Source organism: Puntigrus tetrazona, unplaced genomic scaffold, assembly GCF_018831695.1.
Source record: "Puntigrus tetrazona isolate hp1 unplaced genomic scaffold, ASM1883169v1 S000000616, whole genome shotgun sequence".
Classification (NCBI taxonomy): Eukaryota; Metazoa; Chordata; class Actinopteri; order Cypriniformes; family Cyprinidae; genus Puntigrus; species Puntigrus tetrazona.
In genome coordinates this window covers 47,995-192,173 of record NW_025048246.1, presented here as the reverse complement: position 1 = coordinate 192,173, position 144,179 = coordinate 47,995, and the positions used below count along the sequence as shown (strand labels likewise).

Sequence of the window (144,179 nt, the reverse complement as noted above, 5' to 3'; positions counted from 1 at the left end):
GGAAGGGCTAGGTTGTCACAAGCTGAAAGAGACCGTCGCATGAGGAGAGATGCTGCCTATATTGTGGAAAACCAGATCATTTCAGGTTCAACTGCCCTGAGTTAATGGGAAAAGGCAACTCTCGTCCAAGGAGAGGGGGGCTGGGACGAGAGTAATTAACTTCCCCCGACCGGCAGCCTCTGGGGTTTCACTCCAGGTTTCACTGCATCTGGGTAATCAACGTCACAAGTTGTGGGCCTTCATTGACTCGGGAGCTGCAGGAAATTTTATGGACTATGCTTTGGCTAAACACCTGAGAATTCAGCCTCTTATAACCCAAAGACCTTTGACCATAACCGCATTGGATGGGAGACCTCTGGGTTCTGGCCAGGTAAGCCAATACACACCACTCTCCACATGCTGACTAATAACCATAGTGAGAAGATACAATTTTATTTGATCCACTCACCAGAGTTCCCTTTGATTCTTGGCTACCCATGGCTGTCTCTTCACAACCCACACATAGATTGGACATCTAGAGAATTAATTGCTTGGGGCACTAATTGTGGGGATTCAGACCTGTCTCTTTGTTATTTTTCGAGTTCCCGAAGACATCTCTGAACTCTCGACCAGACACTCCCAAGTCACTGCCTGCTCCTCTCCGGTCAACAGCCCAATCCATAGAGGTACTAACTATTCCCAAACTTCAACCTGTGACCTCTAGTAACTCAGTGTTGTCTTCTCAGTTATCTCGAGTCCCCCCAGAATATACAGATCTCTGTGAAGTCTTCAGCAAGACCCGTGCTGCTTCCCTGCCACCTCATAGACCCTATGACTGTGCAATCAATCTACTTGCAGGAACCTGTCCTCCTAGAGGGAGACTGTATTCACTCTCAGCCCCTGAAAGAGCCGCTATGGATGACTATATTAAAGAGGCACTTAACAGTCAATTCATTCGCCCATCCACGTCGCCAGCAGGAGCTGGATTCTTTTTTGTAGCAAAGAAGGATGGTAGTCTTAGGCCATGCATAGATTATCGTGGACTGAATAGCATTACGGTAAAAAACCGCTACCCCCTGCCACTCATGACTACGGCCTTTGAACTCCTACAGGGGGCAACCATTTTCACAAAGCTTGATCTTCGAAATGCTTACCACCTTGTTAGGGTAAGGGCTGGTGACGAATGGAAGACTGCTTTCAACACCCCCAACGGACATTATGAATATCAGGTAATGCCTTTTGGGCTAGTCAATGCACCAGCAGTATTTCAGGCACTTATTAATGATGTTCTACGGGATATGCTAAACAAGTTTGTGTTCGTTTATCTTGACGATATTCTTATCTTCTCCCGTTGCTATCAAGAACATGTCCAACATGTACGATCTGTCTTGTCTCAACTGCTAATTAATGGATTATTTGTCAAACTAGAGAAGAGTGAATTTCATGTGTCTACCGTCTCTTTTCTTGGATTCATTGTTTCAAAGGGCAGTGTTCAGATGGACTCCAATAAGTTTAGGGCAGTGCTGAACTGGCCCCAACCACGCTCTGTCAAACAGGTCCAACGCTTCTTGGGGTTTGCAAACTTTTATAGGAGGTTCATTAGGAACTTTAGTTCTATTGCACAACCCCTTACTGCTCTCACCAAGAAGAGATCAGGCTCATTTAAGTGGACTGATAAGGCTAATCAAGCTTTCTCCGGCTTAAGCAGCGCTTCACTTCTGCCCCCATCCTTACACTCCCAGATCCTGAGTTGCCCTTTGTAGTGGAGGTGGATGCCTCAGATGTTGGGGTCGGAGCAGTTTTATCACAGAGAGCAAGGAGTGATGGCAAGCTCCACCCTTTGTGCGTATTTCTCTCGCGACTTCTCCCGCTGAGAGGAATTACGACATTGGTAACCGGGAGCTTCTGGCTGTGAAGTTGGCACTAGAGGAATGGAGACATTGGCTGGAGGAGCTAAACACCCATTCCTTATCTGGACAGATCACAGGAACCTCACGTACATCCGGGAGGCCAAGCGGTTGAACTCCGCCAGGCTCGTTGGGCCCTATTCTTTAACCGCTTTGACTTTACTCCTCTCATATCGTCCAGGTTCCAGGAATGCAAAGCCTGATGCCCTCTCAAGGCAGTTTGACCCACCTGAGGTAGAGGGCAGACCCGAACCAATCATACCCAACTCCAGAGTGGTGGCATCTATCCAGTGGGGACTTGAGGTGGCGGTTAGGAAGGCCCAACAAAGACACCCTGTTCCAGGCAACTGCCCTCCAGGTCGTCTGTTTGTGCCCAACCCCATGCGTTCTGATGTGTTACAGTGGGGTCATGCTTCTCTTCCTTCGGGCCATCCTGGGAGTACAAAGACACTGAGACTCATCCAGAGAAGATTTTGGTGGCCAAATATGCAGAGAGACGTTCAGGCTTTTGTCAACGCCTGTACAGTTTGTGCTCAGAACAAGGAACGCAGAACCCACCCTCAAGGCTTACTGCACTCACTACCCATCCCTACACGCCCCTGGTCACATATATCATTGGACTTTGTTACAGGTCTACCAAGTTCTCAAGGTAACACAGTAATTCTGGTGGTGGTGGACAGATTTTCTAAGGCATGTCACCTCATACCATTACCCAAGATTCCCACTGCAGGTCAGACAGCAGACCTACTAGTGAAACATGTCTTCAGAATCCATGGATTTCCCCAAGATATGGTCTCCGACAGGGGATCTCAGTTCACTTCTCGGTTCTGGAGGGCTTTCGGACGTCTAATTGGAGCATCTATTAGCTTGTCTTCTGGGTTTCACCCTCAGTCAAATGGGCAGACTGAGAGGGTCAACCAGGACATTGAAAAGACTCTAAGATGCCTGGTTTCCAACAACCATTCTGCCTGGAGTTCCCATTTGATCTGGGCTGAATTTGCACACAACACTCAATATCATTCATCCTTACGCATGTCTCCTTTTGAGTGCCAATTTGGTTTCCCCTCCTCCCTGTTTCCTGAGCAGGATCCTGAGGTCCGGGTTCCAGCTGCTGCTCAGTTAGTGCAGAGGTGTCGACGGGCATGGCAGAAGGCTAAGGTAGCCCTACGTAAGGCCACTCAAACCCAACAGAGGTATGCAAACCAACATCGGAGGGTTGGACCATCACTCAGACCAGGTCAGAGGTGTGGTTGTCGATCAAGGATCTACCGCTACATGTTGAGTCACGGAAACTAGCACCCGTTTCATTGGTCCTTTCAAGGTTCTCAGAAGGGTCAACCCTGTGTCTTACCGTCTCCTCCTACCCAGGTCCATGCGTATTCATCCCACTTTCCACATCTCTCGTTTAAAGCCTGTTTTCTATTCTCCTTTGTCCCCAGCCAGGAAGCCACCCCCAGTACCTCGCATTATTGGTGGTCAACCAGCTTACACGGTACGCAGACTTCTGGACTTTCGCCAGCTCAGAGGAGGAATCAGTATCTTGTTGACTGGGAGGTTATGGCCCAGAGGAGCGGTCGTGGGTGCCTGCTCGAGATATTCTCGACCCAGACCTCATCAGGGACTTCCACCGTCGAACTCCAATTCAGGGGGAACGTCAGGAGCCGTTCATAGAAGAGGGGCTCCTGTAAGACTCTAGCATGCAGTGACTCTCCCAGCCACTAGGTGGTTCCAGTGGTGTATACAGTTCTTTTGTGTTAGTGCTAATCAGGTTCATTTGTAACACCTGTGGACTGGTCTATTTAAGCAAGCTTCTCTCAGTGAATTATGTTCAGTCTTGGACCTTTAATGGATGTATTTTTTGTTCCCGAGAAAAGCTGTTTTTTCATTTACGCAAGTATTCTGCTGCCATTTTGTTTTCTGTATCTTTTGTGGAAGCTCGGCTTCTGAGTTTTGTTGTACTTTGTTAAATACCCAGTAAACACCTTTTTGTTCAGCAATCCAAGCCTTCTGAATGTTACTCCTCTGCTCTTGGGTCCAACTAAAATACATGTCTGCTATGGCTCAGTGAGGAAAACCTCATTCCCTCAACTGAGAGACCTGTGTTCGATCCCAGCGCTTGGCACCCCATCACAGGTATGGTGGGATATTACAGAAATTTCTGTAAGAATTTTTCTGTTGTAGCTTCACCTCTAACCGACCTCCTCAGCCCGAAAGTTCCATTTAAATGGTCTGAAGCGTGTCAGGAGAGTTTTGAGAAAATCAAAGCCCTCCTGGTTAACTTTCCTATTTTATCTGCCCCTGATTTTTCGTCTCAGTTATTGCTTGCCGTTGATGCAAGTGACACGGGTGCGGGGGCTGTACTTCTCCAACGAGATCAGGGTGATGTAGGGTTTTCACCTATTATTAATTAATTAATTCTGATAATTATGAATTATCATTTGAATTCGCTCTTAATTCAAGTTTTGGGAATTTAATCTTAAAAGATTCACGTTAGTATGTAATTCAAATATACCCTAAATCACCTAATACGTCCAGTGTTTTAGGGCAATTTAAATGTATGTTACCAATATGAATTTACTCTGTGATCAGCAAAATAAATCAATTGGACTTTACTCGTTTATCTGATCTTCGCTTTACCTCGAGCAGGTAGCAACGGATCTGGGCATGAGTTTAACTTTCCAGTCACATAAAACACTAACGAATTCGTAATAATGAAACAAAATGTATTAAACAGTACCTACTAGTTGACAAGACTACGCTGAGAAGACTAAACATACACACACACACACATGCACATACATTCACACACACATTCATGGGTTGGAAGGGAAAATGGATAATTGTCTGTCCAAAGTCTGTTAGCTAGTTCTGAGATCGCACTAAGAGCACCAACAAAGCAAAGTTAGGGTTTAGCTTTGCTTATATGTGTCTGCGCCGATTCAGTCAAGAGATGAAAAGGTAGTTTTACCACACGGCTTGTCTGGGAAATCCGGCTTGCTGATTGGTCAGGCTCGTCCGTGGGATGACGCGATCGGGCTTTCCCGGGCCGTTTGAATGGAGTCTCTCTAGCTTGGTGGTTCGCTTTGGATGAACCGGGTTGGTTATGGAAAGGGCAGTGAGTGTCCGTGGGTGAGGTGACGGAGCGGACCGAGTCGAGGGTATCGGGTCGTTCTTGTTCAGAGTCTTCTAACTTCTCCAAGTTCTGAAGTTTCTCCGTTTCCGTGGCAATTCCTGCAGCGACCCGAATTCCCCTGCGACTCGGTGGTTCGAAGAAGTTCTTCTCAACTCGATGAGGAGCTCTGTTCCTGCGTTTTGAGGTGCAAGTTTTGGGCCGTGCCTGGGCAGTTGTCCAATCCGAGGTCGTAGGGGCGTGTCCACGCCTGCTTTCGACTCGGTTTGTGCATACTTTATCCCAGTTAGAACTGACATTCTGCACTTCTGTTTCTTATCGAAAGTTTATAAATAGAATACACTGTTGTGCATTTTAACAAACATACCTATTCATTCACCACGATATTGGAAACATCATCAGCTTCAACTTGACACCAAACATGCATTATCTAGCGCTTATGGAACGCTATCTGTTAGCGGATTATTTGAAGATTATATAGTGGTTCCTACATACATCCCCAAAACTTTTATTAAACAGTTATTTACAAATGAACCTATATTTGTTTGAAAGGAAGGCATTTAGATTGTTCATTTAGTAGTTTGACGTGTGTCCTGGCAGTTCCTTTGTTGTTGTAGCGAAAGGGAAAAGGCGCACTTTTGAGGAATGTGTCTTGGGACACAGCAAGCCTCCCTGGGGGGGGTTAAAAGTGTGATGCTGTCCTGAACACACGTTGATTCACGGCGGGAGTCTCATCACCTTTTGACTTGGTGGCTTGGTAGAACTGGTCCCAGGTCAGTGCGAACGGGTTATCGGGCTGTCGACCAGATGTTGCAGTTTCAATCATCCCAATCTTGACGTGGGTACTCGGATTGGCCGAGCTCACTGCAGCGACAGTCCCTTAAGAATGTTTGGTAGACTTTGCGGCGCTCTGCATCGCTCTGCTGACCATCTCGATTGCCTTTATGGTCCGGGGTGCGGAGGATGCGTGGTTTTACGACCTGGTTTTAGCGCGATTCCCCCTTTTATGGTTCGTGTCTGTTCATCGAGGCCTCACAGTGATATTGAGCACCCTGTTTGCTATTTTTCGCGAAAATTCAATAAACATCAGCGACATTATTCCACCATTGAGCAGGAGACGCTTGCTCTCGTCCTTGCTCTTAAGCATTTTGATGTTTATGTAGGCTCTGTTTCAGTATCCGTTGATTGTCTACACGGATCATAACCCCTTAGTCTTTTGAATCGAATGAAAAGCGCTAACCAACGTTTGATGCGTTGGAGTTTGTTTTCTACAGACGCGTTGAATTAGACATTCGGCACATTCGTGGTAAAGATAATGTTGTTGCTGATGCTTTATCTCGTGTCTAATTGGAATAAATTGTAACTTTTTCCTGTTTTACATAAAACAAAAGGAAAAGGTAAGCTCACTTATTTCTACAATTTATTCACTTAAGGGTGAGGGTGTTACGTGTATCTGTGACTTTAATATGATTGAGCCCATAGGTGGTGTTGGGGAATTCTGTTCCATGAGTGGTGACGTCATTGAGGATTCGGATATAAAGGCCGTCAGGCGAAAAATGGCGGTCTCTCTCTCTTTCTCTCTCTCTCTTTCTCTCTCTCTCTCTCTCTCTCTCTCTCTCTCTCTCTCTCTCTCTGAGTGCATGCTGGGGGCGAGTGGGCGGAGTTGGATGTGTGTGGAGTGAGAGCGTTTGGGCTGCGAGTCGAGTGAGTTTTCTATCTTTTCTATCCTTTCAATACACTTAGGTAGTATTGTTGGCGTTTGTTTTAGAAGAGTGTTTAAGGAAAGTAAGGCGCTGTCCCAGTATACGTGGACACAAGTGAGAGAATATCATGTAACAATGGCTAGACTGGACAGGTGGTATTGTTTTAAACACCATTTTAATACCATTAAGTGTTGTGTAATCTCACCTGTAGGTTTTTCTGATCATTGTTTGGTTAGCTGTAATATTTTTATTAACAATGTTAAATCAAGAAGTGCATATTGGCATTTTAATATTGGTCTACTGCAAGACAAATTGTTTTGTGAGGTTTTTAAATCTTTTTGGGAAAATTTTAGGAATAGGAAGTCATCAAATTCTTTGGAATTGGTAAGAGATAGAGAACGTATTAAAGTTCTCAAAAATAAAAAGAAAGCTTTAGATGATTTGTTGGGTATTAGGGCACAGGGTGCTCTGGTACGATCAAGATTTCAAAGTGCAGCACAAATGGATGGTCCAACCAAGTTTTTCTTTGGCCTTGAAAAAGAATGGCTTAAATAGAATTATGCATTCTTTATTATCAGAATCTGGCACAGAAATCACAGAGCCTAAGGAGATTAGGAAAGAGAAGTGGCTTTTTATTCAGAGCTGTTCAGGAGTGAATACACGGAGGTGGAAGAGATAGCCAGTTGCTTTTATGAGGGTCTACCTAAGGTTCCAGAAGGGACAAATGCTGAACTGGAAAAACCTTTTACGAAAGGTGAGTTGTATGATGCCCTAAAGAGTATGGAGTGTGGGAAAGCTCCGGGATTGATGGTATCCCAGTCGAGTTTTATAAGTCACTCTGGGCTGTGTTAGGAGATGATCTGCTAGAAATGCTCAATGACAGTTTGACCAGAGGGTTGCTGCCTATGAGCTGTAGAAGAGCGGTCATCACCCTTTTACCAAAGAAAGGACCTCAGAAATATAAAGAACTGGCGACCTGTTTCACTCCTATGCTCTGATTTTAAAATTTTGTCTAAAGCCTTAGCAATTAGATTAAAAGAGGCGATTGGTTGGGTCATCCATGTGGACCAGACATACTGTGTACCTAACAGATCTATTTTTGATAACATTTATTTAATCAGAGACATTTTTGATATCTCTAGATCATTGGGTTTAAATGTTGGTCTCATTTCCTTGGACCAAGAAAAAGCTTTTGACCGGGTTGAGCATAACTACCTCTGGCAGACGCTAAGAGAGTTTGGTTTCAGCCCGAGTTTTATTAAAATAATTGGGGTGTTGTATGGAAACATTGAGAGTGTACTTAAAATTAATGGTGGCCTGAGTGCTCCTTTTAAGATCACAAGGGCATAAGGCAAGGATTTGCTTTGTCAGGCATGTTGTATGCTTTAGCAATTGAACCATTGTTAGTGAGAATAAGGGCAAAGATTGATGGCTGGAGTATACCACAATGTGATTTTAAAATTAAGCTGTCGGCTTATGCTGATGATGTTATTGTTTTTGTGAATAAGCAAGAAGAAGTAGATAATTTAAGAATAATAATTGATGACTTTGGAAAGCTGTCTTCAGCTAAGGTAAACTGGAATAAGAGTGAAGCTGTTATATGTGGAAAGTGGGAGGCTAAATGTCTCCCTAATCTACCTGCTGGACTTGAATGGAAGAAAAATGGCTTTAAGTATTTAGGTGTATACCTTGGAGAAGATTCGACATTGCAAAAAACTGGGAGGGTGTTTTAGAAAAAACAAAAGGACGACTGGAAAAGTGGAAATGGCTGTGGCCTAAAATGTCATTTAGAGGACGCATTATAATCATCAATAATTTGGTTGCTTCAACATTCTGGCATCGCTTGGCATGTACAGAACCCCCAAGTGGACTTCTTGCAAAACTACAGGCTCTTATTGTGGACTTTTTTTGGACTAAGTTTCACTGGGTACCCCAGAGTGTACTGTATCTCCCTAAGGAGGAAGGGGTCAAGGGCTTGTACATCTGGCCAGCAGAGGAGCAACTTTTCGTTTACAATTTATTCAAAGATTTTTAACTGGACCAGAAGATCTTGTGTGGAGAAATGTTGCAAAATTTATTTTGAGTCAAGCCGGAGGACTGGGACTGGATTCTACTTTGTTCTTAATGGACTCCAGTAAAATTCAGCTGAGTGGACTGACCCCATTTTATAAAGGGGTTTTTAAAATCTGGAGTTTTTTAAGAAAAGAAGAGGGCTTTTGGTTTGTCTTTATATTGGTTATTGGAAGAGCCTATTGTGTTTGGAGCTAGGTTTGATGTTTTAAGTGAAACTACTTGGGGTTTCGAAAATGCATTCTGTAGAGCAAGAAAAGTTAAATTTTCTGACATTATAGCTGCTGGAGGTCCTGAGTTAAATAACTCACTTGCTTCTTGCATTGGAGTAAAATCAACAAGATTAGTAGGGAAATTACTGGATCTCTTAAAACAGAAGATTACTGTAGAAGAAAAATCTGTTCTTATAAGTTATGATGAAGGAAAGGTGGTTCCAAATAACAATGATCCTTTTCCAGAAGTTTTTATTACTCCTGATCTTAAAGGTGCAGATGGGGATTTGTTAAAAAATTTGGAGGAGTTAACTATTAATGAAGCTGATAGTAAAAACTATACAAAAGCTGTGTTAAAATTTTAAATTTGAAGTCTTTAAATGGAAGAGCTGACACTGTTTGGAGAAACAAACTAGGTTTGGATCAGAGTATAAAACCTGTGTGGAGAGTTTTTATAAACCTCCTTTGGAAAAAAGGTGGGGACCTCCAGTGGAGAATTTTGTGCAGCGCAGTTGCTGTCAATTCTTTTGTGCATGTTATTAATCCAAATGTCTGTAACCAGTGTCCTTTTTGTGGAGAAAAAGAAACTATTTTTCATTGCTTTATGGAGTGTACAAGATTGTGTTATTTATTTGATTTTCTTACACTGTTGCTTGGTAAATTAGATGAAATTTTTACTGTGCAGAGTTTTATTTTTGGATATCGATATTCAGCGAAAAACAAGATAAAATGTCAACTTTTAAATTTCATTGTGGGTGAAGCAAAAATGGCAGTGTATTTAAGCAGGAGGAACAAAATAGAAGGTTCAGAAGGATGTGAAGTTGTATCTATTTTTAAAAATCGGATAAAAGCAAGAGTGTGGGTTGATTTTAAATTTTATAATATGATGAAAGACGTAATGTTTTTTTTCGGCTCAGTGGTGCTACAATGATGCAACTTGCTCTGTTGTAGATGGATTCTTAATTTTCTCTTGTCTGTTACAGTGATGAATGTAAATGTAAATTTTTACTGTGAGTCATTAATTGTATTAGAATTGTCTTAACAGTGGAAAAGTTGTGAAATAAATGTTTGGTTAAATTCAAAAATTCTCTCTCTCTCTCTCTCTCTCTCTCTCTCTCTTTCTCTCTTTTCTCTCTCTCTCTCTCTCTCTTTCTTTGTTCTACGTTTCCCACGGTTCTGGTGGCGTCTCCCTTATTGCCTCTTTTGAGGCTGGTATTTTGTTTTGTTTAACAAATTTCGTTTTTATGTGGTTTCTTTTTGATTACCTTATCAGTAGCGGGTAGTTTATCTTATTAGTTCACGTTTTGTTGAGTTAGTAAGAGCTGAGGAGGAGGGAAGTAGTTGTCGGGAAGACTCACCCGTTCTGGTTTTGTTTGTCGGCAGACAGGTAAGAGCTGCAATCCGAGAACAGGGGTAGTCAGGGGCTTGCTTCCTTAGTTTTCCTACCGCGATTTGTTATCCTTCATGTTTCGTTTATAAGTCATGTGAATTGTTTTTTTTATTATTTTGAGAATTATTCAATAAATGGAGGTGTCTTAAATTCATATCGGGTGTTGTGACTCTTTTATATGTTTGGCCTGTATATTTTTCGTTTGTTTTTATTTAAGCGAGCCACAAATCAGTTATGGGCCGTAACAATGGGGTTTATGGTTCCTCTGGCTTGCGTTGTTGGGGACACTTAACTTCTAGGGATTATCGTCGAATTGATTACAGAGACCGTCTCTGCATTTAATAAGAAATTGTTCACTCTCGTCATTATACATCCCTGTCATTGTATTCTTCTGCTTTATACTGTACTGTGTTTTGATGCAACCTGTGTTGTTAAAAGCGCTATATAAATAAAAATGATTGATTGAAATTTCAGAATGATCACTTATTCCTAAAAAAACCTGTATTTCCCATTTCCCTTTTAATTAAACATAATTCTATCCTGCTTTGTGTTAAATGGGTTTTGTTCCCTTCAAACATCAATCATGTCATGTTTTTACACATTTAAGTATTTTCTAGACACATCAGATTTTAAATTTGCCCTCCTGGAAACATCTAATCTTGTGCACTTAACATTAAAAACCCATACCAAAATACATTTACCTTTACATAATGGTTTAATTTTTTTTAAAGAGTGTAATTGTGGTGTGCTCTGTTTATGATAAAAGCTGTTTATGATAAAAAAGTAAGGATCCTCGTGTCCTGTAAGAGTCACATCTCATGGCGCTTTGCCAGAAAGAAAGTGTCGCAAATAAGAGAAAAAAAAAAAAAGGCAGAATTCTGACTTTATATCTCGCAATTCTGAGAAAAAAAAAGTGAATTGTGAGATAAAAAAAGTCATAATAACTTTTTCTTTTTTATTCAGGTGCGGAAGCGGGCTTCCATATAAGGCAGAGTGGAAAGGCGAGCTTAAAAAAAAAAAAAAAAAAAAAAAAGCACGTGAGCTTCCAATGTGACGTCACAAGCGCAGACGCTATAGAAGACCCGCTCGCGCTTCTAACGGCAGACGCGTATCTAGTTGAGTGAGCGGTTAGAAGCAGCGACTGATTCCACTCACTTAAACTATTCAGATTCACGATTTACAGACAGTCTTTTCAGAATATTCACACTGTTCACAAATGTCTACAACTGAGGGCAAGCCTCTCGCTCGAGCCGCCTGGGCTTCGAAACCTTCGAGTTTCAAAAGTGTCGATTTAAACGATTCGATGGAGAACAGCCCAGCAGCTGAGATGGACATCAACAGCAGTAAGTAGTGTTATTTTACTTTCTCGGTCTGAGCTCAGTCTTTGGCTCAGTTTTTGACTTTGCTTTCCAGCAAAATATGAACTTGTATGCTCGCTCGTCCAGAGGAGCCAAACAGCTCAGAGAGATATTCTTGTCATACTATGGGCTATCTATAACAGTTTAATAACGAAACCCCAGAATTCATAGAGCCAATAAATATTAAAAACAATAGGGTAAACAGAGCAAACTCGAACAGAAACTTTTTGTTAGCAATGCAAATTTATTCATAAAATAGTTTAGCAGGTGGAAAGCTATATGACATTTCTTACTAGTTCTTGAAGCAGTTAAACTTAAAAGATTCGCTGTTAGTAGACTCTGAACACAACTAAGACGTCACGATAAGAGGTAAAACCGGCCTTTACCTTAACTGCAGATTTTTCTATGTCTCATTATTAGAGCTGTACTATTTTCAGCTTGAATCAGTTCACTGTCAGAAATGTGTCGAAAAGTAATCTGTTTCTGATCTGTGGTTAGAGATGTTTGTTTCTAATATTTTTCTGTTTTCTCTTCTTCATTCCAGGCACAGCTATCAAAGGGAAGAAGGAGAAAGCGAGAAGTCGTCTTCAGGAAGCTGTGCAAAGCTGTGAAGCGGGCGGTTCTTCAGCGGGCGGACCGAGTGGAGAGTCTCTCAGCTCAGACGGACGCTCATCTGGACGATCATGAGGGGCGCCTGTCCCAGGTCCGTCAGCTGCCGTGGATCCTGCTGTTCCTGAGCTGCTGTGTCTGCCGGGGCAGGTGTGCGCCGATCTGGAGCTGCCGCTGTATGTGCCGTGTTCCTCCAGGATCATCGAGGAAACGCCTGTTCCAGATTCATCTGCTCTGAATCCGAGTCACAGTGAGCCATTGTTACTTTACTTATTGTTATTTCTGTCTGTCAATAATTAATTGGCAGCATCTGTTTCCACTAAGTGTAAATAGCAATAGAGGTTATTTTGCAGTGAAAATAGCATATTTTCTTAGCTATTGATTCAGTTTACACTAAGAGCAAATAGCAATGGATTCTATTGACACCATTTTCTGTTATTTATACAACTTATTGCAAAAAGTGCCAATTATCTGCATCTCCGTACTGTAGTACATTATAAAACAGTATGCAATAGTAATGTATTAAATGTACAGTAGACTTAATAAGACTTAATAATTTGACAATGACATTTGTTGTGCTGTTTCCATGTTTAATTAGTAGTTCACAGTAATCTGTGGTCAGGGATGTTTCTAATGGTTTGCTCTTCATGTGTTTCAGAAAAAGCTAAGAAAGGAAGGAAGAGAAAAGCTGTCCGTGCCTTCTTCCGGAGAGCATGTAAGGCTGTGAAGCAGCTCTTCCCCTGCTGTGACCAGGACAGAGTCCAGCCTCCTAAAGCAGAGCCGCATCTCGAGCAATCCCAGCTCGTTCTGCCGGAGGAGCAGGACCAGGTCTCTGCAGACCTCCAGTCCTCTCCTGAGGAGGAAGAAGATGTCCCCGAGATTGAGGCCCATGATGCAGTTCTGCTCTCTCCAGTGTCTGGTTCCGGTCCGGTTCAGTGTCACCGTCGATCAAGTCAGAAAAGACACGGACACAGTGTCTCCTGATCCAGAAATCGATTTGCCCCAAGGTGAGCCATTACCGCAGCAACATGTCATTTCTGCTCTGTCTTATTTTCTCTTTATTGATGCTATAGACTTTTCCAAATTTACTAGCCACTCAACATTTTCACTGGCCATCATTTTGTTGTTGGGAAATTACATCAACTTTTAACTTCAACTCTGCTGTTGACAATCAAAGGAACTTACAGTCCATCTTCTGTTTCTGTGTGCTTTTCAGGATCCACTGTGTCTTTGTTTGAAGTGGGACATTTGATCGCTTCGGGAACTTGGCAAGGTCTATGAGGGAACACATTTATTCAGCGACAAAGTGAAGGTCGCTCTGAAGTGTATTCCCAAGCGCAAAGCGGACCGCTATCTTGACATTGTAAGTTGGCTAAACCTGCAGAATAAGTGTGTTTTATAACCTGTAGCTGACATGCAGCTGGAACAGAAGGCGGCAAACTAACAGATCTTGTGTTTGTCTCTCCTCAGCCTGGTCACTCCAAACCGGTGCTTGCTGAAGTGGCTCTGATGCTCCGGCTGGGAGAAGCTCCCTTGTGCCCCAACATCATTCGGCTACACCAGTGGGTGGAGAATGAGAGCAGCTTCACTCTCATTATGGATTACCTGAACCCTGCAGGACCTTGGAGGATTACATCTTGTTCAACGGCCCCATCAGTGAAGCACAAGCACGCTTGTTCATGTATCAAGTGCTTGATGCCGTCAAACACTGCCATAAGCATGGAGTTTATCACGGTGATATCCGCTCAAGGAACATCCTGGTAACTCTCCACAGTCTGGAGCTCAATCTCATTGACTTCCGCTGCGCTCGTCTGATCCGCGGCGAGGATTTAACAGCAGTGAATACCAAGGTGAGTCCTGCTGATGATCACGTGACGTTGTGTTGTTGATGGTGAAGCGTACAGAAGCACTGAAACCGTGTGTCTTTTTTTTTTTAACAGGATCAGAGGCATACACCCCTCCTGAGGTCCTCATGCACTCTGTTTTCCACGCCGCAGAAGCAGACGTCTGGGCACTGGCAGTTCTGCTCTTTGAGATCATGCACAGATATCTGCCATTTGAAAGCTTTGATGCCATTCAGCATGGCTACCTCAAGATGGATCCACCTTATCCACTGGTAAGCACTCAGTTTTCCTGTTCAGATGACGTTTACTGTTACGTTTGATGTGAGGATACTAACCATGCTCTCTCTGAACTCTTCCCAGCGTACCATGACCTTATTTTCCATAGTTTGAGCCGTAATCCAGCTCACCGGCTGACGCTCCAGCAGCTGGAAGAGCACCGCTGGATGATACTCTGGAGGTCTAGGTAAAACGAAGACTGTTTTCATGCACATCAGAGCACAGGCAGACAGCAAAATACAAAGAATGAAAAGAATGTAATATTTCAGAGTGCTGCTGTCTGTAGAAACTAAAACATAGAAAAAGTGCATGGAAACATAGTTACTTAGTGCTTCACAAATTCTTAATGAAAGGTAAATCATAAATGTAACATTGATGCTTCTTAAGTAACATTAATGTAAAAAAAAGAAAATAACATTTTTAAAAATACTATTCTAGAAAGTAAAGTAAGTCACTACTTGGTGGCTTTTTAGTGACATTAACATAAGAGATGAAAGAAATGAATAATTACAAAAAGTAGAGAAAAGTTTTGAAAAGAAAAAAATAAAACAAGATAAGAAAAGATAAAATAAATAATTACAAAAAAGCAAAGAAAAGTTTTGAAAAGAAAAAAAATAAAACAACATAAGAAATGAAAAAAAAGTAAAAATACTTTTGAAAAAAAAATATATATATATTTTTGTAATAATCAGTCACAAATTTGTGGCGTTTTAGTGACTAACATAAGAAATGAAAAAAAAATGACAAAAAAAAAGTAAAGCATATTTTTGAAAAGAAAATAATAATATAAAAAAAAGAATATTTTTGTAATAATCAGTCACAAATTGGTGGCTTTTTAGTGATATTAACATAAGAAATGAAGAAAAATAATTAAATAAAAAAAGTAAAGAAAAGTTTTGAAAAGAAAAAAATAAAACAACATAAGAAATGATAAAATAAATAATTTAAAAAAGTAAAGAAAATTTTTAAAGAAAAAAAAAAACAACATAAGAAATGAAAAAAAGTAAAAATACTTTTGAAAAAAAAAAAAAAAAATTGTAATAATCAGTCACAAATTTGTGGCGTTTTAGTGACTAACATAAGAAATGAAAAAAAAAGACAAAAAAAAGTAAAGCATATTTTTGAAAAGAAAATAATAATAATAATAAATAAAAAAAAATTGTAATAATCAGTCACAAATTGGTGGCTTTTTAGTGACTAACATAAGAAATGAAAACAAAATAATTACAAAAAAAGTAAATAAGTTTTTAAAGAAAAAAAAAACAACATAAGAAATGAAAAAAGTAAAAATACTTTTGAAAAAAAAAAAAAAAAAAAATTGTAATAATCAGTCACAAATTTGTGGCGTTTTAGTGACTAACATAAGAAAAGAAAAAAAATGACAAAAAAAAAAAAAGCATATTTTTGAAAAGAAAATAATAATAAAAAAAAGAATATTTTTGTAATAATCAGTCACAAATTGGTGGCTTTTAGTGACATTAACATAAGAAATGAAAAAAAAAAATAATTACAAAAAGTAAAAAAATTCTGAAAATTAAAAAAATAAAACAACATAAGAAATGGAAAAAAAAAAGTAAAAACACTTTTGAAAAAAAAAAACATTTTTGTAATAATCAGTCACAAATTTGTGGCGTTTTAGTGACATTAACACAAGAAATGAAAATAATTTTTAAAAAAGTAAAAAATATTTTTGAAAAGAAAAAACATACACCACATAAGAAATAAAAAAAAAAAATGACAAAAAAAATTAAAGAATATTTTTTAAAAGAAAATAATAAAAAAATTATATTTTGTAATAATCAGTCACAAATTGGTGGCTTTTTAGTGATATTAACATAAGAAATGAAGAAAAAATAATTACAAAAAAAGTAAAGAAAAGTTTTGAAAAGAAAAAAAATAAAACAACATAAGAAATGATAAAATAAATAATTTAAAAAAGTAAAGAAAAGTTTTGAAAAGAAAAAAAATAAAACAACATAAGAAATGATAAAATAAATAATTTAAAAAAGTAAAGAAAAATTTTTAAAGAAAAAAAACAACATAAGAAATGAAAAAAAGTAAAAATACTTTTGAAAAAATAATAAAAAAAAAAAAAAAATTGTAATAATCAGTCACAAATTTGTGGCGTTTTAGTGACTAACATAAGAAATGAAAACAAAATAATTACAAAAAAGTAAATACATTTTTAAAGAAAAAAACAACAACATAAGAAATGAAAAAAAGTAAAAATACTTTTGAAAAAAAAAAAAATTTTGTAATAATCAGTCACAAATTTGTGGCGTTTTAGTGACTAACAAGAAATGAGAAAAAAAAAGTAAAGCATATTTTTGAAAAGAAAAAAATAATAATAATAATAAAAAAGAATATTTTTGTAATAATCAGTCACAAATTGGTGGCTTTTAGTGACATTAACATAAGAAAATGAAAAAAAAGAATAATAATTACAAAAAAAAGTAAAGAAAAGTTTTGAAAAGAAAAAAAAATAAAACAAGATAAGAAATGATAAAATAAATAACTATAAAAAAGTAAAGAAAAACTTTAAAAAAAAAAAAAATAAAACAACATAAGAAATGATAAAATAAATAATTTAAAAAAAGTAAAGAAAAATTTTTTAAGAAAAAAAACAACATAAGAAATGAAAAAAAAGTAAAAATACTTTTGAAAAAAAAAAAATATATATTTTTGTAATAATCAGTCACAAATTTGTGGCGTTTTAGTGACTAACATAAGAAATGAAAAAAAAATGACAAAAAAGTAAAGCATATTTTTGAAAAGAAAATAATAATAATAAAAAAAGAATATTTTTGTAATAATCAGTCACAAATTGGTGGATTTTAAGTGACATAAACATAAGAAATGAAAAAAAAAAAAATAATAATAATTACAAAAAAAAGTAAAGAAAAGTTTTGAAAAGAAAAAAAAATAAAACAAGATAAGAAATGATAAAATAAATAATTATAAAAAAGTAAAGAAAAAATTTAAAAAGAAAAAAAAATAAAACAACATAAGAAATGATAAAATAAATAATTACAAAAAAGTAAAGAAAATTTTTTAAAGAAAAAAACAACATAAGAAATGAAAAAGTAAAAATACTTTTGAAAAAAAATTTTTGTAATAATCAGTCACAAATTGGTGGCTTTTAGTGACTAACATAAGAAATGAAAAATAAATACTTATAAAAAAGTGAAGAAAAGTTTTGAAAAGAAAAAAAATAAAACAACATAAGAAATGAAAAAAAAGTAAAAATACTTTTGAAAAAAAAATATTTTTGTAATAATCAGTCACAAATTTGTGGCTTTTTAGTGACATTAACATAAGAAAATGAATAATTATTACAAAAAAGTAATTATCCCCTCCTAGGATCGCCACCTTAACGTGGTGGAGGGGTTTGAGTGCCTGAATGACCCTAGGATCTAGGTTGTCGGGGCTATATGCTCCTGGTAGGGTATCCCAAGGCAAACAGGTCCTAGGTGACAAGCCAGACTAAGAGCGGTCCACCCCACCCCCTTATGAACAACAAAAATAGCGTGGCGTCGCCTGGTGCGGAGCCAGGCCTGGGGCTAGGGCCGGCATGCGGCGCGCCTGGTGGCGGGCACAGCCAGGAAACAACAGCGTGGGGCCATCCTCCCGTGGGCCCACCAACCCCTGGACACAGAATCTGGTTTTAGGGACATGGAATGTTACGTCTCTGGGGAGGAAGGAGCCTGAGTTCTTGCAGGAGGTTGAGAGGTACCGGCTAGAGATAGTTGGGCTCACCTCCACGCGCAGCTTGGGCTCTGGAACCCATCTTCTCGTGAGGCGGCACACAGGTGTGGGCTTGCTTATAGCCCCCAGCTTAGCCACCATGTGTTGGAGTTTATCCCGGTGGGCGAGAGGGTCGCCTCCCTGCGACTTTGGGTTGGGGAGGACTCTCACTGTCATTTGTGCCTACGGGCGAATGGCAGTGTAGAGTACCTGGCCTTCTTGGAGTCCTTGGGAGGGTGCTGGAAGCGATCCAACCGGGGACTCTATCGTCCTGCTGGGGACTTCAACGCTCACCTTGGTGATGCTAGCGACACCTGGAGGCGTGATTGGGGAACGGCCCCCGATCTAAACCAGAGTGGTGTTCTGTTGTTGGAATTCTGTGCTAGTCATGGTCTGTCCATAACAAACACCATGTTCAAGCATAAGGGTGTCCACCAGTACAAGTGGCATCAGGACACCTAGGGCGGAGGTCGATGATCGACTTTGTGGTTGTATCATCTGATCTCGGGCCGCATGTCTTGAACGCGTATGGGTGAAGAGAGGGGCATAGCTGTCAACTGATCACCACCTGATGGTGAGTTGGATTGGGAGGAGGCCAGACAGACTTGGCAGGCCCAAGCGTACCGTGAGGGTCTGTTGGGAGCGTTTGGCAGAGACCCTGTCAGGGAGATCTTCAACTCTCGCCTCCGGCAAAGGCTTTGACCGGATCAGAGGAGGCTGGAGGCGTTGAGTCGAGTGGACTATGTTCTCTGCCTCTTTGGTCAATGCAGCCGTCCGGGCTGTGGCCTTAAAGTCTCCGGTGCATGTCGTGGCGGCAACCCCACGGAAGAAAGGGATGCCGCCAAGCTGAAGAAGGAGTCCCTATCGGGCCTGGTTGGCTCGTGGGACTCCTGAGGCAGCTGACAGGTACCCGGTGGGCCAAGCAGACCACTGCCCGGGTGGTTCTGGTCTCAGGTCTGGGAGGAGTTCGGGAAGGCCATGAACAAGGACTATCGGACGGCCTCAAAGAGGTTCTGGCAAACCGTCCGACGCCTCAAAAAAGGGAATCAGTGCCCTGCCAACACCGCATACGGTGCTGGTGGGAACCTGCTAATAGAGACCTGCAATCCCGCGGGAGTACCAAAACTTGAATATTGCGGGCGGGAGCGAAAAAAAAAATCTATATTGTTGCGGGAGCGGGACAGAACCTTGCGGGAGCGGGACTGAAAAAATCTGTCCGCGCATGAGGTCTCTACCTGCTAACCACGACTGGGGAATTTGTCGGGCGGTGGAAGGAATACTTTGAGGATCTCCTCAATCCTCCCAGGGGGGGGACTCGACCATCACCCTGGCTGAAGTCACTGAGGTTGTTGAGAAGCTTGACGAGATCCGCCCAGACTACCTCAGGTCTCTGGATGTTGTGGGGCTGTCTTGGCTGACACGCCTCTGGACTGGCAGACCGGGGTGGTGGTTCCTCTTTTTAAGAAGGGGACCGGAGGTGATCTCCAACTATTGGGAGATCACACTCCTCAGCCTCCTGGGAAAGTCTATGCCAGGGTACTAGAGAGGAGAATCCGTCCGATAGTGGAACCTCAGCTTCAAGAGGAACAATGCGGGTTTTGTCCTGGGCGTGGAAGACTGGACCAGCTCTATACCCTCTTCAGGATACTGGAGGTTCCTGGGAGTTTGCCCAACCAGTCCACATGCGATTTGTGGATTTGGAGAAGGCATTCGACCGGGTTCCTTGTGGTGTCCTTTGGGGGTGCTCTGGGAATACGAGGGTAAAGGGGCCCATTGTTAAGGGCTGTCCGGTCCCTGTATGATCAGAGCAGGCATTGATCCCGACATTAAGTCAGACTTGTTCCCAGTGCATGTTGGACTCCGACAGGGCTGCCTTTGTCACCGGTCCTGTTCATTATTTTTATGGATAGGATTTCTAGGCGCAGCTGGGGGCTGAGAGAGGTCTGTTTTGGCGACCACAGGATAGCGTCTCTGCTTTTTGCCAAGACCTACAGTGTGCGCTGGGGCGGTTTGCAGCTGAGTGTGAAGCGGCTGGGATGAGAATCAACTCCTCTAAGCCTGAAGCAATGGTTCTCAGTCGGACAAGGGTGGCTTGTCCCCTTCAGGTTGGTGTGGAGCTCCTGCCTCAGGTGGAGGAGTTAGGGGAGGATGGAACGAGAGATCGACAGGTGCAGCTTCTGCAGTAATGCGGTCGCTGTACTGGTCTGTCATTTACCGGTTGATCTTCAATGTTACTCTCAGCTATGGTCATGATCTTTGGGTCATGCCCGAAAGAATGAGATCCCTGATACAAGCGGCCGAAATTAGTTTCCTCCGTAGGGTGGCTGGGCACTCCTTTAGAGATAGGGTGATGATGTTTATTTATTCATTTATTTATTTATTTTCTTCCAGAGAAAATAGTAGTAGTAGCAGTAGTAGTAGTAGTAGTACAAAAAAAGTAAAGAATAGTTTTGAAATAATCAGTCACAAAGTTTTAGTGACATTAACATATGAAATGAAAAAAATAATAATTATAAAAAAAGTAAACAATATTTTTATAATAATTAGTCACAAATTTGTGGCTTTTTAGTGACATTAAGAAATGAAAAAAAATAATATATAATACTATTTTTAAAAAGGAAAGCATATTTATGTATAATATTTAAAAAAATTAACTAGTCACAAGTTTGTGGCTTTTTAGTGACATTAACATACGAAATAAAAAGAATTAATAATTGAAAAAAAGTAAAGATTATTTTTGCAATAATCAGTCACAAATCTGTGGCTTTTTAGTGAAATTAACATAAATGAAAAAAAAAATCCAAAAAAACGTAAAGAATGTAAAAAAAAAAATAATAATAATAAAAATGTTTTTTGTAATAACCAGTCACAAATTGGTGGCTTTTTAGAGACATTAACATAAGAAATAAAAAATAATAATTAAAAAAAGTAAAGAATATTTTTGAAAAGAAAAAAATAAAACATAAACATAAGAAATGAAAAAATCATTTACATAAGAAATGAAAAAAAAGTAAAGAACATTTTGTGTGTGAATTTGCTAGTACGATGTCGGACAATGTAATATGCTCTGGTCCCCTCCCTGCCTACCGGGGTGATGAGATTTACAGCAGACTGCTGGGTCTCAATGGCTGGATGTCGAAGTGGTGCCCAGTTTCTGGATGGACCTGTTGAAAAGAGATGGTCTTCATCCCTCCTGGGGTGGTGCCGCTCTTCTATCTAGAAATATGGCATATAGTCTTAGAGTTCCAACTTGACCAACTAGTGCCCAGGTCAGGAAGGAGACAAACTGTTTTCTTTCATCTTTTTAATTGTAACTACGCAGCCGTCAGCTACAGTTGCACATCAGTTAGTGAGCTATAGATCCCCTGAGGAAAAATTACACTCTTTCTCTATTATAGGAGAAGAAGACTTATACAAACTTGTTAAATCATCTAAACCGGCAACATGTATGTTAGACCCTATTCCATCTAAACTATTAAAAGATTTGCTTCCAGAAGTCATAGATCCTATTTTGAACATTATTAATTCATCATTGTCATTAGGCTATGTTCCCAAAACCTTCAAACTGGCAGTAGTTAAGCCTCTTATTAAGAAACCACATCTTGACCCCAAAGACTTAGGAAATTACAGACCAATCTCTAATCTCCCTTTTCTGTCAAAGATACTAGAAAAGGTAGTATCCTCACAACTGTGTTCCTTTTTAGAAAAAAATGGTATCTGCGAGGATTTCCAATCAGGTTTTAGACCGTTCCATAGTACTGAGACTGCTCTCATTAGAGTTACTAATGACCTGCTTCTATCATCGGCTCGTGGTTTTATCTCGTTATTAGTGCTATTAGATCTTAGCGCAGCATTCAATACTATTGATCACAACATTCTCTTGGATAGACTAGAAAACTATGTTGGCATTAGAGGAAGCGCCTTAGCATGGTTTAAATCATCAGTTTGTAGCAGTAAATGAGGAAGTATATCGCTCACAAGTGAAATATGGAGTTCCTCAAGGCTCAATGCTAGGACCGTTACTTTTCAACCTATACATGTTACCTCTGGGAAATATATTATCAGGAGACATAGTGTTAGCTTTCACTGCTATGCTGATGATACTCAGCTCTATATTTCAGCGCAGCCTGGTGATACACACCAAATTGAGAATCTAACAGAATGCATAGTCGATATAAAAAACTGGATGATGAGTAACTTCTTAATGCTAAATTCTGAAAAAAACTAATAATTGGTGCTAATAATTGGACCTAATAACCCCACATATAATAATCTAGAACACTGTCTAACACTTGATGGCTGCTCTGTTAATTGTTCTTCATCAGTTAGGAACCTAGGTGTGCCGTTTGACAGCAATCTTTCCGCCGACAACCATGTTTCCAGCATCTGTAAGACTGTGTTTTTCCGTCTTAAAAATACATACAAATTACGACCTATGCTTTCAACCTCTAATGCAGAAATGTTAATTCATGCGTTTATGACTTGAGTTAGATTATTGTAATGCTTTATTGGTTGGTTGTTCTGCACGCTTGATAAACTTCAGCTGGTCCAAAAGCGCAGCAGCTAGAGTCGTTACTAGAACTAGGAAGTATGATCATATTAGCCGGTTCTGTCAACACTGCACTGGCTCCTTATCAAACATCGGATAGATTTTAAAATCTTATTAATTACCTATAAAGCCCTGAATGGTTTAGCTCCTCAATACTTGAGCGAGCTCTTATCACATTATAGTCCTGCACGTCCACTGCGTTCTCAAAACTCTGGCCATTTTATAATACCTAGAATATCAAAATCTCTGGAACAATCTCCCTAACTCTGTTCGGGAAGCAGACACACTCTGCCAGTTTAAATCTAGATTAAAGACACATCTTTTTTTAACCTAGCCTACACATAGCACACCAACACACTTTTTATTATTCAAATCTGTTAAAGGATTTTTAGGCTGCATTACTTAAATCCGCTGGAACCGGGAACACTACTCCTAAAACACAATGTACTTGTGACATCATAAAAAGAATGGCATCTACGCTAATATTAGTCCTGTTTCTTTCTTAATCTGTTTCACAGTTTGTATCCAGACTAGATGGTGGATCAGCAGCCAGAGATTATGTTCATCAGAGACCAGAACACCTAGATGAGCTCTGTGGACCGATCACCAGATCTGATGCTTTACACACACACACACACACACACACACACACACACACACACACACACACACACACACACACACACACACACACACACACACACACACACACACACACACACACACACACACACACACACACACACACACACACACACACACTCTCACTCACTCACTAAGTCATTTACGCTATCTGACACAGCTGCGTTTAAAATTGAACTGGAAGTTAAGTGCTGGGCGTCCGTTCAGAGGAGAACGGGCCCCAACTGAGTCTGGTTTTTCCCAAGGTTTTTTTTTCTCCATTCTGTATGGATGGGGTTTATGGTTCCTCTGGCTTGCTTTGTTGGGGACACTTAACTTCTAGGGATTACCGTCAATTGATTACAGAGACCGTCTCTGCATTTAATAAGAAATTGTTCACTCTCGTCATTATACATCCCTGTCATTGTATTCTTCTGCTTTATACTGTACTGTGTTTTGATGCAACCTGTGTTGTTAAAAGCGCTATATAAATAAAAATGATTGATTGAAATATCAGAATGATCACTTATTCCTAAAAAAAACCTGTATTTCCCATTTCCCTTTTAATTAAACATAATTCTATCCTGCTTTGTGTTAAATGGGTTTTGTTCCCTTCAAACATCAATCATGTCATGTTTTTACACATTTAAGTATTTTCTAGACACATCAGATTTTAAATTTGCCCTCCTGGAAACATCTAATCTTGTGCATAACATTAAAAACCCATACCAAAATACATTTACCTTTACATAATGGTTTAATTTTTTTTAAAGAGTGTAATTGTGGTGTGCTCTGTTTATGATAAAAGCTCTGTTTATGATAAAAAAAGTAAGGATCCTCGTGTCCTGTAAGAGTCACATCTCGTGGCGCTTTGCCAGAAAGAAAGTGTCGCAAATAAGAGAAAAAAAAGGCAGAATTCTGACTTTATATCTCGCAATTCTGAGAAAAAAAAAAAGTGAATTGTGAGATAAAAAAGTCGCAATAATTTTTTTCTTTTTTTTTATTCAGTGGCGAAGCGGGCTTCCATATAAGGCAGAGTGGAAAGGCGAGCTAAAAAAAAAAAAAAAAAAAGCAGCAGCACGTGAGCTTCTGAAAAAAAAAAAAAAAGCACGTGAGCTTCCAATGTGACGTCACAACGCAGCGGCTATAGAAGACCCGCTCGCGCTTCTAACGGCAGACGCGTATCTAGTTGAGTGGCGGTTAGAAGCAGCGACTGATTCCACTCACTTAAACTATTCAGATTCACGATTTACAGACAGTCTTTTCAGAATATTCACACTGTTCACAAATGTCTACAACTGAGGGCAAGCCTCGCGCTCGAGCCGCCTGGGCTTGAAACCGAGTTTCAAAGTGTCGATTAAGCGATTCGATGGAGAACAGCCCAGCAGCTGAGATGGACATCAACAGCAGTAAGTAGTGTTATTTTACTTTCTCGGTCTGAGCTCAGTCTTTGGCTCAGTTTTTGACTTTGCTTTCCAGCAAAATATGAACTTGTATGCTCGCTCGTCCAGAGGAGCCAAACAGCTCAGAGAGATATTTTTGTCATACTATGGGCTATCTATAACAGTTTAATAACGAAACCCCAGAATTCATAGAGCCAATAAATATTAAAAAACAATAGGGTAAACAGAGCAAACTCGAACAGAAACTTTTTGTTAGCAATGCAAATTTATTCATAAAATAGTTTAGCAGGTGGAAAGCTACATGACATTTCTTACTAGTTCTTGAAGCAGTTAAACTTAAAAGATTCGCTGTTAGTAGACTCTGAACACAACTAAGGCGTCACGATAAGAGGTAAAACCGGCCTTTACCTTAACTGCAGATTTTTCTATGTCTCATTATTAGAGCTGTACTATTTTCAGCTTGAATCAGTTCACTGTCAGAAATGTGTCGAAAAAGTAATCTGTTTCTGATCTGTGGTTAGAGATGTTTGTTTCTAATATTTTTCTGTTTTCTCTTCTTCATTCCAGGCACAGCTATCAAAGGGAAGAAAGAGAAAGCGAGTCGTCTTCAGGAAGCTGTGCAAAGCTGTGAAGCGGCGGTTCTTCCATGGGCGGACCGAGTGGAAGTCTCTCAGCTCAGGCGGGCGCTCATCTGGACGATCATGAGGGGCGCCTGTCCCAGGTCCGTCAGCTGCCGTGGATCCTGCTGTTCCTGAGCTGCTGTGTCTGCGGGGCAGGTGTGCGCCCGATCTGGAGCTGCCGCTGTATGTGCCGTGTTCCTCCAGGATCATCGAGAAAGCGCCTGTTCAGATTCATCTGCTCTGAATCCGAGTCACAGTGAGCCATTGTTACTTTACTTATTGTTATTTCTGTCTGTCAATAATTAATTGGCAGCATCTGTTTCCACTAAGTGTAAATAGCAATAGAGGTTATTTTGCAGTGAAAATAGCATATTTTCTTAGCTATTGATTCAGTTTACACTAAGAGCAAATAGCAATGGATTCTATTGACACCATTTTCTGTTATTTATACAACTTATTGCAAAAAGTGCCAATTATCTGCATCTCCGTACTGTAGTACATTATAAAACAGTATGCAATAGTAATGTATTAAATGTACACGGTAGACTTAATAAGACTTAATAATTTGACAATGACATTTGTTGTGCTGTTTCCATGTTTAATTAGTAGTTCACAGTAATCTGTGGTCAGGGATGTTTCTAATGGTTTGCTCTTCATGTGTTTCAGAAAAAGCTAAGAAAGGAAGGAAGAAGAAAAAGCTGTCCGTGCCTTCTTCGGAGAGCATGTAAGGCTGTGAAGCAGCTCTTCCCCTGCTGTGACCAGGACAGAGTCCAGCCTCCTAAAGCAGAGCCGCATCTCGAGCAATCCCAGCTCGTTCTGCCGGAGGAGCAGGACCAGGTCTCTGCAGACCTCAGTCCTCTCCTGAGGAGGAAGAAGATGTCCCGAGATTGAGGCCCATGATGCAGTTCTGCTCTCTCCAGTGTCTGGTTCGGGTCGGTTCAGTGTCACCGTCGATCAAGTCAGAAAAGACACCGGACACAGTGTCTCCTGATCCAGAAATCGATTTGCCCCAAGGTGAGCCATTACCGCTTGGCAACATGTCATTTCTGCTCTGTCTTATTTTCTCTTTATTGATGCTATAGACTTTTCCAAATTTACTAGCCACTCAACATTTTCACTGGCCATCATTTTGTTGTTGGGAAATTACATCAACTTTTAACTTCAACTCTGCTGTTGACAATCAAAGGAACTTACAGTCCATCTTCTGTTTCTGTGTGCTTTTCAGGATCCACTGTGTCTTTGTTTGAAGTGGGACATTTGATCGCTTCCGGGAACTTGGCAAGGTCTATGAGGAACACATTTATTCAGCGACAAAGTGAAGGTCGCTCTGAAGTGTATTCCCAAGCGCCAAAGCGGACCGCTATCTTGACATTGTAAGTTGGCTAAACCTGCAGAATAAGTGTGTTTTATAACCTGTAGCTGACATGCAGCTGGAACAGAAGGCGGCAAACTAACAGATCTTGTGTTTGTCTCTCCTCAGCCTGGTCACTCCAAACCGGTGCTTGCTGAAGTGGCTCTGATGCTCCGGCTGGGAGAAGCTCCCTTGTGCCCCAACATCATTCGGCTACACCAGTGGGTGGAGAATGAGAGCAGCTTCACTCTCATTATGGATTACCCTGAACCCTGCAGGACCTTGGAGGATTACATCTTGTTCAACGGCCCCATCAGTGAAGCACAAGCACGCTTGTTCATGTATCAAGTGCTTGATGCCGTCAAACACTGCCATAAGCATGGAGTTTATCACGGTGATATCCGCTCAAGGAACATCCTGGTAACTCTCCACAGTCTGGAGCTCAATCTCATTGACTTCCGCTGCGCTCGTCTGATCCGCAGCGAGGGATTTAACAGCAGTGAATACCAAGGTGAGTCCTGCTGATGATCGCGTGGCGTTGTGTTGTTGATGGTGAAGCGTACAGAAGCACTGAAACCGTGTGTCTTTTTTTTGAACAGGATCAGAGGCATACACCCCTCCTGAGGTCCTCATGCACTCTGTTTTCCACGCCGCAGAAGCAGACGTCTGGGCACTGGCAGTTCTGCTCTTTGAGATCATGCACAGATATCTGCCATTTGAAAGCTTTGATGCCATTCAGCATGGCTACCTCAAGATGGATCCCACCTTATCCACTGGTGAGCACTCAGTTTTCCTGTTCAGATGACGTTTACTGTTACGTTTGATGTGAGGATACTAACCATGCTCTCTCTGAACTCTTCCCAGCGTACCATGACCTTATTTTCCATAGTTTGAGCCGTAATCCAGCTCACCGGCTGACGCTCCAGCAGCTGGAAGAGCACCGCTGGATGATACTCTGGAGGTCTAGGTAAAACGAAGACTGTTTTCATGCACATCAGAGCACAGGCAGACAGCAAAATACAAAGAATGAAAAGAATGTAATATTTCAGAGTGCTGCTGTCTGTAGAAACTAAAACATAGAAAAAGTGCATGGAAACATAGTTACTTAGTGCTTCACAAATTCTTAATGAAAGGTAAATCATAAATGTAACATTGATGCTTCATAAGTAACATTAATGTAAAAAAAAAAGAAAATAACATTTTTAAAAATACTATTCTAGAAAGTAAAGTAAGTCACTACTTGGTGGCTTTTAGTGACATTAACATAAGAGATGAAAGAAATGAATAATTACAAAAAAGTAAAGAAAAGTTTTGAAAAGAAAAAAAAATAAAACAAGATAAGAAAAGATAAAATAAATAATTACAAAAAAGCAAAGAAAAGTTTTGAAAAGAAAAAAATAATAAAATGAAAAAAGTAAAAATACTTTTGAAAAAAAAAAATATATATATATTTTTGTAATAATCAGTCACAAATTGGTGGCTTTTTAGTGACAACATAAGAAATGAAAAAAAGAAAAATAATTACAAAAAAAAAGTAAAGAAAAGTTTTGAAAAGAAAAAAATAAAACAAGATAAAAAAAAATAAAATAAATAATTACAAAAAAAAGCAAAGAAAAGTTTTGAAAAAAAAAAAAAAGAAAACAACATAAGAAATGAAAAAAAGTAAAAATACTTTTGAAAAAAAAAAATATATTTTTGTAATAATCAATCACAAATTTGTGGCGTTTTAGTGACTAACATAAGAAAAAAAAAATAATTACAAAAAAAGTAAAGAAATTTTTGAAAAGAAAAAAAGAAAACAACATAAAAAATGATAAAATAAATAATTTAAAAAAAAAAAAGAACAACAAAGAAAAAAAAAAACATAAGAAATGAAAAAAGGAATAAAAATAACAAAAAAAAAAAAAAAAAATTGTAATAATCAGTCACAAATTTGTGGCGTTTTAGTGACTAACATAAGAAATGAAAAAAAAAAATGAAAAAAAAAAAGTAAATAAATATTTTTGAAAAGAAAATAATAATAATAATAATAAAAAAAAAAAAAATTGTAATAATCAGTCACAAATTGGTGGCTTTTTAGTGACTAACATAAGAAATGAAAACAAAATAATTACAAAAAAGTAAATAAATTTTTTTAAAAAGCAAAAAAAAAACAACATAAGAAATGAAAAAAGTAAAAATACTTTTGAAAAAAAAAAAAATTGTAATAATCAGTCACAAATTTGTGGCGTTTTAGTTAGTGACTAACATAAGAAATGAAAAAAAAAATGACAAAAAAAGTAAAGCATATTTTTAAAAAGAAAATAATAATAATAAAAGAAAATAATAATAATAAAAAAGAATATTTTTGTAATAATCAGTCACAAATTGGTGGCTTTTTAGTGACATTAACATAAGAAATGAAAAAAAAATTACAAAAAGTAAAGAAAAGTTTTGAAAAGAAAAAAAAATAAAACAACATAAGAAATGAAAAAAGTAAAAACACTTTTGAAAAAAAAAAAACAAGATTTTTGTAATAATCAGTCACAAATTTGTGGCGTTTTAGTGACATTAACACAAGAAATGAAAATAATTTTTAAAAAGTAAAAATATTTTTGTAAAAAGAAAAAAATACACCACATAAGAAATAAAAAAAAATGACAAAAAAATTAAAGAATATTTTTTAAAAGAAAATAATAAAAAATTATATTTTGTAATAATCAGTCACAAATTGGTGGCTTTTTAGTGATATTAACATAAGAAATGAAGAAAAATAATTACAAAAAAGTAAAGAAAAGTTTTGAAAAAAAAAAAAGAAAAAAATAAAACAACATAAGAAATGATAAAATAAATAATATAAAATAACAAAAAAGTAAAGAAAATTTTTAAAAAAGAAAAAAAAACAACATAAGAAATGAAAAAAAGTAAAAATACTTTTGAAAAAAAAAAAAAAAAAAATTGTAATAATCAGTCACAAATTTGTGGCGTTTTAGTGACTAACATAAGAAATGAAAAAAAAAATTACAAAAAAAAAAAGTAAAGCATATTTTTGAAAAGAAAATAATAATAATAATAATAAAAAAAAATTGTAATAATCAGTCACAAATTGGTGGCTTTTTGACATCTAACATAAGAAATGAAAAAACAAAATAATTACAAAAAAGTAAATAAATTTTTAAAAGAAAAAAACAACAACAAAATAAAAAATAAAAAAAAAAAAAAAAAAAAAAATGTAATAAAGTACAAAAAGTTTTTAAAACTAAAAAAGAAAAAAAAAAATTTGAAAAAAAAAATAATATTTTGTAATAATCAGTCACAAATTTGTGGCGTTTTAGTGACTAACAAGAAATGAAAAAAAAAAGTAAAGCATATGAAAATAAAAAAAAAAAAATAATAATAATAAAAAAGAATATTTTTGTAATAATCAGTCACAAATTGGTGGCTTTTTAGTGACATTAACATAAGAAAATGAAAAAAAAAAAGAATAATAATTACAAAAAAAGTAAAGAAAAAGTTTTGAAAAGAAAAAAATAAAACAAGATAAGAAATGATAAAATAAATAACTATAAAAAAGTAAAGAAAAACTTTAAAAAAAAAAAAAAATAAAACAACATAAGAAATGATAAAATAAATAATTAAAAAAAGTAAAGAAAATTTTTAAAAAAAAAAAAAAACAACATAAGAAATGAAAAAAAAGTAAAAAACTTTTGAAAAAAAAAAATATTTTTGTAATAATCAGTCACAAATTTGTGGCGTTTTAGTGACTAACATAAGAAATGAAAAAAAGTAAAGCATATTTTGAAAAGAAAAAAATAATAATAAAAAAAGAAGAATTTTTGTAATAATCAGTCACAAATTGGTGGATTTTAAGTGACATAAACATAAGAAATGAAAAAAAAATAATAATAATAATTACAAAAAAAAAAAAAAAAGTTTTGAAAAGAAAAAAAAATAAAACAAGATAAGAAATGATAAAATAAATAATTACAAAAAAGTAAAGAAAAGTTTTAAAAAAGAAAAAAATAAAACAACATAAGAAATGATAAAATAAATAATTACAAAAAAGTAAAGAACATTTTTAAAGAAAAAAAAACAACATAAGAAATGAAAAAAAGTAAAAATACTTTTAATAAAAAAAAAAATATTTTTGTAATAATCAGTCACAAATTTGTGGCTTTTTAGTGACATTAACATAAGAAATGAAAAAAATAATAACGAAAAAGTAAAGAAAAAGTTTTTAAAATAAAAAAATCAAAACAACATAAGAAATGAAAAAAAAAGTAAAAATACTTTTGAAAAAAAAATATTTTTAATAATTAGTCACAAATTTGTGGCGTTTTAGTGACATTAACATCAGAAATGAAAATAATTAATTAAAAAAGTAAAAATTACTTTTGAAAAGAAAAAAATACACCACATAAGAAAAAATAAAAAATTACAAAAAAAATTAAATAATATTTTTTAAAAGAAAATAATTAAAAAAATTATTTTGTAGTAATCAGTCACAAATTGCTGGCTTTTTAGTGACATTAACATGAAAAGAAATGAACAAAAAATGAGAAAAAAAAAAAAGTAAAGCATATTTTTGAAAAGAAAATAATAATAATAAAAAAAGAATATTTTTGTAATAATCTGTCACAAATTGGTGGCTTTTAGTGACATTAACATAATAAATGAAAAAAAGAATAATAATAATTAAAAAAAAAGTAAAGAAAAGTTTTGAAAAGAAAAAAATAAAACAAGAAAAGAAATGATAAAATAAATAATTAAGAATATTTTGAAAAAAAAATAAAACAACATAAGAAATTATAAAATAATTAATTACAAAAAAAAGAAAAGTTTTGAAAAGAAAAAAAATAAAACAACATAAGAAATGAAAAAAAAGTAAAAATACTTAAAAAAAAAAAAAAAATTTTTGTAATAATCAGTCACAAATTTGTGGCGTTTTAGTGACATTAACATAAGAAATGAAAATAATTACAAAAAAAAGTAAAAATATTTTTGAAAGAAAAAAAACACCACAAGAAATAAAAAAATTACAAAAAAATGTAAAATTAAAAATTATATTTTGTAATAATCAGTCACAAATTGGTGGCTTTTTAGTGACATTAACATAAGAAATGAAGAAAAAAATTATAATAATTATATATAAAGAATAATAATTTAAAAAAATTAAATTTTTGAAAAGAAAAAAAAAATAACATAAGAAATGGAACAAAAATATAATACAAAAAAAGAATATTTTTGTACTAATCAGTCACAAAAGTGACATTGCTTTTTAGTGACATTAACATAAGAAAATGAATAATTATTACAAAAAAGTAATTATCCTCCTAGGATCGCCACCTTAACGTGGTGGAGGGGTTTGAGTGCCTGAATGACCCTAGGATCTAGGTTGTCGGGGCTATATGCTCCTGGTAGGGTATCCCAAGGCAAACAGGTCCTAGGTGACAAGCCAGACTAAGGCGGTCCACCCCAACCCTTATGAATAACAAAAATAACAGAGTCGCAACATCACCCGTGCAGCAGGCACAGCCAGGGCCCCGCCATGGAGCCAGGCCTGGGGCTGGGGCCGGCATCATGGCGCCTGGTGGCTGGGCCTCTCCCTGGACACAGAATCTGGTTTTAGGAACATGGAATGCTACCTCTCTGGGGAGAGGAGCCTAAATTGTGGCAGGAGGTTGAGAGGTACCGGCTACAAATAGTCGGGCTCACCTCCCACGCGCAGCAGGCTCTGGAACCCATCTTCTTGAAAGCGGCTAGACTCTTCACTACTCTGGTGTTGCCCACAGTGAGAGGTGGCGGGCAAGTGAGGGCTTGCTTATAGCCCCCCAGCTTAGCTGCCATGTGTTGGAGTTTAACCCGGTGGATGAGAGAGTCGCCTCCCTGCGACTTCGGGTTGATCCAACCGAGGACTCGTCCTGCTGGGGGACTTCAACGCTCACGTTGGTGATGCTAGCAACACCTGGAGGGGCGTGATTGGGAGAAAATCGTGGTAAGGGCAAGTAAGGGATGCCGTCAAGCTGAAGAAGGAGTCCTATTGTCAGAGCTTTTGCTTGAGATGCTTTATTTTGGCCACTAGATGTCCCTATAGAGCCTCATGTCTGCATTTCGTTTCTAATCAGTGCAACTGCTTTCACATGTGCCTTGTTTTAGCCTATGTATTTAAACAGAGGACTTTCTTTGGGTTCTTTGCTTGGATATTGATGTTCCTTAGCCAGTCCTGTTGTAAGTCTGCTCTAGAACGTTTCTTGACAAATCTCTTGTTTCTATGTTAAATTAAGCTTGTTTACTCTCCCTGAATTTTGGAGATGTTTTTGCTTTTTTGGACTGATGATTATTATTTTTGACCTTCTCTAAGAAAGGGATTTTTGTTCCCATTGCCTTTTCTCATTAAACTTGGCTGAGTTAATCCAAGAACGCGTCTCACTATTGGGTTCAACTGTCTTCTGTGGCTCAGAGGTAGAACATAAGACTCTCCTGCCAGAGACCGGGTTCTAGTCCCAGTCCTGACAGAATATCCAAGCCAACTATGAACCCAGAGACGCCTAAACCTGAAGAACTCCTTGCCACAGTGGCTCAGCATGAGGCCTCAGTCCAACGGCATGAATCAGTGTTGCTGCAGCAGGAGACCTTGATGGTTAAACACTCACAAGTGCTATCTGATCTCATGACCTCTGTTCGCCAGATCTTTGACCGCTTGCCTTCTACCTCAGCGGCAGCGTCTACTTCCAGCTGCCCCTGTACCCCCTCTGGATTCTCGAGTGCCCACTCACCTTACTGAACCTCGCCTACCACCACCACAACGTTTCTCAGGTGATCCCAGTGCATGTGATGGTTTCCTGACTCAGTGCTCTCTCTCATTTGAATTGCAACCATCTTTCTTCCCTCAGATCGGGCCAAGATCGCATATGTTATCACCCTCCTTTCGGGCAAGGCTCTTTCGTAGGCAACAGCAGTCTGGAAGGCCCAGACACCTTTCTGTTCTAGTTATTCGGCATTTGAAAAAGGAGTTCAAGCGGGTCTTTGACCACCCCTCAGTGGCCGGCAAGCCTCTAAGAAACTTCTCACTCTTCGACAAGGTAATGGCAGTGCAGCTGATTATGCCATTCAGTTTCGGACAGTTGCTGCAGGAGCGGCTGGAATGATGAGGCCCTAATGGTGTGTTTCCTGAATGGTTTGTCAGAGGCAATCAAGGATGATCTGGCTACCAGAGAACCTGCTCACGATCTTGAGACTCTTATGGATCAAGCAGTTAGGTTGGATAATCGTCTGAGGGAAAGGAGCCTGAACACGCCCACCTGGTTACACATTCTCTGCTAGTCCGTCTTTGCCTCAAATGTTACCCCAAGATTCCTCGGAACCCATGCAATTGGGTAGGACTAGGCTTTCCCCAACAGAACGAGATCGTCGTATGAGAGATCGCTGTTGCCTCTATTGTGGTTTACATAAGGTCATTTTGCTCCACCTGCCCTGAGCTTCGGGAAACTCCGTCCCGTACAGGCAAGGAAGGACTGTAGCAGGAGTTACCACACGACTTCACCTTCCAACTCTGGATTGCTCCTTCCCATCACTCTCACATTTGGAGACCAGAAACACCAACTCCAAGCTTTGATTGATTCAGGAGCTGCTGGGAATTTCATAGATATTTCCCTTGCCAAGAGTCTCAAGATCCCTAATTATTCCCTTCCTGCCCCTCTAACCGTCACAGCCCTGGATGGAAGACCGTTAGCTCCAGGGAAAGTAACTCACCTCACCTCACTGCTTGGTCTTATCGTTTACCAGCACCAAGAGAGAGTGTGCTTTCACCTCATACAGTCTCCAGAGTTTCCTGTTATCCTCGGTCACCCCTGGCTCCTCCAGCACAATCCACACTTTGACTGGTCCACTGGCGCAGTCCTCAGTTGGAGTCCCACCTGTCAGACTACCTGCTTAGCCCAGAACTCCCTTGACCCTATTCTCGAGTCTCAAGAGTCCCTAGATCTGTCTCAAGTACCTGCCCAGTACCATCACCTCAAAGCAGTATTCAGCAAGAGGAAGGCCACCTCCTTACCACCTCATCGCCCCTATGACTGCGCCATTGAGCTACTCCCAGGAACCTGTCCTCCCAGAGGTCGCATATTCTCTTTATCTCCCCGAACGAACTGCTATGGATCAATATATTAACGAAGCCCTTGCAGCTGGTATCATCCGGCCATCCACTTCCCTGCGGAGCTGGGTTTTTCTTCGTTGGGAAGAAGGATGGTGGACTTCGGCCATGTATTGATTACAGGGGTCTTAACAAGATAACTATTCGAAACCGCTACCCCTTGCCACTAATGGTTACTGCCTTCGAAATACTGCAAGAAGCTTCCATCTTCACTAAGCTTGACTTGCGCAATGCCTATCATCTTGTGCGCATCAGACAAGGAGATGAATGGAAGACCGCATTCAACACGCCCACGGGGCACTATGAGTATTTAGTTATGCCCTTTGGTCTCACTAATGCCCCTGCAGTGTTTCAAGCCCTTATCAATGATGTTCTCCGCGACATGCTCAACCAGTTTGTGTTTGTCTATTTAGATGATATCCTCATCTTCTCGAGTTCCCCCCAAGAGCATGTAAGACATGTGAGTAAGGTCCTCAGGCGGCTTCTTGATAACAATCTTTATGTTAAACCGGAGAAGTGCGCATTCCACGTGACCGAAGCGCACTTCCTGGGGTTCATCATCAAGCCTGGAGAGGTACAAATGGACCCTCAAAAAGGTTCAAGCTGTCGTGGACTGGCCCTCCCCCTCATCAGTAAAAGAGGTACAGCGTTTCCTTGGCTTTGCCAATTTTTATCGCAAGTTCATTCAGAACTTCAGTACTGTGGCGGCTCCTTTGTCTGCCCTAACCAAGGGGAACACAACCGGTTTTCGCTGGGGATCTGGGGCGAGTTAGGCGTTTGGGAAATTAAAGAGCCATTTTACCTCTGCACCTATTCTCATTCTCCTAACCCAGATAAACCCTTTATTGTGGAAGTCGATGCTTCAGATGTAGGAGTTGGAGCAGTGTTGTCCCAAAGGGGAGAGGACAACAAGCTGCATCCTTGTGCATTCCTTCCCACCGCCTTACGCCGACTGAAAGGAACTATCATGTAGGGGATCGGGAGTTACTGGCTGTTAAGCTAGCGCTGGAAGAGTGGAGGCATTGGCTTGAGGGGGCTAAACACCCATTCAAGTACTCACCGACCACAAAAAATCTGGAGTATATTCAGCAGGCAAAACGACTCAATCCCGCCAGGCACGCTGGTCCTTATTTTTCAACAGATTCCAATTCATCTTATCCTACCGCCCAGGTTCTAAGAACCTTAAACCTGATGCGCTGTCCGAGTATATGTAAAATCCCCTCAGGAGGATTCTATTGCGTCAATAATCCCCTAGTTCCAGGATAATTGCTCCTATCAGGTGGGATTTGGAAAATACGGTAAAACAAGCCCAAGCCCAAGAACCTGACCCAGGTGGTGGGCCAACTCGCTGTATGTTTGTCCCCAAAGCTGCCCCGCTCCCAGGTCCTCCAGTGGGGACACTCCTCCGTCTCACGTGCCATCCTGGCACTTCCCGTACTCCTCGAATTTCTCCTGAGACGGTTTTGGTGGCCAACTATCAAGGAGGATGTGACTGCATTTGTAAATGCCTGTCCCACATGCAACCAAAGTAAGGTGTCTCACCAGTCTCCTCAGGGGGCTATTGCACCCCTCACCATACCTCATAGACCTTGGTCTCATCTTTCCATAGACTTCATCACCGGACTTCCTCTATCAAAAGGCAACACCACTATTATGGTCATAGTTGATAGGTTCTCCAAGGCATGCCCGATTTGTCCCTCTGCCTAAACTACCTACTGCAAAAGAGACTGCCGAACTAATTATAAACCATGTCTTTGGTCTTTGGCATTCCACAAGACATTGTCTCTGACCTGGGACCCCAATTTTCTTCCAGATTCTGGCGGGCATTTTGTCAGTCTCTGGGGGCTACAGTGAGTCTTTCCTCTGGGTTTCATCCAGAGTCCAATGGAGCAAACTGAGAGAATTAACCAAGATCTTGAGACTACACTGAGGTGTATGGCAGCTAACAACCCATCCTCCTGGTCTTCCTTCATTATGTGGGCTGAATATGCACACAATACCCTCCGCTCCTCTGCTACAGGCATGTCCCCTTTTGAGTGCCAGTTTGGGTACACCCCTTCACTATTCCCTGAGCAGGAGGTGGAGGTTGCAGTTCCTTCTGCCCAACAATTTGCTAAACGCTGCCGCCAGACATGGAAAAAGGCCCGAGCTAAGCTCCTTAAGGTTTGTCAACAGTACCAGCACCAGGCTAATCGCAGACGCAGACCTGCCCCCAATCTGCGCCCGGGTCAAAGAGTTTGGCTCTCCACAAAGAACATTCCCTTACGGCTAGAGTCCCGTAAACTTTCCCAGAGGTTCATTGGCCCCTTCAAGATTGCCAGGAAAGTTAATCCAGTGACTTATCGTTTATACCTGCCTAAATCTTTAAAGATTAATCCGACCTTTCATGTCTCTCTGTTAAAGCCTGTTTTGTCATCTCCTTTTCTTGCCACAGGTAAACCTCCCTCTCCTCGTATCATTGGTGGTCAGCCAGCTTACACAGTCCACAGAATACTGGGCGTCCGTCAGTCACGTGGGTCCCGGCAGTATCTTGTGGACTGGGAAGGCTATGGTCCTGAGGAGCGCTCCTGGGTTCCAGCCAAAGACATCTTGGACCCAAATCTAATTCGAGAATTTCATGCTCGCAAGCCCAGTCATCCTGGATGGAACGCCAGGAGTCGTTCCTAGAGGGAGGGGTCCTGTCAGAGCTTTTGCTTGAGATGCTTTATTTTGGCCACTAGATGTCCCTATAGAGCCTCATGTCTGCATTTCGTTTCTAATCAGTGCAACTGCTTTCACATGTGCCTTGTTTTAGCCTATGTATTTAAACAGAGGACTTTCTTTGGGTTCTTTGCTTGGATATTGATGTTCCTTAGCCAGTCCTGTTGTAAGTCTGCTCTAGAACGTTTCTTGACAAATCTCTTGTTTCTATGTTAAATTAAGCTTGTTTATTCTCCCTGAATTTTGGAGATGTTTTTGCTTTTTTGGACTGATGATTATTATTTTTGACCTTCTCTAAGAAAAGGGATTTTTTGTTCCCATTGCCTTTTTCTCATTAAACTTGGCTGAGTTAATCCAAGAACGCGTCTCACTATTGGGTTCAACTGTCTTCTGTGGCTCAGAGGTAGAACATAAGACTCTCCTGCCAGAGACCCGGGTTCTAGTCCCAGTCCTGACACCTATCAGGCCTGGTTGGCTCATGGGACTCCTGAGGCAGATGAGAGGTACCGGTGGCAGACCACTGCCCGGGTGGTTGTGCAGGCAAAAACTTGGAGTTCGGGGAGGCCATGGAAAAGGACTATTGGACGGCCTCAAAGAGGTTCTTGCAAACCGTCCGAAACCTCAGAAAAGTATACAGTATACAGTGCTGGTGGGAACCTGCTAACCTCAATCAATCACTCAATCAATCATTTTTATTTATATAGCGCTTTTAACAACACAGGTTGCATCAAAGCACTGTACAGTATAATGTAGAAGAGTACAAGGGATGTATAATGACGAGAGTGACCAATTTCTTATTAAATGCAGAGGCGGTCTCTGTAGTCAATTCTGACGTTAAATCACTAGAAGTTAAGTGTCCCCAACCAAGCAAGCCAGAGGCGACAGCGGTAAGGAAACAAAACCCCATGCATACAGAATGGAAAAAAAAAACCTTGGGAGAAACCAGACTCAGTTGGGGTCAGTTCTCCTCTGACCGGACGCCTTAGCACTTAACTTCCAGTTAAATTTTAAGCGCAACTGTGTCAGATAGTGTAAATGACTTAGTGTGTGTGTGTGTGTGTGTGTGTGTGTGTGTGTGTGTGCATCAGGATCTGGTGATCGGTCCACGGTGCGCATCTAGGTTTTCTGGTCTCTGATGAACATAAACTGTGTGCTGATCCACCATCTAGTCTGGATACAAATTGTGAAAAAAGATTGAGAAAGAGACAGGACTAATATTAGCGTAGATGCCATTCATGTCACAAGTACATCGTATTTTAGTAGTGTTCCCGGTTCCAGCTAATCTAAGTAATGCAGCCTAAAATTCCTTCTTGATTTGAATAATAAAAAAGTGTGTTGGTGTGTTATGTGTAGGCTAAGTTAAAAAGATGTGTCTTTAATATTGATTTAAACTGGCAGAGTGTGTCTGCTTCCCGAACAGAGTTAGGGAGATTGTTCCAGAGTTTAGGTGCTAGATAGGAAAAGGATCTGCCGCCCGCAGTTGATTTTGATATTCTAGGTATTATCAAATGGCCAGAGTTTTGAGAAACGCGAGCGGGCGTGCAGGACTATAATGTGATAAGAGCTCGCTCAAGTATTGAGCTAAACCATTCAGGGCTTTATAGGTAATTAATAAGATTTTAAAATCTATCCGATGTTTGATAGGGAGCCAGTGCAGTGTTGACAGAACCGGGCTAATATGATCATACTTCCTAGTTCTAGTAAGGACTCTGGCTGCTGCGTTTTGGACTAGCTGAAGTTTGTTTATTAAGCGTGCAGAACAACCACCCAATAAAGCATTACAATAATCTAACCTAGAGGTCATAAGCGCATGAATTAATATTTCTGCATTAGAGGTTAAAAGCATAGGTCGTAATTTAGATATATTTTTAATATGGAAAAACGCAGTTTTATAGATGCTAGAAACATGATTTTCGAAGGAAAGATTGCTGTCAAACAGCACACCTAGGTTCCTAACTGATGATGAAGAATTAACAGAGCAGCCATCAAGTGATAGGCTGTGTTCTAGATTATTATATGTGGGGTTTTTAGGTCCAATTATTAGCACCTCTGTTTTTCAGAATTTAGCATTAAGAAGTTACTCATCATCCAGCTTTTTATATCGACTATGCATTCTGTTAGATTCTCAATTTGGTGTGTATCACCAGGCTGCGCTGAAATATAGAGCTGAGTATCATCAGCAAAGCAGTGAAAGCTAACACCATGACTCCTGATAATATCTCCCAGAGGTAACATGTACAGGTTGAAAAGTAACGTTTTTTTTGTTTTATTTAGTTACTGTACTGAATAAATACCGGGGTTGTGTTTATTTTTTCATACCTTTTAGAAGAAAACAATCAGATCTTGCAATTTTTAATGCTTTTCTGTATGACAGGATACTCTCCCCACCAGGCAATACGTAATACTTCTAATTTAGTTTTCTCCACCTGCGCTCCATTTTCCGAGCTGCTCTCTTTAGGGTGCGTGTGTTGTCATTATACCATGGAGTCAGATTGTTTTCTTTTATCTTGCAAAGGAGCAACTGTATCTAAAGTCCTAGAAAAAAGAGAGTGCATAGTTTCTGTTATATCATCAAGTTTTGCGCGTGCGTATTGGATGTGCTAAGGAATTGAGATAAGTCAGGAAGATTACTTAGAAAGCTTTCTTTTGTGGTGGAAGTGATGGTTCTACCATACTTGTAATAAGGTGCAGAGTTTACAGGTTTAACTATACAGAGTTCACACAAGACTAGATAGTGATCTGAAATGTCATCACTTTGCTGCAGTACTTCAACCATTTTAACATCAATTCCATGTGACAGTTTTTAGATCTAGAGTATGATTTCGACAATGAGTAGGTCCAGAGACGTGTTGTCTAACCTCAACGGAGTTCAGAATGTCTAAGAAAGCTGATCCTAATGAGTCTTTTCATTATCAACATGGATATTAAAATCGCCAACAATTAAGACTTTATCTGCGGCCAGTACAAACTCAGTTAGAAAATCAGCAAATTCTTTAATGAAATCTGTGCTGTGCCCTGGTGGCCTGTATACAGTAGCCAGTACAAACATGACAGAAGATTTATCACTAGCACATGATTCTGTAGATAATGTTATATGCAGCACCAAAACCTCAAATGAGTTATACTTAAAGCCTGCCTCTCTGAGAAGTACTAAGAATATTATTATAAATTGTAGCAACACCTCCCCTTTACCTTTTAAACGTTGCTCATTTTTATAGAAATAATTTTGGGGTAGATTCATTTAGAGTAGTATATTCATCTGGTTTTAGCCAGGTTTCTGTCAAACAAAGCAAATCTAGCTTCTGATCTTTGATCAAATCATATATATAAAGTGCTTTTTGTGGAAAGTGATCTAATATTTAGCCGAGCAAGTTTTATTGTTTGCTTATTTGAATTATAGGTAGTTTTAATTTGTTGGACATTAATTAAATTTTTGCTTTTGATTTGGTTTGGACGTTCTCTGCATATTCTAATTCGGGGAACAGAGTGTGATATAGTGTGATATCTAGGTGAAAGAAGTCTCTATGTGCTGAGAATTAACTGTCTTCTGTGACGTGAGGCAGCTAGCAGGCGGTCGGTTTAGCCAGTCTGTCTGCTTCCTGACCTGGGCACTAGTTGGTCATGTTGGAGCTATAAGACTATATGCCATATTTCTAGATAGAAGGCGGCACCACCCCAGGAGGGATGAAGACCATCTCTTTTCAACAGGTCAGGTCTGCCCCAGAAACTCATCCAATTGTCTATAAAGCCTATGTTGTTCTGCGGCACCACTTAGACATCCAGCCATTGAGACCCAGCATTCTGCTGTAAATCTCATCACCCGGTAAGGAGGAGGACCGGAGCATATTACATTATCCGACATCGTGCTTGCAAATTCACACATCTCTTTAATATTATTTTTAGTGATCTCCGACTGGCGAAGTCGAACATCATTAAGCGCCGGCGTGAATAACAATCTTACGAAATTTACGTTTAGCATTAGCCAGCACTTTTAAATTTGACAAGATGTCAGACGCTCTGGCTCCGGTAGGCATTGGACTACGGTGGCTGGTGTCTCTAATTTCACGTTCCGTACAATAGAATCGCCAATTACTAGAGCACTTTGATCAGGTTTCTTAGTGGGTGCGTCACTGAGTGGGGAGAACCTGTTTGATGTTCTAATCGGAACGGATGAGCGGTGTTTTGACCCGCGACTGGCCTGCCTCACGGTCACCCAATTGCCCTGCTGCAGGGGCTCTGAAGCTGGAACCGAACAATGTACATGATTCACTGTACTAGTCGCATCCAAAGCAGTATCTACAGCCCTCGCATTCTTACTGTCCTCAATTAAAGTTTGGATGCGTGTCTCTAATTCTAAAACCTTCTCTGTCAGCCTAGCAATTTCCCTGCATTTATCACATGTAAATCCCTGATCGCTAACAGAGAAGGATAAGCTATACACGTGACAGACGGTGCAAGTGACGATGCAGGGAGAAGCCATTTACTCACCGTGAGATTCACTTACCACTCTTGTTTTGATGAGCTTGTGAGAAGCGGAGGCGAGGCAGCGCGAGGAACAAATGAACAGGAGCGGGAAAAAGCCTACAATAGGCGCGAAAACGCGTGTGAGAGCGAAAGTGAATCGGCTAACGAGTACTAACTCACCGCCAAGTTTTAGATTAAAGCGAGTCTAATTTTAACAGCAGTTAAACAGCAGTCTAATTAGTTAGATTAATTTGATAGTATCAATGGTAAGTACACAGTTAAATTATATTTGATCGCTAGAGAAGAGGTGATAAATTGAAAAGCGAAGCTACACAGGCTACAAACAAACCAACCTCTCAGCAGACAGGAGCAATCGAGCAGCAAGGGAATGAAATATAAAAAATATATATACAAAGAAGTGTACAAAGTATAAAAGGTAAAAAATGAAATAAAGTATAAAATATGGCGCTGTATTTAAAAGGTAAAAAACTGAAATAAGTATAAAATATAAAGTATAAAATACAAAATATAAAGTGGCTGTGTGAATGTCCAATGTAAAGTGACTAGTGCAATTTTGTCCAGTGCAATTGTCCAATTGTAAGTGGGTATCTGGGGAAGAGAGGTAAACATGGGAATCCCGGTGATTAGGTACTGGGTGTTCTCTGGTTCAGACTCTGAATGTCCTGCGGGAAGAAGCTCCTCCTCATTCTCTCTGTGTTTGCCTTCAGGGAACGAAAGCGCTTTCCTGAGAACGCAGCAGAGAAAAGAGTCCATTGTTGGGATGGCTGAGGTCTTCCACGATCTTCCTGGCCCTGGTACAGCACCGCTTGTTGTAGATGTGCTGCAGCACAGGGAGCTCAGTGCGGATGGTGCGCTCAGCTGACCGCACCACCCTCTGAAGGGCTCGCCTGTCCTGCATGGTGCTGTTCCCAAACCAGGAGGTGATGTTTCCCATCAGGACACTCTCAATGGTGCAGGTGTAAAAGTTCCTGAGCACCTGAGATGGGAGTCTGAAGTCCCTTAAGCGCCTCAGATGGTATAGACGCTGCCGGGCCTTCTTCACCAGGGTGTTGATGTGACAGGACCAAGACAGTGATGTTAACACCCAGGTACCGAAAACTGTCCACTCTCTCCACTGGGGTCCCATCGATCATGATGGGATGGTAAGAGCGCACCTGCTTCGTGCTGAAGTCCACTATTAACTCCTTTGTTTTGCTGACGTTCAGGAGCAGATTGTTCTCCTGACACCATTTCTCCAGGTTGTTGATCTCCCTCATCGTTGTTGGAGATCAGGCCCACCATGACAGTGTCGTCAGCAAATTTAATGATGGTTGTGGAGTTTGTAGTGGCCACACAGTCATGTGTGTACAGCGAGAAGTACAGCAGGGGCTCAGAACACAACCCTGAGGGGCTCCAGTGCTGAGAGTGAGGGAGGATGAGGTGTGTTTTCCCATCCATACGGCTTGTGGTCTGTCGGTTGTGAAAGTTGGTGATCCAGTGACGCAGAGGTGGGCTGAGTCCCAGGACCTCCAACTTCGAGGTGATTGTGGAGGGAACTATGGTGTTGAGCAGCTGAACTCCCTTTTCTAAAATCCAGGTGGCTTGTGGTTGTGTGGAGGAGGTATGTGATGGCATCCTCCGTGGGCCGGTTCTGGCGGTAGCGAACGGTGTAGTGGGTCGGAGTGTGTCGGTAGTGATGAGGTGATGAAGTCTCTGACGAGTCTCTCGAAGCACTTCATCACTACAGACGTCAGAGCTACAGGGCGGTAATCATAAGGCAAGATGGTTGAGGTTTCTTCGGCACAGGAACAATGATGGACTGTTTGAAACACGGGGACTGTAGACTGTTTCAGGGGAGAGATTAAATATCTCAGTGAACACCTGTGCTAGCTGGTCAGCACAGGCTCTCAGAACCCGACCTGTGATGCCGTCAGGTTCTGCTGCCTTCCTGGTGTTCACTGTCCTGAATGCCCTCCTTACGTCGTGCTCCGAAATGGTGCCTCTCCGGCTCTCTCGGCATGCATGCTGTTCATCAGCGGCGCTAGCGTGATTAGCGTGATTAGCTGCAGCCTCGAACCGAGCATAAAGTTATTTGCCTTCGTCTGCCAGAGAGAAGCATCCGTGCTCTCCACTCTGGATGTTGAGACTATTTCACTCAAACGGCTCTTTACCAGGAAGGATCAACTCAAGGCGAAATAAAACACAAGACAAGTTTTTGGATTTTTAGCCTGAAAGGATTGCGCTGTCGGTTGCAAGCGGGAGAGAAGCAGGTTTCTCCTTAACCTCCCTTTTCCCTCCTTGCCTGCTTTGCCTCCAGACGGGCAGGCCTTTGCCTCCATGCCTCCCTGCCTCCTTTTCCTGCTTTTGCCTCCGAGCTCAGATCGCAAGTCACTTTATTTATAGAGGAAAGGACAGAGCAAGATAAGTAAAAGCAACTGGCAAAACAAAGACTTCAGACATGTTCGTCACATAAGTTATGACTAGTCACATATCTTTTTGTGCGTCAGAATCTTCATTCCCTCAGATTCCCCTGGCGCCCATACCAGTCTAAGATACTATATAGAGGCCATGTCATGTCATGACCTAGAACAAGACGTGTTATACCAGATGGAAGCTGAAACTGAAGGATCAAAGTTGCATAATGTTAATACATAACCCTAACACTGGAGGTTGGCGTTTTATAGTCCGTGATGTTTCTCAGTCCCTGCCACAGGCTCCTAGAGTCACTGTGTTGAAACTGTGACTCTAGTTTCCTCCCGTAGCGCCTCTTTGCCTCCTTTACCGCTCTGCGCACGCTGTACGGCGCAGCCTTGTATACGGTCATATCCTCGGTGACTATCCCCGTGTTAAAGGCTCCGGAGCGGGATCTCAGAGAGTCGCGGATAGTTTTGTCTACCCACGGCTTCTGGTTGGGAAACGTCCTGATGACGGTTTTCTCTACCGTGTCATCCGCTAGTTTCCCGATGAATCCCACTTCCGCTTCCATGAACACGTTGACGTCCTCGGAGCTACACCTGAACATGGCCCAGTCTGCATCATCCAAAGCGTCCTGCAGGGCGGCCACCGAATGGTCAAACCAGCGTGACACCTCCCTCTGTACCGGGGCTTCCGGTTTCAGCTTCTGTTTGTAAACAGGCACGAGGAAGATGTCGGCATAGTCCGATTTACCAAACGGTGGGCATGATTTTGCCTTGTAGCTCTCTCTGAAGGGTGTGTAGCAGTGATCCAGTGTCCTTTCGCCCCTGGTGGGACAGTTGATGTGCTGGTGAAAGTTCGGCAGTGCGCGCGCTGAGTGGTTTGCAACTCGTTAAAGGAGGAGGGAGAACATCAGATAAACCAGGGGCAGAGGCCCACGCTTCAATCTCTCTTCATTAGTTTACACTGGAGCCTGGCAGATGCCCGTGATCAAATCTAAATCCCTGATGCTGGCCTCACAGGACAATCACAGGCCCGGCCTCATACTTACACTCATTAATTGGAATCCATGTTCCCCTCCAGGTGCTCACGCTCTGCAAATGAAAGGCGCCTTGCAGTGCTTCCTTCTCAGCACAAAAGGTGCAAAATCACCGCCACCTTCACCTGGGTCTATTCTTCGGTTGAAAGGAACGACTAAGTTCGCGTTACTAGGCAGCAGAGTCACTGGGCAATCTTTCTCAAAACCAAACTCAAAACTCTACCTTTTTCAAGTACACCTGACCTAACATTGATAGCACTCTCTTTCTCTCCTGTTCTCATCCTTTTCTTTGTTTAAAAAAGCCTTTGTGTCTGTGCTAGGTAAGACAAGACCCCACCAGACACTTGGTGCACCACTGACCTTTGCTGATATTAATTTGAGCCTTATATGCCTACCTCATTTGCACGCTGTTTGGGATAAATACATGCCTGCTAAATGACTACAAATTGTAAAATGTAAATGGCAATGTAAAACTTCAGCACAATGAGTGTATGTCTCCGTATGTGTGTCTGGTGTGTTGTGAGGTGATCGGTAGGTCCATATTGCAGTGTATCCTGAACCGCTTGAGGTGGAATATAAACGGCATCAAGACTATGATCGCTTTAACTCGTGGAAGATACAGAAAGGGACACATTTGATGCATCAGAAGTTCCAGGTTTGGTGTGCAGAGCGTGAGAGAGAAGCACCGAAGTATCTTGCTCGACTTTTTCTTTGATTATTTTAGATGTCTACTTTCATTAAATTACCTCTTTTTCTATTCATAAACCATTCTGTTCTGTTTCGAGGTATTGACTCAGAAATAAAGGATATACAGGCATATTTAGAGAGAGGGGCCTTAATCCAACATCACAAGGCATTCTGTTTATGAACCAAGAGAAGTCCTTAGAAATTTCTACACCAGAAAGAGAGGGCTACACAGTGGGGCTCATCCGGGATCACTCCTCTCTTCATAAGTCAAACTTTAAAGAAAATGAGCAATAATTAAGCATAATAATTACAAAAAGTAAATAAATATTTTTGTAATAATTATCACAAAATTAGGCTATTTGGTGACATTGTTCACCAATAGCAGAGGGAGTTCTTTACCTCTCTGGATGCATCTCAGATCACCCTCTGCCGCTGCATTCCTGTTTTGTGGAAGACTATAATTACTGAAGCAGGCCCTCACCTGCAGGTTGCATTCTGATTATTTGATTGCTGGCTGGTTTGTTTCTAGTTTTCCTAGCGTTTCCTTTGTCATAGACTTTGGTTTGGACCTGCCTCGTCTCGATGCTTCTGTTTGCTGTTCCTGACCCGACTCCTGCCTCGTTTTTTTGGATTCTGCATGTTGCTCCTGCCTTTTATACCCTGTTTGCTGTGTTTGATCGCTCACCTGTTTTTGACCATCTTCAGCCAATAAAACCTGGGCACGGATCCGCGACCGCTTCTCAGACCTTCATTCATGACAGAATGCAACTCTGCCAAACCAGATCCAGTTGCGCCACCTGATCCATGGCTACGCCAGCAATATCTTTACTAACCCTCAAGCAGGGCACCGCATCACTTGAGGACTACACCCAAGAATATCTGACCTGGCATTCTCTCAGATTTATCGTGGATCAGTTTGTTGATTGAGTCTTTTTGTGAGGGAATAAATCAGCCACCAAATCACGACCTGTTCGAGGATCCACGTGGGTCAATGCAGCCAGTTTGTGGTTTGCTTTAGTGACTGTATCAGCATTCACACTGGCATTGGTGGAGAAGAGACCACTGCATCGACTCTGCACGGCACTCACTACGCGCCGCCTCAAGATGGTAGTCACGCTTTCGTTCTGATCCACTGCACAAGATGCCACCTCGGTTCAGATCCAACACTGCACAAGATGGCCACCTGCTCCATGTGCGCTCTCCCACAGTTACCAATGACCTGCTTCTATCATCGTTCATCATGTGGTTTTATCTCGTTATTAAAAGCATAGATCTTAGCGCAGCACTGACATTATCGATACCCATTCTCTAGGATAGACCAGAAAACTATGTTGGCATTAGAGGAAGCGCTAGCATGTTTAAACCTTATATATCTGGATCAAGACAGTTTGTGCACTAAATGAGGAGTAGGTCATATCGCCACAAGGAACATGGAGTTCCTCAAGGCTCAGTGCTGGGGACCGTACTTTTCAACCTATACATGTTACTCTGGTATATATTATCAGGAGACATGGTGTTAGCTTTCACTGCAGGCCTATGATCCTCAGCTCTAGACATTTCAAAGCGCAGCTCAGATACACACCAAATTGAGAATCTAACAGAATGCATAGTCAGTATAAACTGTAAGGGAGAGTATTCTCTAATGCTAGCCCTGAAAAACAGAGTGCAATTAATTAGACTTAAAAACCCCACATAATATGATCTGAACACTGTCTAACAATTCAATTCACTCCACTCCAAGCTTATTTGTATATGCTTTTTACAATGGTTATTGTTCCAAAGAAGCCAATAGTAGCAAATTAGTTACATAACAAAAGCAAATCATTCCACAGACATAAGTAAGTCACTGATACAACAGGATGCATTACTACAAACAGCAGGGATGAGTTATAATGCAGAAAGTTCAAGATAGAATTAGTCCAGACAGAAGGCTGAGTTTTTCCTCGACGCCATCGCAGGAAGGTCATCTCCTCACTGGGTCCACTGGAGAGCTCGTAACTGTATCACTTGATGGCTGCTCTGTTAATTCGTCATCATCAAAGAAGAACCCAGGTGTGCTGCTTGACAGCAATCTTTCCTTCTCTCGAACCATGTTTCCAGCATCTGTAAGTGACTGTGTTTTCCATCTTAAAATATATCTAAATTACGCAGGCTCATGCTTTCAACCCTAATGCAGAAATATTTATTCATGCGTTTAAGACCTCTAGTTAGATTATTGTAATGCTTCTTTATTGGTGGTTGTTCTCATAATCTGATAAACAAACTTCAGCTAGTCCAAAACAGCAGCTAGAGTCCCACAGAACTAGGGAAGTATGATCATAAGAAATCGTTCTGTCAACACTGCACTGCCACTTATCAAACATCGATAAGATTTTAAAATTTATTAATTACCTTATAAAGCCCTGAATGATTAAGCTTCAATACTTGAGCGAGCTTCATCATTATGTCCTGCCCGCCTCGCCATGCCTTCTCAAACCTCTGGGCTATTTGATATCACCTAGAATATCAAAATCGATCAAGACTGCAGATCCTTTCCTATCTAACTAAACTCTGGAACACCTCCCTAATCCCTAACAGACACATTCTGCCAGTTTAAATCTAGATTAAAGACAACATTCCTTTTTTAACCTAGCTTCACACATAACACACTGAAGACACTTTTATTATTCAAATTGTTCAAATCTTTTAGGTTGCATTACTTTGCAGAACCGGTGGAACCGTGAATCACTACTCCTAAAAACACAATGTACTCAGACATCATAAAAGAAATGGCATCACACTAATATTAGTCCTGTTTCTTTTCTTAATCTGTTTCACAGTTTGTATCCAGACTAGATGCAGTGGATCAGCACCCAGAGCATTTAAGTTCATCAGAGACATCAGAACACCCTAGATGCTGACCGTGACCGATCACCAGATCCTGATGCACACAACAATACATACTTTTACAATTTAATTTAATTCGACACAGCTGCATTTAAAAATTGAACTGGAAGTGGCGTTGAGGAGGACCGGTCAGAGATACGTGAAACCGGGTCTAACTGGAGTCCTGGGCGATTTCATTCTGTATGGATGGGTTTTTTGTTCTTACTTATCGCTCAGGCGATTATTGGCGAATTGATTACAGACCGCTCTCGCATTTAACAAATTGTTCACTGCCACATATTATTCCTGTTTAAGTGTATTTTTCTACTTATACCACAATGTACTGTGCTTTGAGTGAACCTGTAAGAACAAAAAGCGCTATATGAATAAAATGATTGATTGAAATATCAGAATGATCACTTATTCCTAAAAAAAAAAAAACAATTTCACATTTCCTTAATTAAACATAATTCCTTCTATCCTGTTTCGTGTTAAATCTCCTATTACCACTTGACTACTAGAAACTTTTCAGACAAATCACATTTGAAATTTGCCTCCTGGAAACATCTAATCCAGTAATTTAACATTAAAACCCAGCTAAAAATACATGGTTTTATTTTTGAAAGAGTGTAATCGTGGTGTGCTCTGCTTATGATCCGCAACTGTAAGAGTCACACTTTGTGCTTGGCCAGAAAGAGTAATGCAAATAAGAGCAGTGGCAGAATTTTTTGACTTTATAACTCGCACCTAGAGAGAAAAATCTGAAATTCAGAGATAAACAGTCGCAATAATCCCTTTTTTCTTTTGTATTCAGTGGCGGAAACGGGCTTCCACATAAGGTGCAGAGTGGAAGGCGAGCTTAAAAAAAAAAAAAAAGCACGTGAGCTCCAATGACGCCACAACGCAGCGGCTATAGAAGATCGCCGCGCTTCTAACGCAGACGCATCTAGTTGAGTGAGCGAAATAGAAGCGCAGCGAAAGGATTTCCACCACTTAAACTATTCAGATTCATGATTTACAGACAGTTTTTTCAGAATATTCACACTGTTCGAATGTTCACAACTGAGGGCGTTTCTCGCCGAGTCGCCTGGGCTTCTCAAACCTTCGAAGCCTGAAAGTGTTTATCTCAAACGATTGATGGAGAACAGCCCAGCAGCTGAGATGGCATCAACAGCAGTAAGTAGTGTTATTTTATTTCTCTCTCGGTCTGGAGCGCAGTCTTTTGGTTTCCAGTTTTTGACTACTTTTCTTCCACAAAATATGAACTTGTATGTCAGCTGTCCAGAGAGCTGCATAAACAGCTCAGAGAGATATTTTTACATACTATGGGCTATCTATAACAGCTTAATAACGAAACCTCAATTCATAGAGCCAATAGAATATTACAAAACAATAGGTAAACATGAGCAAACTGAACAGAAACTTCTTTAGTTAGCAATGCAAATTTATTCATAAAATAGTTTAAAGCAGGTGGAAAGCGCTACACGACATTTCTCTACTAGTTCTTGAAGCAGTTAAACTTAAAGATTCGCTGTTAGTAGACTCTGAACACAACTAAGATCGCCACGATAAGAGGTAAAAACCGGCCTTTACCTTAACTGCAGATTTTTCTATGTCCTTCATTATTAGCTGTACTATTTTCAGCTTGAATCAGTTCACTGTCAGAAATGTGTCGAAAGTGCTAATCTGTTTCTGATCTGTGGTTAGAGATGTTTGTTTCTTTAATATTTTTCTGTTTTCTCTTCTTCATTCCAGGCACAGCTATCAAAGGGAATAGCGAGAGAGAAAATGTCTTCAGGAAGCTGTAGCAAAGCTGGTGAAGCAAGGTGTTCTTCTCACGGGTCGACCGAAGAGCGGAGAGTCTTCAACCAGACGGACGCCATCTGACGACCGAGGGGACGCCTGTCCCAGGTCCGGTCAGCCGTCGTGATCCTGCTGTTCCCGAGCTGCTGTGTTCGCCGGGCAGGTGGGCGCCGATCTGGAGCTGCCGCTGTATAGTGCCGTGCCCTCCAGGATCATCGAACGCCTGTTCCAGATTCATCTGCTCTGAATCCGAGTCACAGTGAGCCACAGCCATTTACTTATTGTTATTTCTGTCTGTCAATAATTAATTGGCAGCATCTGTTCTACCATGTAAAATAGCACAGACAGCATTGGTGAAATAGCATATTTTCTAGCTGGTCAGATTCAGTTTACACTAAGAGCAACAGCAATGATTCTATTGGGACACCATTTTCATTATTTATACAACTTATTGCAAAGTGCCAATTATCTGCATTTCCGTATCAGCACATTATAAAACAGTATGCAATAGTAATGTGATGAAATGTACACGGTGATTTAATAAGACTTCGCATTAATTTGACAATGACATTTGTCAGTTGTTTCCCATGTTTAATTAGTAGTTCGCAATCTGTATCAGGATACTTTTAATGGTTTGCTCTTCATGTGTTTCAGAAAAGTACATGCTGAAGGAAGAGAGCCGTCCGTGTTTCTTCGAGAAAGTATGTGTGGTGTCAGAAGCAGTTTTTCCTCGTTGTGACCAGGACAGAGGTCCAGCTTCCCCTAGCAGAGCCGCATCTCGAGCAATCCCAGCTCGTTTGCCGGAGGAGCAGGACCAGGTCTCTGCAGACCTCCAGTCCCTCTCCTGAGGAGGAAGAAGGATGTCCTCGAGATTGAGGCCTATGACAGCCCTGCTCTCTCCAGTGTCTAACCCGGTCCGCTCAGTGTCACCGCGATCAAGTCAGAGCAAAGACACTGACACAGTAAGGCCTTCCTGATCCAGAACCCATTTGCCCCTACAGTGAGCTATTACCAAGCTAAGAAACATGTCATCTCTGCTCTGTCTTATTTTCTTTATTGATGCCATAGGACTTTTCCTGAAATTTACTAGCCACCAACATTTTTCACCGACATCATTTTGCTGTTGGGAAATTACATCAACTTAACTTCAACCTGCTGTTGACAATCAAAGGAACTACAGTCCATCTTCTGTTTCGTGTGCTTTTCATGATCCACTGCGTCTTGTTTGAAGTGACATTTGATCGCTTCCAGAACTTCTTCGGCAAGGTTCATGAGGGAACACATTTATTCAGCTTAATAAAGTGAAGGTCGCAGTTTTCTGAAGTGTATTCCTGCCGCAAAAGCGACCGCTATCTTGACATTGTAAGTTACTTAGCTGCAGAATAAGCGTGTGTTTTATAACCTGCGCTGACATTGAGCTGGAACAGAAGATCCAGCAAACTAACAGATCTTGCGTTTGTCTCTCCTCGCCTGGTCACCCAAACCTGGTAGCTTGCCGAAGTGGCCCTGATGCTCCGGCCAGATAGGCTTCCCAGGGCCTCAACATCATTCGGCTACACCAGTGGTGGAGAATGAGAGCAGCTTCACTCATTATGGATACCTGAACCCTGCAGGACCTTGGAGGATTACATCTTGTTCAACGGCCCTATCAGGTGCACAAAGACGCTTGTCTGTTATCAAGTGCTTGATGCCGTCAAACACTGCCATAAGCATGGAGTTTGTCACGGTGATATCCATTTCTCAAGGAACATCCTGGTAACTCTCCACACAGCTCCGGAGCTCAATCTTACCGCTGCGCCGTCTGATCCGCTTAGCTTAGGGGATTTAACAGCAGCGCACGGTCGCGTGAGTCCTGCTGATGATCACGCGGACGCTGTAGTGTTGTTGATGGTGTAGTACAGCTACTCCGCCGAAACCGTGCCTTAACAGGACTGACGCATACACCCCTCTCCTGAGGTCCTCATGCACTTGCTTCACGCCGCGAAGCGCAGACGCCTGGGCAATGGCAGTTCTGCTCTCTTGAGATCATGCACAGATATTCGCCATTTGAGTGCTTTTTGATGCCATTCAAACATGGTATGCAATTTCAAGATGGATCCCAATTTATCCACTGGTGTGAGCACTCGTTCTTCTTGTTCAGATGACGCTACTGCCACGCTTTTGATGTGAGGATACTAACCATGCTCTCTCTCTGAACTCTTCCCAGCCGTGCACTACGACCTTATTTTCATAGTTTGAGTCAGTAATCCAGCTCACCGGCTGGACGCCTTCCAGCAGCTGGAAGAGCACCGCTGGATGATACTCTGAGGTTCAGGTAAACGAAGACTGTTTTCATGCAATATCAGAGCACAGGCAGACAGCAAAATACAAAGAATGAAAAGAATACATTATTTCAGAGTGCTGCCGGTTCGTATGCAGAAACTAAAACATAGAGTGATGTGAAACATAGTTACTTAGTATTTCACAAATTAATTTACAAAAAGTAAAGAAAAGTTTTGAAAAGAAAAATCAAACAACATAAGAATGAATATAAAAGAATAATAATTACAAAAAGTAAAGAAAGCGAAAAGAAAAATCAAACAACATAAGAAATAAAAAGTAAAAGAATAATAATTACAAAAAAGTAAAGAAAAGCTGAAAAGAAAATAAAACAACAGAAGAAATGAAAGTAAAATACTTTGAAAATTGTAATAATCAGTCAATGAAGTGCTTAGTGACTAAACATAAGAAATGAAAAGGAAGAAATGACAAAAGTAAAGCATATTTTTGAAAATAATAAAGAAATAATATTAAGAAATAACATTAATAAAAGAATATTTTTACTTAATCAATACGAAATTGGTGGCTTAGTGACATTAACATAAGAAATGAAAAAGTGAATAATAATTACAAAAAAATAAAGATGAAATGAAAGAAAAAATAAAAGATGTAAGAAAAGATAAATAAATAATTACAAAAAGAAGAAAGTTTTGAAAAGAAAAATAAAACAACATAAGAAATGGAAAAAGTAAATACTTTCTTTGAAAAATATATTTAGAATAATCAGTCACAATTATATTTTGTGATTCAACATAAGAAATAAAAGGACAAAAAAAGTAAAGAAAAGTTTTGAAAAGCAAAAAATCAAAACAACATAAGAAAATGAAAAAAGTAAAAATACTTGAAAAAATAATTGTAACATCTAGTCACAAATTTGTATGTTTTAGTGACATTAACATAAGAAATGAAAAAGAAAATGACAAAAAGTAAAGCATATTTTTGAAAAGAAATTAATAATAATAAAAAAGAATATTTAATAATCAGTCAGCTAAATTATATTTTAGTGACTAAATATAAGAAATGAAAACAAAATATTTACAAAAAGAAATGAGTTTTAGCAAGAAAAATAAAAGAAAAGTTTTTAGTGAAAAAGAAAGAAGATAAGAAAAGATAAAATAAATAATTACAAAAAAGCAAAGAAAAATGTTTTGATAAAAATAAAACAACATAAGAAGCTTAAAATAATAATACTTTTGAAAAATATATATATTTTTGTATTAATCAATACAAATTTGTTGCATTTAGTGACTCAACATAAGAAATGAAAAAAAAAGTAAAGCATATTTTTGAAAAGAAATAATAATAAGGAAAGAATATTTTTGTAATAATCAGTAACAAATGGTGGCTTTTTAGTGACATTAACATAAGAAATGAAAAAAGAATAATAATACAAAAAAAGTAAAGAAAAAGTTTTGAAAAGAAAAATAAAACAAGATAAGAAATGATAAAACAAATAATTACAAAGTAAAGAAAAATTTAAAAAGAAAATAAAACAACATAAGAAAATGATAAATTAAATAATTTAAAAAAAGTAAAGTAAATTAAAAAAACATAATAAGAAAATGAAAAAGCAAAATACTTTTGAAAAAAATATTTTATAATAATCAAATGTTAAATTAAGGGTTTTTATGACTAAATTACAAGAAATGAAACAAAATAATTACAAAGTAAAGAGTGAATTTTAAAGAAAAAACAACAACATAAATGAAAAAGTAAAATACTTGAAAAAAATAATATTTTGTAATAATCAGTCACAAATTTGTATGTTTTAGTGAGACTTAACATAAGAAATGAAAAAAAGAAAGCATATTTTTGAAAAAACACACAATAAAAGAATATTTTTAATAATCAGTCACAAATTAGTGGCTGCTTAGTGACATTAACACTAAGAAATGAAAAAAGAATAATAATTACAAAAAAATAAAGAAAAGTTTTTGAAAAGAAAAAATAAAGAAATTTTGAAAAGAAAATAAAGCAAGATAAGAAAAGAGTACAAATAATACAAAAAGCAAAGAAAAGTTTTTTTGGAAAAGAAAAAATAAACAACATAAGAAATGGAAAAATAATAATATTTCTTTGAAAAATATATATATATTTTTAATAATCAAACACAAATGAAAGGGCATTTAGTGACTAACACAAGAAATGAAAAAAGTAAAGCATATTTTTGAAAAGAAAATAATAACAATAAAAAGAATATTTTTAAATAACTGTAGTCACAAATTGGTGGCTTTACAGTGACATTAACATAAGAAATGAAAAAAGAATAATAATTAGAGAAAAGTAAAGAAAAGTTTTGAAAAGAAAAATAAAACAAGATAAGAAATGATAAAATAATTATAAAAAGTAAGGAAAATTTAAAAAAGAAAAAATAAAACAAACATAAGAAATGATAAAATAAATAATTTTAAAAAGTAAAGAAAAATTAAAAAAACATAATAAGAAATGAAAAAAGTAAAATACTTTTTGAAAAAAACATTTTAGAAGCATCAGTCACAAAATTGGTGTTTAGTGACTAACACAAGAAATGAAAACAAAATACCTTACAAAAAGAAAATTTTTTAAAGAAAAAAAACAAACAACATAAATGTAGAAAAAGTAAAAATAGTTTTTGAAAAATAATATTTTTTAATAATCAGTAACCAAATTTGTGGCGTTTAGTGACTAATATAAGAATGAAAAAAATTAAAGCATATTTTTGAAGAAAAAAAATAATAAAAGAATATTTTAATAATCAGTCACAAATTGGTGGTTGCTTAGTGACACAACATAAGAAGTAAAAAAAGAATAATAATTACAAAAAATTAAAGAAAAGTTTTGAAAAAGAAAAACAAAAGAAATTTTAGTAAAGAAAAATACAAGATAAGAAAAGATAAAATAAATACTGCTGAAAAAGCAAAGAAAAATGGAAAAGAAAAAATAAAACAACATAAGAAATGGAAAAAGTAATACTTCTTTGAACATATATATATTTTTGTAATTAATCAAATGCCAAATTTGTGGCATTTTAGTGACTAACATAAGAAATGAAAAAGTGTTATTTTTGAAAAGAAAATAATAATAATAAAAGAATATTTTGTACAACAGTCACAAATTGGTGCTTTTAGTGACATTAACATAAGAAATGAAAAGAATAATACTAAAAAAAGTAAAGGAAAAGTTTGAAAAGAAAAAATAAATAAGATAAATGATAAAATAAATAATTATAAAAGTAAAGCAAAAATTTAAAAGAAAAAATAAACAACATAAGAAATGATAAAATAAATAATTTTAAAAAGTAAAGAAAATTCTCAAAAACATAATAAGAAAATGAAAAAGTAAAAATACTTTGAAAAATATTTTTGTAATAACTAGTCACAAATTGTATTTTTTATGACTAACATAAGAAATGAAACAAAACACTACAAAAAAGTAAAGAAAATTTTAAAGAAAAGAAACAACAACATGAAAAAAAAAGTAAAATATTTTGAAAAAATATATATATACTTTTGTAATTAACTAGTCACAAATTGGTGCTTTAGTGATATTAACACAAGAAATGAAAAAGTGAAGAAATGGAAAGAAAAAATAAAAACAACATAAGAAATAAGATAAAATAAATAATTATAAAAAGTAAAAGAGTGGACTTTAAAAATAAAAATAAATCAAATACAAGAAATGATAAAATAAATTAATTAAAAGTAAAAGAAATTTAAAGAAAAACAACATAAGAAAATGAAAAAGTAAAATACTTTTGAGAAAAAATTTTTTATAATAATCATCACTAAAATTTGTATGTTTAGTGACTAAATATAAGAAATGAAAAAGTAAAGCATATTTTTGAAAGAAATAATAATAATACTAAAAGAATATTTTGTAATAATTCAGTCACAAATTGGTGGCTTTTAGTGACATTAACATAAGAAATTAAAAAAAGAATAATAATTACTGCATAGTGTTTTGAAAAAGAAAAATAAAACAAGATAAGAAATGATAAAATAAATAATTATAAAAAGTAAAGAAAAATTTAAAAAGAAAAAAAGAAAACAACATAAGAAATGATAAAATAAATAATTACAAAAAGTAAAGAAAATTTTAAAGAAAAACAACACAAGAAATGAAAAAAATTATAAAAAGTAAGAAGAAAGTTTTTGAAAAGAAAAATAAACAACATACAGGGGAAATAAAAAAAGTAAAAATACTTTTGAAACATTTTTAGGCCAATCAGTCACAAATTTAGGCTTTTTGTATGACATTAACATAAGAAAATGAATAATTATTACAGTAGCAATTATCCCCTCTCTAGATCGCCACCTTTTAACTGGTGGAGTGGGTTTGAGTGCCTGAATGACCAGGACCCAGGTTGTCCGGGCTATATGCTCCTGGCAAGTATCCCACAAAACAGGTTCTAGGTGACAAGCCAGATTCAAGAGCCGTCCACCCCACCCTTATGAACAACAAAAATAACGTTAAGGCCGCTTGGTACGGAGCTGAAAGCCTGGTTAGCCGGCATGCGATGCCTTGTGGCTTCTGGGCAGCCCAAATACAGCTGCAAATATCCCCTTCCGTGGGGCCACTCAACCCCGGACACAGAATCTGGTTTTAGGGACATGGAATGTCATCGGCTTGGGGGGAGGAAGGAGCCTGATTCTTGCAGGAGGCTGAGAGGTAACGGCTATGAGATAGTTAATACTCAATGCCATAGCTTGGGCTCTGGAACCAACTGAGGCTGCACCACAGGTGGCTTATGACAGCCCCCAGCGCACACCATGCTGAGTCACTGTGACCAGAGGTCGCCTCCCGCGACTTTGGGTCGGGGGCGACTCACCGTCATTTGTGCCCCACGGGCCGAATGGCAGTGAGTACCCTGGCCTCTTCTTGGAGTCTCAGGAGGGTGTGCTGAAAGTTTATCCAATCAGACTCTATCGTCCTGCTGGGACTTCAACGTCACTCCTGTGATTGGGAATCGCCCCCGATCTAAACCAGAGTGGTGTTCTGTTCAGTTAATTTCTGTGCTAATCATGGTTCGTCCATACCAAACACCATGTTCAAGCATATGAGTCCACCAGCAAGTGGCATCAGGACACCTCAGGGCGGAGGGTCGATGATTGACTTTGTGGCCAGCCATCTCGGATCTAGTCATGCCTTGGACACGAGTGGGTGAAAGAGGAGGCATAGCTGTCAACTGATCACCTCCCGATGGCGAGTTGACTGGGAGGAGCGAACAGACTGCGTGGCCCAAAACGTACCGCGACGCTATGAGTGACCCTGTCAGGAGATCTTCAACCCGCTCCGGCAGAATCCTTAACGATCCAGAGCGGGAGCGCTGGAGACGCGAGCCCGAGTGGACTATGTTCTCGCCTTTGGTCAACGGCCGCCCGAGCTGTGGCCGTAAAGTTCTCGGTGCTACCGCAGCGGCAACCCCAATCGAAGAAAGATGCCGCCAAGCTGAAGAAGGAGTCCTATCGGGCCCGATAGGGTGAACGCCGGTGCGGCCGAAGGTCCTCGTGGTGTGCGCGGTTGGGCGGAGAATAAAATTATTTGCGACTCTCGCAAAATGGAAATATCTTTAAATTAAATTGTTACAAAGAAATAAAAGATATTTATCTGCTGCACAAAAAGCAACAAGAACAACTCAAAATAATTCGGGAATTCTCAATGTGATTTTTTGTATGGAGAGGAACAAAGACCAAAGACCCACACCGAGGCAAAATGTCTGAAGAGCATGACACAGGTGGAGCACTTAGTGCTACATATATTAGTTCATTATTAAAGAAAGGAACATACAGAACTACAAAGCCAAACAAAGGGAAATCCGATATTTGGATGTTTTTCTATAGTATGTGACGGTATGGAAAGCACCTTCCCTTTGCGAGCTGCGACAAATGCAGCAAAATACTCGCATACAGCAGCCACAATTCTGGAACTTCAGGTCTGAAGCGTCATGTGTACACAGTTTTAATGTTTACATGCGGGCAGGAGCGGGACAAAACTTGAATATTGCGGGCTGGAGCGAAAAAAAAAATCTATATTGTTGCGGGAGCGGGACAGAACCTTGCGGGAGCGGGACTGAAAAATCTGTCCCGCGCAGGTCTCTACCTGCTAACCACGACTGGGGAATTTGTCGGGCGGTGGAAGGAATACTTTGAGGATCTCCTCAATCCTCCCAGAAGACACTCGACCATCACCCTGGCTGAGGTCACTGAGGTTGTTGAGAAGCTTGACGAGATCCGCCCAGACTACCTCAGGTCTCTGGATGTTGTGGGGCTGTCTTGGCTGACACGCCTCTGGACTGGCAGACCGGGGTGGTGGTTCCTCTTTTTAAGAAGGGGGACCGGAGGGTGATCTCCAACTATTGGGAGATCACACTCCTCAGCCTCCCTGGGAAAGTCTATGCCAGGGTACTAGAGAGAGAATCCGTCCGATAGTGGAACCTCAGCTTCAATGCGGGTTTTGTCCTGGACGTGGAAGACTGGACCAGCTCTATACCCTCTTCAGGATACTGGAGGGTTCCTGGGAGTTTGCCCAACCAGTCCACATGCGATTTGTGTATTTGGAGAAGGCATTCCACCGGGTTCCTTGTGGTGTCCTTTGGGGGGTGCTCTGGGAATACGGGTTAAGAGGCCCATTGTTAAGGGCTGTCCGGTCCCTGTATGATCAGAGCAGGCATTGATGCCGGCATTAAGTCAGACTTGTTCCCAGTGCATGTTGGACTCGGACAGGGCTGCCTTAGTCACCGGTCCTGTTCATTATTTTTATGGATAGGATTTCTAGGCGCAGCTGGGGGCTGGAGAGGGTCTGTTTTGGCGACCACAGGATAGCGTCTCTGCTTTTTGCCAAGACCTACAGTGTGCGCTGGGGAGGTTTGCAGCTGAGTGTGAAGCGGCTGGGATGAGAATCAACACCTCTAAGCCTGAAGCAATGGTTCTCAGTCGGACAAGGGTGGCTTGTCCCCTTCAGGTTGGTGGGGAGCTCCTGCCTCAGGTGGAGGAGTTAGGGGAGGATGGAACGAGAGATCGACAGGTGCAGCTTCTGCAGTAATGCGGTCGCTGTACTGGTCTGTCATTGTTACGGTACCCGGCATCGGGGTTTGTGTATTTTGAATATTTGTGTGCAGGGATTGGCTTTTCTTCGAGGGACGTGATTGGGCGAATCCGGATGGGGACGTCTTTAAAAGGGCGGTGCCCCAAAACATAGCGAGCTCAATTCGGCGCGTTTGCGACCATGGTGTGATGAGCTCGGATTCCACCACAGCCAACAGACCATCTGCCTTCCTCGTCGTTATGTTTTGTCGGTTTCAGTTAATAACAAAAGAAGTGTAATGTTGAAGTAACCACTCTAGAGCGTAGGAGAGATCTGCCCTTTATTTTCGACATAATTTTGGTTATGTGTTTTTGCCTAGGGAGTTAGGGAAGATGATTTGTATTTTCTTTTCCTTATCCTTAGGTAATTTATATATTTTGTTTTATTAAGCTCTTTTGGTTTATTATTTTGGCCTTGGATCTCTCTGATATCAGTGCTCCTTCATTATATTAATTTTACTTGTTAAACTCAATAAATACCTTAAAATCCTTATGTTCGTTTGTTCATCTGTTGACTGTGGCTGGAATCCCGTTAACACGTCTTACTGGTACCTCACTCTTTTAAATGGGTCGTAACAAATGGGGCTCGTCCTATGGTATGTATTCCTTCTCGTTTCGATTTTGATCAATAATTTTGATTGGCAGTTTTTGTCTTGTGTGTTAGGGAGAGGAATATAAAGCGCTTAACAATGGAATTTAGTATTGAAGCATTTCGTCAGAAACCCTCTTATGCAGCTTTAGAGTTATGTCGTAAGAACGATCTTTATTTGATTGCCGATTTTATGACATTCCTATCACAAAAACAGCTCGTAAAAAAGAAGTGAGGGATGTGATAGAAGTAGCTTTAGCACAACAGGGTGTGTTATCAGCGGCTCAAGGTCCTGAGAGTGATGATGGAAACGCGGGTGAGAGGGCGAGCGCTGAGGAACAGGGTTTAGGTGGTGAAGCGCTTCGTTCACTTACTGGTTTGGGTACGGCAGATTTAAAACTGGCTATCCAACTAAAGAAACTTGATTTGGAAATAAAGCGTCAAGAGCACACTACGCAAGTGCTACGTTTTAGACAATGTGAATTGGAGACGCAGGTTGGTCACCGACTACCCAGTGATTCGAGACCCACTCCTGCTCTAGTTCCAGATAGTCGGGGATCGAGCCAAAGTGACAACTCATTGTCGTCTGTGCCTGCTGCTAATTCGTCTGATTTTGATGTGTGTAAGCAGATTAATCTCGTGCCACCGTTCCGGGAGTCCGAGGTGGATTCGTATTTCGGCGCTTTTGAGCGCATTGCCGTAGCTTTGCGATGGCCTAAAGACGTATGGCCTCTTTTGTTGCAGTGTCGTTTGATTGGTAAGGCTCAAGAAGTTTGTTCTGCGTTGTCTATTAATGACAGTTTAGATTACGAAAAAGTGAAGTCTGCTGTTTTGAGAGCTTACGAGCTTGTTCCCGAAGCTTATCGCCAAAAGTTTCGTTCGCATTTGAAAACTGCCAATCAAACATTCGTTGAGTATGCTCGTGAAAAGTGCGTTCTCTTTGATAAGTGGTGCCAGTCGAGTAAAACGATTAATTTTGAGCAGCTTCGTGAACTTGTTTTAATCGAAGATTTTAAAAACTCGTTACCAGATAAAATAGTCGTATATTTAAACGAGAAGAAGGTTTCCACTCTTGCTGAGGCTGCAGTGTGCGCTGATGAATTTGTATTAACGCACAAAAATTTATTTGTATCACCGGCTCCACAAGAATTAACATATTCCACGAATTCGGATAAATTTAAAACATCTAAACTAACGAAATTATCAGGATCACCTGACGTGCGTGCTTGTTTTTATTGCCATGAGAATGGTCATTTGATCGCGGCATGTCCCGTTTTGAAAAAGAAAAATAAGTTTAAGCAAACAAAAGTGTTGGCTTCGTCTTAACTATTAGTGCGGAATCGTTTGCAATTGATTCTGTTTTCTAACCCTTTACTGGTCAGGGTCTGATCTCTATCAGTGGTTTAGAGGAGGATGAAGTTCCTGTTACCTGGCTGCGTGATACAGGAACCGCCCAGTCCTTCATTTTAGAAAGTGCGTTGCCGTTTTCGAAGGAGACGTACTGTGGCTCTGATGTTTTGGTTCAGGGAATTGAAATGGGAGTTGTGAAGGTTCCCTTGCATAAAGTGCATATTCGTTCCGATTTGATAACCGGTTTCGTAAAGGTGGCTGTACGAATGCAGTTGCCTGTGAAGGGAGTTACCATGATCGTTGGAAATGACTTGGCAGGTGGAAAAGTACATCCCGTTCCTGAAGTCATTGAGAATCCGCTTGCGACTTCTGCTTTTAGAAAAAATGCGGGAGATTTAACTGTGTTCCCTGCGTGCGTCATTACTCGAGCCCAGTCAGTTTCCTGATGTTGTTGAACTCTCTGATAGTTTCCTTGTTGATCAGGATGATTCTGACTCTGTCCTGTTACAGCCTGATGAGTCTGTGTCTATGTCGCTGTCTCCTGTCAGTGGTGCTGACGCTAAGCCTGTGGACCTGTTGCTGGCTATCGACCGTGCGACGTTTGCTGCTGAGCAAAAACAAGATCTATCGCTCATGTGCTGCCGAGACTCTGCTGTCCTAGAAAAGGATGATGTGAGCAAACCAGTTGGTTATTTTTATGAAGACGGAGTTTTAATGCGAAAATGGACTCCTTCAAAATCCGATAATTCGGGTTGGGACACGCTTTACCAGTTGGTAGTTCCCAAAAGATTTCGTGACCAAGTGCTGAGTGTTGCGCATGATAACGCTTGCAGGTCATCTCGGAATTACCAAAACATTTTATCGAGTAACCCGTCATTTCTTTTGGCCTGGTATAAGGTCTGACGTTGCCAAGTACTGCCGATCTTGTCGTGTCTGCCAAATGGTTGGAAAACCTAATCAGACTATTCCTTCTGCACCTCTTCAACCGATCCATGTTGTCGGTGAACCGTTTGAGCGCATTATTTTAGATTGTGTGGGACCTTTACCAAGACGAAATCCGGTCATACGATTTGCTTACGCTAATGTGCGCAGCGACGCGCTTCCCGAGGCTATACCACTTCGATCACTGAGAGCAAAAGCAATTGTGAAGGCCCTGACTCTTTTCTTTTCTACTTTTGGACTTCCGAAGGTCGTCCAAACTGATCAAGGAACGAATTTTATGTCCCGGCTGTTCAATCAAATTCTGTCTCAGTTACATATTCAGCATGTTGTTTCGAGCGCTTACCATCCTGAGTCACAGGGAGCACTCGAGCGATTTCATCAAACGTTAAAGACCATGCTAAAGACGTATTGCACTGAGTGTGAAAAAGAATGGGATGATGGAATACCTTTGCTTTTATTTTCCCTCAGAGAAACTGTTCAGGAGTCTTTAGGTTTTAGCCCGCAGAGTTGGTTTTTGGTCATACAGTGCGAGTCCACTTAAACTCCTGAAAGAGAATTGGTTGTCTGACGCGAAGTCCAACGTAAATCTGCTGGATTATGTTAGCTCATTTCGAGAACGCCTTCATAAAGCTCGTGAGCTAGCCAAGTCAGCTTTGGCAGGGCTCAGAAAAGATGAAAAGTTGCTTTGACAAGGATGCCGTGTTTCGTTCATTTCAGAAAGGAGACAAAGTCTTGGTTTTGTTACCAGTTCCTGGCTCTGCTTTGCAGGCAAAGTTTTCTGGACCTTATGTTGTTGATCGGAAGCTCAGCGATACTGACTATATTATCGGTACTCCCGATCGGGAGAAAAAGCGCGCGGGTGTGCCATATTAACATGCTTAAAGGTTACGTTTCTCGAGATAAGGAGAAGTGCTAAAACGCACTATTATCCCAGTGGCCTCCGCGATCACGGTATCACCGGCCAGTATAGCTGACGACGATATATGCCTGCGAAGTGTTCCTGTGTCTGGTGTCCGATTAAATAATTCTGAAATTCTGTCAGACCTCAACTTTCATTTGCTGCACTTAACTGAAGAGCAGAAAGCTGACATTGTGAGATTAATTCACTCTTTTCTTGGGTTGTTTTCTGATGTTCCGACTCAAACGTCTGTAATTAAACATGACATTGAAGTAAACGATCACCCACCAATCAAACAAAATGCCTATGGAGTAAATCCAGCTAAACGAAAAATGATCAAGTCTGAGGTGAAATATTTAGTGGAAAATGATTTAGCTGTGCCTAGTTCCAGTGCGTGGAGTTCGCCTTGTCTACTCGTCCCGAAGCCCGATGGATCTCATCGTTTTTGCACCGATTAAGGTAAATGCAATTACGAAACCTGACTCGTTTCCCTTGCCTTTAATGGAAGATTGTGTGGATAATGTGGGGTCGGCTCGGTTTGTGACGAAATTAGACCTTCTGAAGGGTTATTGGCAAGTTCCCTTAACAGAACGGGCAGCCGAAATCTCTGCATTTGTCACTCCAGATAACTTCCTTAATTACACAGTGATGGCTTTCGGACTACGGAACGCTCCAGCAACATTTCAACGCCTCATGAACACCGTGTTAGGCGATGTGGAAAATTGTAAGGCTTATTTGGACGATATTGTGGTGTATTCTTCTACTTGGAAAGAACATGTGAGCACGTTATCCACTGTTTTCACGCATCTGCTTAAAGCCTCCCTTACGTTAAATTTGGCTAAATGTGAGTTTGCCAAAGCAACGGTAACTTACTTGGGAAAACAAGTAGGACAAGGTCAAGCACGTCCTGTTGCTCAAAAAGTGCAGGCGGTTGTTGATTTTCCAGTACCTCAGACTAAACGCGAACTTCGCCGTTTTTTAGGCATGGCAGGTTATTATAGAGCATTTTGCCGAAATTTTTCTGATGTTGTTTTGCCTCTAACTAATTTGCTTCGTGCCTCTCAAAAATTTCTGTGGTCTACTGAGTGCCAACATGCTTTCGATTCTGTAAAAGCGCTATTGTGTAATGCTCCAGTGCTTTCCGCTCCGAATTATTCCCGTGATTTTAGAATTGATGTTGATGCCAGTGCCACCGGAGCTGGCGCGGTTCTGCTTCAGGATGATGACGATGGAGTGGAGCATCCTGTAGCCTACTTCTCGAGAAAATTTTTACCGCACCAGAAAAACTACAGCACAATCGAGAAAGAGACACTCGCTTTGTTACTGTCTTTGCAACATTTTGAAGTGTATGTTGGATCGAGTTCTGCCCCTGTAATTATTTTTACCGACCACAATCCCTTAGTTTTTCTATCACGTATGCGAAATTCAAATCAAAGAATCATGCGTTGGTCCTTATTTATTCAGGATTATAATTTAGAAATTCGGTATAAAAAGGGTAAGGACAACGTATTGGCCGATGCCTTGTCTCGTTCTTTTGATTTCATGTAAAATCAACTAAAAGTTGTTTTTATTTGTGTGTGGGGGTGTTACGGTACCCGGCATCGGGGTTTGTGTATTTTGAATATTTGTGTGCAGGGATTGGCTTTTCTTCGAGGGACGTGATTGGGCGAATCCGGATGGGGACGTCTTTAAAAGGGCGGCGCCCCAAAACATGGCGAGCTCAATTCGGCGTTTGCGACCATGGCGTGATGAGCTCCGGATTCCACCACAGCCAACAGACCATCTGCCTTCCTCGTCGTTATGTTTTGTCGGTTTCAGTTAATAACAAAAGAAGTGTAATGTTGAAGTAACCACTCTAGAGCGTAGGAGAGATCTGCCCTTTATTTTCGACATATTTTTGGTTATGTGTTTTTGCCTAGGGAGTTAGGGAAGATGATTTGTATTTTCTTTTCCTTATCCTTAGGTAATTTATATATTTTGTTTTATTAAGCTCTTTTGGTTTATTATTTTGGCCTTGGATCTCTCTGATATCAGTGCTCCTTCATTATATTAATTTTACTTGTTAAACTCAATAAATACCTTAAAATCCTTATGTTCGTTTGTTCATCTGTTGACTGTGGCTGGAATCCCGTTAACACGTCTTACTGGTACCTCACTCTTTTAAATGGGTCGTAACAGTCATGGTGAAGAAGGAGCTGAGCCGCAAGGCGAAGCTCTCGATTTACCGGTTGATCTTCAATGTTACTCTCAGCTATGGTCATGATCTTTGGGTCATGACCGAAAGAATGAGATCCCGGATACAAGCGGCCGAAATGAGTTTCCTCCGTAGGGTGGCTGGGCACTCCCTTAGAGATAGGGTGATGATGTTTATTTATTCATTTATTTATTTTTATTTTTTATACCAGAGAATATAGTAGTAGTAGTAGTAGTACAAAAAAAGTAAAGAATATTTTTGAAATAATCAGTCACAAAGTTTTAGTGACATTAACATATGAAATGAAAAAAAAAAAAAAATAATTACAAAAAAAGTAAATAATATTTTTATAAAAAAGTAGTCACAAATTTGTGGCTTTTTAGTGACATTAAGAAATGAAAAAAAAATAATATATAATACTATTTTTAAAAGGAAAGCATATTTATGTATAATATTTAAAAAAATAACTAGTCACAAATTTGTTGCTTTTTCGTGACATTAACATACGAAATAAAAAGAATTAATAATTGAAAAAAGTAAAGAATGTTTTTGCAATAATCAGTCACAAATCTGTGGCTTTTTAGTGAAATTAACATAAATGAAAAAACTAAAAATCCAAAAAAAGGTAAAGAATATAAAAAAACAAAATAATAATAATAAAAATATATTTTTGTAATAACCAGTCACAAATTGGTGTCTTTTTAGTGATATTAACATAAGAAATAACAATAATAATAATAATTACAAAAAAAGTAAAGAATATTTTTTAAAAGAAAAAAATAAAACATAAACATAAGAAATGAAAAAATCATTTACATAAGAAATGAAAAGAAGGTAAAGAACATTTTGCGTGTGAATTTGCTAGGACGATGTCGGACAATGTAATATGCTCTGGTCCCCTCCTGCCTACCGGGTGATGAGATTTACAGCAGACTGCTGGGTCTCATGATGGGTTGGGCTTGATGTCGAAGTGGTGCCCAGTTTCTGGATGGACCTGTTGAAATGAGATGGTCTTCATCCCTCCTGGGGTGGTGCCGCTCTTCTATCTAGACATATGGCATATAGTCTTAGAGTTCCAACTTGACCAACTAGTGCCCAGGTCAGGAAGGAGACAAACTGTTTTCTTTCATCTTTTAATTGTAACTACGCAGCCGTCAGCTACAGTTGCACATCAGTTAGTGAGCTATAGATCCCCTGAGGAAAAATTACACTCTTTCTCTATTATAGGAGAAGAAGACTTATACAAACTTGTTAAATCATCTAAACCAGCAACATGTATGTTAGACCCTATTCCATCTACTAATGACCTAATGACTAGTTACTAATGACCTGCTTCTATCATCAGATCATGCTTTTATCTCATTATTAGTGCTATTAGATCTTAGCGCAGCATTCGATACCATCGATCACAACATTCTCTTGGATAGACTAGAAAACTATGTTGGCATTAGAGGAAGCGCCTTAGCATGGTTTAAATCATATCTATCTGACCGCTATCAGTTTGTAGCAGTAAATGAGGAGGTATATCGCTCACAAGTGAAATATGGAGTTCCTCAAGGCTCAATGCTAGGACCGTTACTTTTCAGTCTATACATGTTACCTCTGGGAGATATATTATCAGGAGACATAGTGTTAGCGTTCACTGCTATGCTGATGATACTCAGCTCTAGATTTCAGCGCAGCCTGGTGATACACACCAAATTGAGAATCTAACAGAATGCATAGTCGATATAAAAAACTGGATGATGAGTAACTTCTTAATGCTAAATTCTGAAAAAACGGAGGTGCTAATAATTGGACCTAAAAACGCCACATATAATAATCTAGAACACTGTCTAACACTTGATGGCTGCTCTGTTAATTGTTCTTCATCAGTTAGGAACCTAGGTGTGCCGTTTGACAGCAATCTTTCCTTCGACAACCATGTTTCCAGCATCTGTAAAACTGTGTTTTTCCGGCTTAAAAATATATACAAATTACGACCTATGCTTTCAACCTCTAATGCAGAAATGTTAATTCATGCGTTTATGACTTCGAGGTTAGATTATTGTAATGCTTTATTGGTTGGTTGTTCTGCACGCTTGATAAACTTCAGCTGGTCCAAAACGCAGCAGCTAGAGTCGTTACTAGAACTAGGAAGTATGATCATATTAGCCCGGTTCTGTCAACACTGCACTGGCTCCTATCAAACATCGGATGGATTTTAAAATCTTATTAATTACTTATAAAGCCCTGAATGGTTTAGCTCCTCAATACTTGAGCGAGCTCTTATCACATTATAGTCATGCATGTCCGCTGCATTCTCAAAACTCTGGCCATTTTATAATACCTAGAATATCAAAATCTCTGGAACAATCTCCCTAACTCTGTTCGGGAAGCAGACACACTCTGCCAGTTTAAATCTAGATTAAAGACACATCTTTTTTTAACCTAGCCTACACATAGCACACCAACACACTTTTTATTATTCAAATCTGTTAAAGGATTTTTAGGCTGCATTATTTCGATCCGCTGGAACCGGGAACACTACTCCTAAAACACAATGTACTTGTGACATCATGAAAAGAATGGCATCTACGCTAATATTAGTCCTGTTTCTTTCTTAATCTGTTTCACAGTTTGTATCCAGACTAGATGGTGGATCAGCACCCAGAGATTATGTTCATCAGAGACCAGAACACCTAGATGTGCACCGTGGACCGATCACCAGATCCTGATGCACACACACACACACACACACACACACACACACACACACACACACACACACACACACACACACACACACACACACACACACACACACACACACACACACACACTCACACTCACTCTCACTCACTCACTCACTCACTCACTCACTCACTCACTCACTAAGTCATTTACGCTATCTGACACAGCTGCGTTTAAAATTGAACTGGAAGTTAAGTGCTGGGCGTCCGGTCAGAGGAGAACAGGCCTCAACTGACTCTGGTTTCTCCCAAGGTTTTTTTTTCTCCATTCTGTATGGATGGGGTTTATGGTTCCTCTGGCTTGCTTTGTTGGGGACACTTAACTTCTAGTGATTATCGTTGAATTGATTACAGAGACCGTCTCTGCATTTAATAACAAATTGTTCACTCGTCATTATACATCCCTGTCATTGTATTCTTCTGCTTTATACTGTACTGTGTTTTGATGCAACCTGTGTTGTTAAAAGCGCTATGTAAATAAAAATGATTGATTGAAATATCAGAATGATCACTTATTCCTAAAAAAAAACTGTATTTCACATTTCCCTTTTAATTAAACATAATTCTATCCTGCTTTGTGTTAAATCTCCTATTACCACTTGACTACTAGAAAACTCCTAAATGGGTTTTGTTCCCTTCAAACATCAATCATGTCATGTTTTTACACATTTAAGTATTTTCTAGACACATCAGATTTTAAATTTGCCCTCCTGGAAACATCTAATCTTGTGCACTTAACATTAAAATCCCATACCAAAATACATTTACCTTTACATAATGGTTTATTTTTTTTAAAGAGTGTAATTGTAGTGTGCTCTGTTTATGATAAAAGCTCTGTTTATGATAAAAAAGTAAGGATCCTCGTGTCCTGTAAGAGTCACATCTCGTGGTGCTTTGCCAGACAGAAAGTGTCGCAAATAAGAGAAAAAAAAGGCAGAATTCTGACTTTATAACTCGCAATTCACGAGTAATCCGCAAAAATCTGAATTGTGAGATAAAGTCGCAATAACCTTTTTTATTTTTTTATTCAGTGGTGGAATGGCCAAGGAGTGGAAAGGCAAGCAAAAAAAAAAAAAAGCATGTTAGTTCATAGAAAAATCTGCAGTTAAAGTGAAGGCCGGTTTTACCTCTTATCGTGACATGGGTAAAACACATACTTGTTGGATGTGCGTCTCTTAGTTGTGTTCAGAGTCTACTAACAGCGAATCTTTAAGTTTAACTGCTTCAAGAACTAGTAAGAAATGTCATGTAGCTTTCCACCTAAATTTGCATAAAATGTGCTGATCAGGCATGTGGTCAACAATATTATCGCCATTGTCTTGCTGAGCTCTCTCTGTTGCATGTTCTTTATTATTTTGTATTGTGGCTGGTCTTTCTTTGGGAACTCTTGTGCAATGATTCAGATGGTACCAAGTGCTGCTTCCTTCTACTTGAACAGCAGTTGGTGTTGCTGCTGTGACGTTATACGGCCCTTCCCTTCTTGGCTCGTTCCATTTCCTTCTGAATACTCTCAGATAGACCTGATCTCCTGGGGTGATGGGACAGCTGGTTTCCGTCTGTTCCGACAGCTCCTTTCTTTTTTCCTGCGCACAAATAGCTTTATGGATAGCCGTTAGCTCTTTCATGTATGATTTTAACTCCATTTGTAATTGTTCTAGTGGGGGTCCTTTGTATGGACCTCTGTTACATGGTGCAGGCATCATGCGTCCAGTAAGCATTTGGTGAGGTGTTAGATGTGTGTTTCGGTTAGTTTGCATGCGGTAACTCATCAGTGCAAGAGGCAAAGCATCAACCCAATTTAATTTAGTGCTTGCACATATTTTGTTAATTTTGGATTTGAGAAGACCATTTACTTTTTCAACTTGTCCCTGGGATTGAGGATGGTAAACACAGCCTAGTCTTTGTTTTATTCTCAAATTCTGTAGGACTTGTTTTATAGTTTTTTGGATAAAAGCTGATCCATTGTCCGAACTTATTTCTGAAGGAATTCCAAATCTTGGAAACACTTCTCTTGTCAAAAATTTGATTACCGTTCCTGCTCCCTCATCTGCTGATGGTACTGCTTCTACCCACCGGCTAAACCTATCGACAACCACAAGCATGTATCTCTTTCCCTGTACCCGTTTTATCATGTCTACATAATCCATAACTAAATGTTTGAAAGGACCTTCTGGTACCGGTATATGGCCTACTGGGGTCGTTATACCCTTTCTGACATTGTATTTAGCACAGACTTCACATGTAGACAAAAACTCTCCTACCATCGCATATAAGTATGGAGACCAATATCCTTGTCGTTTAATTTTCCTTATGACTTCCCCCTTTGCACAATGGTCAAAACCATGTGCATCTAGGATAAGAATATTTAGAAGTGATGTAGGTGCAATAATTTGTCCTTCGTGTGATCGCCAAATATTTTGTGAATCTTTTGTTGCTCCTCTTTGATGCCACATTGACTGTTCATATGGACCTGCTTGCTGCTGAATTCGGACTATGTCATTTAAGCTTGGCTGTGGTTCTATAATAACTTCTGGGGCTAATATAGCTACCTTGCAGCCAGAGGCCTTCTTAGCTTCTGAGTCAGCTAGGTTGTTTCCTTTAATCACAAGGTCATTTCCCTTTTTGTGTGCTGGGCATATGACAACCGCCAGATGCTTTGGTAACATCATAGCAGAAATCAGTTGTTCTATCTGCTCGGCATGCTGAATGGTGGTTCCATCACTTCTTTTAAAACCTCTCTGTTTCCATACTGCACCAAAGAGGTGACACACACCATGTGCATATGCGGAATCTGTGAAAATATTGGCTGTCTGTCCCTTTGCTAGTGTACATGCGGCCGTAAGAGCTTTTAATTCCGCTAGTTGTGAGGAGCAAGGTTGTGTACAATGTTGAGATAACACCGATACGAATTCTTCTCCATCTTTCTGTATTATAGCATAACCCGAATGAATGCCTAAGTGATCTCTAAAACTGGACCCATCTACAAAGTAAGTAACTTCAGCTTCAGGGATCGGATTCAAGGTCCGGACGTAATCTGGTGAATGCTAACGAGTTTGCTACACAATCATGCGGTGTACCTTCATACTCCAAGGGTATCGATTCTGCAGGATTAATGGTATTACATCGTTTAATAGTAATGTCTGGATATGTAAGTAGTGTTGTATATGCTAATGTACGGGCTGGTGTTAAAACAAATTTCCCTTGTTCAATTAATTCAGCTGTTTTGTGATGTGTATAAATCAAAACTGGGTATGCCATAGTTATTTTAGATGCTTTTTCATACATTAGATTAACTGCTGCAAGACCTTGTTGGTAGCATGGGGGATATCCTTGAGCTACATTATCTAGTTTGGTGCTGTAATAAGCTATAGGCAGTTTTTTCCTACCGCTACATGTTTCCTGCATTAATGTGGCGGATGCGTATCCATCAACCCTGTTTGCAACATACAGGTGAAATGGTTTATTGTAGTCCGGTGTACTTAAAGCTGGTGCCTTTTGTAACTCTTTTTTAATTGATTCAAAGGCCATTAGGGCATCTGTGTGCCATGTTAAAGAGGACTTTGAGTTTTGTAACCCTGCTTGTTTCATGAGATCTCTTAATGGTCCAGTTTTTATTGCATAATCTTCTATCCAGTCACTACTGAAACCAGTCATTCCCAGAAATGTCATCATTTGACCTACTGTTTGTGGCTGGGGTACTTTACTTATGCCTTCTAGATGTATGGGTGCAATGCTTTTTGTACCAAGGAAATCAGACGTCCTAGATATTCTACTTCTGGTAAGCAATATTGCAGTTTGGTTTTGGATACTTTGTGACCTTCTTGAGCTAATTTCGTTAGTACTTTGATGGAATCTCTATGACATTGATCTAGAGATGTTGAGCAGATGATCACATCATCCATGTACTGTAAACAGGTGCTCTCTAGCATTAGGTCTTCTAGGTCGGTCTTGAGAACTTGGTTAAAAATGTGTGGTGACAATTTATATGTCACGCTTTCCGTGGTTTCTCGGGAGAGAAAGGAGCGCTCGAGACTCGCGCTCGAAAATAAACTTAAATAGATTTAATCCAAAAAGGCAAAATAAACATACAAAAGGCAGGTAGGCAAAACAAAACCACGAAAAGAGCTCGGGAACAAAACAGAGTACGTTGAAACATAGTAACGTTGATGATCCGACAAGGGTGCACACAAAACACAGGGCTTAAATACACAGGGAATTAACTACATTAACGAGACACAGCTGGAAGACAATTAAGCAATGGGAAGGCGGGGCACAGACAGCACATGGCTCGAGACAAAAAAACAACAACCAAAGTCCAGAGATGTGACAGAATGCCCCCCTCCCGGAAGGTGCGTCCTCGCACCTAAAGTAACATCTAACAAAAACAACTCGGAACTGGGGATACCGGATCTTGGGAGGAGGTTCCGGTGGAGGACGGCCCCCAGGAGGGGGCAAGCAGACAGGAGTCCAGGGGGGCACAGAAGGAGGGAGGAGCCAGGGAGGACACAGGAGGAGTCCGGAGCAGGAGGAGATCCAGAGCCCACCCATGATGGTCCATGGTGGCGCCGAAGGAGGGAGGAGCCATGGAGGAGGAGCGGCCATCGACTCCATGGGTCCGACCGACGGCGGAGCAGGTGGTGCAGGAGACTGAGGCCGGAGCGGAGAGCCGAAGAGCCAGGGTGACGTCGAGGCGCTGGAGGACCAAGGCGACGCCGCCGGCTTCGGCGACAGACGCGGAGACAGGGAGCGAGAAGGATGCTGCGGAGCCAGAGTGACTGAGGACTGAGGAGAAGCCGGAGGGAAGGAGGAGCCTGACAGAGCCGGTGGGATGGAGGGACGAGGCGAAGCCGGAGGAGAGGAATCCCGAGGCGACGGATGGTCGACGACAGACCAAGGCGGAGCCGGAGGGACGATGGAGCCTGGTGAAGCTGGTGGACTGACGGACCACGGTGGAGAGGAGGGAGCTAGAAGCCCAGGGGGAGCCGACGGGTCTACGAGCCGAGGAGGAGTCCGGGACTCGGAGGCGGGACGGTGAGGCAAGGGATCGTCCACCCTCGACGGCGATGGGGACCGGCAGACCCGTGGCGAGCTCGTGATGGTGAGCTGAGGATGAGCGCAGGGGCTGCTGGGATCCATCGTCAATGTATGACCAGGGTGGGAGGGTGGGAAAACTGGAAGCGCACGGGCGCGGGCACTGGAACTCGGGGGCGCTGGGCGCGGGCACTGGAACTCGGGGCGCTTTGGGCGCGGGCACTGGAACTCGGGGAGCGCTGGGCGCGGGCACTGGAACTCGGGGCGCATTCTTGAGCGCGGGCACTGGAACTCAGGATGCGCTGGGTACAGTCTCTAGGGTGCATTCTTGAGAAGGGCTAACAGGATGGCTGGGCGGGGCCAGCGGGCTAACAGGACGGCTGGGCGGGGGGCCAGCGGGACGGCTGGGCAGGCCAGCGGGCGGCTGGGGGCGGGGCCAGCGGGCTAACAGGGCGGCTGGGCGGGGCCAGCGGGCTAACAGGGCGGCTGGGCGGGCCAGCAACTCAGGATACATGGGTGCCCAGTCTAAGTCCAAGTCCGAGTCCACATCCAGTTCCTCTTGTAGATCCAGCAGCCCCAGTTGGATGATCAGCTCATCCTCAGCCGATGTGCAGTGGCGGAGCTCCACCCGCGCTCTCGCTGTCGGCTGTCTCCACCGCGGCAAGCTCTGATGCCCGCTCACGCACCTGGTCTGTCGCAATCGGCTCCGGGTCGGTGGCGCTCCACGGCTCTGTCGCTCTCCTCAGCGATGGTTCCGTGGTCGTCCCAGACTCGCGATTGCGCCTCCGTGGGCACAGGCCTGGCCTCCGCGACGCGGGGAGATGATGGGCTGGGTTCTGGATCTGGAGTGGGGCTGGGGTCGTTGTCCATTTTTCCTATATTGTTCAACCGCATGAGTCACATGATCACAAAACTCTTTGTGTGATTTGGAGGTCAAACCGACTACATCCTCCAGCTTGCTTTTTACAGTTAGTGGCATGGCCTCTATTACAGAGTTTCTGAACAATGTAGACATAAGAGGGTCACCTTCTGGATTCCCTTCAGTTTCTTGTCTTCATCTTTTCAATTGTCTCTGTACATAGGTGATGGGATTTTCAGTTTCCCCCAACTGGTCTCCCCTCAATGCTTTCGGGTCGACCCTAGTGGGGTACTCAGCACGTAGTGCCTGCCGGACGGTGTGCATCAAACTCAATGCCGTCCATGTTATGAGTGTCCACTGCTCCCTCGAGGCCCGCTGCCTGTAAGATTTCTTCCATCTTTATTCCTCCTATAGTTTTTGCTAGGAGTGCTTTGACATCCCCCACTGCCAAAAGTTTGCCTGCTGTCTCTTCTTCAAACACCCTAATCCATTTTCCAGCTCCCTCGTGCATGTCAGGTAACCGGGTGATCAGACACTCTACATCTTGTGTTGCCCATGGAACATATTGAGCTCTTGTACCCTTAATTAAAATTGGAAGCTGTTTGTTTTGTGATCTTAATCGTCCTTTATGGAGTGTTTCCCTGTTCTCATCAGATGCAAACTCTCTTAACCTCATTTCTGTATCTTTGAATTTTTGTGTTATTTCTTCTTCTAGCCCGCTTCCCTCATTGAGATCCTCATTTTCCCTTTCTGACTGAGATTTTTGTTCATATGGTATTTTCATTTTGTCTAAGGCTGTCTGTATTTCTCCATAACAGTCTAAATAATCGCTTTCTTGTGGCTTTTTAATTTGTTTGGTTTTGGGTCTTACATCCTGTCCTGTTGGCTTCCCTTGTTCTAAATCAATTTCCCCTTCCATCCCAAGTTCGCCTAACACTTGAACTTTTCCCTTGAGTAATGGAAATTGTCCTTCAGAGTTTCCATACGGAGGGGGATCTACTAACCTCTTTTCTTTTTCTTTATTTCTTGGTTTGCTTCTTTCAGAATTTTTCTAGCCTGTTTTAGGGTTTTTAATAAATCTTCGCCTTCTTTTTTAAATAATTTTAAAACTTCTTGCTCTTTTTGTCTTTTTTCTTCTCTCTTTTTCCGGTTCAGGAATAAGCCTTTAGTTTTGTAATTTTTTACCAATGTTTCCATTTCCTCACACAATGTCACCTCAAATGTTCCCTCTTCAGGCCATTTAGTACTCAAATTTTTTGTTCTCTTTTGCCACTTTCTGCAGAGCTTATGTATCAGTTCTTTAAGCAGAGGATGCTTTGCTCCCAATGTTTCTGCGGGAGTTGTCATCACTTCGCTATAAGACAACCTGTATAACCTGTAAGAATAGTTTTTCCCTTCAATAGCTCTTAAAGTGAGGACTCTTAAGTATTTTTACGATAAACGTCTACCCGCAAACCAAACAACAATATTCGCCACTTTTATCAGCAATAGATCGTATGTATCCTCAATAAGTTTGCGACTTACTATACCAGATATCTTTTATCACCGTACTATATAGTCACCAGAACCTGTTCAAGCGATATTTAACTTTAGTCAATAACTTTAACTATGCGGTATACATTTATACATTCATGAACACACACTCCCTTTATTTACAGGGCTCATACATTCATCCCAACTGTGTCCCTTTATTCTATAGGGCTCATTTATTTTAACACTTACCAGCTATGTCCCTTTATGTACAGGGCTCATTCATTTAATCACTTATCATAAGTCCCTTTATATATAGGGCTCATTTATATAATCCAAACAAGACAAAACTACGAAAGGTTCATACATTCATGCTTCAGTCACACCGTACACATTCAGTTGAGCTCACACAAATAGTACCTACTTTACATAGAACAATTTCTGAACACTAAAACACAAAACAAATATTTCATAGATACTCCTCCTCAATCCAATGAAATTACCTAACAACCAGGTACTCTGCCTCACTTGTTACACTTCTGCTGCCCAAGCGAAAACAATCTTTTTCCCAACTTTATACCTCACACGTGGTCCTTCAGACAGTCATTCAACTAACACTCATTCTAGCCCACACATAGACCTCAATTCTTTTTCTTCCACTCCCTATCTAGATTTTTCAACATGTAACCTTCAGCAATCTATCTTTCAAATTAATAATAAACACATAAGACAAACAGAGCTAGCCCAAAATAACAAACCCCTCAATTAATGTCTGGTATTGGCATGATCCAGCTTTAAACAGTTTTAACCTTCTTTTCCGATTGTTATACCTTACTTTATTGTCACTTTATGTAATCACGGGTCCTTTATCCTTTTTGAATTTTTCTATTGTCGTTTTTGTATTACTTTCTGCGTTTTACTTGAGTTTGAAATGTAATTAATTTGTCCAATACCCACAAAAATTGGGAATTTTAATTGCCAAGGAGGGATTTACACTGAATTCAGGAATTTGACACCTCTCTTGGACTCACCCACAGCCGCGCTTTAATCCACCTGCAGGATTTTTCCTTTTATCTACAAACAAACATATATTCTATCTGCATTTACTGTTCTCCTCAAGTCCAATCCAACAGAAAATACAGATTACTGCATGCATTTAGTGTTTTTGAAATCAAAACCCAATTTTCTTTCAATTATAAGAATCTTTTCTTCACTTGGTTCGATTATTTTTAGAAGAACATAAGGTGTCTCACCACGAGTAGGTTCTGGAGAACAACACAACCTAACTATGAAGCAAAAACTGCTTACCTTTGGCCAAGTTGTTGTGTTGTCCGTCCAAAACTCGCTCGCAGTCGTCCACCCTGTTGTCCTTTTCTATCCTGTTCGTGACGCCAATTGTTGTGGATTCCCCGGATTAAAGAAGACTCCGAGCATTAGGTTTTGATAGCAAAAATTCAGACTTTTATTGATCAATACAAGCCGAGACTGTCTAAGGTCCTCACAGAACCACTCTATAGACAGCACTCCCCTCACCACTATTCAGGGGTTTTATATGGTCGTCACACTACCACGTCACGGTAATATATGGTGGCCTCCTGTAATACCCTTGCTAAATGAGGATCACAGGTGTAAGACAACAGATGTAAAATGCCAAAAACAGATGGGTTCTAAATAGTGGGGTTTTTAGCTTGGCTCTGACTGCAGTTATAATGGTAACTAAATTTTATAAGATTTACTTTATATTTTAATTAGCAAAAACTTCTTCATTAGCAATGCAAATTTATTCATAAAATCAATTAATCAATCATTTTTATTTATATAGCGCTTTTAACAACCCAGGTTGCATCAAAGCACTGTACAGTATAATGTAGAAGAGTACAATGACAGGGATGTATAATGACGTGAGTGACCAATTTCTTATTAAATGCAGAGACGGTCTCTGTAATCAATTCGACTTTAAATACTAGAAGTTAAGTGTCCCAACCAAGCAAGCCAGAGGAACCATAAACCCCATCCATACAGAATAGAGAAAAAAAAACCTTGGGAGAAACCAAACTCAGTTGGGGTCAGTTCTCCTCTGACCGGACGCCCAGCACTTAACTTCCAGTTCAATTTTAAACGCAGCAGTGAGAGTGAGTGAGTGAGTGAGTGAGTGACTCTGTCTGTCTCTCTGTGTCTGTCTCTGTCTGTCTGTCTGTCTGTCTGTGTGTGTGTGTGTGTGTGTGTGTGTGTGTGTGTGTGTGTGTGTGTGTGTGTGTGTGTGTGTGTGTGTGTGTGTGTGTGTGTGTGTGTGTGTGTGTGTGTGTGCATCAGGATCTGGTGATCGGTCCACGGTGCGCATCTAGGTGTTCTGGTCTCCGATGAGAGAGAGTCTGGATACAAACTGTGAAACAGTTTAAGAAAGAAACAGGACTAATATTAGCGTAGATGCCATTCTTTTTACGATGTCACAAGTACATTGTGTTTTAGGAGTAGTGTTCCCGGTTACAGCAAATCTAAGTAATGCAGCCTAAAAAACCTTTAACGGATTTGAATAATAAAAAGTGTGTTGGTGTCACGTCATCACTTCCACCTTCAACCGAACTCACCACATGGACACAATCCCAATCACCCGAGTACTAATCAGCAACACCTGTAACCACTCAACAACCACCCTTCATAAACCACACTCACCACTTCCACAACGGCGATCCTTGAGGTTACTAACACAGTACTCCGGCCGTCTTCCCGTCAGCCTGTCTGCTCTTCTCGTTGGAATTCCCCTGGAGAGTAATATCCAGATAAAGGAAAGAACTTGGACGTTCCTGTGTTCTTTTTGTTAAAGTTTGAGGCTGTTCGCCACCTTTTTGTTGTTCATTAAAGAACCCCTTTTCTATTACAGTGACTCTGTTTACTTCCTTGACCAGAGCGTGACAGTTGGTGTGTTATGTGTAGGCTAAGTTAAAAAGATGTGTCTTTAATATTGATTTAAAGTGGCAGAGTGTGCCTGCTTCCCAAACAGAGTTAGGAGATTGTTTAGCAGGTGGAAAGCTACATGACAATTCTTACTAGTTCTTGAAGCAGTTAAACTTAAAGATTCGCTGTTAGTAGACTCTGAACACAACTAAGACGTCACGATAAGAGGTAAAACCGGCCTTTACCTTAACTGCAGATTTTTCTATGTCTCATTATTAGAGCTGTACTATTTTCAGCTTGAATCAGTTCACTGTCAGAAATGTGTCGAAAAGTAATCTGTTTCTGATCTGTGGTTAGAGATGTTTGTTTCTAATATTTTCTGTTTTCTTCTTCATTCCAGGCACAGCTATCAAAGGGAAGAAGGAGAAAGCGAGAGTCGTTCTTCAGGAAGCTGTGCAAAGCTGTGAAGCGGCGGTTCTTCCCGCTGGCCGGACCGAGTGGAGAGTCTCTCAGCTCAGGCGGACGCTCATCTGGACGATCATGAGGGGACGCCTGTCCCAGGTCCGTCAGCTGCCGTGGATCCTGCTGTTCCTGAGCTGCTGTGTCTGCCGGGCAGGTGTGCGCCGATCTGGAGCTGCCGCTGTATGTGCCGTGTTTCCTCCAGGATCATCGAGGAAACGCCTGTTCCAGATTCATCTGCTCTGAATCCGAGTCACAGTGAGCCATTGTTACTTTACTTATTGTTATTTCTGTCTGTCAATAATTAATTGGCAGCATCTGTTTCCACTAAGTGTAAATAGCAATAGAGGTTATTTTGCAGTGAAAATAGCATATTTTCTTAGCTATTGATTCAGTTTACACTAAGAGCAAATAGCAATGGATTCTATTGACACCATTTTCTGTTATTTATACAACTTATTGCAAAAAGTGCCAATTATCTGCATCTCCGTACTGTAGTACATTATAAAACAGTATGCAATAGTAATGTATTAAATGTACACGTAGACTTAATAAGACTTAATAATTTGACAATGACATTTGTTGTGCTGTTTCCATGTTTAATTAGTAGTTCACAGTAATCTGTGGTCAGGGATGTTTCTAATGGTTTGCTCTTCATGTGTTTCAGAAAAAGCTAAGAAAGGAAGGAAGAGAAAAGCTGTCCGTGCCTTCTTCCGAGAGCATGTAAGGCTGTGAAGCAGCTCTTCCCCTGCTGTGACCAGGACAGAGTCCAGCCTCCTAAAGCAGAGCCGCATCTCGAGCAATCCCAGCTCGTTCTGCCGGAGGAGCAGGACCAGGTCTCTGCAGACCTCCAGTCCTCTCCTGAGGAGGAAGAAGATGTCCCGAGATTGAGGCCCATGATGCAGTTCTGCTCTCTCCAGTGTCTGGTTCCGGGTCCGGTTCAGTGTCACCGTCGATCAAGTCAGAAAAGACACCGGACACAGTGTCTCCTGATCCAGAAATCGATTTGCCCCAAGGTGAGCCATTACCGCTTGGCAACATGTCATTTCTGCTCTGTCTTATTTTCTCTTTATTGATGCTATAGACTTTTCCAAATTTACTAGCCACTCAACATTTTCACTGGCCATCATTTTGTTGTTGGGAAATTACATCAACTTTTAACTTCAACTCTGCTGTTGACAATCAAAGGAACTTACAGTCCATCTTCTGTTTCTGTGTGCTTTTCAGGATCCACTGTGTCTTTGTTTGAAGTGGACATTTGATCGCTTCCGGGAACTTCGGCAAGGTCTATGAGGGAACACATTTATTCAGCGACAAAGTGAAGGTCGCTCTGAAGTGTATTCCCAAGCGCAAAAGCGGACCGCTATCTTGACATTGTAAGTTGGCTAAACCTGCAGAATAAGTGTGTTTTATAACCTGTAGCTGACATGCAGCTGGAACAGAAGACGGCAAACTAACAGATCTTGTGTTTGTCTCTCCTCAGCCTGGTCACTCCAAACCGGTGCTTGCTGAAGTGGCTCTGATGCTCCGGCTGGGAGAAGCTCCTTGTGCCCCAACATCATTCGGCTACACCAGTGGGTGGAGAATGAGAGCAGCTTCACTCTCATTATGGATTACCCTGAACCCTGCAGGACCTTGGAGGATTACATCTTGTTCAACGGCCCCATCAGTGAAGCACAAGCACGCTTGTTCATGTATCAAGTGCTTGATGCCGTCAAACACTGCCATAAGCATGGAGTTTATCACGGTGATATCCGCTCAAGGAACATCCTGGTAACTCTCCACAGTCTGGAGCTCAATCTCATTGACTTCGCTGCGCTTCGTCTGATCCGCATGGCGAGGATTTTAACAGCAGCGAATACCAAGGTGAGTCCTGCTGATGATCACGTGACGTTGTGTTGTTGATGGTGAAGCGTACAGAAGCACTGAAACCGTGTGTCTTTTTTTTTTTTTTTTAACAGGATCAGAGGCATACACCCCTCCTGAGGTCCTCATGCACTCTGTTTTCCACGCCGCAGAAGCAGAGCGTCTGGGCACTGGCAGTTCTGCTCTTTGAGATCATGCACAGATATCTGCCATTTGAAAGCTTTGATGCCATTCAGCATGGCTACCTCAAGATGGATCCCACCTTATCCACTGGTGAGCACTCAGTTTTCCTGTTCAGATGACGTTTACTGTTACGTTTGATGTGAGGATACTAACCATGCTCTCTGAACTCTTCCCAGCGTACCATGACCTTATTTTCCATAGTTTGAGCCGTAATCCAGCTCACGGCTGGCGCTCCAGCAGCTGGAAGAGCACCGCTGGATGATACTCTGGAGGTCTAGGTAAAACGAAGACTGTTTTCATGCACATCAGAGCACAGGCAGACAGCAAAATACAAAGAATGAAAAGAATGTAATATTTCAGAGTGCTGCTGTCTGTAGAAACTAAAACATAGAAAAAGTGCATGGAAACATAGTTACTTAGTGCTTCAAATTCTTAATGAAAGGTAAATCATAAATGTAACATTGATGCTTCATAAGTAACATTAATGTAAAAAAAAAGAAAATAACATTTTTAAAAATACTATTCTAGAAAGTAAAGTAAGTCACTACTTGGTGGCTTTTTAGTGACATTAACATAAGAAATGAAAAAATGAATAATTACAAAAAAGTTAAGAAATGTTCAAAAGAAAAAAATATAAATAAAAAAGAAAAAATTAATAATTACAAAAAAGCAAAAGAACATTTTTGAAAAGAAAAAAATAATTAAAAATGAAAAAGTAAAAATTTTAATAATCAGTCACAAATTGGTGGCTTTTAGTGACATTAACATGAGAAATAAAAAAAAAAGAAAATAATTACAAAAAAAGTAAAGAAAAGTTTTGAAAAGAAAAAATCAAACAACATAAGAAATGAAAAAAGTAAAAAGAATAATAATTACAAAAAAAGTAAAGAAACGTTTTAAAAGAAAAAAATAAAACAACATAAATGATAAAATAAATAATTACAAAAAAGTAAAGAAAAGTTTAGAAAAGAAAAAAATAAAACAACATAAGAAATGAAAAAAAGTAAAAATACTTTTGAAAAAAAAATGTAATAATCAGTCACAAATTTGTGGCGTTTTAGTGACTAACATAAGAAATGAAAAAGAAAAATGACAAAAAAAAGTAAAGCATATTTTTGAAAATAATAATAATAAAAAAGAATATTTTTTAATAATCAGTCACAAATTGGTGGCGTTTTAGTGACATTAACATCAGAAATGAAAAATAATTTAAAAAAGTAAAAAATTACTTTTGAAAAAAAAAAAAATACACCACATAAGAAATGAACAAAAAATGACAAAAAAGTAAAGCATATTTTTGAAAAAAAAAATAATAATAATAATAAAAAGAATATTTTTGTAATAATCTGTCACAAATTGGTGGCTTTTTAGTGACATTAACATAAGAAATGAAAAAAAATAATTACAAAAAGTAAAGAAAAGTTTTTAAAATAAAAAATCAAAACAACATAAGAAATGAAAAAAAGTAAAAATACTTTTGAAAAAATATATATTTTTGTAATAATCAGTCACAAATTTGTGGCGTTTTAGTGACATTAACATCAGAAATGAAAATAATTTAAAAAAAGTAAAATTACTTTTTGAAAAGAAAAAATACAACATACATAAGAAAAAAACTACAAAAAATTAAATAATATTTTTTTTAAAGAAAATAATTAAAAAAATTTATTTTGTAGTAATCAGTCACAAATTGGTGGCTTTTTAGTGACATTAACATAAGAAATGAAAAAAAAAATGACAAAAAGTAAAGTATATTTTTTGAAAAGAAAATAATAATAATAAAAAAGAATATTTTTGTAATAATCTGTCACAAATTGGTGGCTTTTTAGTGACATTAACATAAGAAATTAAAAAAAAGAAGAATAATTACAACAAAAAGTAAAGAAAAGTTTTGAAAAGAAAAAAATTGGTGGCTTTTAGTAAAACAACATAAGAAATGATAAAAGAAATAATTACAAAAAGTAAAGAAAAAATTTAAAAGAAAAATAAAAACAACATAAGAAATGATAAAGTAAATAATTACAAAAAAAGTAAAGAAAAAGTTTTGAAAAGAAAAAATAAAACAACATAAGAAATGAAAAAAAAGTAAAAATACTTTTGAAAAAAAAAATTTGTAATAATCAGTCACAAATTTGTATGTTTTAGTGACATTAACATAAGAAATGAAAATAATTTAAAAAAAGTAAAAATATTTTTAGAAAAGAAAAAATACACTACATAAGAAATAAAAAAATTACAAAAAAATTACAAAATTATATTTGTAATAATCAGTCACAAATTGGTGGCTTTTAGTGACATTAACATAAGAAATGAAGAAAAAATTAATAATAATATATAAAGAATAATAATTTAAAAAAAAAAATTGAAAAGAAAAAAATAATATAAGAAATGGAACAAAAATATAATACAAAAAGAATATTTTTTGTACTAATCAGTCACAAAGTTGTGGCTTTTAGTGATATTAACATAAGAAAATGAATAATTATTACAAAAAGTAATTATCCCTCCTAGGATCGCCACCTTAACGTGGTGGAGGGGTTTGAGTGCCTGAATGACCCTAGGATCTAGGTTGTCCGGGGCTATATGCTCCTGGTAGGGTATCCCAAGGCAAACAGGTCCTAGGTGACAAGCCAGACTAAGAGCGGTCCACCCCACCCCTTATGAATAACAAAAAATAACGGAGTCGTGGCGCCGCCGGCACGGAGCCAGGCCTGGGGCAAAAGCCGGCATGCGAAGGCGTGGAAATATCCTCCCGTGGGCCCACCAACCCTGGACACAGAGTCTGGATTTAGGGACATGGAATGTTACGTCTCTGGGGAGAAAGGAGCCTGAGTTGTTGCAGGAGGTTGAGAGGTACCCGCTAGAGATAGTCGGGCTCACCTCCACGCGCAGCTTGGGCTCTGGAACCCATCTTCTCGTGGGAGGCGGCACAGGTGTGGGCTTGCTTATAGCCCCAGCTTAGCCACCATGTGTTGGAGTTTACTCGTGGACGAGAGGTCGCCCTGTGACTTTGGGTTGGGGGAGGACTCACTGTCATTTGTGCCTCACGGGCCCAGTGTAGAGTACCTGGCCTTCTTGGAGTCCTTGGGAGGGGTGCTGGAAAGCGATCCAATCAGGGACTCATTGTCCTGCTGGGGGACTTCAACGCCACCTTGGTGATGCTAGCGACACCTGAGGGGCGTGATTGGGGGAACGGCCCTCCGATCTAAAAACCAGAGTGGTGTTCTGTTGTTGGAATTCTGTGCTTATCATGGTCTGTCCATAACAAACACCATGCTCAAGCATAAGGGTGTCCACCAGTACAAGTGGCATCAGGACACACTAGGACGGAGGTTGATGATCGACTTTGTGGTTGTATCATCTGATCTCGGGCCGCATGTCTTGGACACGTATGGGTGAAGAGAGGGGCATAGCTGTCAACTGATCACCACCTGATGGTGAGTTGGATTGGGAGGAAGCCAGACAGACTTGGCAAGCCCAAACGCACCGCGTGAGGGTCTGCTGGGAACGCTTGGCAGAGACCCCCTGTCAGGAGATCTTTCAACCTCGGCCCCGGCAGAACTTCTGACCGATCCAGAGGGAGGCTGGAGACGTTGAGTTCGAGTCTGGACTATGTTCTGCCTCTTTGGTCGATGCAGCCGCCCGGGAGCTGTGGCCGTAGTCTCTGGCATGTCGTGGCGGCAACACCCCACCGGAAGAAAGGGATGCCGCTAAGCTGAAGAAGGAGTCCTATCGGGCCTGGTTGGCTCGTGGGACTCTGAGGCAGCTGACAGGTACCGTGGGCTACAGACCACTGCCCGGTGGTTGTGCAGGCAAAACTCAGGTCTGGGAGGAGTTCGGGAAGGCCATGAACAAGGACTCATCGACGGCCTCAAAGAGGTTCTGGCTTAACCGTCCGACGCCTCAAAAAGGGAATCAGTGCCCTGCCAACACCGCATACGGTGCTGGTGGAACCCAACAACCACTTAACTGGGGAATTTGTCGGGCGGTGGAAGGAATACTTTGAGGATCTCTCACCTCCCAGGGGACTCACCATCACCCTGGCTGAGGTCACTGAGGTTGTTGAGAAGCTCCTCGGTGGCAAGGGCCCGGGTGGACGTGATCCGCCCCAGACTACCTCAGGTCTCTGGATGTTGTGGGGCTGTCTTGGCTGACACGCCTCTGGGCTGGCAGACCGGTGGTGGATCCTTTTTAAGAATGGGGACCGGAGGGTGATCTCCAACTATTGGGAAATCACACTCCTCAGCCTCCCTGGGAAAGCTATGCCAGGGTACTAGAGAGAGAATCCATCCGATGGTGGAACCTCAGCTTCAAGAGGAACAATGCGGTTTTGTCCTGACGTGGGAAGACTGACCAGCTCTATACCCTCTTCAGGATACTGGAGGGTTCCTGGAGTTTGCTCCAACCAGTCCACATGCGATTTGTGGATTTGGAGAAGGCATTCGACCGGGTTCCTTGTGGTGTCCTTTGGGGGTGCCTGGGAATACGGGTTAAGAGGCCCACAGCAAGGGCTGTCCGGTCCCTGTATGATCAGAGCAGGCATTGATGCCGGCATTAAGTCAGACTTGTTCCCAGTGCATGTTGGACTCCGGCAGGGCCGCTTTGTCACCGGTCCTGTTCATTATTTTTATGGATAGGGATTTCTTCCTAGGCGCAGCTGGGGCTGAGGGTCTGTTTTGGCGACTACAGGATAGCGCTCTGCTTTTTGCCAAGACTCACAGTGTGCGCTGGGGCGGTTTGCAGCTGAGTGTGAAGCTGCTGGGATGAGAATCAACACCTCTAAGTCTGAGGTAATGGTTCTCAGTCGGACAAGGGTGTCTTGTCCCCTTCAGGTTGGTGGGGAGCTCCTGCCTCAGGTGGAGGAGTTTAAGTATCTTGGGGTCTTGTTCACGAGTGAGGGGAGGATGGAACGAGATCGACAGGTGCAGCTTCTGCAGCAATGCGGTCGCTGTACTGGTCTGTCATGGTGAAGAAGGAGCTGAGCCGCAAGGCGAAGCTCTTCGATTTACCAGTTGATCTTCAATGTTACTTCAGCTATGGTCATGATCTTGGGTCATGACCGAAAGAATGAGATCCTCGGATACAAGCGGCCAAAATGAGTTTCTCCGTAGGGTGGCTGGGCACCCTTCAGAGATAGGGTGATGATGTTTATTTATTCATTTATTTATTTTTATTTTTTATACCAGAGAATATAGTAGTAGTAGTAGTAGTACAAAAAAAGTAAAGAATATTTTTTGAAATAATCAGTCACAAAGTTTTAGTGACATTAACATATGAAATGAAAAAATAATAATAATTACAAAAAGTAAATAATATTTTTATAAAAATTAGTCACAAATTTGTGGCTTTTTAGTGACATTAAGAAATGAAAAAATAATATATAATACTATTTTTAAAAAGGAAAGCATATTTATGTATAATATTTAAAAAAATAACTAGTCACAAATTTGTTGCTTTTAGTGACATTAACATACAAAATAAAAAGAATTAATAATTGAAAAAAGTAAAGAATATTTTTGCAATAATCAGTCATAAATCTGTGGCTTTTTAGTGAAATTAACATAAATAAAAGAAACTAAAAATCCAAAAAAAGGTAAAGAATATAAAAAAACAAAATAATAATAATAAAAATATATTTTGTAATAACCAGTCACAAATTGTTGTCTTTTAGTGATATTAACATAAGAAATAACAAGAATAATAATAATTACAAAAAGTAAAGAATATTTTTTGAAAAGAAAAAATAAAACATAAACATAAGAAATGAAAAATCATTTACATAAGAAATGAAAAGAAAGTAAAGAAACATTTTATGTAGAATTTGCTAGACGATGTCGTGATATCAGAATATGTTTCTGGTCCCTCCCTGCCTGGGAGGGAGACCAGAGCATTGAGATTGAATTGAGATTTACAGCAGACTGCTGGGTCTCAATGGCTTGATGTCGAAGTGGTGCTCCAGTTTCTGGATGGACCTGTTGAAATGAGATGGTCTTCATCCCTCCTGGGGTGGTGCCGCTTCTATCTAGAAATATGGGCATATAGTCTGAGAGTTCCAACTGGACCAACTAGTGCCCAGGTCAGGAAGGAGACAAACTGTTTTCTTTTCATCTTTTTAATTGTAACTACGCAGCCGCCAGCTACAGTTGCACATCAGTTAGTGAACTATAGATCCTCTGAGGAAAAATTACACTCTTTTCTATTATAGGAGAAGAAGACTTATACAAACTTGTTAAATCATCTAAAACCAGCAACATGTATGTTAGACCCTATTCCATCTAAACTATTAAAAGATTTGCTTCCAGAAGTCATAGATCCTATTTTTGAACATTATTAATTCATCATTGTCATTAGGATATGTTCAAAACCTTCAAACTGGCAGTAGTTTTAGCTCTTATTAAGAAACTACATCTTGTCCTCAAAGACTTAGGAAATTACAGACCAATCTCTAATCTCCTTTTCTGTCAAAGATACTAGAAAAAGGTAGTATCCTCACAACTGTATTCCTTTTAGAAAAAATGGTATCTGCGCAGGATTTCCAATCAGGTTTTAGACCGTACTACAGTACTGAGACTGCTCTTATTAGAGTTACTAATGACCTGCTTCTATCATCGGATCGTGGTTTTATCTCGTTATTAGTGCTATTAGATCTTAGCGCAGCATTCGGGACCATCGCATCACAACATTCTCTTGGATAGACTAGAAAACTATGTTGGCATTAGAGGAAGCGCCTTAGCATGGCTTTAAATCATATCTATCTGACCGCTATCAGTTTGTAGCAGTAAATGAGGAGGTATATCGCTCACAAGTGAAATATGGAGTTCTCACTGCTCAATGCTAGGACCGTTACTTTTCAACCTATACATGTTACTTCTGGGAGATATATTATCAGGAGACATAGTGTTAGCTTTCACTGCTTTGCTGATGATACTCAGCCTATATTTCAGCGCAGCCTGGTGATACACACCAAAATTGAGAATCTAACAGAATGCATAGTCGATATAAAAACTGGATGATGAGTAACTTCTTAATGCTAAATTTGAAAAACGGAGGTGCTAATAATTGACCTAAAAACGCCACATATAATAATCTAGAACACTGTCTAACACTTGATGGCTGCTCTGTTAATTGTTCTTCATCAGTTAGGAAACTCAGGTGTGCCGTGACAGCAATCTTTTCCTTCACAACCAGCTCAGCATCTTAAGACTGTAGTTTTTCCGCCTTTAAAAATATATACAAATTACGCACTATGCTTTCAACTTCAATGCAGAATGTTAATTCATCGCTTATGACTTCGAGGTTGTGATTATTGTAATGCTTATTGCTGGTTGTTCTGCACGCTTGATAAACTTCAGCTGGTCCAAAACGCAGCAGCTAGAGTCGCGCCAGAACTAGGAAGTATGACTATTAGCCCGGGTTCTGTCAACACTGCACTGGCTCTATCAAACATCGGATGGTAAAATCTTGGTTAATACTTATAAAGCCCCCGAATGGTTTAGCCTCAATACTTCTGAAACAGCTCTTATCACATTATAGTCAGCGCATGTCCGCTGCATTCTCAAAACCCGCCATTTTATAATACCTAGAATATCAAAATCTTCTGGAACAATCTCCTAACTCTGTTCGGGAAGCAGACACACTTGCCAGTTTAAATCTAGATTAAAGACACATCTTTTTTAACTTCAGCTTCACACATAAAGTAATACCAACACACTTTTTATTATTCAAATCTGTTAAAGACTTAGCTGCATTATTTCTGATCCGGGCTGAACCGAACACTACTCCTAAAACACAAATGTACTTGTGACATCGCTTTGTTAATTTGGCATCTACGCTAATATTAGTCCTGTTTCTTTCTTAATCTGTTTCACAGCTACATCCAGACTCAGATGGTGATCAGCACCCAGAGATTATGTTCATCAGAGACTAGAACACCCAGATGTGCACCGTGGACCGATCACCAGATCCTGATGCACACACACACACACACACACACACACACACACACACACACACACACACACACACACACACACACACACACCTCACACTCACACTCACCACTCACTCACCACTCCACTCACTCACTCACCACCACACTCCACTCACACACCACCACCACCACCACCACTCACTAAGTCATTTACTTATCTGACACAGCTGCTTTTTAAAATTGAACTGGAAGTTAAGGTTAAGGTCCGGTCAGAGGAGAACAGGCCTCAACTGACTTCTGGTTTCTCCCAAGGTTTTTTTTCTCCATTCTGTATGGATGGGGGTTTGCGGTTCCTGGCTTGCTTTGTTGTATTTACTTTCAACTTCTCTAGTGATTATCGTTGAATTGATTACAGAGACCGCTCTGCATTTTAATAACAAATTGTTCACTCGCCATTATACATCCTGTCATTGTATTCTTCTGCTTTATACTGTACTGTGTTTTGATGCAACCTGTGTTGTTAAAGCGCTATGTAAATAAAACATTGATTGAAATATCATAGAATGATCACTTATTCTCAAAAAAACTGTATTTCACATTCTCTTTAATTGAACATAACTTATCCTGCTTCTTGTGTTAAATCTCCTATTACCACTTGACTACTAGAAAACTCCTAAATGGGTTTTGTTCTCAACATCAATCATGTCATAAGTTTTTACACATCATATTTTCTAGACACATCAGATTTTAAATTTGCCTCCTGGAAACATTTCTCCAATCTGTGGCACTTAACATAAAAATCCCATACCAAAATACATTTACTTTTACATAATGGTTTATTTTTTTTAAAGAGTACTGTGGTGTGCTCTGTTTATGATAAAAGCCTGTTTATGATAAAAAGTAAGGATCCTCAACCTGTAAGAGTCACATCTCGTGGTGTTTGCCAGACAGAAAGTGTTTAAATAAGATAAAAAAAGGTACCTTATAACTCGTGAATTGGTGTAGTAATCACAAAAATTCTGAATTGTGAGATAAAGTCGCAATAACCTTTTTATTTTTTTATTCAGTGGTGGAATGGGCTTAAGGAGTGAAAGGTTAAAAAAAAAAAAGCATGTTAGTTCATAGAAAATCTGCAGTTAAAGCACAATGGTTATTTTTACTCTCTATCGTGATACGGCAAAACACATACTTGTTGGATGTGCCTCTTTTTGGGGTTGTACAGAGTCTACCAACAGCGACCTTTAAGCTTAACTGCTTCAAGAACTAGTAAGAAATGTCATGTACTTTCCACCTAAATTTGCATGTAAAATGTGCTGGATTGTGGGCATGTGGTCAACAATATTATCGCCATTGTCTTGTTGAGCTTTCTCTGTTGCATGTTCTTTATTATTTTGTATTGTGGTTGGTCTTTTTGGGAACTCTTGTGCAATGATTCAGATGGTACTAAGTGCTGCTTCCTTCTACTTGAACAGCAGTTGGTGTTGCTGCTGTGACGTTATACGTGGCCCTTCCTTTCCATTTCCTTCTGAATACTCTCAGATAGACCTGATCTCCTGGGGTGATGGGGATGAGCTGGCTCTCGCTCGTTCCGACAGCCTTTCTTTTTCCTGCGCACAAATAGCTTTATGGATAGCCATAGCTCTTCATGCATGATTTAACTCATTTGTAATTGTTCTAGTGGGGGTCCTTGTATGGACCTCTGTTACATGGTGCAGGCATCATGCGCCCAGTAAGCATTTGGTGAGGGGTGAAGCAGATGTGTGTTTCGTTAGTTTTACAAGTGTAACTCATCAGTAAGAGGCAAAGATCAACTCCAATTTAATTTAGTGCTTGCACATATTTGTTAATTTTGGATTTGAGAAGACCATTTACTTTTTCAACTTGTCCCTGGGATTGAGGATGGTAAACAAGCTTCTGCCTTGTTTTATTCTCAAATTTGTAGGACTTGTTTTATAGTTTTTTGGATAAAAGCTGATCCATTGTCCGAATCTTTATTTCTGAAGGGAATTCTGCAAATCTTGGAAACACTTCTCTTGTCAAAATTCTGATTACTGCTCTGCTCTCATCTGCTGATGGTACTGCTTCTACCCACTTGGCTAAACCTATCGACAACCACAAAGCATGCATTCCTTCCCTTGCAATTCGCTTTATGTTCACATAATCCATAACTAAATGTTTGAAAGGACCTTCTGTACTGCATAGGCCTACTGGGTCGTTATACCTTTTCGGACATTGTATAGCACAGACTTCACATGTAGACAAAAACTCTCCTCTACCATCGTGATATAAGCATGGAGACCAATATCCTTGTCGCTTAATTTTCTCATGATTTCCCTTTGCACAATGGTCAAAACCATGTGCATCTAGGATAAGAATATTTAGAAGCGATGTAGGTGCAATAACGGTCTCGTGGTGATCGCCAAATATTTTGTGAATCTTTTGTTACCTTCTTTGATGCCACATTGACGTTCATAGGACTCGCTTGCTGCCGAATCGACTATGTCAATAAGCTTGGCTGTGGTTCTATAATAACTTCTGGGGCCAATATAGCTACCCAGCCAGAGGCCTCTTAGTTTCTGAGTCAGCTAGGTTGTTTTTAATCTGCGTCATTTTTGTGTGCTGGGCATATGACAACCGCCAGATGCTTTGGTAACATCATAGCAGAAATCAGTTGTTCTATCTGCTCACATGCTGAATGGTGGTTCCATCACTTCTCTCTACATTGCACTAAAGAGTGTGATACACACCATGTGCATATAAGGAATCTGTGAAAATATTGCTGTCTGTCCTTTGCTAGTGTACATGCGTGTCGTAAGAGCTTTAATTCCAGCTAGTTGTGAGATAGCATGTACAATGCTGAGATAACACCGATACGAATTCTCTCCCATCTTTCTGTATTACAGCATAACCCAATGAATGCTCTGGCTCCCTAAACTGACCCATCTACAAAGCAGTAACTTCAGCTTCAGGATCGGATTCGTCCGGACGTAATCTGGTGAATGCTAACGAAGCTTGTTACACAACTACGCGTGTGTACCTCTTCATACCTAAGGTATCGACTCGGCAGGATTAATGGTACTACATCAAGCATAGTAATGTCTGGATATGTAAGTAAAGCGTATATGCTAATGCATGGCTGGTGTTAAACAAATTTCCTTGTTCAATTAATTCAGCTGTTTTGTGATGTGTATAAATCAAAACTGGGTATACATAGTTATTTTAGATGCTTTTTCATACAATAGATTAATTGCTGCAAGACCTGTTGGTGGCATGGGGATCCTTGAGCTACATTATTCAGTTTGCGTTGTATTGGTTATAGGCAGTTTTTTCAATGCTTTACATGTTTCTGCATTAATGTGGCGGAGATTCATCAACCCTGCTTGCACATACAGGTAGAAATGTCATTGTAGTCCGTACTTTAAAGGTGCTTTTTGTAACTCTTTTTTTAATTGATTCAAAGGCCATTAGGGCATCTGTGTGCCATGTTAAAGAGATCTTGAGTTTTGTAACTCTGCTTGTTTCATGAGATTCTTAATGGTCCAGTTTTTATTGCATAATCTTCATCCAGTCACTACTGAAACTGAAGTCATTCTAGAAATGTCATCATTTGACCTACTGTTTGTGGCTGGGGTACTTTTACTATGCCTTCTAGACGTATAAGTGCAATGCTTTGTACCGTAAGGAAATCAGACGTCCCAGATATTCTACTTCTGGTAAGCAATATTGCAGTTTGCTTTGGATACTTTGTGACCTTTCTGAGCTACTTCGTTATACTTTGATGGAATTCTATGACATTGATCTAGAGATGTTGAAAGCAGATGATCACATCATCCATGTACTGTAAACAGTGTCAGCACAGGGTCTTCTAGGTCTGGTCTGAGGAACTTGTTAAAAATGTGTAGACAATTTATATGTCACGCTCGTGGTTTCTCGAGAGAAAAGGAGCGCCGAGACTGCTACTAAAAATAAACTTAAATAGATTTAATCCAAAAAGGCAAAATAAACATACAGGGGCAGGTAGGCAAACAAAACTACTAAAAGAGCTCGGGAACAAAACAGAGTACGTTGAAACATAGTAACGTTGGATGATCCGATAAGGGTGCACACAAAACACAGGGCTTAAACACACAGGGAATTAACTACATTAACGAGACACAGCTGGAAGACACTAAGCAATGGAAGTACATGGGTACAGATACACAGGTCTTATGACAAAAAAACAACAACCAAAGTCCAGAGATGTGACAGAATGCCCTCTTCCCGAAGGTGCGCCCGCACTTCCAAAGTAACACCTACCAAAAACAACTCGAACTGGGGAGCCACCGGATCTTGGGAGGAGGTCTGGAGGACGGTTCCCAGGAGGGGGCAAGCAGACAGGAGTCCAGGGGGGGCACAGAAGGAGGAGGAGCCGAGACACAGGAGGAGTCCGGAGCAGGAGGAGATCCAGAGCCTAACGGCGATGGTCCATGGTGGCGCCCAAGGAGGGAGGAGCTATGAGGAGGAGCGTCCATCGACCCCATGGGTCCGACTGACGGCGGAGCAGGTAGGAGACTGAGGCCGGGCGCAGAGCCGAAGAGCCAGGTGACGCGAGCGCTGAGATTCAGCGCGACGCTACCGCTTCGCGACAGACGCCGAGACAGGAGCGAAGGGATAAGTGAGCCAGAGTGACTGAGGACTGAGGAGAAGCGGAGGGAAGGAGGAGCCCGGGACAGAGCCGGTGATGGAGGGACGCAGGCGGCCGAGGAGGAATCCGTACACGGATACGACGACAGACCAAGGCGGAGCCGAGGACGGCGGAGCCTGGTGAAGTGGTGACTGACGTGACCACGGAGAGGTGAGCTTGTATTCCCAGGAGCCGACGGGTTCACGAGGCCAGGAGTATCCGGGACTCGGAGTGCTGACGGAGGCAAGTGATCGCCTGACCGGGACGGCGATGGGGACCGGGCAGACCTGCGGCGAAAGCCTGATGGTGAGCTGAGGATGAGCGTAGGGGCTGCTGGGATCCACTGGCCGATGTATGACCAGGTGGGAGGGTGGGAAACTGGCGCACGGGCGCGGCACTGGAACTGGGAGCGCCGGGCGGGCACTGGAACTCGGGGAGCCGCTGGGTGCCGGGCACTGAACCTCGGGCGCTGGCTGGTTACTCGAACGCTGGCACTGAGGCTGGGCGCTGGGCAGCAAACCTAGGGCATTTCCCAGTGGTTGCTGGCGGGACCAGCGACAATAGTATGCCGGGCGGGCTGTGTGGGCAGGGGCTGCGAGCACAGGGACGGCGGGCGCTGGGCGGGCCAGTCAGGGCACGGGCGGCCAGCACCGACAGCGGTGCCCAGCCTGTCTGTTCGAGTTCATCTGTGCCTCCCAGCTCAGCTGAGACAGGCCACCTGCCGATGTAGTAACATTGGAAAGCTGCCAGTCATGGAAGTTGGTCTCGTAGCGCTCATCGGCCTTCAATGCCGCCTCAGCGATGGTTCGTCGCTCCAGACTCCTCGCGATTGCTTTCTCCGCGCAGGCCTGGTTTTCTCACGGTCGCCGGGAGATGATGGGCCGTTCCTGATTCGAGGTCACAACGGTTTTTCCTATTTTCACATCGCCGATCATAAAATTTCTTGCAAGATTTGGAGGTTAACCACGAGACTTTCAGCTGCTTTTGTGGCATGGTCTGTCACAGAGTTTCTAGTTCACACATAAGAGGAAACATCTTTCTGATTCTTCATCTTTCGTCTTCAATACTGAGGTGATGGATACTTTAAGCTCTCGGTCTTCCTCGTGGTTTACCCTGCGCACTTTCTTCAGCACGCATGTCGATCGCGTGCATCAAATGTCGTCGCCCAGAGTGTTCACTGCCTCCCTCGAGGCCTCCGCCGCCTGTAAAGATTTCTTCCATCTTTATTCTCCCATAGCTTTGTTAGAGTGCGCTTTTTACTTCACTGTCAAAGCTTGCCTGTTGAAACTTCTTTCTTCAAACACCCAATTCATTTTTCTAGCCGGGCAATAAACAAATGGCGATCAGAGACACTGTTACCTGTGTTGTCTGATGGAACATATTGACTTCAGGCCTCAATACCATTGAGTGCTTGTTTTGCAGGTTTAATCGTTCTTTTTATGGAGTAAAGCCACTATCAGATAAATCTCAATCATTTCTGTATCTTTGAATTTTTGTACATTCGTTAGTTTCGCCATTGAGAACTTCATTTTCTCTCTTTTCGACTGAGATTTTAGCTCATATGGTTATTTCATATATGTTCGTATTTTCCATAATGTCTAAATAATCGCTTGCGGCTTTTGTTCTGTTGTTTTGGTTCACATCTCTGCGCTCAGCTTCCTTTGTTTCATCAATTTCTCTTTCATTCCGCTCGCTTGTCATTTTTTCGCGAATTTTTCAGAGCACGGAAATTGCTTCAGAGTTTCCATATGAGGGGGATTTTCTTTCTTGAGTTTGTTTTAAATTTCAGAATGCTTGAAGCCTGTGTTTTAGAAGTTTTAATAAATTCATTTTCTTTTTAAATATTCTTAAAATTCTCTCTTGTTTTTTTTTGTCTTTTCTTCTTCGGTTCAGAATGCCTTCTTGTAATTTTACTAATGTTTTATTTCTTCACACAATGCTCAGCCTTCTTGGTGTCATTTAGCATCAATTTTTTTTGTTCTTCAGCCACTACAGAGCTTATGTATCAGCCTTAGCAGAGGATGTTGTTCTGTCGAAGCAGCAACACGCTATAAGACACCTGTATACCCAAGAATAGTTTTTCTTCAATAGTTTGAGATTCTTGGTATTTTGTTATGTTGTTTCGCAGTTCAGTCAGTCACACGCTACTTTTTAGTCGCTAATGTGATCGATGTAGTTCACGTTGGGTACTTAATATTGCAGTTTTATCATCGCATTATAAGTCACAGAATTGTCGTTTAATGTTTTCTGGTCTTAGTCAATAATTTTAATTCATGCGTATGTTAGCCATTACGAACAGCTGTTACTCCTTTTACAGGGGTTTCACTTTCATAAACCCTTTATGTAGTTGTGCTCACTATTTAACATTTTTGAGTCGTCCTCTTTATATATAGGTCATTTATATGTTCAAACAAGACAAAATTGATGAAAAGCTCATATTCATGTTAAAACAACATTGCACATTAGCTCAAAGCAAAGTCAAACAGTGTCTGCTTACAGAACACTGAAACAAAACAAATACACAGATATTTCTCTCAATTCAATGAAATAAGTTTGAACAATCATGTTCACTTAAAGAAGAGCTAGCGCTCAAGCGGTCATCTTTTCCTCAACTTACCACACGTGTCTTCTTCAGACAGTCATTCAACTAACATCATCTTCTAGCTCACACAGGACTGGCTCTTTTCTTCCACTCAGATTTTTCATCTATGTAATCTTCAGCACTATCTTTCAAATTAATAATAAACACATAAAGACAAACAGTAGCCAGCCCACATCGTCTGGTGGCTTATTTGATCCAGCTTTTAAACAGCTTGGTCCTTTCTTTTTCCACAGTTATGTCTACTTTTATTGTCACGAGTAACACGGGAAGTTCTTTTATGCCTTTTGATGTTAATAATGTTTTTGCATTAGTCATAAGCTTACTGGTTTGAAATGCACCAATTTGTTCATCTATGGGCTCAGAATTTTTAATTTCTGGGCGAGGGATTACACTGAATCGCCTCTGACATCACTCCACAGTCGCCTAGTCTACTCCGGCAGATTTTTTCCTTTGATTGTTAAACAAACATATATTTTCATTCGCAGCCACAGTTCTTCTGTGCAACACAGATTACGCATGCATTTGTGTTTTTGAAATAAAACCCAATTTTCTTCACTCAGTAAGAATTACATTTTTGCACAACAGGGTGTTCCTCACCACTGCAGTCTGGCTAACAACACAACCCACTCATGAAGCAAAAATCAGTTATTTTCAAGTCAGTTGTTGTTGTTTCGCCCAGGGCCGTCAGGTGTCGTCTGCCTGTCCTTTTTGCCCAGCGACTACTGTTGTGATCTCCTCGGACAAAAGAAGACTCCGAAAGCATTGTTCTTCTGGATAGCAAAAATTCAGACTTTTATTGGACACATGCGACATCGTTCGTGTCCTTCACAGAATCATTTCCATAAGACAAAGCATCTTCCCAACTGGCGGGTTTATAGCGGTCGTCACATTAACACGTCATTTGTAATATATGGCGTGTCTTCGTAATACCTCAGCAAATGGTTCACAGGTAAGACAACAGAGCAAAGCCGTAAACAGAGCGGGTTTAATAGCGGGTTTTAGCTTGGTTACCAGTTAGGCAATTGTTTTAGTAAGACGACAGATTTGTCAGTAAAGAGCCTTACAGGTCATTATCAATCATTTTTTATTTATATAGTGCTTTAATTGGGGCCCCAGCACTGCATGCATAATGCAGAAGAGCATACGACAGATGATAATGACGCGAGTGACCAATTTCTTATTAATGCAAGCTGTAATAATTTACTTAAACACAGAAGCTATGTTCAACAGCAAGTTGTGAGTAGTCTCATAAAACCTCATCCATACAGAATAAGAAAAACCTTGGAAGAAACTACTGTTAATAGTCAATAGCACTATCTCTCCAGTTCATTTAAATCCAGCAGTGAAAGAAAGAGTGCGAGAGGCGACTCTGTTCGTCTTCGTGTTCAAATCTTCGTTCGTCTTCTGCGTGCGTGTGTGTGCGTGTGCAGTGCGCGTGTGTGTGCGTGCGTGTGTGTGTGTAAAAGATCAGAGGTCTGGTGATTGTCGACGGTGCGATCTAGTACTGTCTTCCGACAGAGAGAAAGTTCGATATAAATCGTGAAACAGCTTGCCAAAAAGAAACAGACTACGATGCAGATTATTTCTTTACATGTCAAGCACATTGCGTTTGAGAGTATGCTCCGGTCACAGCTCCAGTGACGCAGCCTGCAATTTAACGATTTGAATAACAGCGTACATAAAAACACGTCATCACTTCCACGCCAACCAACCAACACACGGAACAACTCACTCCACCGGAGTATTGGTCAGCAACATCAAAATCACTCAACACCACCCTTCGAGCAAACCACACCGTCATCTTCATTAACGCAAGATCTCGACAGCAGCTAACATGGGCACGCCAGGCCACTTCGTCAAAGCTCGTTCGTTTTTCTCGTTGGAATTTCGAGAAAATATCCAGAGCTAAAGTAAGACCCTGATGCTCGTGTTCTTTTTGTTAAAGTTTAGTGTTGCACCGTTACTTCCATTGTTCACAGCACCCTCGCCGCAGTGACTCTGTTGCTTCTCATCAGAGCGCGACAGCTGGTGCTGGCGTGTAGGCTAAGTTAAAGATGCCCAATATTGATTTAAAGTGCAGAGCGTGCTCAGCTTTCAAACAGAGTTGCATTAGTACAGGTGGAAAGCACATGATACTTACAGTTTTAGCAGCAACTTAAAGATTTGCTGTTAGGACTTGAACATGAACAAGATTTCACGCATGTTAGTAAAATCGCCTTAACTGCAGATTTTTTCATGTCTTCATTATTTTATTGTACCATTTTCAGCTTCGAATCAGTTTAACGAATGTGTCGAAAAGGTTCGTTTCGATTCAGGTTGAGATGTTTGTTTTAATACTTTTTCGTTTTCTTCATCTCAGGCACAGTTATCAGCGGAAAGTTAGCGAGAGCGAGTGAGTCAGAGTGCGGTGCAAAGCCGTGAAGCTGCGGCGTTTCAGAGTCACCAGCGGGAGATCTAAACAGACGCGATTATCTTCGATCTATCACAAGATTCGTTGCCGTGCGCCGAGTTGTAATGTCGGGCAAGCGAGTTGCTCAGCGTGCCGCGTTCGTCATCCGAGGAAACGTTGTTCTGGTATTCGTCTGCCTGGAACATCGTTAGCAGTTTCATTGTTGCTTGCTCGTCAATAATAATTCGGCAGTTAGCCCGTTTTCACTAAGCGCAAATAGTGGGCCAGAGGCGGCAGGAAAATACATATTTAGCTACCGATTCACTTATACCAAGAGCAATAAGCAATGTACTATTACATCATTTTCGTTAGTTTCATACAATTTATTGCAAAGTGCCAATTATTCATCTTCTCGCATCGTACACATAAAAACAGCATGCACAAAAATGCACAATGCACACTCTGTAATTTCACATATTCTGAATACTTGACACGACATTTGTTGTGCCAGCCCCATTGCCCACCAGAATTATTGTAATTGTGGAACAGGGATTGTTTAATGGTTTGTTTCATGTTTCAGAAAAGCCAAGAGCTGAGCAGGTGCTGTCAGCCTCTTCCGAGAGCAGGTGCTGCAGGCTAAAGCTTCGTGCCAGGACACAGAGTTTGTCCAGCCTCAGAGTCACATCTCTAGCATCCTGCTGTTTCTGTCGAGAGCAGACCAGTTCGCAGACTCCAGTCCTCTCCCTTCGAGAGGAACAGATGCACCGCAGAGGCTCATGATGCAGTTCCCGTTTCTCTCCAGCAAATGAGTTCATCACCGTCGCATCGCCGCAAAATCGACGGTCATGTCTTCCCGATCCAGTCGAGCTTGTTCACACAGTCATTGGCAACATGTCATGTTTCGTTCATTTTCTTTCTTATTATGTTATAGATTTTTCCAATGATACATTTGGCTATCATTTTGTTGTTGAAACATATCATCTTTAATCTCATCTCTGCTGTTGGTTAATGTGCGTTCAGCAAAGTTCATCTTTCTGCTGCCAGATCTACTGTGTCTTCTTTGCTTAAGCTCGAATCTTGGTGTTTCATGAGAACATTTATACCGAATGACAAAGCAGCGTCGCCGGCGGTTTCAAAGAAGCGACCGCCAGTCTGACATTGCCAGCTAACCCGCAATGGGCGCTTATAAAGACGGCAAACTAACATCTGCGTTGTTCGGTCATCCTGGCCGCTGGGAGCAGTTTCGTGTCTCAACATCAGGCTCGGCCAGAACAGCGGGCGGAGCAATGGTTGAAGCCTCACTTCACAGGGATTACTTCGCAGTGAAATTGGAGATTGTTCAGCCAATGCTTCCCAGTCAGTAGCACAGCACGCCACCATGTATCAGCAAGCTGATGCGCCGTTAAACACTTCGCCATAAGCATGGAAAGTTTGCGCCCACGTGACATCCGGCCAGTGAACATCTCTGGTAATCTCTCTCCGCCTGGAAAGTTGCATCTTTCGTTGATCTCGCGAGCTGTGATGACAGCAAAGTGACGTCAGTGAGTTCTGCCGATGATCACGTGACGTTGCAGTTGTTGATGGCAGTTGCGGCAGAGCGACGAAATGCGAACAGATCGCAGGCATACTTCTCCCGAGGTTCATGCACCTCGCACGCCGTGATGCTCGTTACTCTATGAATGTTTGAGATCATGCATATACCCGTTGAGTTTGGAGTTTGATGCTGAGCTTCAGCACTAACATGGAGGTCTCACTCATCCACTGGTGAGCATGGTTAGTATCCTCACATCAAACGTAACAGTAAACGTCATCTCTGAACAGGAAAACTGAGTGCTCACCAGTGGATAAGGTGGGATCCATTCTGAGTGTAGCCATGCTGAATGGCATCAAAGCTTTCAAACGGTATATCTGTGCATGATCTCAAAGAGCAGAACTGCCAGTGCCCAGACGCTCAGCTTCTGGGCATGGAAAACAGAGTGCATGAGGACCTCAGAGGGGGTGTATGCCTCTGATCCTGTTCAAAAAAGACACACGGTTTCAGTGCTTCTGTACGCTTCACCATCAACAACACAACGTCACGTGATCATCAGCAGGACTCACCTTTGCATTCGGCTGTTGTTAACCCTCGCTATGACAGACGGCGCAGCTGAAGTCACGAGATTGAGCTCCGTGACTGTGGAGAGTTACCAGGATGTTCCTTGAGCGGATATCACCGCGGATAAACCTCCATGCTTATGGCAGTGTTTGACGGCATCAAGCACTTGATACATGGAACAAGCGTGTTTAAAGCCACTGATGGGGCCGCTGGAACGCATGTAATCTCCGCTGTCCTGCAGGGTTCAGGTAATCCATAATGAGAGTGAAGCTGCTCATTCTCCCCACCCACTGGTAGCTGAATGATGTTGGGGCACAAGGGAGCTTCTCAGTCGTGGAGCATCAGAGCCACTTCAGCAAGCACTGGTTTGGAGGACCAGGCTGAGGAGACAAACAAGATCTGGGTTAGTTTGTCAGTCTTCTGTTCCAGCTGCATGTCAGCTGCAGGTTATAAACACACTTATTCTGCAGGTTTAGCTAACTTACAATGTCAAGATAGCGGTCCGCTGGCGCTTTGGGAACAGCAATTTCAGAGCGACTCACTGTCGCTGAATAAATGTGTTCTCACAGACCTTGGGCCGGTTCCCAAGCGATCAAATGTCCCATCAAACAAAGACACAGTGGATCCTGAAAAGCACACAGAAACAGAAGATGGACTGTAAGTTCCTTGATTGTCAACAGCAGAGCGTTGAAGTTAAAAGTTGATGTAATTTCCAACAACAAATGATGGCCAGTGAAAATGTTGGAGTGGCTAGTAAATTTGAAAAGTCTATAGCATCAATAAAGAGAAAATGAAGACAGAGCGCAGAAATGGCGGCGTTGCTGCCGTAATGGCTCACCTTGGGTAAATCGATTTTGGATCAGAGACACTGTGTCCGGGTGTCTTTTCTGACTTGATCGACGTGACACTGAACCGGACCTCGAACTAGACACTGGAGAGAGCAGAATCGCATCATGGGCCTCAATCTCGGGGACATCTTCTTCCTCCTCAGGGAGAGGACTGGAGGTCTGTAGAGACACTGGTCCTGCTCTCGCAGAACGAAATGCTGGGATTGCCGGAGATGCGGCTCTGCTTTAGGAGGCTGGACTCTGTCCTGGCTCACGCAGGGGAAGAGTTGCTTCACAGCCTTACATGCTCTCGAAGAAGGCACGGACAGCTTTTCTTCCTTTCCTTTCTTAGCTTTTCTGAAACACATGAAGAGCAAAACCATTAGAAATATCCTGACCACAGATTACTGTGAACTACTAATTAAACATGGAAACAGCACAACAAATGTCATTGTCAAATTATTAAGTCTTATTGAGCCCAATGCACATTTACTACATTACTATTGCATACCGTTTTTATGGGCAATGTACCACAGCACATATGCAGAGCACTGGCACTTTTTGCAATAAGTTGTATAAATAATAGTAAAAATGGTGCCAATAGGAATCCATTGCTATTTGCTCTAGTGTACCTTAATCAGTAGCTAAGAAAATATGCTATTCCTGTGAATAACCCCATTGCTATTTACGCTAGTGTGGGTTTTGATACAATTAATTATTGACAGACAGAAATAACAATAAGTAAAGTAACAATGGCTCACTGTGACTGGATTCAGAGCAGATGAATCTGGAACAGGCTTCTCTCGATGATCCTGGAGGAACACGGCACATAAGAAGGTAGCTCCAGATCGGCACACCTGCCCCGCAGACACAGCAGCTCAGGAAACAGCAGGATCCACGGCAGCTGATTTGACCCGGGGGACAGGCGTCCCCGCGATCGCCCAGATGAGCGTCCTGGCCTGAGCCGAGAGACTCTCCACTCGTCCGCCCGCTGAAGAACCGCCGCCGGCCAGCTTTGCACAGCTCTGAAGATTTACTCGCTTTCCTCTTCTTCCTTTGATAGCTGTGCTCTGGAATGAAGAAGAGAAAACAGGAAAATATTAGAACAAACATCTCTAACCACAGATCAGAAATAGATTACTTTTCGACACATTTCTGACAGTGAACTGATTCAAGCTGGAAAATAGTACAGCTCTCTAATAATGAGACATAGAAAAATCTGCAGTTAAGGTAAAGGCCGTGTTTACCTCTTATCGTGGACGCCTTTAGTTGTGTTCAGAGTTCACTAACATGAATCTTTTTAAGTTTAACTGCTTCAAGAACTAGTAAGAATTGTCATGTAGCTTCACCTGCTAAACAATCTCCCTAACTCTGTTTGGGAAGCAGGCACACTCTGCCACTTTAAATCGTTACTAAAGACACATCTTTAACTCTAGCCTACACACAACACTGCCACACCAACTGTCACGCCTCTGGTCAAGGAAGTAAACAGAGTCACTGTATTAGAAAAGTGGGTTCTTTAATGAACAACAAAAGGTGGCGAACAGCTCCAAACTTTAACAAAAAGAACACAGGAACGTCCAAGTTCTTTCCTTATCTGGATATTACTCAGGAATTCCAACGAGAAGAGCAGACAGGCTGATGGAAGACGGCCGGAGTACTGCAAGTTAGTAACCTCACGATCGCCAAGAAGTGGTGAGTGTGGTTTATGAAGGGTGGTTGCTGGAGTGTTACAGGTGTTGCTGATTAGTACTATGATTGGGATTGTGTCCATGTGTGAGTTCAAGAAGGTGAAGTGATGACGTGACACCAACACACTCCTTTTAATATTCAAATCCAAGTAAAGGTTTTTTAGGCTGCATTACTTAGATTTGCTGTAACCGGGAACACCATTCTAAAACACAATGTACTTGTGACATCGAAAGAATGGCATCTACGCTAATATTAGTCCTTGTTTCTTTCTTAAACTGTTTTGCAGTTTGTATCCAGACTTCATCGGAGACCAGAACACCTAGATGCACCATGGACTGACCACCAGATCCTGATGCACACACACACACACACACACACACACACACACACACACACACACACACACACACACACACACACACAGAGACAGACAGAGACAGACATTGCCAGAGAGACAGACAGAGTCACTTCACTCACTCACCACTCAATTTCACTGCCGCTTAAAATTGAAACTGGAAGTTAAGGCTAAGTGTCTGGTCGCAGGAGAACTGACCCCAACTGAGTCTGGCTTCTCCCAAGGCTTTTTCATTCTGTATGGATGGGTTTATGGTTCCTCTGGCTTGTTTGGTTGGGACACTTAACTTCTAGTATTTAAAGTCGAATTGATTACAGAGAATTCGCTCTTAATTTAATAAGAAATTGGTCACTCACGCTACTAGTACATCCCTGTCATTGTACTTTCTACATTATACTGTACAGCGCTTTGATGCAACCTACAGCAAAAGCGCTATATAAAATAAAAATGATTGATTAATTGATTTTATGAATAAATCGCATTACAATTAGTTGTGTTTTTACTAATTAAAATATAAAGTAAATCTTATAAAATTTAGTTACCATTATAACTGCAGTCAGAGCCAAGCTAAACCCCACTATTTAGAACCCATCTGTTTTTGGCATTTTACATCTGTTGTTCACACCTGTGATCCTCATTTAGCAAGGGTATTACAGAGGCCACCATAATACTGACGTGGGTAGTGTGACGACTATAAAAACCCCTGAATAGTGGTGAGGGGGAGTGCCATCTATAGAGTGGTTCCTTCAGAGGACTCTTAGACAGTCTCGGCTTGTATTGATCAATAAAAGTCTGGAATTTTTACACAAAACTTCCAATGCTCGGAGTCTTCTTTAATCCGGGAACGCCAACACCATGCCACGAACAGGATAGAAAAAGGGACAACAGGGTGGACGGTATCATGAATGAAGTTTTGACGAGGGGACAAATACAACAACTTGGCTAAAGGTAAGCAGTTTGCTTCATAGTTAGGGTTGTAAGAAACACAGAACCTACTGTAGAGACACCTATGTTCTTCTAAAAATAATCAACCAAGTGAAGAAAAGATTCTTATAATTGAAAGAAAATTGGGTTTTGATTTCAAAAACACTAAATGTATGCAGTAATCTGTATTTTTCTGTTGATTGGACTTGAGGAGAACAGTAAATGCAGATAGAATATATGTTTGTTTTGTAGATAAAAGGAAAAATCCTGCAGGTGGATTAAAGTTGCTGCTGTGGGTGAGTCCAAGAGAGGTGTCAAATTCTGAATTCAGTGTAATCCTCCTTGGCAATTAAAATTCTAATTTTTGTGGGTATTGACAAATTAATTACATTTCAAACTCCAAGTAAAACGCAGAAAGTAATACAAAACGACAATAGAAAATTCAAAAAGGATAAAGCGACCTGCGGATTATGCCAAAGTGACACAAAGTAAGGTGGTACAATCGGAAAAAGAAGGTTAAAACTGTTTAAAGCTGGATCATGCCAATACCAGACATTAATTGAGGGTTGGTCGTTATTTTGGCCAGCTCTGTTTGTCTTTTATGTTTATTATTAATTTGAAAGATAGATTGCTGAAGGTTACATGTTGAAAAATTCAGATAGGAGTGGAAGAAAAGAATTGAGGTCTGTGTGGGCTAGAATGAGTGTTATTGAATGATCAACTGAAGGACTACGCAGGTATAAAGTTGGAAAAGATTGTTTTCGCTTAACAGAAGTGAACAAGTGAGGCAGAGTACCTGGTTGTTAGGTAATTTGCTGGATTGGAGGAGGAGTATCTATGAAATATTTAGTTTTGTGTTTTAGTGTTCAGAAATTGTTCTATGTAAAGTAGGTAATTATTTGTGTGAGCTTCAACTGAATGTGTACGGTGTGACTGAAGCATGAATGCTGAACCTTTCGTAGTTTTGTCTTGTTTGATTATATAAATGAGCCCTATATATAAAGGACTTATGATAAGTGATTAAATGAATGAGCCCTGTACATAAAGGACATAGCTGGTAAGTGTTAAATAAATGAGCCCTTAGAATAAAGGACACAGTTGATGAAATATGAGCCCTGTAAATAAAGGGAGTGTGTGTTTCATGAATGTATAAATGTATACCGTATAGTTAAAGTTATTGACTAAAGTTAAACATCGCTGAACAGGTTCTGTGACTATATAGTACTGGTGATAAAAGATATCTGGTATAGTAAGTCGTGAAACTTATTGAGGATACATATACGATCTATTGCCATAAAAGTGGCTAATATTGCTGTTTGGTTTGGCGGGCAGACGTTATCGTGAAAAAAAAATACTTAAGAGTCCTCACTTAAGAGCTATTGAAGGGAAAACTATTCTTACAGGTTATACAGGTTGTCTTATAGCTATGATGACAACTCCTAAGAAACATTTTGGGAGCAAAGCATTCTCTGCTTTCTAAAGAACTGATACATAAGCTCTGCAGAAAGTGGCAAAAAGAGAACAAAAAATTTGAGTACTAAAATGGCCTGGAAGAGGAACATTTGAGGTGACATTGTGTGAGGAATGGAAAGTCATTGGTAAAAAATTACAAAACTAAAGGCTTATTCCTGAACCGGAAAAAGAGAAAGAAAAAGACAAAAGAGCAAGAAGTTTTAAAATTATTTAAAAATAGAAGGCGTAAGATTTATTAAAAACCCTAAAAACAGGCTAGAAAAAATTCGTTAGCTAAAACCAAGCAACAAAGAAAAGAAAAGAGGTTAGTAGATCTCTCTGTATGAAATTTGAAGGACAATTTCCATTACTCAAGGGAAAAGTTCAAGTAAAAGAATTTAACTTGGGATGGAAGGGGAAATTGATTTAGAACAAGGGAAGCCAACAGACAGGATGTAAGACTCAAAACTAAACAAATTAAAAAGCCACAAGAAAGCGATTATTTAGACTGCCAGGAGAAATACAGACAGCCTTAGATAAATGAAAATACCATATGAACAAAAATCTCAGTCAGAAAGGGAAATGAGGATCTCAATGAGGAAGTTATTAGAAGTGAAGAAATAACACAAAAATTCAAAGATACAGAAATGAGGTTAAGAGAGTTTGCATCTGATGAGAACAGGAAACACTCCATAAAGGATGATTAAGATCACAAAACAAACAGCTTTCCAATTTTAATTAAGGGTACAAGAGCTCAAATATGCTCCATGGGCACAGATGTAGAGGCTTCATCACCGGTTACCTGACATGCACGTAGGGAGCTGGAAATGATTAGGTGTAAGAAGACAGCAGGCAAACTTCTTTTGGCAGTGGGGGGATGTCAAAGCACTCCTAGCAAAAACTATAGGAGGAATAGCAAGATGAAGAAATCTTACAGGCAGCGTGGCCTCGAGGGAGCAGGACATCTGTTAACATGCACATTGAGTTTGATGCATACTGTCCGGCAGGCACTACGTGCATGAGTACCCCACTAGGGTCGCACCCAAAGCATTGAGGGGAGACCAGTTGGGGGAAACTGAAAATCCCATCACCTATGTACAGAGACAATTGGAAAAGATGAAGACAAGAAACTGAAGGGAATCCAGAAGGTGACCCTCTCTTGCGTCTAAGTGCTTGTTCAAGAAATCCCCTGCACAGAGGCCATGCCACTAACTGTAAAAGCAAGCTGGAGTGATGTGGAAGTCGGCTTGACCTCCAAATCACAAAGAGTTTTGTGATCATGTGACTCATGCGTGTTGAACAACAGTAGAAAAATGGACAACCCACTCCCAGCCCCACTCCAGATCCAGAACCCAGCTCATCATCTCCTGCTGAAGCCATGGAGTGCCAGGCCTGTGCTCACGGGAGGCTGGCAATCATGAGCCTGGGACGCACCACGGAACCATCGCTGAGGAGAGCGACAGAGCCGGGAGCGCCCACCGACCCGAGCCGATTGCGACAGACCAGGTGCGTGAGCGGGCATCAGAGCTTGCCGCGTGGAGACAGCCGATAGCGAGAGCGGGAGTGGAGCCCGCCACTGCACATCGGGCGAGGATGAGCTGATCATCCAACTGGGGCCGCTGGATCTACGTTATGAAACCGGATGTGACCGCGACTGACCAGACTGGGCACCATGTACTCCCGGAGCTGCCGGGCCCGCCCAGCCGTCTTCTGTTGCCCGCCGGCCCGCCCAGCCGCCCTTGTTAGCCCGCCGGGCCCCGCCCAGCCGTCCTGTTAGCCCGCCGCTTTGGCCCGCCCAGCCGCTCCCAGTTAGCCCGCTGGCCCCGCCCCAGCCGCATTGTTAGCCCGCCCGTCCCGCCAGCCATCCTGAGCAGGCCTTCTCAAGAATGTAATTCTAGAGACTGTACCCCAGCGCCCCTCGAGTTCTGTGCCCGCGCCCCGAGCGCCTCGAAGTTCCAGTGCCCGCGCCCGAGCGCCCCCGAGTTCCAGTGCCCGCGCCCAAACGCCTCGAAGTTCCCAGTGCCCGCGCGCCCCGAGCGCTTCCCCGAAGTTCTCCAGTGCGCCCGCGCTTCGCGCCCAGTTTCCCACTCTCCCACCCCTGGTCATACATCGACGGCGATCCCAGCGTTCCCGCGCCATCCTCAGCCACCATCACGAGCTCGCTTCACGGTCTGCCGTCCCCATCGCCGCCGGCGGTGGACGATCCCTTGCTCACCGCCCCGGGCCCCGAAGTCCTCGACTCCTCCTCGGCTCGTGACCCGCCGGCTCCCCTGGCTTCTAGCTCCTCCTTCACCGTGGTCCGCAGTCCACCAGCTTACCAGGCTCCATCGCCCTCCGGCTCGCTTGTCTGTCGCTTCGCATCATCCGCCGCCTCGATTCTCTCCGCCGCCGCCCCTCCATCCCACCGCTCTGTCAGGCTCCCTTCCTCCAAGCCTCAGTCTCAGTCACTTGGCTCGCAGCATCTCTTCGCTTCCCTGTTCTCGCGCCTGTCGCTGGCCGGGCGGCGCCGCTTTCTTGGTCTCTCCAGCGCTCGGGACGTCACTTCCTGGTTTCTTCGCTCGCTCGGCCTCAGTCTCCTGCACCACTCTGCTCTCGCTGGGTCGGCGACTCCATGGAGTCGAAGGCCGCCTCCTCCTCCATGGCTCCTCCCTCCCCGGCGCCACCATGGGACCATCATGGGTGGGCTCTCTGGATTCTCCTGCCCGGACTCCTCCTGTGTCCTCCTGGCTCCTCTCTCTGTGCCCCCTGGACTCCTCTGTCTGCTTGCCCTCTCCAAAGCCGCCCTCCACCGGGAACCTCCCAAGATCCGGCATCCCCAGTCTTGGTGCTGTTTTTGTTAGATGTTGGGCTTAGGTGCGAGGACGCACTTTCCGAGGGGGGGCATTCTGTCACATCTCTGGACTTTGGTTGTTGTTTTTTTGTCTCAGCCATGCTGTCTCGTGCCTCGCCTCCCATTGCTTAATTGTCTTCCAGCTGTGTCTCACGTGGTTAATCTCTGTATTTAAGCCCTGTGTTTTGTGTGCACTCCTGTCGGATCATCAATCGTTACTATGTTTCAAACGTGACTTGTTTTGTTCCCTGAGCTCTTTCGTGGTTTTGTTTTGCCTACCTGCCTTTTTGTATGTTTGTTTTGCCTTTTGGATTAAATCTATTTAAGTTTATTTTTCGAAGGAAGTCTCGAGCGCCCTTTCTCCCGAGAAATCACTGAAACGTGGACATATAAAATTGTCACCACACATTTTAACCAAGTTCTCAAGACCTAATCTAGAAGACCTAATGCTAGAGAGCACCTGTTTACAGTACATGGATGATGTGATCATCTGCTCACCATCTCTAGATCAATGTTTAGAGATTCCATCAAAGTACTAACGAAATTAGCTCAAGAAGGTCACAAAGCATCCAAAACCAAATCAAAACATTGCTTACCAGAAGTAGAATATCTAGGACGCCTGATTTCCTTCTGCACAAAAAGCATTGCACCCATACATCTAGAAGGCATAAGTAAAGTACCCCAGCCACAAACAGTAGGTCAAATGACATATTTCTGGGAATGACTGGTTTCAGTAGTGACTGGATAGAAGATTATGCACAAAACTGACCATTAAGAGATCTCATGAAACAAGCAGGGTTAAGCAAAACTGTGTCCTCTTTAACATGGCACAGATGCCTCAATGGCTTTTGAATCACTCAAAAGAGTTACAAAAGGTACCAGCTTTATACATCGACTAAAACTACTCTCACCTGCATGTTGCAAACAGGGTTGATGGATACGCATCTCGCCACATTAATGCAGGAAACATGTAGCGTAGGAAAAACTGCTTCATAGCTTATTACAGCACCAAACTAGATAATGTAGCTCTGGCGATATCCCCATGCTACCAACAAGGTCTTGTGCAGCACCCATCATGCAAAAAGCATCTAAAATAACTATGGTATACCCAGTTTTGATTTATACACATCACAAAACAGCTGAATTAATTGAATAAGGGAAATTTGTTTTAACACCAAAGCCTGTACATTAGCATGATGTACAACACTACTTACATATCCAGACATTACTATTAAACCATGTAATACCATTAATCCTGCAGAATCGATACTCCTTGAGTATGAAGGTACATCAGCATGATTGTGTAGCAAACTCGTTAGCATTCACCAGATTACGTCCGACCTTTGAATCCGATCCCTGAAGCTGAAGTTACTTACTTTGTAGATGGGTCCAGTTTTAGAGATCACTTAGGCATTCATTCAAGTTATGCTATAATACAGAAAGATGGAGAAGAATTCGTATCGGGTGTTATCTCAACATTGTACACAACCTGTCTCACAACTAGCGAATTAAAAGCTTCCCACGGCCGCATGTACACTCAGCAAAGGACAGACAGCCAATATTTTCACAGATTCCGGCAGACAGGCACATGGTGTGTGTCACTCCTTGGTGCAGTATGGAAACAGAGAGGTTTTTTAAAAGAAGTGGATGGAAATCCACCATTCAGCATGCCGAGCAGATAGAACAACTGATTTCTGCTATGATGTTACCAAAGTATTCAAGTGTTGCCATATGCCCAATACAAAAAAAGGGAAATGACCTTTGTGATTAAAGGAAACAACCTAGCTGACCAGAAGCTAAGAAGGCCCCACAAAAGGTAGCTATATTAGCCCCAGTTATTATAGAACCACAGCCAAGCTTAATGACATAGTCCAATTCAGCAGCAAGGTGTCCATATGAACAGTCAATGTGGCATCAAAGAGTATAACAAAAGATCTACAAAATATCGGCGATCGCTACTAAGGACAAATTATTGCACCCACATCACTTCTAAATATTCTTATTCTAGATGCACATGGTTTGACCATTGTGCAAAGGAAGTCATAAGGAAAATTAAACGACAAGCGATATTGGTCTCTCATACTTATATACATGGTAGGAGAGTTTTGTCTACATGTGAAGTCTAGTTAAATATACAATGTCAGAAAGGGCATAACGACCCCAGTAGGCCATATAATCGCAATTGGTAAAGGTCCTTTCAAACATTTAGTTGCGGATTGCGTAGACACGATAAAACGGTACAGGGAAAAAGAGATACATGCTTGTGGTTGTCGATGCTAGGTTTCTAGCTGGTGGGTAGAAGCAGTACCATCAGCAGATGAGGGAGCAGGAACGGTAATCAAATTTTTGACAAGAGAAGTGTTTCAAGATTTGAATTCCTCTGACAATGGATCAGCTTTTATCCAAAAACTATAAAACAAGTCCTACAGAATTTGAGAATAAAACAAAGACTAGGCTTTGTTTACCATCTCAATCCCAGGACAAGTTGAAAAGTAAATGGCTTTCAACCAAAATTAATAAAATATGTGCAAGCACTAAATTAAATTGGGTTGATGTTTCATTTCTTGCACTGATGCCGAGTTAACATGCAAACTAACCGGAACACACATCTTAACACCTCACCAAATGCTTACTGACATGATGCCTGCACTGTAACAGCAGGTCCAAAGGACCCCACTAGAACACCATAAATGGAGTTAAAATCATACATGAAAGAGCTACCCGCTATCCATAAAGCTATTTAGCGCAGAAAAAGAAAGGAGCTGTTTGAACAGATGGAAACCAGCTGTCCCATCACCCCAGGAGATCAGGTCTATCTGAGAGAGTATCTGGGAAGGAAATGGAACGAGCTAAGAAGGGAAGGGCCGATAACGTCATTAGCAGCAACACCAACTGCTGTCTGGCATGGGAAGTAGCACTTATACCATCTGAACTGTTGCACAAGAGTTCCCAAAGAAAGACTCAGCCACAATACAAAATAATAAAGAACATGCAATAGAGAGAGCTCTGGCAAGACAATGGCTATATTATTGTTGACTACATGCCTGATCAGCACATTTTATGCAAATTTAGGTGGAAAGCTACATGACATTTACTAGTTCTTGAAGCAGTTAAACTTAGATTCGCATGTTAGTGACTCTGAACAATCTGCGAGACGACATCCAACAAGTATGTGTTTTCTACCCATGTCACGTATAAGAGGTAAAACCGGCCTTCACTTTAACTGCAGATTTTTCATGAACTAACATGCTTTTTTTTTTTTGCTTGCCTTCCACTCTTGGCCATTCCACCACTGAATAAAAAAATAAAAAGGTTATTATGACTTTATCTCACAATTCAGATTTTATGGATTACTCGTAATTATGCAGTTATAAAGTCAGAATTCTGCCTTTTTTTATCTTATTTGGCGACACTTTCTGTCTGGCAAAGCACCACGAGATGTGACTCTTACAGGACACGAGGATCCTTACTTTTTTATCATAAACAGAGCTTTATCATAAACAGAGCACACTACAATTACACTCTTTAAAAAAAATAAACCATTATGTAAAGGTAAATGTATTTTGGTATGGGATTTTAATGTTAAGTGCACAAGATTAGATGTTTCCAGGAGGGCAAATTTAAAATCTGATGTGTCTAGAAAATACTTAAATGTGTAAAAACATGACATGATTGATGTTTGAAGGGAACAAAACCCATTTAGGAGTTTTCTAGTAGTCAAGTGGTAATAGGAGATTTAACACAAAGCAGGATAGAATTATGTTTAATTAAAAGGGAAATGTGAAATACAGTTTTTTTTTAGGAATAAGTGATCATTCTGATATTTCAATCAATCATTTTTATTTACATAACGCTTTTAACAACACAGGTTGCATCAAAACACAGTACAGTATAAAGCAGAAGAATACAATGACAGGGATGTATAATGACGAGAGTGAACAATTTGTTATTAAATGCAGAGACGGTCTCTGTAATCAATTCAACGATAATCACTAGAAGTTAAGTGTCCCCAACAAAGCAAGCCAGAGGAACCATAAACCCCATCCATACAGAATGGAGAAAAAAACCTTGGGAGAAACCAGAGTCAGTTGAGGCCTGTTCTCCTCTGACCGGACGCCCAGCACTTAACTTCCAGTTCAATTTTAAACGCAGCTGTGTCAGATAGCGTAAATGACTTAGTGAGTGAGTGAGTGAGTGAGTGAGTGTGTGAGTGAGTGTGAGAGTGAGTGAGTGAGTGAGTGAGTGAGTGAGTGAGTGAGTGTGAGTGTGAGTGTGTGTGTGTGTGTGTGTGTGTGTGTGTGTGTGTGTGTGTGTGTGTGTGTGTGTGTGTGTGTGTGTGTGCATCAGGATCTGGTGATCGGTCCACGGTGCACATCTAGGTGTTCTGGTCTCTGATGAACATAATCTCTGGGTGCTGATCCACCATCTAGTCTGGATACAAACTGTGAAACAGATTAAGAAAGAAACAGGACTAATATTAGCGTAGATGCCATTCTTTTCATGATGTCACAAGTACATTGTGTTTTAGGAGTAGTGTTCCCGGTTCCAGCGGATCGAAATAATGCAGCCTAAAAATCCTTTAACAGATTTGAATAATAAAAAGTGTGTTGGTGTGCTATGTGTAGGCTAGGTTAAAAAAAAGATGTGTCTTTAATCTAGATTTAAACTGGCAGAGTGTGTCTGCTTCCCGAACAGAGTTAGGAGATTGTTCCAGAGATTTTGATATTCTAGGTATTATAAAATGGCCAGAGTTTTGAGAATGCAGCGGACATGCATGACTATAATGTGATAAGAGCTCGCTCAAGTATTGAGGAGCTAAACCATTCAGGGCTTTATAAGTAATTAATAAGATTTTAAAATCCATCCGATGTTTGATAGGGAGCCAGTGCAGTGTTGACAGAACCGGGCTAATATGATCATACTTCCTAGTTCTAGTAACGACTCTAGCTGCTGCGCTTTTGGACCAGCTGAAGTTTATCAAGCGTGCAGAACAACCAACCAATAAAGCATTACAATAATCTAACTCGAAGTCATAAACGCATGAATTAACATTTCTGCATTAGAGGTTGAAAGCATAGGTCGTAATTTGTATATATTTTTAAGACGGAAAAACACAGTCTTACAGATGCTGGAAACATGGTTGTCGGAAGGAAAGATTGCTGTCAAACGGCACACCTAGGTTCCTAACTGATGAAGAACAATTAACAGAGCAGCCATCAAGTGTTAGACAGTGTTCTAGATTATTATATGTGGCGTTTTTAGGTCCAATTATTAGCACCTCCGCTTTTTCAGAATTTAGCATTAAGAAGTTACTCATCATCCAGTTTTTATATCGACTATGCATTCTGTTAGATTCTCAATTTGGTGTGTATCACCAGGCTGCGCTGAAATATAGAGCTGAGTATCATCAGCATAGCAGTGAACGCTAACACTATGTCTCCTGATAATATATCTCCCAGAGGTAACATGTATAGACTGAAAAGTAACGGTCCTAGCACTGAGCCTTGAGGAACTCCATATTTCACTTGTGAGCGATATACCTCCTCATTTACTGCTACAAACTGATAGCGGTCAGATAGATATGATTTAAACCATGCTAAGGCGCTTCCTCTAATGCCAACATAGTTTTCTAGTCTATCCAAGAGAATGTTGTGATCGATGGTATCGAATGCTGCGCTAAGATCTAATAGCACTAATAATGAGATAAAAGCATGATCTGATGATAGAAGCAGGTCATTAGTAACTAGTCATTAGGTCATTAGTAGATGGAATAGGGTCTAACATACATGTTGCTGGTTTAGATGATTTAACAAGTTTGTATAAGTCTTCTTCTCTATAATAGAGAAAGAGTGTAATTTTTCCTCAGGGGATCTATAGCTCACTAACTGATGTGCAACTGTAGCTGACGGCTGCGTAGTTACAATTAAAAAGATGAAAGAAAACAGTTTGTCTCCTTCCTGACCTGGGCACTAGTTGGTCAAGTTGGAACTCTAAGACTATATGCCATATGTCTAGATAGAAGAGCGGCACCACCCCAGGAGGGATGAAGACCATCTCTTTACAACAGGTCCATCCAGAAACTGGGCACCACTTCGACATCAAGCCCAACCCATCATGAGACCCAGCAGTCTGCTGTAAATCTCATCACCCCGGTAGGCAGGAGGGGACCAGAGCATATTACATTGTCCGACATCGTCCTAGCAAATTCACACGCAAAATGTTCTTTACTTTCTTTTCATTTCTTATGTAAATGATTTTTTCATTTCTTATGTTTATGTTTTATTTTTTTCTTTTAAAAATATTCTTTACTTTTTGTAATTATTATTATTATTGTTATTTCTTATGTTAATATCACTAAAAGACACCAATTTGTGACTGGTTATTACAAAAATATATTTTTATTATTATTATTTTGTTTTTTTATATTCTTTACCTTTTTTGGATTTTTAGTTTTTTCATTTATGTTAATTTCACTAAAAAGCCACAGATTTGTGACTGATTATTGCAAAACATTCTTTACTTTTTTTCAATTATTAATTCTTTTTATTTCGTATGTTAATGTCACGAAAAAGCAACAAATTTGTGACTAGTTATTTTTTTAAATATTATACATAAATATGCTTTCCTTTTTAAAAATAGTATTATATATTATTTTTTTTCATTTCTTAATGTCACTAAAAAGCCACAAATTTGTGACTACTTTTTATAAAAATATTATTTACTTTTTTTGTAATTATTTTTTTTTTTTTCATTTCATATGTTAATGTCACTAAAACTTTGTGACTGATTATTTCAAAAATATTCTTTACTTTTTTTGTACTACTACTACTACTACTATATTCTCTGGTATAAAAAATAAAAATAAATAAATGAATAAATAAACATCATCACCCTATCTCTAAGGGAGTGCCCAGCCACCCTACGGAGGAAACTCATTTCGGCCGCTTGTATCCGGGATCTCATTCTTTCGGTCATGACCCAAAGATCATGACCATAGCTGAGAGTAACATTGAAGATCAACCGGTAAATCGAGAGCTTCGCCTTGCGGCTCAGCTCCTTCTTCACCATGACTGTTACGACCCATTTAAAAGAGTGAGGTACCAGTAAGACGTGTTAACGGGATTCCAGCCACAGTCAACAGATGAACAAACGAACATAAGGATTTTAAGGTATTTATTGAGTTTAACAAGTAAAATTAATATAATGAAGGAGCACTGATATCAGAGAGATCCAAGGCCAAAATAATAAACCAAAAGAGCTTAATAAAACAAAATATATAAATTACCTAAGGATAAGGAAAAGAAAATACAAATCATCTTCCCTAACTCCCTAGGCAAAAACACATAACCAAAAATATGTCGAAAATAAAGGGCAGATCTCTCCTACGCTCTAGAGTGGTTACTTCAACATTACACTTCTTTTTGTTATTAACTGAAACCGACAAAACATAACGACGAGGAAGGCAGATGGTCTGTTGGCTGTGGTGGAATCCGAGCTCATCACGCCATGGTCGCAAAACGCCGAATTGAGCTCGCCATGTTTTGGGGCGCCGCCCTTTTAAAGACGTCCCCATCCGGATTCGCCCAATCACGTCCCTCGAAGAAAAGCCAATCCCTGCACACAAATATTCAAAATACACAAACCCCGATGCCGGGTACCGTAACACCCCCACACACAAATAAAAACAACTTTTAGTTGATTTTACATGAAATCAAAAGAACGAGACAAGGCATCGCCAATACGTTGTCCTTACCCTTTTATACCGAATTTCTAAATTATAATCCTGAATAAATAAGGACCAACGCATGATTCTTTGATTTGAATTTCGCATACGTGATAGAAAAACTAAGGGATTGTGGTCGGTAAAAATAATTACAGGGGCAGAACTCGATCCAACATACACTTCAAAATGTTGCAAAGACAGTAACAAAGCGAGTGTCTCTTTCTCGATTGTGCTGTAGTTTTTCTGGTGCGTAAAAATTTTCTCTAGAGAAGTAGGCTACAGGATGCTCCACTCCATCGTCATCATCCTGAAGCAGAACCGCGCCAGCTCCGGTGGCACTGGCATCAACATCAATTCTAAAATCACGGAATAATTCGGAGCGAAAGCACTGGAGCATTACACAATAGCGCTTTTACAGAATCGAAAGCATGTTGGCACTCAGTAGACCACAGAAATTTTTGAGAGGCACGAAGCAAATTAGTTAGAGGCAAAACAACATCAGAAAAATTTCGCAAAATGCTCTATAATAACCTGCCATGCCTAAAAACGCAGCGAAGTTCGCGTTTAGTCTGAGGTACTGGAAAATCAACAACCGCCTGCACTTTTTGAGCAACAGGACGTGCTTGACCTTGTCCTACTTGTTTTCCCAAGTAAGTTACCGTTGCTTTGGCAAACTCACATTTAGCCAAATTTAACGTAAGGGAGGCTTTAAGCAGATGCGTGAAAACAGTGGATAACGTGCTCACATGTTCTTTCCAAGTAGAAGAATACACCACAATATCGTCCAAATAAGCCTTACAATTTTCCACATCGCCTAACACGGTGTTCATGAGGCGTTGAAATGTTGCTGGAGCGTTCCGTAGTCCGAAAGCCATCACTGTGTAATTAAGGAAGTTATCTGGAGTGACAAATGCAGAGATTTCGGCTGCCCGTTCTGTTAAGGGAACTTGCCAATAACCCTTCAGAAGGTCTAATTTCGTCACAAACCGAGCCGACCCCACATTATCCACACAATCTTCCATTAAAGGCAAGGGAAACGAGTCAGGTTTCGTAATTGCATTTACCTTAATCGGTGCAAAAACGATGAGATCCATCGGGCTTCGGGACGAGTAGACAAGGCGAAACTCCACGCACTGGAACTAGGCACAGCTAAATCATTTTCCACTAAATATTTCACCTCAGACTTGATCATTTTTCGTTTAGCTGGATTTACTCCATAGGCATTTTGTTTGATTGGTGGGTGATCGCTTACTTCAATGTCATGTTTAATTACAGACGCTTGAGTCGGAACATCAGAAAACAACCCAAGAAAAGAGTGAATTAATCTCACAATGTCAGCTTTCTGCTCTTCAGTTAAGTGCAGCAAATGAAAGTTGAGGTCTGACAGAATTTCAGAATTATTTAATCGGACACCAGACACAGGAACACTTCGACGGCATATATCGTCGTCAGCTATACTGGCCGGTGATACCGTATCGCGGAGGCCACTGGGATAATAGTGCGTTTTAGCACTTCTCCTTATCTCGAGAAACGTAACCTTTAAGCATGTTAATATGGCACACCGCGTTTTTTCTCCCCGATCGGGAGTACCGATAATATAGTCAGTATCGCTGAGCTTCCGATCAACAACATAAGGTCCAGAAAACTTTGCCTGCAAAGCAGAGCCAGGAACTGGTAACAAAACCAAGACTTTGTCTCCTTTCTGAAATGAACGAAACACGGCATCCTTGTCAAAGCAACTTTTCATCTTTTTCTGAGCCCCCTGCCAAAGCTGACTTGGCTAGCTCACGAGCTTTATGAAGGCGTTTCTCGAAATGAGCTAACATAATCCAGCAGATTTACGTTGGACTTCGCGTCAGACAACCAATTCTCTTTCAGGAGTTTAAGTGGACCTCGCACTGTATGACCAAAAACCAACTCTGCGGGGCTAAAACCTAAAGACTCCTGAACAGTTTCTCTGAGGGAAAATAAAAGCAAAGGTATTCCATCATCCCATTCTTTTTCACACTCAGTGCAATACGTCTTTAGCATGGTCTTTAACGTTTGATGAAATCGTTCGAGTGCTCCCTGTGACTCAGGATGGTAAGCGCTCGAAACAACATGCTGAATATGTAACTGAGACAGAATTTGATTGAACAGCCGGGACATAAAATTCGTTCCTTGATCAGTTTGGACGACCTTCGGAAGTCCAAAAGTAGAAAAGAAAAGAGTCAGGGCCTTCACAATTGCTTTTGCTCTCAGTGATCGAAGTGGTATAGCCTCGGGGAAGCGCGTCGCTGCGCACATTAGCGTAAGCAAATACGTATGACCGGATTTCGTCTTCGGTAAAGGTCCCACACAATCTAAAATAATGCGCTCAAACGGTTCACCGACAACATGGATCGGTTGAAGAGGTGCAGAAGGAATAGTCTGATTAGGTTTTCCAACCATTTGGCAGACACGACAAGATCGGCAGTACTTGGCAACGTCAGACCTTATACCAGGCCAAAAGAAATGACGGGTTACTCGATAAAATGTTTTGGTAATTCCGAGATGACCTGCAACGTTATCATGCGCAACACTCAGCACTTGGTCACGAAATCTTTTGGGAACTACCAACTGGTAAAGCGTGTCCCAACCCGAATTATCGGATTTTGAAGGAGTCCATTTTCGCATTAAAACTCCGTCTTCATAAAAATAACCAACTGGTTTGCTCACATCATCCTTTTCTAGGACAGCAGAGTCTCGGCAGCACATGAGCGATAGATCTTGTTTTTGCTCAGCAGCAAACGTCGCACGGTCGATAGCCAGCAACAGGTCCACAGGCTTAGCGTCAGCACCACTGACAGGAGACAGCGACATAGACACAGACTCATCAGGCTGTAACAGGACAGAGTCAGAATCATCCTGATCAACAAGGAAACTATCAGAGAGTTCAACAACATCAGGAAACTGACTGGGCTCGAGTAATGACGCACGCAGGGAACACAGTTAAATCTCCCGCATTTTTTCTAAAAGCAGAAGTCGCAAGCGGATTCTCAATGACTTCAGGAACGGGATGTACTTTTCCACCTGCCAAGTCATTTCCAACGATCATGGTAACTCCCTTCACAGGCAACTGCATTCGTACAGCCACCTTTACGAAACCGGTTATCAAATCGGAACGAATATGCACTTTATGCAAGGGAACCTTCACAACTCCCATTTCAATTCCCTGAACCAAAACATCAGAGCCACAGTACGCCTCCTTCAAAACGGCAACGCACTTTCTAAAATGAAGGACTGGGCGGTTCCTGTATCACGCAGCCAGGTAACAGGAACTTCATCCTCCTCTAAACCACTGATAGAGATCAGACCCTGACCAGTAAAGGGTTAGAAAACAGAATCAATTGCAAACGATTCCGTACTAATAGTTCGTACGAAGCCAACACTTTTTGTTTGCTTAAACTTATTTTTCTTTTTCAAAACGGGACATGCCGCGATCAAATGACCATTCTCATGGCAATAAAAACAAGCACGCACGTCAGGTGATCCTGATAATTTCGTTAGTTTAGATGTTTTAAATTTATCCGAATTCGTGGAATATGTTAATTCTTGTGGAGCCGGTGATACAAATAAATTTTTGTGCGTTAATACAAATTCATCAGCGCACACTGCAGCCTCAGCAAGAGTGGAAACCTTCTTCTCGTTTAAATATACGACTATTTTATCTGGTAACGAGTTTTTAAAATCTTCGATTAAAACAAGTTCACGAAGCTGCTCAAAATTAATCGTTTTACTCGACTGGCACCACTTATCAAAGAGAACGCACTTTTCACGAGCATACTCAACGAATGTTTGATTGGCAGTTTTCAAATGCGAACGAAACTTTTGGCGATAAGCTTCGGGAACAAGCTCGTAAGCTCTCAAAACAGCAGACTTCACTTTTTCGTAATCTAAACTGTCATTAATAGACAACGCAGAACAAACTTCTTGAGCCTTACCAATCAAACGACACTGCAACAAAAGAGGCCATACGTCTTTAGGCCATCGCAAAGCTACGGCAATGCGCTCAAAAGCGCCGAAATACGAATCCACCTCGGACTCCCGGAACGGTGGCACGAGATTAATCTGCTTACACACATCAAAATCAGACGAATTAGCAGCAGGCACAGACGACAATGAGTTGTCACTTTGGCTCGATCCCCGACTATCTGGAACTAGAGCAGGAGTGGGTCTCGAATCACTGGGTAGTCGGTGACCAACCTGCGTCTCCAATTCACATTGTCTAAAACGTAGCACTTGCGTAGTGTGCTCTTGACGCTTTATTTCCAAATCAAGTTTCTTTAGTTGGATAGCCAGTTTTAAATCTGCCGTACCCAAACCAGTAAGTGAACGAAGCGCTTCACCACCTAAACCCTGTTCCTCAGCGCTCGCCCTCTCACCCGCGTTTCCATCATCACTCTCAGGACCTTGAGCCGCTGATAACACACCCTGTTGTGCTAAAGCTACTTCTATCACATCCCTCACTTCTTTTTTACGAGCTGTTTTTGTGATAGGAATGTCATAAAAATCGGCAATCAAATAAAGATCGTTCTTACGACATAACTCTAAAGCTGCATAAGAGGGTTTCTGACGAAATGCTTCAATACTAAATTCCATTGTTAAGCGTTTTATATTCCTCTCCCTAACACACAAGACAAAAACTGCCAATCAAAATTATTGATCAAAATCGAAACGAGAAGGAATACATACCATAGGACGAGCCCCCATTTGTTACGACCCATTTAAAAGAGTGAGGTACCAGTAAGACGTGTTAACGGGATTCCAGCCACAGTCAACAGATGAACAAACGAACATAAGGATTTTAAGGTATTTATTGAGTTTAACAAGTAAAATTAATATAATGAAGGAGCACTGATATCAGAGAGATCCAAGGCCAAAATAATAAACCAAAAGAGCTTAATAAAACAAAATATATAAATTACCTAAGGATAAGGAAAAGAAAATACAAATCATCTTCCCTAACTCCCTAGGCAAAAACACATAACCAAAATTATGTCGAAAATAAAGGGCAGATCTCTCCTACGCTCTAGAGTGGTTACTTCAACATTACACTTCTTTTGTTATTAACTGAAACCGACAAAACATAACGACGAGGAAGGCAGATGGTCTGTTGGCTGTGGTGGAATCCGGAGCTCATCACACCATGGTCGCAAACGCCGAATTGAGCTCGCTATGTTTTGGGGCACCGCCCTTTTAAAGACGTCCCCATCCGGATTCGCCCAATCACGTCCCTCGAAGAAAAGCCAATCCCTGCACACAAATATTCAAAATACACAAACCCCGATGCCGGGTACCGTAACAATGACAGACCAGTACAGCGACCGCATTACTGCAGAAGCTGCACCTGTCGATCTCTCGTTCCATCCTCCCCTAACTCCTCCACCTGAGGCAGGAGCTCCCCACCAACCTGAAGGGGACAAGCCACCCTTGTCCGACTGAGAACCATTGCTTCAGGCTTAGAGGTGTTGATTCTCATCCCAGCCGCTTCACACTCAGCTGCAAACCTCCCCAGCGCACACTGTAGGTCTTGGCAAAAAGCAGAGACGCTATCCTGTGGTCGCCAAACAGACCCTCTCCAGCCCCCAGCTGCGCCTAGAAATCCTATCCATAAAAATAATGAACAGGACCGGTGACTAAGGCAGCCCTGTCCGAGTCCAACATGCACTGGGAACAAGTCTGACTTAATGCCGGCATCAATGCCTGCTCTGATCATACAGGGACCGGACAGCCCTTAACAATGGGCCTCTTAACCCGTATTCCCAGAGCACCCCCCAAAGGACACCACAAGGAACCCGGTGGAATGCCTTCTCCAAATACACAAATCGCATGTGGACTGGTTGGGCAAACTCCCAGGAACCCTCCAGTATCCTGAAGAGGGTATAGAGCTGGTCCAGTCTTCCACGTCCAGGACAAAACCCGCATTGAAGCTGAGGTTCCACTATCGGACGGATTCTCCTCTCTAGTACCCTGGCATAGACTTTCCCAGGGAGGCTGAGGAGTGTGATCTCCCAATAGTTGGAGATCACCCTCCGGTCCCCCTTCTTAAAAAGAGGAACCACCACCCCGGTCTGCCAGTCCAGAGGCGTGTCAGCCAAGACAGCCCCACAACATCCAGAGACCTGAGGTAGTCTGGGCGGATCTCGTCAAGCTTCTCAACAACCTCAGTGACCTCAGCCAGGGTGATGGTCGAGTGCCCCCCCTGGGAGGATTGAGGAGATCCTCAAAGTATTCCTTCCACCGCCCGACAAATTCCCCAGTCGTGGTTAGCAGGTAGAGACCTGCTAATTTTTCAGTCCCGCTCCCGCAAGGTTCTGTCCCGCTCCCGCAACAATATAGATTTTTTTTTTCGCTCCAGCCCGCAATATTCAAGTTTTGTCCCGCTCCTGCCCGCATGTAAACATTAAAACTGTGTACACATGACGCTTCAGACCTGAAGTTCCAGAATTGTGGCTGCTGTATGCGAGTATTTTGCTGCATTTGTCGCAGCTCGCAAAGGAAGGTGTGCTTTCCATACCGTCACATACTATAGAAAAACATCCAAATATCGGATTTCCCTTTGTTTGGCTTTGTAGTTCTGTATGTTCCTTTCTTTAATAATGAACTAATATATGTAGCACTAAGTGCTCCACCTGTGTCATGCTCTTCAGACATTTTGCCTCGGTGTGGGTCTTTGGTCTTTGTTCCTCGCAAGAACCACGTGAGAATTTACGTTATTTTGAGTTGTTCTTGTTGCTTTTGTGCAGCAGATAAATAATATTTTATTTCTTTTTAACAATTTAATTTAAAGATATTTCCATTTTGCGGGAGTCCCGCAAATAATTTTATTCTCCCGCAACCCGCACACACACGAGGACCTTACCGCCCGCACCCGCGTTCACATATCAGGCCCGATAGGACTCCTTCTTCAGCTTGACGGCATCTCTTTCTTCCGGTGGGGTTGCCGCCACGACATGCACCGGAGACTTTACGGCCACAGCTCCGGACGGCTGCATTGACCAAAGAGGCAGAGAACATAGTCCACTCGGACTCAACGTCTCCAGCCTCCCTCTGGATCCGGTCAAAGTTCTGCCGGAGGCGAGAGTTGAAGATCTCCCTGACAGGGGTCTCTGCCAAACGTCACGGTACGTTTGGGCCTGCCAAGTCTGTCTGGCCTCCTCCCAATCCAACTCACCATCAGGTGGTGATCAGTTGACAGCTATGCCCCTCTCTTCACCCATACGTGTCCAAGACATGCGGCCCTAGATCAGATGATACAACCACAAAGTCAATCATCGACCTCCGCCCTAGGGTGTCCTGATGCCACTTGTACTGGTGGACACCCTTATGCTTGAACATGGTGTTTGTTATGGACAGACCATGATTAGCACAGAATTCCAACAACAGAACACCACTCTGGTTTAGATCGGGGGGCCGTTCCCCCCAATCACGGTGAGCGTTGAAGTCCCCCAGCAGGACGATAGAGTCCCCGGTTGGATCGCTTTCCAGCACCCCTCCCAAGGACTCCAAGAAGGCCAGGTACTCTACACTGCCATTCGGCCCGTAGGCACAAATGACAGTGAGAGTCCTTCCCCGACCCAAAGTCGCAGGGAGGCGACCCTCTCGCCCACCGGGATAAACTCCAACACATGGTGGCTAAGCTGGGGGCTATAAGCAAGCCCACACCTGTGTGCCGCCTCACGAGAAGTTGGGTTCCAGAGCCCAAGCTGCGCGTGGAGGTGAGCCCAACTATCTCTAGCCGGTACCTCTCAACCTCCTGCAAGAACTCAGGCTCCTTCCTCCCCAGAGACGTAACATTCCATGTCCCTAAAACCAGATTCTGTGTCCAGGGGTTGGTGGGCCCACGGGAGGATGGCCCCACGCTGCTGTTTCGGGCTGTGCCCGCCACCAGGCGCGCCGCGCATGCCGGCCCTAGCCCCAGGCCTGGCTCCGCACCAGGCGACGCAACGTTATTTTTGTTGTTCATAAGGGGTGGGGTGGACCGCTCTTAGTCTGGCTTGTCACCTAGGACCTGTTTGCCTTGGGATACCCTACCAGGAGCCCCGGACAACCTAGATCCTAGGGTCATTCAGGCACTCAAACCCCTCCACCACGTTAAGGTGGCGATCCTAGGAGGGGATAATTACTTTTTTGTAATAATTATTCATTTTCTTATGTTAATGTCACTAAAAAGCCACAAATTTGTGACTGATTATTACAAAAATATTTTTTTTTCAAAAGTATTTTTACTTTTTTTTAAATTTCTTATGTTGTTTTATTTTTTTTCTTTTCAAAACTTTTCTTTACTTTTTTATAATTTTTTTTTCATTTCTTATGTTAGTCACTAAAAAGCCACCAATTTGTGACTGATTATTACATAATTTTTTTTTCAAAAATATTTTTACTTTTTTCATTTCTTATGTTGTTTTTTTCTTTAAAAATGTTTCTTTACTTTTTGTAATTATTTATTTTATCATTTCTTATGTTGTTTTCTTTTTTTTCTTTTAAATTTTTTTTCTTTACTTTTTATAATTATTTATTTTATCATTTCTTATCTTGTTTTATTTTTTTTTCTTTTCAAAACTTTTCTTAACTTTTTTTGTAATTATTATTCTTTTTTTTTTTATTTCTTATGTTAATGTCACTAAAAAGCCACCAATTTGTGACTGATTATTACAAAAATATTCTTTTTTATTATTATTATTATTTTCTTTTCAAAAATATGCTTTACTTTTTTTTTTTTTTTTTCTTATGTTAGTCACTAAAACGCCACAAATTTGTGACTGATTATTACAAAAAAATTTTTTTTTCAAAAGTATTTTTACTTTTTTTCATTTCTTATGTTGTTTTTTTTCTTTAAAAATTTTCTTTACTTTTTTTAAATTATTTATTTTATCATTTCTTATGTTGTTTTATTTTTTTCTTTTTAAATTTTTTTTTACTTTTTATAATTATTTATTTTATCATTTCTTATGTTGTTTTATTTTTTTTTCTTTTCAAAACTTTTCTTTACTTTTTTTTTCATTTCTTATGTTAATGTCACTAAAAAGCCACCAATTTGTGACTGATTATTACAAAAATATTCTTTTTTTTTATTATTCTTTTTTCTTTAAAAATATATGCTTTACTTTTTTTTTTTTTGTTTCTTATGTTAGTCACTAAAACGCCACAAATTTGTGACTGATTATTACAAAAATATATATATATTTTTTCAAAAGTATTTTTACTTTTTTTTCATTTATGTTGTTGTTTTTTTTTTCTTTAAAAAATTTTCTTTACTTTTTGTAATTATTTTGTTTTCATTTCTTATGTTAGTCACTAAAAAGCCACCAATTTGTGACTGATTATTACAAAAATATTTTTTTTTTTCAAAAGTATTTTTACTTTTTTCATTTCTTATTATGTTTTTTTAATTTTCTTTACTTTTTTAAAATTATTTATTTTATCATTTCTTTTGTTGTTTTATTTTTTTCTTTTTTAAATTTTTCTTTACTTTTTATAATTATTTATTTTATCATTTCTTATCTTGTTTTATTTTTTTTTTTCAAAACTTTTCTTTACTTTTTTTTAATTATTATTCTTTTTTTCATTTCTTATGTTAATGTCACTAAAAAGCCACCAATTTGTGACTGATTATTACAAAAATATTCTTTTTTTATTATTATTTTTTTCCTTTCAAAAATATGCTTTACTTTTTTTTTTTCTTATGTTAGTCACTAAAATGCCACAAATTTGTGACTGATTATTACAAAAATATATATATATTTTTTCAAAAGTATTATTACTTTTTTTCCATTTCTTATGTTGTTTTATTTTTTTCTTTTCAAAACTTTTCTTTGCTTTTTTTTGTAATTATTTATTTTATCTTTTCTTATCTTGCTTTATTTTTTTTCTTTTCAAAAAATTTTTATTTTTTTTTTTTTTTCAAAACTTTTCTTTATTTTTTTGTAATTATTATTCTTTTTTTCATTTCTTATGTTAATGTCACTAAACAGCCACCAATTTGTGACTGATTATTAAAAAAATATTCTTTTTATTATTATTTTTTTTTTTTTTTTTTCAAAATATGCTTTACTTTTTTTTTTTTTCATTTCTTATGTTAGTCACTAAAACGCCACAAATTTGTGACTGATTATTACAAAAATATTATTTTTTTTTTTCAAAAGTATTTTTACTTTTTCATTTATGTTGTTTTTTTTTTCTTTAAAAATTTTCTTTACTTTTTTGTAATTATTTTGTTTTCATTTCTTATGTTAGTCACTAAAAAGCCACCAATTTGTGACTGATTATTACAAAAATATTTTTTTTCAAAAGTATTTTTACTTTTTTTCATTTCTTATTATGTTTTTTTAATTTTCTTTACTTTTTTAAAATTATTTATTTTATCATTTCTTATGTTGTTTTATTTTTTTCTTTTTAAATTTTTTCTTTACTTTTTATAATTATTTATTTTATCATTTCTTTATCTTGTTTTATTTTTTTCTTTTCAAAACTTTTCTTTACTTTTTTTTTAATTATTATTCTTTTTTTTTCATTTCTTATGTTAATGTCACTAAAAAGCCACCAATTTGTGACTGATTATTACAAAAATATTCTTTTTTATTATTATTATTTTTTCTTTTCAAAAATATGCTTTACTTTTTTTTTTTTCTTATGTTAGTCACTAAAATGCCACAAATTTGTGACTGATTATTACAAAAATATATATATATTTTTTTCAAAAGTATTATTACTTTTTTTTTCATTTCTTATGTTGTTTTATTTTTTTCTTTTCAAAACTTTTCTTTGCTTTTTTGTAATTATTTATTTTATCTTTTCTTATCTTGCTTTATTTTTTTCTTTTCAAAAAATTTCTTTATTTTTTTTTTTCTTTCAAAACTTTTCTTTATTTTTTTGTAATTATTATTCTTTTTTTCATTTCTTATGTTAATGTCACTAAACAGCCACCAATTTGTGACTGATTATTAAAAAAATATTCTTTTTATTATTATTATTTTTTTTTCAAAAATATGCTTTACTTTTTTTTTTTCATTTCTTATGTTAGTCACTAAAACGCCACAAATTTGTGACTGATTATTACAAAATATTATTTTTTTTTTTCAAAAGTATTTTTACTTTTTTTCATTTATGTTGTTGTTTTTTTTTTTCTTTAAAAATTTTCTTTACTTTTTGTAATTATTTTGTTTTCATTTCTTATGTTAGTCACTAAAAAGCCACCAATTTGTGACTGATTATTACAAAAATATTTTTTTTCAAAAGTATTTTTACTTTTTTCATTTCTTATTATGTTTTTTTTTATTTTCTTTACTTTTTTTAATTATTTATTTTATCATTTCTTATGTTGTTTTATTTTTTTCTTTTAAATTTTTTCTTTACTTTTTATAATTATTTATTTTATCATTTCTTATCTTGTTTTATTTTTTTTTCTTTTCAAAACTTTTCTTTAATTTTTTTGTAATTATTATTCTTTTTTTCATTTCTTATGTTAATGTCACTAAAAAGCCACCAATTTGTTACTGATTTGTATAAAAATATTCTTTTTATTATTATTATTATTTTCTTTTCAAAAATATGCTTTACTTTTTTTTTCATTTCTTATGTTAGTCACTAAAATGCCACAAATTTGTGACTGATTATTACAAAAATATATATATTTTTTCAAAAGTATTATTACTTTTTTTTCCATTTCTTATGTTGTTTTATTTATTTTTTTCAAACTTTTCTTTGCTTTTTTTGTAATTATTTATTTTATCTTTTCTTATCTTGCTTTATTTTTTTTTCTTTTCAAAACTTTTCTTTATTTTTTTCTTTTCAAAACTTTTCTTTACTTTTTTGTAAATATTTTGTTTTCATTTCTTATGTTAGTCACTAAAAAGCCACCAATTTGTGACTGATTATTAAAAAAATATTCTTTTTTTTATTATTATTAATTTCTTTTCAAAAATATGCTTTTTTTTTTTTGTCATTTTCTTTTTCATTTCTTATGTTAATGTCACTAAAACGCCACAAATTTGTGACTGAATATTACAATTTTTTTTTTTCAAAAGTATTTTTACTTTTTTTCATTTCTTATGTTGTTTGATTTTTTTGCTTTTCAAAACTTTTCTTTACTTTTTTTGTCCTTTTTTTATTTCTTATGTTAGTCACTAAAATGCCACAAATTTGTGACTGATTATTACAAAAATATATTTTTTTTTCAAAAGTATTTTTACTTTTTTCCATTTCTTATGTTGTTTTATTTTTTTTTTCTTTTCAAAACTTTTCTTTGCTTTTTTTGTAATTATTTATTTTATCTTTTCTTATCTTGCTTTATTTTTTTTTCTTTTCAAAACTTTTCTTTATTTTTTTGTAATTATTATTCCTTTTTTCATTTCTTATGTTAATGTCACTAAAAGCCACCAATTTGTGACTGATTATTAAAAAATATTCTTTTTATTATTATTTATTTCTTATTATTAATTTCTTTATTATTTTCAAAAATATGCTTTACTTTTTTTGTCATTTTCTTTTTCATTTCTTATGTTAGTCACTAAAACGCCACAAATTTGTGACTGATTATTACAATTTTTTTTTCAAAAGTATTTTTACTTTTTTCATTTCTTCTGTTGTTTTATTTTTTTCTTTTCAAAACTTTTCTTTACTTTTTTTGTAATTATTATTCTTTTTACTTTTTTTCATTTCTTCTGTTGTTTTATTTTTTTCTTTTCAAAACTTTTCTTTACTTTTTTGTAATTATTATTCTTTTTACTTTTTTTCATTTCTTATGTTGTTTGATTTTTTTTTCCTTTTCAAAACTTTTCTTTACTTTTTTTTTGTAAATTAATTTGTGAAGCACTAAGTAACTATGTTTCCATGCACTTTTTCTATGTTTTAGTTTCTACAGACAGCAGCACTCTGAAATATTACATTCTTTTCATTCTTTGTATTTTGCTGTCTGCCTGTGCTCTGATGTGCATGAAAACAGTCTTCGTTTTACCTAGACCTCCAGAGTATCATCCAGCGGTGCTCTTCCAGCTGCTGGAGCGTCAGCCGGTGAGCTGGATTACGGCTCAAACTATGGAAAATAAGGTCATGGTACGCTGGGAAGAGTTCAGAGAGAGCATGGTTAGTATCCTCACATCAAACGTAACAGTAAACGTCATCTGAACAGGAAAACTGAGTGCTCACCAGTGGATAAGGTGGGATCCATCTTGAGGTAGCCATGCTGAATGGCATCAAAGCTTTCAAATGGCAGATATCTGTGCATGATCTCAAAGAGCAGAACTGCCAGTGCCCAGACGTCTGCTTCTGCGGCGTGGAAAACAGAGTGCATGAGGACCTCAGGAGGGGTGTATGCCTCTGATCCTGTTCAAAAAAAAAGACACACGGTTTCAGTGCTTCTGTACGCTTCACCATCAACAACACAACGTCACGTGATCATCAGCAGGACTCACCTTGGTATTCGCTGCTGTTAAATCCTCGCTGCGGATCAGACGAGCGCAGCGGAAGTCAATGAGATTGAGCTCCAGACTGTGGAGAGTTACCAGGATGTTCCTTGAGCGGATATCACCGTGATAAACTCCATGCTTATGGCAGTGTTTGACGGCATCAAGCACTTGATACATGAACAAGCGTGCTTGTGCTTCACTGATGGGGCCGTTGAACAAGATGTAATCCTCCAAGGTCCTGCAGGGTTCAGGGTAATCCATAATGAGAGTGAAGCTGCTCTCATTCTCCACCCACTGGTGTAGCCGAATGATGTTGGGGCACAAGGGAGCTTCTCCCAGCCGGAGCATCAGAGCCACTTCAGCAAGCACCGGTTTGGAGTGACCAGGCTGAGGAGAGACAAACACAAGATCTGTTAGTTTGCCGTCTTCTGTTCCAGCTGCATGTCAGCTACAGGTTATAAAACACACTTATTCTGCAGGTTTAGCCAACTTACAATGTCAAGATAGCGGTCCGCTTTGCGCTTGGGAATACACTTCAGAGCGACCTTCACTTTGTCGCTGAATAAATGTGTTCCCTCATAGACCTTGCCGAAGTTCCCGGAAGCGATCAAATGTCCCACTTCAAACAAAGACACAGTGGATCCTGAAAAGCACACAGAAACAGAAGATGGACTGTAAGTTCCTTTGATTGTCAACAGCAGAGTTGAAGTTAAAAGTTGATGTAATTTCCCAACAACAAAATGATGGCCAGTGAAAATGTTGAGTGGCTAGTAAATTTGGAAAAGTCTATAGCATCAATAAAGAGAAAATAAGACAGAGCAGAAATGACATGTTGCCAAGCGGTAATGGCTCACCTTGGGGCAAATCGATTTCTGGATCAGGAGACACTGTGTCCGGTGTCTTTTCTGACTTGATCGACGGTGACACTGAACCGGACCCGGAACCAGACACTGGAGAGAGCAGAACTGCATCATGGGCCTCAATCTCGGGGACATCTTCTTCCTCCTCAGGAGAGGACTGGAGGTCTGCAGAGACCTGGTCCTGCTCCTCCGGCAGAACGAGCTGGGATTGCTCGAGATGCGGCTCTGCTTTAGGAGGCTGGACTCTGTCCTGGTCACAGCAGGGGAAGAGCTGCTTCACAGCCTTACATGCTCTCCGGAAGAAGGCACGGACAGCTTTTCTCTTCCTTCCTTTCTTAGCTTTTTCTGAAACACATGAAGAGCAAACCATTAGAAACATCCCTGACCACAGATTACTGTGAACTACTAATTAAACATGGAAACAGCACAACAAATGTCATTGTCAAATTATTAAGTCTTATTAAGTCTACCGTACATTTAATACATTACTATTGCATACTGTTTTATAATGTACTACAGTACGGAGATGCAGATAATTGGCACTTTTTGCAATAAGTTGTATAAATAACAGAAAATGGTGCCAATAGAATCCATTGCTATTTGCTCTTAGTGTAAATTGAATCAGTAGCTAAGAAAATATGCTATTTTCCCTGCAAAATAACCTCTATTGCTATTTACGCTTAGTGGAAACAGATGCTGCCAATTAATTATTGACAGACAGAAATAACAATAAGTAAAGTAACAATGGCTCACTGTGACTCGGATTCAGAGCAGATGAATCTGGAACAGGCGTTTCCTCGATGATCCTGGAGGAACACGGCACATACAGCGGCAGCTCCAGATCGGCGCACACCTGCCCCGGCAGACACAGCAGCTCAGGAACAGCAGGATCCACGGCAGCTGACGGACCTGGGACAGGCGTCCCCTCATGATCGTCCAGATGAGCGTCCGTCTGAGCTGAGAGACTCTCCACTCGGTCCGGCCCGCGGAAGAACCGCCGCTTCACAGCTTTGCACAGCTTCCTGAAGACGACTCTCGCTTTCTCCTTCTTCCCTTTGATAGCTGTGCCTGGAATGAAGAAGAGAAAACAGAAAAATATTAGAAACAAACATCTCTAACCACAGATCAGAAACAGATTACTTTTCGACACATTTCTGACAGTGAACTGATTCAAGCTGAAAATAGTACAGCTCTAATAATGAGACATAGAAAAATCTGCAGTTAAGGTAAAGGCCGGTTTTACCTCTTATCGTGACGTCTTAGTTGTGTTCAGAGTCTACTAACAGCGAATCTTTAAGTTTAACTGCTTCAAGAACTAGTAAGAATTGTCATGTAGCTTTCCACCTGCTAAACAATCTCCCTAACTCTGTTTGGGAAGCAGGCACACTCTGCCACTTTAAATCAATATTAAAGACACATCTTTTTAACTTAGCCTACACATAACACACCAACTGTCACGCTCTGGTCAAGGAAGTAAACAGAGTCACTGTAATAGAAAAGGGGTTCTTTAATGAACAACAAAAAGGTGGCGAACAGCCTCAAACTTTAACAAAAAGAACACAGGAACGTCCAAGTTCTTTCCTTTATCTGGATATTACTCTCCAGGGGAATTCCAACGAGAAGAGCAGACAGGCTGACGGGAAGACGGCCGGAGTACTGTGTTAGTAACCTCAAGGATCGCCGTTGTGGAAGTGGTGAGTGTGGTTTATGAAGGGTGGTTGTTGAGTGGTTACAGGTGTTGCTGATTAGTACTCGGGTGATTGGGATTGTGTCCATGTGGTGAGTTCGGTTGAAGGTGGAAGTGATGACGTGACACCAACACACTTTTTATTATTCAAATCCGTTAAAGGTTTTTTAGGCTGCATTACTTAGATTTGCTGTAACCGGGAACACTACTCCTAAAACACAATGTACTTGTGACATCGTAAAAAGAATGGCATCTACGCTAATATTAGTCCTGTTTCTTTCTTAAACTGTTTCACAGTTTGTATCCAGACTCTCTCTCATCGGAGACCAGAACACCTAGATGCGCACCGTGGACCGATCACCAGACCCTGATGCACACACACACACACACACACACACACACACACACACACACACACACACACACACACACACACACACACACACACACACACACACACACACAGAGACAGACAGAGACAGACACAGAGAGACAGACAGAGTCACTCACTCACTCACTCACTCACTCTCACTGCTGCGTTTAAAATTGAACTGGAAGTTAAGTGCTGGGCGTCCGGTCAGAGGAGAACTGACCCCAACTGAGTCTGGTTTCTCCCAAGGTTTTTTTTTCTCTATTCTGTATGGATGGGGTTTATGGTTCCTCTGGCTTGCTTGGTTGGGACACTTAACTTCTAGTATTTAAAGTCGAATTGATTACAGAGACCGTCTCTGCATTTAATAAGAAATTGGTCACTCACGTCATTATACATCCCTGTCATTGTACTCTTCTACATTATACTGTACAGTGCTTTGATGCAACCTGGGTTGTTAAAAGCGCTATATAAATAAAAATGATTGATTAATTGATTTTATGAATAAATTTGCATTGCTAATGAAGAAGTTTTTGCTAATTAAAATATAAAGTAAATCTTATAAAATTTAGTTACCATTATAACTGCAGTCAGAGCCAAGCTAAAAACCCCACTATTTAGAACCCATCTGTTTTTGGCATTTTACATCTGTTGTCTTACACCTGTGATCCTCATTTAGCAAGGGTATTACAGGAGGCCACCATATATTACCGTGACGTGGTAGTGTGACGACCATATAAAAACCCCTGAATAGTGGTGAGGGGGAGTGCTGTCTATAGAGTGGTTCTGTGAGGACCTTAGACAGTCTCGGCTTGTATTGATCAATAAAAGTCTGAATTTTTGCTATCAAAACCTAATGCTCGGAGTCTTCTTTAATCCGGGGAATCCACAACAATTGGCGTCACGAACAGGATAGAAAAGGACAACAGGGTGGATTTATCATGAAGCGAGTTTTGGACGGACAACACAACAACTTGGCCAAAGGTAAGCAGTTTTTGCTTCATAGTTAGGTTGTGTTGTTCGCCAGAACCTACTCGTGGTGAGACACCTTATGTTCTTCTAAAAATAATCGAACCAAGTGAAGAAAAGATTCTTATAATTGAAAGAAAATTGGGTTTTGATTTCAAAAACACTAAATGCATGCAGTAATCTGTATTTTCTGTTGGATTGGACTTGAGGAGAACAGTAAATGCAGATAGAATATATGTTTGTTTGTAGATAAAAGGAAAAATCCTGCAGGTGGATTAAAGCGCGGCTGTGGGTGAGTCCAAGAGAGGTGTCAAATTCCTGAATTCAGTGTAAATCCCTCCTTGGCAATTAAAATTCCCAATTTTGTGGGTATTGGACAAATTAATTACATTTCAAACTCAAGTAAAACGCAGAAAGTAATACAAAAACGACAATAGAAAAATTCAAAAAGGATAAAGGACCCGTGATTACATAAAGTGACAATAAAGTAAGGTATAACAATCGGAAAAGAAGGTTAAAACTGTTTAAAGCTGGATCATGCCAATACCAGACATTAATTGAGGGGTTTGTTATTTTGGGCTAGCTCTGTTTGTCTTATGTGTTTATTATTAATTTGAAAGATAGATTGCTGAAGGTTACATGTTGAAAAATCTAGATAGGGAGTGGAAGAAAAAGAATTGAGGTCTATGTGTGGGCTAGAATGAGTGTTAGTTGAATGACTGTCTGAAGGACCACGTGTGAGGTATAAAGTTGGGAAAAAGATTGTTTTCGCTTGGGCAGCAGAAGTGTAACAAGTGAGGCAGAGTACCTGGTTGTTAGGTAATTTCATTGGATTGAGGAGGAGTATCTATGAAATATTTGTTTTGTGTTTTAGTGTTCAGAAATTGTTCTATGTAAAGTAGGTACTATTTGTGTGAGCTCAACTGAATGTGTGCGGTGTGACTGAAGCATGAATGTATGAACCTTTCGTAGTTTTGTCTTGTTTGGATTATATAAATGAGCCCTATATATAAAGGGACTTATGATAAGTGATTAAATGAATGAGCCCTGTACATAAAGGGACATAGCTGGTAAGTGTTAAAATAAATGAGCCCTATAGAATAAAGGGACACAGTTGGGATGAATGTATGAGCCCTGTAAATAAAGGGAGTGTGTGTTCATGAATGTATAAATGTATACCGCATAGTTAAAGTTATTGACTAAAGTTAAATATCGCTTGAACAGGTTCTGGTGACTATATAGTACGGTGATAAAAGATATCTGGTATAGTAAGTCGCAAACTTATTGAGGATACATACGATCTATTGCTGATAAAAGTGGCGAATATTGTTGTTTGGTTTATGGTAGACGCGTTTATCGTAAAAATACTTAAGAGTCCTCACTTTAAGAGCTATTGAAGGGAAAAACTATTCTTACAGGTTATACAGGTTGTCTTATAGCGAAGTGATGACAACTCCATAGAAACATTGGGAGCAAAGCATCCTCTGCTTAAAGAACTGATACATAAGCTCTGCAGAAAGTGGCAAAAGAGAACAAAAAATTTGAGTACTAAATGGCCTGAAGAGGGAACATTTGAGGTGACATTGTGTGAGGAAATGGAAACATTGGTAAAAAATTACAAAACTAAAGGCTTATTCCTGAACCGGAAAAAGAGAGAAGAAAAAAGACAAAAAGAGCAAGAAGTTTTAAAATTATTTAAAAAAGAAGGCGAAGATTTATTAAAAACCCTAAAACAGGCTAGAAAAATTCTGAAAGAAGCAAACCAAGAAATAAAGAAAAAAGAAAAGAGGTTAGTAGATCCCCCTCCGTATGGAAACTCTGAAGGACAATTTCCATTACTCAAGGGAAAAGTTCAAGTGTTAGGCGAACTTGGGATGGAAGGGGAAATTGATTTAGAACAAGGGAAGCCAACAGGACAGGATGTAAGACCCAAAACCAAACAAATTAAAAAGCCACAAGAAAGCGATTATTTAGACTGTTATGGAGAAATACAGACAGCCTTAGACAAAATGAAAATACCATATGAACAAAAATCTCAGTCAGAAAGGGAAAATGAGGATCTCAATGAGGGAAGCGGGCTAGAAGAAGAAATAACACAAAAATTCAAAGATACAGAAATGAGGTTAAGAGAGTTTGCATCTGATGAGAACAGGGAAACACTCCATAAAGGACGATTAAGATCACAAAACAAACAGCTTCCAATTTTAATTAAGGGTACAAGAGCTCAATATGTTCCATGGGCAACACAAGATGTAGAGTGTCTGATCACCCGGTTACCTGACATGCACGAGGGAGCTGGAAAATGGATTAGGGTGTTTGAAGAAGAGACAGCAGGCAAACTTTTGGCAGTGGGGGATGTCAAAGCACTCCTAGCAAAAACTATAGGAGGAATAAAGATGGAAGAAATCTTACAGGCAGCGGGCCTCGAGGGAGCAGTGGACACTCATAACATGGACGGCATTGAGTTTGATGCACACCGTCCGGCAGGCACTACGTGCTGAGTACCCCACTAGGGTCGACCCGAAAGCATTGAGGGGAGACCAGTTGGGGGAAACTGAAAATCCCATCACCTATGTACAGAGACAATTGAAAAGATGAAGACAAGAAACTGAAGGGAATCCAGAAGGTGACCCTCTTATGTCTACATTGTTCAGAAACTCTGTAATAGAGGCCATGCCACTAACTGTAAAAAGCAAGCTGGAGGATGTAGTCGGTTTGACCTCCAAATCACACAAAGAGTTTTGTGATCATGTGACTCATGCGGTTGAACAATATAGGAAAAATGGACAACGACCCCAGCCCCACTCCAGATCCAGAACCCAGCCCATCATCTCCCCGCGTCGCGGAGGCCAGGCCTGTGCCCACGGAGGGCGCAATCGCGGAGTCTGGGACGACCACGGAACCATCGCTGAGGAGAGCGACAGAGCCGTGGAGCGCCACCGGACCCGAGCCGATTGCGACAGACCAGGTGCGTGAGCGGGCATCAGAGCTTGCCGCGGTGGAGACAGCCGACAGCGAGAGCGCGGAGTGGAGCTCCGCCCACTGCACATCGGCTGAGGATGAGCTGATCATCCAACTGGGGCTGCTGGATCTACAAGAGGAACTGGATGTGGACTCGGACTTGGACTTAGACTGGGCACCCATGTATCCTGAGTTGCTGGCCCCGCCCAGCCGCCCTGTTAGCCCGCTGGCCCCGCCCAGCCGCCCTGTTAGCCCGCTGGCCCCGCCCAGCCGTCCTGTTAGCCCGCTGGCCCCGCCCAGCCGTCCTGTTAGCCCGCTGGCCCCGCCCAGCCGTACTGTTAGCCCGCTGGTCCCGCCCAGCCATCCTGTTAGCCCTTCTCAAGAATGCACCCTAGAGACTGTACCCCGAGCGCTCCCCCGAGTTCCAGTGCCCGCGCCCCGAGCGCTCCCCCGAGTTCCAGTGCCCGCGCCCCGAGCGCTCCCCCGAGTTCCAGTGCCCGCGCCCCGAGCGCTCCCCCGAGTTCCAGTGCCCGCGCCCCGAGCGCTCCCCCGAGTTCCAGTGCCCGCGCCCCGTGCGCTTCCAGTTTTCCCACCCTCCCACCCTGGTCATACATCGGCGATGGATCCCAGCAGCCCCTGCGCTCATCCTCAGCTCACCATCACGAGCTCGCCACGGGTCTGCCGGTCCCCATCGCCGTCGAGGGTGGACGATCCCTTGCCTCACCGTCCCGCCTCCGAGTCCCGGACTCCTCCTCGGCTCGTAGACCCGTCGGCTCCCCCTGGGCTTCTAGCTCCCTCCTCTCCACCGTGGTCCGTCAGTCCACCAGCTTCACCAGGCTCCATCGTCCCTCCGGCTCCGCCTTGGTCTGTCGTCGACCATCCGTCGCCTCGGATTCCTCTCCTCCGCCGCCTCGTCCCTCCATCCCACCGGCTCTGTCAGGCTCCTCCTTCCCTCCGGCTTCTCCTCAGTCCTCAGTCACTCTGGCTCCGCAGCATCCTTCTCGCTCCTGTCTCGCGCGTCTGTCGCGGCCGCGGCGCGCGCTTGGTCCTCCAGCGCCTCGACGTCACCCTGGCTCTTCGGCTCCGCTCGGCCTCAGTCTCCTGCACCACCTGCTCCGCCGTCGGTCGGACCCATGGAGTCGATGGCCGCTCCTCCTCCATGGCTCCTCCCTCCTTCGGCGCCACCATGGACCATCATGGGTGGGCTCTGGATCTCCTCCTGCTCCGGACTCCTCCTGTGTCCTCCCTGGCTCCTCCCTCCTTCTGTGCCCCCCTGGACTCCTGTCTGCTTGCCCCCTCCTGGGGGCCGTCCTCCACCGGAACCTCCTCCCAAGATCCGGTATCCCCAGTTCCGAGTTGTTTTTGTTAGATGTTACTTTAGGTGCGAGGACGCACCTTCCGGGAGGGGGGCATTCTGTCACATCTCTGGACTTTGGTTGTTGTTTTTTTGTCTCGAGCCATGTGCTGTCTGTGCCCCGCCTTCCCATTGCTTAATTGTCTTCCAGCTGTGTCTCGTTAATGTAGTTAATTCCCTGTGTATTTAAGCCCTGTGTTTTGTGTGCACCCTTGTCGGATCATCAACGTTACTATGTTTCAACGTACTCTGTTTTGTTCCCGAGCTCTTTTCGTGGTTTTGTTTTGCCTACCTGCCTTTTGTATGTTTATTTTGCCTTTTTGGATTAAATCTATTTAAGTTTATTTTCGAGCGCGAGTCTCGAGCGCTCCTTTTCTCTCCCGAGAAACCACGGAAACGTGACATATAAATTGTCACCACACATTTTTAACCAAGTTCTCAAGACCGACCTAGAAGACCTAATGCTAGAGAGCACCTGTTTACAGTACATGGATGATGTGATCATCTGCTCAACATCTCTAGATCAATGTCATAGAGATTCCATCAAAGTACTAACGAAATTAGCTCAAGAAGGTCACAAAGTATCCAAAACCAAACTGCAATATTGCTTACCAGAAGTAGAATATCTAGGACGTCTGATTTCCTTCGGTACAAAAAGCATTGCACCCATACATCTAGAAGGCATAAGTAAAGTACCCCAGCCACAAACAGTAGGTCAAATGATGACATTTCTGGGAATGACTGGTTTCAGTAGTGACTGGATAGAAGATTATGCAATAAAAACTGGACCATTAAGAGATCTCATGAAACAAGCAGGGTTACAAAACTCAAAGTCCTCTTTAACATGGCACACAGATGCCCTAATGGCCTTTGAATCAATTAAAAAAGAGTTACAAAAGGCACCAGCTTTAAGTACACCGGACTACAATAAACCATTTCACCTGTATGTTGCAAACAGGGTTGATGGATACGCATCCGCCACATTAATGCAGGAAACATGTAGCGGTAGGAAAAAACTGCCTATAGCTTATTACAGCACCAAACTAGATAATGTAGCTCAAGGATATCCCCCATGCTACCAACAAGGTCTTGCAGCAGTTAATCTAATGTATGAAAAAGCATCTAAAATAACTATGGCATACCCAGTTTTGATTTATACACATCACAAAACAGCTGAATTAATTGAACAAGGGAAATTTGTTTTAACACCAGCCCGTACATTAGCATATACAACACTACTTACATATCCAGACATTACTATTAAACGATGTAATACCATTAATCCTGCAGAATCGATACCCTTGGAGTATGAAGGTACACCGCATGATTGTGTAGCAAACTCGTTAGCATTCACCAGATTACGTCCGGACCTTGAATCCGATCCCTGAAGCTGAAGTTACTTACTTTGTAGATGGGTCCAGTTTTAGAGATCACTTAGGCATTCATTCGGGTTATGCTATAATACAGAAAGATGGAGAAGAATTCGTATCGGTGTTATCTCAACATTGTACACAACCTTGCTCCTCACAACTAGCGGAATTAAAAGCTCTTACGGCCGCATGTACACTAGCAAAGGGACAGACAGCCAATATTTTCACAGATTCCGCATATGCACATGGTGTGTGTCACCTCTTTGGTGCAGTATGGAAACAGAGAGGTTTTAAAAGAAGTGATGGAACCACCATTCAGCATGCCGAGCAGATAGAACAACTGATTTCTGCTATGATGTTACCAAAGCATCTGGCGGTTGTCATATGCCCAGCACACAAAAAGGGAAATGACCTTGTGATTAAAGGAAACAACCTAGCTGACTCAGAAGCTAAGAAGGCCTCTGGCTGCAAGGTAGCTATATTAGCCCCAGAAGTTATTATAGAACCACAGCCAAGCTTAAATGACATAGTCCGAATTCAGCAGCAAGCAGGTCCATATGAACAGTCAATGTGGCATCAAAGAGGAGCAACAAAAGATTCACAAAATATTTGGCGATCACACGAAGGACAAATTATTGCACCTACATCACTTCTAAATATTCTTATCCTAGATGCACATGGTTTTGACCATTGTGCAAAGGGGGAAGTCATAAGGAAAATTAAACGACAAGGATATTGGTCTCCATACTTATATGCGATGGTAGGAGAGTTTTTGTCTACATGTGAAGTCTGTGCTAAATACAATGTCAGAAAGGGTATAACGACCCCAGTAGGCCATATACCGGTACCAGAAGGTCCTTTCAAACATTTAGTTATGGATTATGTAGACATGATAAAACGGGTACAGGGAAAGAGATACATGCTTGTGGTTGTCGATAGGTTTTAGCCGGTGGGTAGAAGCAGTACCATCAGCAGATGAGGGAGCAGGAACGGTAATCAAATTTTTGACAAGAGAAGTGTTTCCAAGATTTGGAATTCCTTCAGAAATAAGTTCGGACAATGGATCAGCTTTTATCCAAAAAACTATAAAACAAGTCCTACAGAATTTGAGAATAAAACAAAGACTAGGCTTTGTTTACCATCCTCAATCCCAGGGACAAGTTGAAAAAATAAATGGTCTTCTCAAATCCAAAATTAACAAAATATGTGCAAGCACTAAATTAAATTGGGTTGATGCTTTGCCTCTTGCACTGATGAGTTACACGCATGCAAACTAACCGAAACACACATCTAACACCTCACCAAATGCTTACTGGACGCATGATGCCTGCACCATGTAACAGAGGTCCATACAAAGGACCCCCACTAGAACAATTACAAATGGAGTTAAAATCATACATGAAAGAGCTAACGGCTATCCATAAAGCTATTTGTGCGCAGGAAAAAAGAAAGGAGCTGTCGGAACAGACGGAAACCAGCTGTCCCATCACCCCAGGAGATCAGGTCTATCTGAGAGTATTCAGAAGGAAATGGAACGAGCCAAAGAAGGGAAGGGCCGTATAACGTCACAGCAGCAACACACCAACTGCTGTTCAAGTAGAAGGAAGCAGCACTTGGTACCATCTGAATCATTGCACAAGAGTTCCCAAAGAAAGACCAGCCACAATACAAAATAATAAAGAACATGCAACAGAGAGAGCTCAGCAAGACAATGGCGATAATATTGTTGACCACATGCCTGATCAGCACATTTTATGCAAATTTAGGTGGAAAGCTACATGACATTTCTTACTAGTTCTTGAAGCAGTTAAACTTAAAGATTCGCTGTTAGTAGACTCTGAACACAACTAAGAGACGCACATCCAACAAGTATGTGTTTTACCCATGTCACGATAAGAGGTAAAACCGGCCTTCACTTTAACTGCAGATTTTTCTATGAACTAACATGCTTTTTTTTTTTTTTTTTTTTGCTTGCCTTTCCACTCCTTGGCCATTCCACCACTGAATAAAAAAATAAAAAAGGTTATTGCGACTTTATCTCACAATTCAGATTTTTTGCGGATTACTCGCAATTGCGAGTTATAAAGTCAGAATTCTGCCTTTTTTTTCTCTTATTTGCGACACTTTCTGTCTGGCAAAGCACCACGAGATGTGACTCTTACAGGACACGAGGATCCTTACTTTTTTATCATAAACAGAGCTTTTATCATAAACAGAGCACACTACAATTACACTCTTTAAAAAAAATAAACCATTATGTAAAGGTAAATGTATTTTGGTATGGGATTTTAATGTTAAGTGCACAAGATTAGATGTTTCCAGGAGGGCAAATTTAAAATCTGATGTGTCTAGAAAATACTTAAATGTGTAAAAACATGACATGATTGATGTTTGAAGGGAACAAAACCCATTTAGGAGTTTTCTAGTAGTCAAGTGGTAATAGGAGATTTAACACAAAGCAGGATAGAATTATGTTTAATTAAAAGGGAAATGTGAAATACAGTTTTTTTTTAGGAATAAGTGATCATTCTGATATTTCAATCAATCATTTTTATTTATATAGCGCTTTTAACAACACAGGTTGCATCAAAACACAGTACAGTATAAAGCAGAAGAATACAATGACAGGGATGTATAATGACGAGAGTGAACAATTTGTTATTAAATGCAGAGACGGTCTCTGTAATCAATTCAACGATAATCACTAGAAGTTAAGTGTCCCCAACAAAGCAAGCCAGAGGAACCATAAACCCCATCCATACAGAATGGAGAAAAAAAAACCTTGGGAGAAACCAGAGTCAGTTGAGGCCTGTTCTCCTCTGACCGGACGCCCAGCACTTAACTTCCAGTTCAATTTTAAACGCAGCTGTGTCAGATAGCGTAAATGACTTAGTGAGTGAGTGAGTGAGTGAGTGAGTGAGTGTGTGAGTGAGTGTGAGAGTGTGTGTGTGTGTGTGTGTGTGTGTGTGTGTGTGTGTGTGTGTGTGTGTGTGTGTGTGTGTGTGTGTGTGTGTGTGTGTGTGTGTGTGCATCAGGATCTGGTGATCGGTCCACGGTGCACATCTAGGTGTTCTGGTCTCTGATGAACATAATCTCTGGGTGCTGATCCACCATCTAGTCTGGATACAAACTGTGAAACAGATTAAGAAAGAAACAGGACTAATATTAGCGTAGATGCCATTCTTTTCATGATGTCACAAGTACATTGTGTTTTAGGAGTAGTGTTCCCGGTTCCAGCGGATCGAAATAATGCAGCCTAAAAATCCTTTAACAGATTTGAATAATAAAAGTGTGTTGGTGTGCTATGTGTAGGCTAGGTTAAAAAAAGATGTGTCTTTAATCTAGATTTAAACTGGCAGAGTGTGTCTGCTTCCCGAACAGAGTTAGGAGATTGTTCCAGAGATTTTGATATTCTAGGTATTATAAAATGGCCAGAGTTTTGAGAATGCAGCGGACATGCATGACTATAATGTGATAAGAGCTCGCTCAAGTATTGAGGAGCTAAACCATTCAGGGCTTTATAAGTAATTAATAAGATTTTAAAATCCATCCGATGTTTGATAGGGAGCCAGTGCAGTGTTGACAGAACCGGGCTAATATGATCATACTTCCTAGTTCTAGTAACGACTCTAGCTGCTGCGTTTTGGACCAGCTGAAGTTTATCAAGCGTGCAGAACAACCAACCAATAAAGCATTACAATAATCTAACCTCGAAGTCATAAACGCATGAATTAACATTTCTGCATTAGAGGTTGAAAGCATAGGTCGTAATTTGTATATATTTTTAAGCCGGAAAAACACAGTTTTACAGATGCTGGAAACATGGTTGTCGAAGGAAAGATTGCTGTCAAACGGCACACCTAGGTTCCTAACTGATGAAGAACAATTAACAGAGCAGCCATCAAGTGTTAGACAGTGTTCTAGATTATTATATGTGGCGTTTTTAGGTCCAATTATTAGCACCTCCGTTTTTCAGAATTTAGC

General features: G+C 40.6%; 1 protein-coding gene across 1 annotated transcript; it reads left to right on the top strand.

Annotated features, from left to right (window-relative positions):
- The first annotated feature begins 26,972 nt into the window (after positions 1-26,972).
- LOC122334668 (serine/threonine-protein kinase pim-1-like) lies at positions 26,973-81,722 on the top strand. Its single transcript, XM_043232678.1, has 2 exons — positions 26,973-27,277; positions 81,628-81,722. The coding sequence occupies exons 1-2, from the start codon at positions 27,022-27,024 to the stop codon at positions 81,720-81,722; spliced, it is 351 nt and encodes a 116-aa protein (XP_043088613.1). The 5' UTR covers positions 26,973-27,021.
- Positions 81,723-144,179: the final 62,457 nt, after the last annotated feature.

What these genes read in the sequence shown, in the direction of transcription:
- LOC122334668 (XM_043232678.1), top strand. Translation starts at nt 27,022, where the DNA reads ATGGATTACCCTGAACCCTGCAGGACCTTGGAGGATTACATCTTGTTC. An exon ending in TAACAGCAGTGAATACCAAG is followed by an intron (nt 27,278 to 81,627) that starts GTGAGTCCTGCT and finishes TTTTTTTAACAG; the next exon opens with GATCAGAGGCATACACCCCT.